Source organism: Rhododendron vialii, chromosome 1a, assembly GCF_030253575.1.
Source record: "Rhododendron vialii isolate Sample 1 chromosome 1a, ASM3025357v1".
In the NCBI taxonomy this organism is placed as follows: domain Eukaryota; kingdom Viridiplantae; phylum Streptophyta; class Magnoliopsida; order Ericales; family Ericaceae; genus Rhododendron; species Rhododendron vialii.
Genome location: NC_080557.1, coordinates 45066470 through 45181397, shown reverse-complemented (window position 1 = coordinate 45181397; position 114928 = coordinate 45066470). Strand labels below are relative to the sequence as shown.

Genomic DNA, 114928 nt, shown 5'->3' with positions numbered 1-114928 from the left:
AGAGAGTCGAGAGACACTAGATAGATAGAGCGGTGCTATTCACACAGACAAAGGGGGCATAGATCGTGCACAGATCTTGATGTGGGGTCCACTACGGGTCTCACACAAATGATCCGAGTCGTTCATTAAATTTGAAACATTTTTTCAAGAGTCCCCACAAAAAATCAGATCAATCCGATACTTATAAATACTTGATCTAATCATCTAACTTTTCATTCAACTTTGAACTGAATAAAAACTTATATGATTAGATCGAGTACTTATAGATATCGAATCAAAATGATTTTTCACGGGAGCCTTTGAAAAAATATTTTAAATCTAATGAACGGCTATGATTTTTTATGTGGGACCCGTAGTGGGCCTCACATTGAGATCTATGCACAATTTGTGCACGCTTTGTCTGTGTCAACAGACTTTCGCAGATAGATAATCAACTCCCATTCTATGGGCCACCCCTCGCTAGCAAGCTGGTGGCGATGGTGTTATCATTGGACTAAAAATTTCGGCTGTTTGAAAAAGTAATACTTTAATACGGCCGCAACATTCTGCATATAAAAAGTGTGTGGACTTTTTCATGTTCTTATATACTGATAATTTTGTCTGTGAATCTTAATAGTACTTCCGAAACTTTTAAATCTCTCCATGGGATTAGATTCCCACCCACGATAAGGAACATGAAGGCCATGGAAATTGGACAAAGAAGTCAAGAAATCCCCCGTGAATCTCGTAGAGGGGGAGGAGACGGAAAAATCGTTACACCGAAACGTTGTCTATGCAATCTCGACCGTTTAAAAACGATTTTAATGGTTCAGATATTTTATGAGATTAAGACCTTAAAGATTAGTATTTAGCAAATCTGAGCATTTGATTCTCGAATAAGAGTGCTCTTTCTGGAAGAATCGGTTGGGAATTCATTGATAATGGAATATGATGATTACATGTTATCGTGTTCGTCTAATCTAACTGTTACAAAGACCCATTCCACATTGGGAGACGGATAATTAAGAATTTGAGTCCAGCGACAAATTGATCAAACGGCCAGGTGTTAGAGCCACACATGTTACTTGTTGATGTTCAGCTGTCGCGGTAATTTTACAATTGACGATACTTTTCACAACGACCGATCGATGCCAATCTAATGCGCCGAATCAAAGAGTGATCGATGACAATCTAATGCGACCGAATCAGAGAGTGATTCATAGGGGGCAAATCCATCGAGAAATTAATACTCAAGAGTACCAATTACCAAGTCGTGGTCTTTCCTTTTGAAATTTGAATGCTTCGCTGCGACCTTTTCCCACACAGTTGAAGATTTTGACCTCTTAAAAAGTCAAACACCGGTGTGTTTCTCTTCCACAGAAGCAGACAAAACACACGTATTGACCAAGGGAGGACGAGGACAGTTCAGCCAGCTCAGCTGTGAAGCTTTCTTTTTGCCTTAAAACACTGTGACTTGGGCCGCCGTAACAGTTCGCTAGGTTACCGGCTGCGGCGGTCACTCGCTGATAAATCCCCCCATTTATTTGTGTGTTTACTGGTAGCTAGACAAATTCACAAGTTGTAGAGTTTGATGGTTTAAATAAAAAGTTGAGTTAAATTCTTTCCACCTTAGGAACTATGTGGGGTTTTCACCATCCATTGCAGACCCCATCGTATGATTTTTTTTCAGTAATCTGAACCGTTCATCTTGTAGGGCTCGCAGAGTAGTATATGGACTCGAAAAATCATGTTTATAAGATATCAATAGGTACATCAAAAATTAAAATTTACACTAGTTTATAAAATAGACGGTCATGGATTGTTTAACTTTAAACTTATCTACCGTTGATTTTGTAAACAAAAATTCAATTTTTTATATATCAATCCATGTCTGATAAAGCTGATTTTTTTTGCAAAAATATACTACTCTGTGAGCTCTACAAGATGAACGATTCGGATTATTGAAAAAAATACGCAGCGGGGCTCACAATTGATGGCGGTGTTTCCACCTAAGGTGGATAAAATTTATACTCTAAAAAGTTACAGGGAAACAATCTTGGAAAATTCATTGCAAATTTATTTAGATTTTGAAGGGCTTAAATTACAACAAAATTGTTATGAAATTCAAAAAGTACGTGAAAATGAGATTATCATGATTTGCTAAATGACTCAGAGCCCGTTCCAGAAACACAATAAGAACTTATTTTTTGTGTAATAAGAAGGCTTGTTCCGAAAAATAAGAAGGCTGGTACTTATTTTGGAAGAATTTATATAGATACCGACCGGCCGGGAGAGAAATCATACCGGTGGCCGCGCCGGACCGTCTCCGACCATCGGACGGCCGATCCGAGCTGTCCAAAAATTCTAAAAAAAAAAAACGAGGGGGCTTTCATGGAAATCAATGACATCCGATGTGTGTAGGGTACTTGATCTGAGCACCCCTTTTCCGTGTAGGGTGCTTGATCATATATACAAGGAAAAGGGGTGCTCGGATCGAGCACCCTACACATCTCAGATGCAGTTGATTCTCGCGTTGGCCTCCTCAGTTTTTTTTTTTAGAATTTTTTGATGGCTCGGATCCGCCGTTCAGTGGCCAGAGACGGCCCGACGCGACCGCCGGTACGATTTCCTTCTGCCGGCGCCCATTATCATAGCAACAGTCTTATTTTTTGTATAAGGCAACTTCAAGCTCAAAAATCATGTGTTTACGCAAATAATTTTCCTACCACTATGGATCTTATTTGATAGATCATCGAGATCTTTAATACGGTGCAAAAAAATTTGAATTTTTTTTTTCATTTACATTATTTTTTAGTTTGAAAATGTGAAAGAAACTTTTTATTTGGATTTTGTGGAATGACCCTTCTTATTTTTGAATGAGAAGTGGCAAAATAAGTACTTATTTTTTAAGAAGATTTCCGGAACGGAGCCTCAGTTGGTTAGGCGTATGACTAAATCTATTTATGACTCCTAATCACTAAGAGCATCCGTAGTAGACTAATAAAAATTGGATAATCAAAAGTTGTCACATTACATTGATTATTATCCATTTAAGGGGTTGCTAAGGTTAGCAACATAAAGGTCCATAATGGTATAATTAAAATTGGATAAACAAAATTTGCCACATTACTTTTTCAAACTAAGAAAAAACTAAAAACTATTAATATAGAAAACTTTTATTGTGGAGTAATAGTTTTCAAACTAATCAAATTTGTTTATTAGAAATACAAAGTAATTTTCCTAAAACAAATTTTCAAAAATTATTTTCTGAAGAAAAAAAGTTTTCAAAAAAAGAAAACAATTTTTGAAAAAAAAATATTTTTGAAAAAACAGTTTTGTGTAAATTTTTTTAAAATAATTTTTTGACAATATGGTTGAGAGAGGGGAGGAGGAGGAGGAGGAGAGATGAAGTTTTTGTGTGACGATGAGTTTACTTAATTGGAAAGATGTGGGGTTCACTAAATTTGATTATTGACAAAAAATTGCTAGTTTTGATTATCCAATGGTTGAAATTTGATTAGTTGTTAAGATTGGTTATTCCGATATGAGCATTTTTTTGAGCAAACATTACTAGCCTTGGCAACATTTTGATTTTGATTAGTCCACTGTGGATGCTCTAAACTCTTTCAGGTCCACTCGCTCGAATTTTCTTATGATCCGGATTTTCTCTTTTCCAATCGATTTGCGATGATCTGAGCCGCTCAATGTGTTCAGAATGTGACTTTAAGGGTACCCGCGAAAAATCAGCAAAAAAAATGATCGGGAAGGGCTTGATCCGAGCAGTTTTTACTGAACCGTTCAATAAAAAACTGTTCAGATCAAACCCTTCCCGATAATTTTTTTTGCTGATTTCTCAGAGGGTTTCCTTAAAATCATGTTCTGATCATTTTGAGCGGATCGGATCATCGAAATTCGATCGGGAAATGCGAGGTCCGGACAGTCCGGACCGTAAGGCGTCCGGACCTGAAAAGAACTATATATATATATTGATAATCAAAAGGGTGGGAAGGGGCGACAAGCGTAGTAACTCCCCATTAGGCGTGATCATGGGGGCTCTCTACCCGCCAATAGAATGTCCGGTTCGTCTTTAGCATACATGATTCTATGAACTTTTTTATCTTTCATGAAAATATATGATTTGATATTTGGGAGACCGTCCCCTTTTGTCTTGCCACTGTTAATGAGCTTATATTTTTCCATTTTCACTGCACAGTACAAGCAAACGACATTTTCCTTCTCAAATTAGTCAACAATTAAAAGTTTTTCCCCCCCTCAATTGAGCATATTTTTTCAATATTTATCATAAACCTAGAACCGAGAAGTTTTTTTTTTTTTTTTTTTTATGGGTTGATTGGGATAGTACAAAATGTTAGTATGAAAATTACTTCAGGCTAGATGGTCAACTATAAAAAAAACACAACAAAATAACTCTTAAACACAAACAATTATAACCATCATAGTATCAAACAATAACAATCACAGCATCAAACAATGATAACATCAACCCAATAGAAAAACTCTACAACGGGAAATCAAATACTGTCTTGATTAGCCTCTTGTAATCTCTTGCTTTGGAATTGAGCTATCCGAGTTGATAACATATTTGCTGATAAGATCGCCCGCTGTTTCTAATACAAATTGAGGAACAAATTAATCTCAACTAAACTTTAAAATCAATGTGAAAAGAAAAAGAAAAAAAGTGACATCCTTTCAACATCAATCACAATACCAACAAAAGCACATACGATCCAATAGAAACCACTCCTGATTGAACACAAACACAATAATAAAGCACTATAAAAAGGGAGATTAATGAATCAAATCTTGTCTTCATCGGCTTCCAGAATCTCCTGCTTAAGAACTGATCTAGCCGAGTTGATTACATTAATAGAGAAAAATGTCACTACATATTTTCATTACGAGATCATCCGTCTGTCTGTTGTCGAGGGCGTAGCTGCCTTGATACTAGTTAGGTCACTTTAGCCCACTTAGGCCCTGTTCGGCTAAAAAAGCCATTGGCTTTCCCTCCAAAAATAAGCCAAACAAACCCACATAAAAACAAAAATAAGCCAATAAGCCATTTTTTTCGTCTTTATTCAAAAAATATTGGATTTCGATCAAAATTTTATACTTTTTAGATTCCTCTTGTCATGAAGATGCAATAATCCCCAAAAAAATGAGGATAAGCCAAGTGATACGAAAAAAATTTGAATAAGGACAAAAAATAAGCCACTTTGGCTTATCTGTCTGAACACCCCCTACTTTGACTTCTCAATATGATGTATTAGATTTTGCACATTGTTTTGTAACTTTGACAGCCACAAATTGTTTTAAATTGCCTAAATTTTCTTTTAACATAATAAACGATGTAAATGCTCAAGCGTACATTTTCTTATCCTAGCAAATAAGTAATATTGCAAACGAGGCTATCGGTTATTTTTTTTATCAATCTACTAGGGTTTGTCCGTGCCTAAAGGCACGGCGCAACGTGAGATCTAATTAGTGATAATTGTATAATTAATATTATTTGAGAGAGAGAGGAAGAGCCGTAAGATTTATGGAGCAAATGAATAATTAGGATTTATAGATAGATAAAATTCAAAAACCCTCATCCCTTATTACGTAGATATATTAAAGTTGACGGGCGTCGATTCTAACGTAAAGTTACATTTACTAAACTATATCTACTTTTTCTTCCTCCTAATTTAATTATTTCTCCATTTAACAATAAAAGAAAATTTTCAATATAGTAGTACTATTTTTTGACTCCACTAGTCGAAAATCTTAGCCCTTGCCTACTGTACCCGACGAGATTCGACGGTGGAAATTAATGGTTTATTCGGAACTTGTGGGACAGAAGAGAAAGGAAGGGTACAATAGAAAATTTTCTCGCCAATAGTCCCATTGTTTGGTTTAGAGAGATAGACGAGAGAAAATATATAAAAAAATAAATTTATACTCCAGGAAAAGCGAGGCTCCGTTCCGTTTTCTTTCTAAACCTTCTTTTTTAAAAAGAAGGTAATTTCAAACTCAAATATAACGATAATAGAAAATAATTTTTGATTTTTTTTTGCAACTTTTAAAGATCTTAATGAGATCTATCAATCAAAATCTATATTGGCAGGAAAATTATTTGCGTAAACACATGATTTTTGAGCTTGAAATTACTTTCTTTTTCAAAGAAAATGGAACACTCGAAATATTTTGCTTAATTAGGAGCTGAGCCATCCGAATAGACTATTTTTTGAGGTTTCTATTTTTTTGAGGTTTCTATTTTTTTGTGGTTTCTATTTTTTGTGATGAGATCAGACGTCACTGCCTCTGATAAAGAATCGAATGTAAAAATATCATGAAAAAATTTCAAAACCAGTGTGAACAGAAAAAACGTGCGCCAACCTTTCTTCATCAACCCTTGCAATTTTATAGTAGTAGTATAGTATTGGAGGTGCCAACTGCCACTGATTTATTTTCCTTCTTATCTAAAGTAATCCTTGTGATGTAATGGAGAATCTAAAGATTCCAATTTTTACAACCCCACGAGATTACGTTTGACCGCCAAGATTTGAGATTTAGAGGTTTGTTCTTTCTTAGGATTTGAGGTTCGAAACCTAGCTCTCAGGTGTTATCCATTCTTTTAAGGCCAGTCACTACGGAGTTTTGCTCTGGTTTTAATTGGACTCCCTGAAAGTAGACAGTAGAATTAGACCCACAAAATTAGAGGAGGTGCATGAAGCTGTGGCTCAAACACCTGAATTGTAAAAAAAAGTTTCCGATATAGGAGACTTTCTCCATATTTAATTGGACTCTTTGAAAATGGATGGTAGGATTGGACCCGCAAAATTAGTCGAGGTGTGCGAAGCTCGCCCGGACACTTGAATTGTAAAAAAAAGTTTCCAATATAGGAGATGAATTTGCTCGAGATTTAACTGGGCTCCCTGAAGGTGGACGGTGGGATTGAACCAGCAAAATTATTCGAGGTGCGCGAAGCTGACCCGAACACCTGAATTGTAAAAAAAGTTTCCAATGTAGGAGTATACTATAAACCAAGTTGTATAAAGTAGCGTGTGAAAGCTAATTAAACTAATAGTTCAAGTCAGCGAGTGCATGGCATTAGGTTTATAAATAAATTCTGTCCAGAAGCCGGCTGTTGGAGATTATGGAGAATAATAAATCCACATAAATCTAATGTTTTTTTTGCACACAAGTGGCATATTTTGAGATATATGAATAAGGTGTTTGACTTAAATTCAGGCCTTTATTTTCCCATCTTCAAAATTTTGTTAGTTTATGTCAATTCGAATCAATCATTCGTCTTAACGAGAATAACGTAAAAAGGGAAAAATCATCAGAAAAAAACTAGTAAAAAAATAACGGAAAACAAAGATAATTCGATAATTTTCCACAAACGGTGATGATAAATCATAAGCTTTTGCTCTCTTGCCAAAGCTATGGAACATTTTACTCCCCGTCTATTTTCTTTTCATGTTAAAACGAGTATTTTTTTTTTCCAGCTTTGATCCATGTTTTTGTATCTTTTAAATTTATCACGGGTTGATAAATACTTAATTAGTCTTGTTTGGTTGTCGTTTAAAGTGTGATTTCATCACCCATTTCAAGAGACAAAAAATTAAAAGAACGAGTAACACGTGCATTGCCTAGACAATTTAATTTATTTTTAAGTGTGTTTAACTTAAATATTGAACTTACAAGCAGTTGAAAATTACTCTAGTTTTTTTTTTTACCCCCGCTTTTCAAGTTTATGGATTATTAATACTTTAATTTAAACTACTAAAAATATCTCAATGAACCATATTTTTTTTATCAAGTGGAAACCTATTATAGATCAAACTAATTAACCATTTTTGGGCTTTTATTATGATATATACTACTCCGTTCGTCTGAATTTAAGAGTTCATAGTTCAATTATAACTTGATAAAAAATAAGTTATATATTATTATATATCTAATATGAATTTTTTTATACATAAAGCATAATTGATTGAAAATTGTACGAATTCTAAAAAAAGACTATTTAACCTGGAGATTACTAACTTCTGTACATAGCTAAAGTCATTTGACATTTCAGACTTCACGGAGGAGAGGGAGTAGAAACTAGAGAGAGAGTAGAGGGAGAGGGAAGGGAAGTCAGGAGAAATGGTCAAAAAATTACCGGTGGCGTCGGTCAATGGTTGATAAACGCCTCTCTGTTGATCTCTCTCTCTCTCAATAGCTGTTCTGTTTCCTCCTTATTTATATCCTGTCGGTCGAAGGATTCAGCTGAGGGAGTTCTCAGCAATCATTGAATTGGGTTGCGAGCAAAGCTTGTTTTTCCTCTAAAGCCTTCTCCTCCTCCCTTCTGCTTCCATTTGACAAGACTGGTGGATAGACATGGCAGTAAGTTTATCTGCTGCGTTTTTACCTTTTGTGCTGTGCTGTGATTTGATTTTGTTTTGTTTGGTGCACTCTTTTCTTATGGGTTGTGTTAGTTTTGTATGAAAATATATGCTCTAGTTATTTGGTGCTATGGGTTTGGATTTGGATGCGCTGCTGACTGTTTAATCAGTCGGAGAGGTAAGATTTAAGATGAGATTTGGTGGTCTGGTAATTAATATCTTTTCATGTGCATAAGGGTTCAATTTGTTTGGAAAAAATAGGGTAATTATCAACAATCCGTAATTCCACCAATAGAAGGTTAGGCCTGTAACTAATTCACCAATATGATTTGTTTACTTTGTATTTGAATCAGACTGCAAACTGAGGAATTTGTGACTTTGTATGCCCTTTTTTGCAAAAAAAACTGTAGAAATATCTCTGGTTGTTGTTATTGGACCTGGAACTCGAGAGGATGGGGTGGTGGTGGGGGGGAGGGTGGGGGGTTGGCTCGGGGTTTCAGGTGGGACAGTTTATTTGTAAAATCAACTTTGAAAGCTGAAGGTTTCGTGTTGGAATTAGGTTTGATGCTTCATAGAAGAAATTAGAAATATGTGCTTGTGCTTGAAGACCTTTCTTCACTTGCTAAGGTAGCTTGAGCACTTTAATAAAGCCTTGAAGTCATATCTTATGCCTTAAGATTATGATTATGGACGGTACAAGAAATGTGGGTACGAAATACTGTGCGTGGCTGGTACTGTAAGGTTTGTGGAATATTTTGATTTCCTATTTCATCTAGATCCATCTTGTTTGACTTACACCGGCAAGTTCAGTGGTTGTTATTGTTTGTTCATAGTGGTTTTGGGCTTCGAATGTTAATTGGAAAATGCAGGTAAATGACTCTTCTCGAAGGCTACATTTTTGGAGTGGATGAAATGCAAGAAAATCAAGTAGTATCTGTTCGTAAAGGGGTAGGGGGATAAGACTTGAAAGCCAAACTTATGGCTTGGTAATGGGATGTCCTAACGTTGGACTATCCTTTGTCTTGAAGGCTTCATTTCGTGAAACTATAAGTTGATAATTTATCTTTAAACTCATCCACTCTCTATGTTTTTTTGATAAGCATCTTCCCTCTATGTTCATACGTATATAGGGCTTAACGGCTGTAATTACTTAATTGAAATAGATCTTCGGCAGAATTATGACTGATACCTAATGCAGCAACCATGTAAGATTCTCAAGAAGTTTTAAACTGATCCTTGGGCTGCATCCACTGTATTGTGCAAATGGCTCCACAATTTTTGTGTGATTTGTAATATTTCTTGTCTGGAAAAGTGAATATGTTTTGTGGATTATATTGTTAAACTTCTTAAGTTAGCAGTTGAAAGCTCTGTGAGCATATGGACGACATTGATATAAACGTGAGGCACTGTTGAGGACCCATTAATCATAACGGGTTCCAGAGCATGTAGTTTCTGCTCAATTCCCTTACACTATTGCATGTGATATGCATAGTTGCATGAGCTATGCAACGTATTCCTACGAGGATTGCCCGTACATTTGCTGTATGGCATCAAATTTGTTTGTTTGTTTGTTGGGTGTCTGAAAATGTTTTCGGAAAAAGGCTTCTGTGCTTGAGCTCTTGTACAGAATTCAATTATTGCCTACAGGAATACAATGAGTGTAGCCATGAAGCACTAGCCAACAGTAGAGGGTGTATATCTACATGCTAGCCAGCAATGCTGTTTTGTATGTGGTGCCTAATACATGCCATAGTATCCTTCAAAAGTCAACATCATGCTCCGACTTTTGACCTTAGAAACTTGTTACTTTTCCTAGATTCATGAACCCAGTTATGGCTTGTGTCTGAGTTTTCTAATAAGTGCGCAGTTGGTGAAGTATTGGCAATTATGTACACCCTCCCGTGCCTTGATCCTGTCAATTGCTGATCAAACACTGCCATTGTTCATGAAATACATGAGAAACCTTTTTGATGCTCTTGTTTACATATGCAGCACGGCTCACATGTACCAAAGTTTGGCAACTGGGAAGGTGCAGACAATGTTCCCTACACAGCCTACTTCGACAAAGCACGGAAAGGTAGAACTGGTGGGAAAATAATGAACCCAAACGACCCAGAAGAGAACCCAGATATGTTTCGCAACACCTCCCCTCCAGCTCAATCTCCTCCACCCAAAGCCAGAGCTGAACCAGAGGTACCAAAAGTCAGGGGAGCAATAAGGCCGGGGCATGAGCGGCGAGTAAGTAGGGAAGATGGTGACCTTAGGCAGTTCAATGGATCTCCAGCACATAACGACAATAACAGCAGGAGAAATTCAGGTGAGTCGGCACATCAACGTAATGCAGGACGGCAGGTAAGAAAAAGTGCTGGGTCTGAGCACAGCATTGAGAGATCACCACTGCATCCGCAATATCAAGCAAAGGTAGTGCAAAGTGCTGGGTCTGAGCACAGCGTTGAGAGATCGCCAATGCATCCACATTATCAAGCAAAGGTCGCGCGCAAAGGCAGTGCATCTCCTGGGTTGGAAGGGAAGAACTCATTTGATAGTAGCCATGGTACTCCTGGGAGGTCCAGAATGAAACCGGGTAATCGGGGCGATGAGACAGTAAGTTTTTGCTCTCTGATTTCTTATCATCCTTAATCCACAATTGGTATACACGTGAAACATTTCGTTACTTATCAAGCTACGCAGTAAATTTTTAAAGGCTCTTTTTAGGGACTTTGCTCGTAAATTGGTCCAGGTTTAATTTAGCTGCTTCATTAACGAACCAATCTCGCATGCTGATAAAAAAAAAAAACCAATCTCACTGGTTGTTGCTTAGTTTAGTGGTACAATATTAGTCATACCATGTGTTAGAGCATGAACCGAGTCTAACAAAAGCAAATCTTGTTAATGCATTGCCAGAGCCCAGAGGTGAGTTTGTCGTCAAATCCTCTGAGTACCCACTTTGGCGGGCCAAAGCTGAGGAGTGGCCTGTTCATTAAAAATCTGCTCTTGTTAATTAAGTTTGCGTTATTTAGTTTTTTTATGTAAACTTATCAAACCGTAGAAAAGCTAGTTCTACAAACACGAGGCAGTGGGTTTGAACCTGAGGACACCGCCATTAATGAGGACTAACTTTGGCGTACTTCAATTTAACAGATTGCTAGAGACGATAAAGGGGTAGGTATAAATAGGCGTAAGTTGCTTCTTTTGGTTAACATCCTTGCCACCGTTTGATTAGTTTATTTCCATAGGGACACCCCTCCTGCTTATATAGGATTCTGACAACGAGTCTTACTCATGTTTGCAGCCCGAGAGAGGCGCCGCTGTTCCAAAGTTCGGTGATTGGGATGAGAATAACCCACAATCTGCAGATGGGTATACCCATATCTTCAACAAAGTGCGAGAAGAAAAGCTCATGGAGGCCGGTAAGTCGCCGACTGTGGGTAGTGAGCGAGCTTACACTGCTGCACGGAAGCAAAAATCCGATGACGATATGAAGGTATGTTTATTGGTCTCGATACTATGAGTGTATTAGTGTGAAGACTTCATACTTGTTCTTGGACATAATTCCTGACTTCCCTTTGTTGTTTTCCTCTTCCCTTTCCGCCAGGGTTGCTGCTTTCCATGGTGTAGAAAATGAGGACTTTTGGATTGTATTTCTGGATTTGTTGTAAACTGTGCAAGACCTGTTTATAGCTCTGAGGGATTTCCCCTATGCGGAGTTACCTTCTGATGAAATATGCATTCTCTCTCTTTTTGTGCTATTGTGCTTCTAATATGTTTCTGAGAATTTGAGGTCTTTGTGGGCGAACATTTATTTTCCTTCTTTTCACTTGGCTTCCCAGTTTCCCGTCTTGGCTTAGAGTGTGTTTTCAGTCATTTGTTCAATTGAAGTTGGATAGTAGAAGACAACATACATATTCATTATTGGTTTCTTTTTAGCAAAGGCTGTCTTCCTGTCCTTTTTCGCATATCCGGCCCTGAGCCAAAGCTCGAGTTGCGGTCGCTTTATGCCCCAAAAAATGTACGAAGTTTACGTGTTCCTCCTATTTGGTACCGCTTATAATAGTCCAAAAGAAAAATGGGCTCTGCCTTTAATTTTTGCTTTAGACCCTCTAAAAATCAGGATCGGCCCTATTTTTTCGTAGAAAAGGTACTTCCAGTGCCATGTGGCCCATGTCTTGCGTGTAGGATCAAGAGTGACTAGGGAAGGAAACATACAAGGCGATTGAAATTGATGGGATTGAGCTCTCTTCACCAGTATTGGTGAAAAAAAACGAATGGTCGCCAATAATTTGGTTGGATAGGAGTAATGGTTTTCGTTTGATTTAAAATCACGCTTTTATTATATGTTTGAAAAAAATGGACTTCTAGAAGAAAAATAATTGGAAATTTAAAATAGAAAAAATATGAAGATTCGAATTTTTCTTTTGTAATTTATACTTTTTTCTGGTCACATCTATCAGCAAGAGTATCAACATCCTCTCTACAATAATTGAATTCAAGACCTCATTACACCTAAGTCCAGCTACGTACATAACTGTTGGGCCAACTGCTTTCGTTTAGAAATTTGAACTTGGAATGAGAAGATTTATCACTTCTGAAATGGAATGGGACTAGCTATCTAAAATCCAAACAAATGGGTCTTTGGTATATGAGTATCTCCAACCCTACTCTTTACTTTTACTTAGAGCAAGTTCTTTATAGTTATTTTGGCTTACAAAAAGGGGGAAAATACCCCTGCAACAGAGAAGGAAAACAAAGAGGTATTTTGCCTCCATCTACAGTTGTAAGCTAAAAATAGCTTACAACTGTTCATAAGCAATTCATTTTTTTATTTGTTCTCTCTCTCTCTCTCTCTCTCTCTCTCTCTCTCTCTCTCTCTCTCTCTCTCTCTCTTTCACTCTCTCTCTATTAATATTATTTTAATAAAAAATAGGTAAAATAGATTGTATTGGTGTAGTGTTAAAAAAAAAGTGTAGATAAAATGAAAAATATGCACTGTTCAAGAGCTTTTTTAGAAAATGACCGGTAAACTTGCTCTTAGTATGTAAAAAGTAGTAGAAAAGGAGTACATCTTTATTTTGCCTATTCACTTTTTCATCTATGTATTCCAACCCTACTCTGTATTTTTTTCATCTATATATATTCCAACCCTACTCTCTATCTTGACTATCTATTCAAACTAACCTTAACTAATTTGGGATCCTATAGAGTATAAATTTGATTACGAGAGTCTTGGAGCCCCCAAAAAATAATATGACCTTCTAGGATAAAAAAAAAGAGAAAGATCTCCGCACGGATTCAAACGGATTCAAATAGATTGAAAATTGAAGTACTTAATTTTTTAATAATATGAATGATTAAAAAATTAAGTGCTTCAATTTTTAATCCGTTTGAACTCTTGCGAAAATTTTATTTTTCTAATTATTTTATCCTAAAGGATCATAATTATTTTTTCACTTTAAAAATCTCATAATCAAATTTCTTCTCTACATGTTCCAAATAAAATCCATCAGGGGCCGTTGATTTACATATCTTCTTTTAATCTCGCCCCCGGCACATTCTAGTTTCTACCACCAAAGTTTCGCGGCTTTCAAAAAACTTTCAAAATTTCTAACGAAAAGTACTCGAATTTTCACACTCAAGTCCAGATCTCTCTCTCTCTCTCTCAAATCTGCAAATGCTGGACGCAGCACCGAGCCAAAGCAAAAGGTTACAAATCAGACTTCTCTTATAATCAACCAATTTCAGGTACTCCAAACCCTGACCCCAATCTTCAACTCTCTCTCTTGCTTCGCTGCAATGAACTTTAATTGACCGGAAAATTTATTGCGTAAGTAGGGTTTTTCTCGTTTTGCTTTTATCTAGCTCGATCGACTTACAATCTGAGAACTCAAACTACGATGAATCTTTCAGGTTCTCTTATGTATTGTTGTGTCTTCTCAAATTGTGTCTCTAAAGCGTAGTTTTCATAATGAATTATGAAAGAATCCATTATGAGAATGGAGCTCCCAAACGAAGATTGTGACAAAATGGATAATCACGATTCATAATCTACCTCCTAAACACACCCTAATCATCTTGTTCTCTTGCAAATTTTCATCCACGGGGAAAGTCCTATGTGCTGGCAGTGCTGCACAAGTAGTAAAAAAAACCCAAGAGAAATTGAACAAAAAATAATGTTGCAAAATTATGGTGTAATAATTACAGTATGTTTAAACTTTCTTTATTATGCATAATATTGTCAATGGAGCAATGACGGAACCACACCCGCTTACACGACTATTTACCTACCCACTATCAAGTGCTTGTCACATGTCCGTGTGTGTAGGGCTCCTGCATACTTGTGATTGTGGGTGTGTAAATGAATGCACAAATGAGAGTGGTTCTAGCATTTTTTTTGTCGATATCACAATAATTGGCTTGCACAAATACATGATTCGTGATTTTTTTTTTTGTAATTTATGTAACTGACTTAAGAAGTTTTTGTGTGCCTGAAAAGTGTATACAACAATCAAGCGCAATTTATTAAGTTGTTAATTTGGTCCCTTTAGTTGTCATTTTTAATATGTTGAACTTTGCAAGTTAATGTGTGTGAATGTAATTTTAAACCTTCTTACTTAATATTGAAACGAAAAAGCACGAGTTTGTCAATTGGAAACTAGAGGGATCAGAGTAGAACACTACTCATTAAATAAGACTGGTTTGATTTACCATCTTGCATTCGAATCATAAAATGTCTAACAGGCATTGTCGAATAGTGTTTAATATGGTTCTTTCAAACATTTTCGGTTCGGATTTGAACTTGGACTCCGCCTTTTGACTTGAGCTTACAAGGCAAAGAACCACCGTTAGTGGCTTACCAGCCGATGACGACGGGAGGTATCAATTTATGCCTAATTGCTCCACGCTTCTTCCCCTAGTAAACTCGGTAGCTCACTTTCACTTTGTTGCTCATCGCTTTTGTTCAGTTGCGTACCCCATTAAGGTATGGAGTTGTAATTTATATGGGACCAACCTCAAAGTCACCTTGTGCCGGGCACATGCACTAAATCGCTTGCGTGAAATCATTGATTACGTACTTTACCCCCGAGCGGTTATGCTAACGTGGCCAAATGGCTTCGCAATATACATGGATCCCATAACCGTAGTTTGGGTCGGTTTTCATCTAGCCCGATATGATTCAGTTCGGACCACACACTCAGATAGTTTGATAAGTGAGCGATTCGGTGGTCCGACCCAACACACTACGTTCGGCCCAAGTACTTAGCCCAATGAGAGTGCTAATCCGCCAGGCCCAACCCAAAAAGGGACCCTTTGATTCGTCACAGGCATCCAAAATTTAGCAAATTTTCGTTTGTAAAACAACAAAATGGAAGTATATTGGTTATGAATTATGTATAATGGCACAATGGTTACATTCTTGTAAACTTTTTGTTTTGTTTTGTGAGCCTTTTTTGAATTTTTGTCAGATTCACATTATATTTTTTGAATTAATTATTCATCTCGACTAGAGGAGTCTAAAAAGTACTCCTAGTAAAAAATTATGACCAAAAGAAAAAAGTTCACTAAAGACCAAATATATTAAATAATTTTCTTTTTTGTCTAAAGTGTTGTTTTATATGATTTTTTTTCAACATTGGTTCATGTTTATATATTTTTTCTAATTCCTCTCGTTGAGACGAATGATTAATTCAAAATATTAAGAACGAAAAGCTCAATAAGAGGTGTTCCAATTTGCATTCTTTTTTTAAAAGTTTTTTTTTTAAATTTTCAAACTCAAATATAATGAAAATGAAAATGAAAAATAATTTTTTATTTATTTTTACACCATGGAAAAAATCTCAATAAAATCTATTAAATAAAATTTATGTTGATAGAAAAATTATTTGTATAAATACATAATTTTTAAACTTAAAATTACATTCTTTTTAAAAAAATGGAGCGCTGTTTTTTGAGACCCTGAACTATTCCAATCAAAGTTCCCTCTCTTTCTTTCTCGTCAACAGAAATAGCGGGGTCCATTTCGAAAGCCCAAACACGTGCACGAGAGTGTTCGCGTAGAAGCGCGCTCACTGTATCAACATGAACCCTAGTACGTGTCCGTATTGAGCGCCGGTCGTGCCACGTGGCCGTTCTCCATAACGGGAAAAAAATCAGGAGCGGCCGTCACTCACCGACCCTTAACTGAACTATCATCTTCTCTCTCTCTCTCTCTGTAAAACCTTCCTCCAGCTCTAGAGAGAGACGGATCAAAAAAAAAAAAAAAAAAAAAGCTCTAGAGAGAGAAGCAAGCACAAAAATCGTTTCTACTCCCTCTCTCCCCCACTCTCAACTCTCCCATAAGGATTTCGATTCAAATTTGGTACGATCCTTGACCTCATTTAAACGTGTTATTTTGTTTTTCTCCCCTCGCCCTTTGATAGGCTAAGATTTTAATCTTATTGTTGGTTGAATCGACCTGGTGCTTGCTGCGTTGTTTTTGTTCCTTTGATTCGTGTGTTTTACACGGTTCTTGAATCAAATACGCACATAGGATACGGTTTCTGGTCTTTCAGTAACATTATCTAATTCGTTTTTGAAATTTCAAAACGTTCAGTGAAGGATTGAGTTTTGTTGTGATGATAACTCTTTGATTGTTTCAAATTTTGGTAATAGTTGGCGGATTCATGGCGATGGCACGCGTTCACGTGTCTCCGGTTGATGCTAAAAAACGTCATTTATCTTAAATTGGTGATTGGACATGTAAGTATTGTTTTAGGTTGGTATTAAATGCTTAAAAACCTTCAAATCTGAGTTAACAGCAAAGTTGGAAATTTTATATTCGAGATTAAAATCTAACCAACATTCTACGTCACGACGTTCTCAAGTAAGGTCAGGGTTTAGAAGTTTAAAATAATTTAGTGGAACTTGGTTTTCTTTGTAGCACCGGTTGTTTTAAATTGATTTTTATGGAATCAACCAGTTTAAATTATTTGGAGTATTATGAGTGGTAGGGACTCTAAAAGAAACAATTTTTTTTTTTGTGGTATGGACCTTCAGAAAGATTGATTTCCGTAACACTATGGTTTGGTCCTTAACGTCTTCATTCTCCCTCGTGGTTGGAGTTTGTTGTCATATCCTTCATTTCATAGTTGTCAATGCCTTCCTTTTGTTGTTCGTTAGGACATGCATTTCGTGTAGAATTGAATGCATAGCCATGTTGATTGGAATAGGCCAATGGCAATTGCAGCCTGTTTGGACCCCATACAGTACAGTCGTGATAATCTCTCCTGGTATCATTTGGTCCATAAAAAGCCACTGAAACCATCAAAGTAAACTAGGTGGGAGATATGGGTGCTGGTCTTTTAGTGTCCTTGAGGTGCATATTTATTTAGTTTTTCATTTTTTGACCATTAGTTTTCATGCATGACATTTCAGTGACTAATCGGACAACTCTGACCATCGTATTGGTAGAACCATAGAAAACCACCCTTTGAGATTGAAAGTAACTCTTCATACACACATTATACACATATATTCTTGGCTCGAACTAGATTATTGTTTAATTTTTTCCCTTTAACTTAAGCTTAGTGCTAAAAGCAGAAAGTTTTGTCTACACGTGCTCTGATTGGTAGAGGCTGATTCATTGTTTTGATGCTACAAGCCTACAATCATATTTGTTTTGTGTAGTTAGGGTTTGAAACGTTTGTTTAGGTGACAATGTGTGTAATGGGTTTACCTTCGGTTGGAAATTTGAACTGAAGTGAAAGTTAGATTTGGCATAGCTAAGAACGCAAATTTTATGTATAGCCAATGAGGAATCTTTTTGCATGATCAGGCTTGTTGAGTGTGTGACCCGAACTGGAAACACTGAACTGCATAATGGCTAGGGTTAATAGGGGACCTCCTCTAAAAGGGTATGTGAGTAACTCAAGGAGGAGGAAGACTGTACTAGAGGTAGACCTCAACGTGCCACCTAGTGAGAACCGGGATCAGGAAGGAACTTCAGCTCATGCCAACTTTCTAGTTGTGGAGCCATCTGCACCAATTGACGTCGAGGCTTTTGATGACGATGTTGTAATATCATCCCCCAGGGCTTTTGCACAAGTATGCTTCTTTTTTTATTATTGAGATTAAATTTTCAATGGTAATTATAATTGTAAGTCACCCCCCATATTTCTACTTACTCTATATTAGTTTCTTCTTCTCATTCTCATGTCAGGCTAAATACAATTCTAGAAGACGTCGTGGAAGAACTGTTGTAGTTGATGTAGATTCAGGTAGTGTCTCTCTTTGCATTTGTGTTGGTTGCTCTCTCTCTCTTGGTGGCATAATTAAATATACACGTGATTCTATGTTAGGCATATCCTTTATGATTCTGTTTCCAAATTATTCTTTGGTGCATGTAGTTTCTTTGGAGGATGTTTGGATAGTCTCTTTTGCAGGTTTGATGTATTGCTGATTTGGATCTTAAAAGATATCTGAAATTGGAAATATCACGTTGCTTGAACCTGGCTGCCTGGGTTTCTTGTTTCGTTGGTGAAGGAAAGCAGCACTTACTTGGTTAAATACTTCCAATAAGAAAGCAAATAAACAAAACGGACTTCCCATAAAGAGGGATTCCCAGTTTGGTAAACGATAAATGATTCATGAACTTTTTTCTTACCTTGCAACACGGCAGTGTACATCCTATAATTCTCCTCATTGTATGTCCTACCTGGATGAAACATCAAGTAATGGAGAGGCTGATGCCAGCTCTGACCGGTGACCACCTTGACGACAATTTAGTGTGAGAATCTTCTAGATTTTCTACATATTCTTATGATCTTGGTAAACTGTCTTTGTGTATTCCTATAAAATGTCCCCTTTCTGGCCTATTGCGCTTGCTGCCGGCTTGATCGGAGACTACCATGACCATATTGGTGTCTTGGAGAGGGAGGGGGTTCTTAATTACAGTTAACTGTGTCATATGGGTGTTAGGGTGGAAGCCTCTGTAGATTCGGACCCACATCATTGCGACTCAAGACGTGGGACAGTGTTCTAGTGCGCAAAAATCATCATAGAGCATTTTGGAAATCATACTCAACATGATGAACTGGGTAGGATCTTCAAGAAGATAAATAATAGTTGTAGAAATAGTAATAAATTATAATGATGATAATAACAACAATAGTGATGATGGTGGCGATGATGATGATGTTGATGAAAACAATAATTATAGCCTGTTCTAACTTTCTAATATAGGAAGGGAGAGCACTTCTTTGGCATCCACAATTTCTGAGGCTGTGTAGACTTTTCGTTTTCCAAAACTATCCTACAAGAAAAACCACGTGTCCCCATTGTGTTACATCTGTATGAAAATGCTGCCAGGGCAAAGTAGACAATTTTACGCCGTGTAACTGATTCACAACTTCCACGTTAAAAAACAACCCATTGCCAATCTCTACATCCCATTATATCTTCCAATTTCTTGGCAGTTTCCAAATTCTCTGGGAGTTCCACAATGCATACTTAAAGCTTCATTCTTGATTTCCAGTCACCAATTGCCCCCGTCACTGCTACAAGTGGAAATATTGGAATAGAAGAGGAAGCATGTGGACTCTTTGAAATGCATGAAGAACTGTGCTTCTTCATGCTTCTACTCATAGGTTCAACTACATCATCTATGTTTTCTTGCCCATACTTTTCTGAGGACAGATTTGTATTGTTAATCAATCAATCTTACTGTATTTTCACTATTTTGTTAATGCTCAGGCAGAATATTCAATCTAACGGGAGAGGTCAATGGAGTACTATCAATGTTCTAAAAGTCGCTAGGCGCTAGTCGGGCGGTTAGCCACCTTTGAGTGATTAATCGGATTAATCGGTGCATATTAATTAGTAATCGGCGATTAATCGTTAGTCGGACCTAATCGGGTAGGTTCCGCCAGCGATTAATCGCCGATTAATTCCTTGTTTTAAAACACTGAGTACTATGCACATGCATCGCGTATGCCCACACCTGCTATACCAATAAAATGTGCTAAGGGGGTTGTGAATCGCAAATATTGAAAAATCCTAATTGAATGGGGTTGGAAAATGAAAATAATTAAGAGAGAGTATTTGGGCTTTTTTGGAATTGTTGAAAAAGAAGGGACCATTTGTAAAAGTTACAAAGTAGGGACTCTAAAGCCTTGTGAGCATTGAGATTCTTCATTTGTCTTAAACCTAACTTAGTTTCCATGGCTTCGCCCCGCCGTCATTCATGTCCGATAACACCAGATGAGACCGGTAGGCAGAATGTGCTCTCTTCTTCTTTTTTCGTTTCTCCTTTGTCTTCTGAATGTAACAATATCAGAAACTTCTTTACATATGTTGCTCATTAATATTAATTTACAAGGTTTTTGTTGTTTCCTGATTGTGTGTTCAGTTCATTGGGTATTGCTCATTTTTCCAGTATCAGATTGATTGATTTTAATTAGCTTGACTCCATATCGTATCTTTGGAGTTATCGGCCGCCCTTGGCTTTTATTTTAATTACCACTTTTCTCGTTTTGTTACTGATTTCGGTAATGATTGCAGAAGAAAGAACCTCTGGGGTTGCTCCCAATGGTCGCAACAAACGGAGGAGAGTTCAATCAAATCTTATCAATAGTGATCTTTACGTTAACCTAGAGGTTGCTAGCGGTTCCATGGTAAAAATTGATTTTTTCATTAGATTTACGTGCTGTGCATTCTGCTTTATGTCCTAGGTTGGGCTATCAACTTTTTCAATAGTGATCTTTACGTTAACCTGGAGGTTGCTAGCGGTTCCATGGTAAAAATTGATTTTTTCATTAGATTTACGTGCTGTGCATTCTGCTTTATGTCCTAGGTTAGGCTATCAACTTTCCAACATGCATTATTTATCTTGTTTGCTTGTGGCAACTGGCTGAGTACCTTCTTTCTGCTGATGTTTATTATGTATGCAAACAATCACGATAATTTTATTGTATTGAGGAAGATTTTTGGACTCATCCATTTATCACACGAAACTGAAAAAATGAGTATTCAACAAAGTGATTGTTACCCAAATTATGCAACCTAGAGGGGGGGTGAATAGGATTGCTAGTAATAATTACCAATAAAAATTTATCTCTAACAATATATGCAAACAATAAGTATGCAATCAAAATAGAGAGATAGAGAGATAGAACCCGTTTATAGTGGTTCGGTCCGGATTTGTCCACGGTCCGGCCCTACTCCACTTCTCCTCAAGCAATTACTTGAAGGTTAGACTAATCTTTAAAAGATTACAACTTGTAAGTCTTGCGGGTGCTTACAAGAACCGAATGCCTCTAGCTTTCCCGAGGAGCTAGCACAACCGCAAGAATTTTCTCCGAAAACTTCTCAAAAACAATAACACCCAAATTCCAACCCGAATTTGGTCTTCTAAGCTTTCAAGTGTTTGACTCAAACACTCACTTAGGAAATACAAGTATGTGAAGAAGGTATGAAAATTATCGCTCACGACTTGTACAAATTTTCTCTCAAGAATAATATGAAAGTGGAAGAACAATGAGAATTTTTGGCTTTGATCTTTTGAGAATTTGCTCTTGCAATAATATGGAATGTTGTAGCTTGTGTATTTACTCATTAATGAGTTCTTGATGCCTTATATAGCCATCCATATGCTTCCTAGCCGTTGGAAACTAGCCGTTGGAACTAGCCGTTGGAAACTAGCCGTTTGAAACTAGCCGTTGGAAACTAGCCGTTGGAAACTAGCCGTTTGAAACTAGCCGTTGGAAACTAGCCGTTTGAAACTAGCCGTTGGAAACTAGCCGTTTGATAGAGTGGTCATCCGGGTGGTCGTCCGGTTGTCACAGCTTTCTGTTCAGACAGCCGGCTTGTCAGCCGGTTCGTCAACCTGTGGCTCACAATTTCATCTAAATAAACCGTTAAAGCATGTATTGAGCTCAATAAAGTCTTTGTAAATATAAATCATGAATCCAAGAGACTTTATGCTATATTTCAAGGTCACGAAAATATTTAATTCGGGAATCGACTTTTCGATAATTTTGTATTTGCCGAATAAAAATATCATTGAATTAATCATCAAAATAATTAATAGAGATGCATATAAATTTTCACAAATTATAATGCATACATTTTTCAACAATCTCCCCCTTTTTGATGATGACACAAAATGATAGTTTTTATTCAAGTAGGAGCTATGCCAATCTCCCCCTTAATACATGCACCAAAGCAGTTATCTATGATCAACGAGTAATAGCAATAATCATCAGATCATAGCAAGCAATTTTTTAAATTTGCCCAAAATGGCAAGATAGATCAATTAAAACTTGGCTTTTTCTCCCCCTGTGACATCATAAAAAAAAAAACTAAAAAGAGAAAAACAATAGGGCCATGGTTCCAGCACCATGCCGCTCTTGCCCTGTAGCACTCTATCTTCGTTCATTGAGAGCTTGGCGTCCTTGATTTTCGTATTCTCGAATAATGGCTGCTACAACGGCAGCTACAATGCCAATCCAATACCACAGAGTATCCACATTTACATTCCACCCGAACCATGGTGGTATTCTCATTGTAAGTAACGCACACAGCAGAATGAAGATAAAGAGTTGCATCCAAATGGTTTGGATAAACAACCTGAACTCTGCTCGTTCGGCATCTCTTTCGTAAAACTCAAACGGTAACCCTTGCGGTATGTTTGCCATTGCTTGATGAGAGATTTAGGCCGAGAGAGAAGGAAAGATAGATAGATGAAGAGATAGAGAGAGTGTTGTTGAATTTATAGAGTATGAGATTGCCGAATTGTTTGAAATGGTGCGCCGAATTGTTTGAAATGGTGCGCCGAATTGATTGAATTGCTGCGCCGAAAGAGAGATAATAGGGGATGCGGCACCGAATAGAGATAGGATAGGGGATGCGGCGCCGAATAGGACAAGAATAGGGGTGGCGCCGAAAAGAACAAGAATAGGGGAAGAAAATTGTGTTCGGGTGTTTATTGTTGTGTCCCCTTAATACATGCTCCCCCTAAAAGAGAGCTTTTTAAAGAATGCGAGGGGTATTACCGAGAATGATTATCCCTGCAAGCTTAGAGACAAGAAATTCATATCGGCGAAGTATATAAGAGACAATTTAAGCACTAAGCCATGAAGTTCATACAAACTAAGTGTAACAGACTTAATAAATCAGAGTTAGCAACGCAAAAGCTTGAATAAGTCTCAATCCTCACGGTTGTCCGCTTGGACATCCGCTTGGACATCCGACTGACTGTCACGACCCTGACCCGCCCCTTGAGGTCTTAATCATGACAAATGCCAGTGATTTCTAGCAGAGGGCTCCCAAAAGACAGATTTCCAAAACCCACGAAATTATCAGCATATAACAGATTTGTTCAAGACTCAAAATAAATGATCAAACTTGATTCTTGTACATCTAACCAACACTTAAACATGTAAAGAAGGTAGGAGATCCCTACCTCGAGGGTTAGAAGCAAGCCCGAACATGGAGGAAACCTCAAAGTGCTCCGATCATGATTCTTCTTCGATCAATAGGAAGATCTCGTCGCGTAGAACAACTTTAGTACTTGGGATTTTTCCGAAATCTCATTCTAAGGCGATGAAATCGAAGAGAGAAGTTTGGAGGAGAGGTGAGAAAGAGAGAGAGTCGGTCGAGGGAGTAGAGAGAGAGAAACGTGTGTGTGTCTGCCCGGAAAAGAAAAGAAATATATGTGGGGGAGAATTATCCCCTACACACACCTTCACTTATACACCCATGCATATTACACTTGCATCCCGAACTTCTAAATTCTAGCACATTCGACATCCGAACTCATTCTCCATTTTATATCACAACTCATGCCTTAATAAAACATAAAGAATTATGGAAATAAAATACGGGTCTCTACACTGACAAATGCAGGTTAAGTCCAGAAAACGTTTAAGAGGAGTAGCATTAAAGACCATAAAACTGTTTTTCTGCATACCAAACACAGGAAAATGAATCATATGATAAAATGTTTGGAGGGTGATTTCTTTATCAAGATCATTTGTACTCTCCATCAAGTATGATATTTACGAATTCAATCAACTCAACATTGAATCCAAAAAAAAACTTTTGACATCAAGAACACAACTTTTTCATAAATGATTAGACATGCCGAGTTCTCGTCGAATGAAACAAAATTGTTCTTCACCAAGGGGTTTTGTGAAAATGTCCGCCAATTGCTTGTCGGTACTAATAAAGTTAAGTTCAATATCCCCTTTTTGAACATGATCTCTTATAAAATGATGTCTAATCTCAATATGTTTTGTTCGAGAATGTTGAATTGGATTCTTGGTTAAGCTAATTGCACTAGTATTATCACATTTAATAGGAATATGATCATATTGCAAATTGAAATCCTCCATTTGTTGTTTGATCCACAATATTTGGGCACAACAACTTCCGGCCGCTACATATTCCGCCTCGGCGGTAGATAGAGCTACGGAATTTTGTTTCTTGCTATGCCAAGACACTAGAGAGTGCCCTAGAAATTGGCAAGTCCCACTTGTACTTTTACGATCAACTTTGAAACCTCCAAAATCCGCATCCGAATAACCAATTAAATCAAATGCAACTCCACGTGGATAAAACAATCCTAAGTCATGAGAACCGGCAACATATTTAAAAATACGTTTAATAGCTTTTAAATGCGATTCTTTAGGACATGATTGAAATCTAGCACACATGCAAACACTAAACATTATATCCGGTCTACTTGCAGTGAGATAAAGTAATGAGCCGATCATACCTCGATACATCTTTTCATTGACGGCCTTACCATTCTCATCTTTGTCTAGCTTAGTTGATGTGCTCATTGGTGTGCTCGTTGGCTTTGATCCTTCCATGCCAAACTTCTTAATAAGTTCTTTCGCATACTTGGCTTGGTTGATTAGGATCCCCTCATTAGTTTGCTTGATTTGAAGTCCGAGGAAGAAGTTAAGCTCCCCCATCATACTCATTTCAAATTCACCTTGCATACACTTAGCAAACTCTTTGCACATATTATCATTAGTGGCACCAAAGACAATATCATCAACATATATTTGAATAATGAGCATATCTTTACCTTTGGCTTTAATGAAAAGAGTAGTATCAATTTTTCCACGAGTAAAGCCATTGTCAAGCAAGAATGAACTAAGTCTATCATACCATGCACGTGGTGCTTGCTTCAAACCATATAAAGCTTTTGAGAGTTTAAAAACATGATCGGGGTATACATGATCTTCAAAGCCGGGAGGTTGTTTGACATAAACTTCTTCATTTATGAACCCATTCAAAAATGCACTTTTCACATCCATTTGATAAAGCTTGAAATTTTTGAAAGATGCAAAGGCAAGTAATATGCGAATAGCCTCTAATCTAGCTACCGGTGCAAAAGTTTCTTCAAAATCAATACCTTCTTCTTGATTATAACCTTGAGCAACAAGTCTAGCTTTATTCCTAACAATATTTCCGGATTCATCTAGCTTGTTACGAAAAACCCATTTAGTACCTATAATAGTGTGATCAAGAGGCTTAGGTACTAATGCCCAAACTTTATTCCTTTCAAATTGATTTAACTCATCTTGCATGGCCAAAATCCAATTTTCATCATCTTGAGCTTCCGGAAAGTTTTTAGGCTCAATTTGAGAAACAAAAGCTTGATTTTCACAAAAATTTCTATGAGACGAGCGAGTGGTTACCCCTTTCGAAACTTCTCCAAGAATCAAGTCCTTTGGATGGTTTTGCACGAATCTCCAATCCTTGGAAAGATCTTGGTTGTCTCCCATGGCATCTTGAGGTTGATTAATAACTTCATCTTCTTTGATTTGAGAGTTTTCTACTTGAGTATCACCATCAACTTTTTCTTGAATTGTCAAGTCATGAATCTCATGTGTAATTTCTAAGTCATCATTATTAACAACATCCTTAGTAGCACAAGGATTAGATTCATCAAAGGAAACGTGAATAGATTCTTCAACAAGATTAGTGCGCTTATTATAAATTCTATATGCTTTGCTAGTAAGAGAGTAACCAATAAAGATGCCTTCATCCGATTTTGAATCAAATTTACCCAAGTTATCTTTTCCATTGTTTAATACATAACATTTACAACCGAAGGCATGAAAGTAATTAATGTTGGGTATTCTACCATTCCAAAGCTCATAAGGAGTTTTCTTGAGGATAGGCCTAATTAAAACTCGATTCAAAATATAGCATGAGGTATTAACGGCTTCCGCCCAAAAATATTTTGGCAAAGAGTTTTCACAAAGCATAGTGCGGGCCATTTCTTCCAGAGTACGATTTTTTCTCTCTACTACTCCATTTTGTTGAGGAGTACGAGGTACGGAAAAGTTATGACCAATACCATGTTCATCACAAAACTTTTCATATAAAGAATTGTCAAGTTCTTTTCCATGATCCGTACGAATGTTAGAAATAACAAATCCTTTTTCATTTTGAACTCTTCTACAAAGTTTAGTGAAATTAGGATAAGCCTCATTCTTATGAGCTAGGAACATCACCCATGTATATCTAGAGAAATCATCAACAACAACAAGACAATAATAGTTTCCACAAAGACTTGGAGAGCGAGTTGGTCCAAACAAATCCATATGAAGTAATTGCAAAGGTCTAGTAGTTGAAACAACATTTTTGGACTTAAAAGAAACCTTGGTTTGTTTTCCTTGTTGGCAAGGACCACAAAGTCTATCTTTTTCAAATTTGATTTTAGGAAGACCTTTTACCAAATTTTTTCTAGAGAGTTTTGAAATAGCATCCATACTTGCATGTCCTAGGCGCCTATGCCAAAGCCAACTATTTTCACTCAAAGCGGAAAAACATTTTATATCACAATTACTTAAATCATTGAGATTAAAAACATATACATTTTCAAGTCTTTGTCCAACGAAGAGTGTCTTGTTGCTTTTGACATTTTCAATGATACATTTGGATTTTTCAAAGATAACACGATTTCCTCTATCACATAATTGACTTATGCTAAGAAGATTGTGTTTTAAACCACTAACAAGTAAAACATCTTCAATAATAGGAGAATTACCTATATCACCGATTCCTATGATTTTGCCTTTGTTGTTGTCTCCAAATGTGACATGTCCACCATCTTTAGACGAAAGAGAATTGAAAGCCCTCTTGTCACCGGTCATGTGTCTTGAACATCCACTATCAAGGTACCAACTTCCTTCCTTGAGAGAACTTTTGAAGCATACCTACAATAGCACATCAATTCTTGACTTTTGGTACCCAAATCATCTTGGGTCCTTGAAGGTTAGCATTGATACGGTTCTTAGGAACCCAAACCTTTTTTGCATTAGAAGATGAGTATCCTTTCATAGGACATGTAGGAGAAATATGACCAATTTTACCACAATAATGACATGTCAATTTAGAATGGCTAGAAGGAGGAACATCTTTTCCAAAAAGATTTTTGTGTTGAGTGGGATTATAACCAATTCCGGCCTTGTGAAAAGAAACCATTTGTTTTCCAAGAAGAATGTCTAAACTTTCTTTTCCATTAGTGAGTTTTGAAAGAGAATTAGTTAAATCATCAATTTGTTTTTCTAAAGATTCGTTTTTGGAAGTATCCTTCAAATACTCTTTTTCTTTTTCCAAAGAGGTTCTTAAACTTTCATTTTCTTCCTCCAAAATATCTTTCTCTTCAATTAAATCATCTATTTCTAGTGAAAGATCTTTAGCAACCTTTTTAAGAAATTTGTTTTTAGAAACAACCTTTTCAAATTCTACTTTCAACTCTTTATAGGCAATAAATAATTCATCAAAGGAATAGGATGAGTCGAGATCTACCTCGTTTTCTTCGATGGCCATGAAACACAAGTTAGCGACCTCTTGTTGCTCATCGTCCTCATCGGAGCTACTATCGTCACTATTGTCCCATGCGGCCATCATAGCTCTCTTTTTGTCCTTCTTTGAATATTTTTTTGCATATGGACATTCACTTTTGATGTGGCCGGGCTTCTTGCACTCGTAGCAAATGATTGGATCCTTTTTACTATTTTCTTCTTTGCCTCCATCTTTTCTTGAAAATCCTCTGCCTTTGTGAGATGCTCTATTTTTGAGGAGTTTCTTGAACGTTTTTGTGATGAGCGCCATTTCATCATCTTCACTTTCGTTGCTTGAATCCTCCTTGCTTTTTGATTTGCTTGTTGTACTTTTGAAGGCAAGATCCTTAACTTTCTTCTCTTTTTCACCCTTGAGGTTGTGATGCATTTCCTCCGTCATGAGAGATCCCATGAGCTTGTCCATCGTGTATGTTGAGAAATCTTTGGATTGTAGGATGATGGAGGTGGTAGTGTCCCAATTGGTTGGCATGGAACGGAGCACCTTCCTTGTCATTTCGGATTGACTGTAAATCTTTCCAAGAGCTTTTAAACCGTTAGTAATACTAGCAAATCTAGCAAACATTTGAGATATAGATTCATCCGGTTTCATTTTGAAGAGCTCATAGCTATGCACAAGAATATCAATTTTGGACTCCTTAACTTGACTATCTCCTTCATGTGACATTTCTAACTTATCCCATATTTCTTTAGCCGATTCACATGCGGAAACACAATCATATTCATTGGGAGTAATAGCACAAAAAAGAAGGTTCATAGCTCTATAGTTCTTTTCTATTGAAGCCTTTTCCAAATGACTCCACTCATAATCTGGTTTAGGCATAGTCTCTTCTCCAACTTTCTTAGTAGGAATAATGAGACCATTTTTGATAATTTTCCATAGATCATAATCCGTGGATTGAATAAAGATCATCATTCTATTTTTCCAATGAGAGTAATTTTCTCCGGTGAACAAGGGAGGTCTATTGGACGATTGACCTTCGATACAAGAAACATTACTAGTGGTTGCCATGGATCTTAACTCTTAGATGGTTAAATCTACAAACAAGAGCCGAGGCTCTGATACCAATTGTTACCCAAATTATGCAACCTAGAGGGGGGGTGAATAGGATTGCTAGTAATAATTACCAATAAAAATTTATCTCTAACAATATATGCAAACAATAAGTATGCAATCAAAATAGAGAGATAGAGAGATAGAACCCGTTTATAGTGGTTCGGTCCGGATTTGTCCACGGTCCGGCCCTACTCCACTTCTCCTCAAGCAATTACTTGAAGGTTAGACTAATCTTTAAAAGATTACAACTTGTAAGTCTTGCGGGTGCTTACAAGAACCGAATGCCTCTAGCTTTCCCGAGGAGCTAGCACAACCGCAAGAATTTTCTCCGAAAACTTCTCAAAAACAATAACACCCAAATTCCAACCCGAATTTGGTCTTCTAAGCTTTCAAGTGTTTGACTCAAACACTCACTTAGGAAATACAAGTATGTGAAGAAGGTATGAAAATTATCGCTCACGACTTGTACAAATTTTCTCTCAAGAATAATATGAAAGTGGAAGAACAATGAGAATTTTTGGCTTTGATCTTTTGAGAATTTGCTCTTGCAATAATATGGAATGTTGTAGCTTGTGTATTTACTCATTAATGAGTTCTTGATGCCTTATATAGCCATCCATATGCTTCCTAGCCGTTGGAAACTAGCCGTTGGAACTAGCCGTTGGAAACTAGCCGTTTGAAACTAGCCGTTGGAAACTAGCCGTTGGAAACTAGCCGTTTGAAACTAGCCGTTGGAAACTAGCCGTTTGAAACTAGCCGTTGGAAACTAGCCGTTTGATAGAGTGGTCATCCGGGTGGTCGTCCGGTTGTCACAGCTTTCTGTTCAGACAGCCGGCTTGTCAGCCGGTTCGTCAACCTGTGGCTCACAATTTCATCTAAATAAACCGTTAAAGCATGTATTGAGCTCAATAAAGTCTTTGTAAATATAAATCATGAATCCAAGAGACTTTATGCTATATTTCAAGGTCACGAAAATATTTAATTCGGGAATCGACTTTTCGATAATTTTGTATTTGCCGAATAAAAATATCATTGAATTAATCATCAAAATAATTAATAGAGATGCATATAAATTTTCACAAATTATAATGCATACATTTTTCAACAGTGATAACGAATCCAGAACATATAACTTAGGGAAAATACAAGTCATGCCACTTATGGCATATGGCATTTGAAGTGGTAGTTTCCATATAGCTTTGCATTTACTGATAACATATAGCTTTGCATTTACTGATATGGGGTATTTTTAGTGCATATGTGTCATAGGAGAGATGAAATGAGGGGGTGTAATGGGAGAAGAAGAAGAGGATGGCTGCATTCCATCTTTTGTCAGGAAGCAATTTTGCTAGAACATTTTCCTCACTTCTTTTCAAATTGTTCTCTAGCATGTAGATTTTCCTGTTTTGGATGTTGGTGTTCTTCTTGTCTTTGCATATTTTGAGAATCATTACAGGGTTAAAGCAATATTAAGCAAAGGTTTATTCCTAGGGCTAATAGGAGTCGTTCCCTCTTTGAAGTGCTGCACTTGATATTGAATCTTCATATAGAAACTTCATGCTTTATTATTATTATTATGATAAGAGGGTATTGAACTTGAAGGGTTGTGCATTCTTTGGATGAAACTTGAAAGCCTTTTAATCCGAGAAGCACGGATACTTCTAGAGAGGAGTCGTATCTGTGTTGGATAGCGATACTCCCAGATATGTATCCAACAATTATTGCACGTAGCTGTAATCACGTATGCAGACTTTGATGAAGTTGGGATTATGCAATCGTAGGAATAAGTACATGGATAGTTTTCCTATTCTGTACTTCTCAGAGAAGAAAAAATAATGAGATTAAAGTTGTATAATTCTATCTATAGTTTCTTAGATTAACCCTGTGAAGCGAAGTCCCACATCGCTTGGGTACCAAAGTAATATGAAGTACATAAGCGTGAGGACACCCTCACTTCAATAGCTAGCTTTTGGGGTTGAGTTCTACCCAAGACTGTGTAACGAACCCTTATTGTGTCAGGCATGTGGTCAACATTCTAAAAGTCGCTAGGAGCTAGTCGGGCGGAAAAGGGCCGCCTAACGACTAGGCGTTGGACCACTGCCTAGTGCCTAGGCGAGGAGTGGTCGGCCTTGGCAGCCGACTTTTAGAACACTGCAAATGAAACTTGATATTGAAATGAAACTTTTAGTCGGCCTTTTGAAAATTTATATATAGATAAGGCTCCTAAACTAACTAGTTCCTAAATATTGGAATTTGTGTTTAAAATTTACCACACCTTCTCACTGTTCTTCAACATTTCTATAACAATACTAAAAATACAAAATAATATGCTTCTATAAACGTATCCTTCCCGGGCCCATATCCTTCTTATCCCAAATTTTTCCATATCACCAACTCTATATCTTGTTGTCATAGATATATTCGTATCCATGCTTCATAGCTTCTAATAATTAATAAATAGAGAGAGGCTATTTTTTCTTTTGAAGAAAAGAAGAGCTTCTGCTGTTTCTGCGTTATGTATGCAAGCAGTTTGAGCACATATATGTACTGTTTAGAGGTCAAGAGGCTTGTAAGAATCCATGGTTGCCTCTTCTTGGTGAAGTATTACTTTTGTCCCTTTCTTCTCGTCTACATCCTAATATACGCTGCGACCATTCTGTCCCGCATTTGATATTGCTGCCTACTCACTTAAGTTCCGCCTTATTTCTTTTCCTCCTTTCATGAACCAGTCAAACCTTCGCCTTGATGCATTGCTCTTGCCTCTTGGGTTGAACTCCTATAACTTTCAGACCTATTAATTTAACGCTTGCCTGGCTTATGGTCTTTCTTCCCCACATTTCACTTTTTGGTTGTTACTGTGGAGACCGGAGAGTAGGATGTGAGGTGGCCGGAGTGGGGTCTATGGTGACAAGTATTCGCGATGGAGATGATGTGGCAGCTGGACATCCATCAACACTTGTGAAGGTTTTTGGAAGTTGAGTTGTGAGATTTTTACCACTTTGAGTTTGGCTTATGGCATCTCAAAAAAGTTTCAGATTGTTACCTTTGCTTGAATGCCTGAATGATTGCCGATTTTTTATCAGGTGATAAGATGTCTAATTATCTGCGATGGACCTCATTTTTCTCGTTCTTTGTTCTCATAGAAAAGATATAGTTATGTAGAAAAGCCTACATGGAATAAAAAAGCAAAGGGAAAAGGGAAGGGGCATAAGAGGGGAGACTGTGACTGAGTTTTGAAGTGTTAGATAGCTTGATATAATTTCCTAACAGCTTAAGCTTTTGGGACAATTGGTTACTTAATGTGGTATCAGAGCTAGGTTTTTGGAGGATTTTCCCCTTTGTTTGTGCCACGGTTGCACGTGCGGGGGAGTGTTTGAATTTTTCCCACATCGGTAAATTATCACCTCGAAAACTCGTATATGAGCCACTCATTGTCAATTGGTTTTGAGTTGGATGTTTTAACATGGTATCAAAGCTCAAGTTGCAAGAGGTCTTGAGTTCAAGTCTCTCTATTTGCATTTGTTCCCGGTTCGCATTTGGCTTCTCCCTTTCGTATTCTGTTTTGTTATATCTACGAAAATTTGCATTTCCCGTGGTTGCACGTGAGGGAGAGTGATAGATTGGTTTTTTTTTTTTGATCATTTTTTTTAAAGAAACACAAACTTATCATATATATCAAACTTATCATGAGTGTTAGATAGTTTGATATACATTGTTGAGTCCATTTCCTAATAGCTTAAGCTTTTGGGACAATTGGTTACTTAACATGAAGATGCAAGGACAAGAACTGTTTGACATCTAAATAAATAGCTGACATCTAATGCTGTTATTCAGCCAATAGTATGGGGTTTGATGATTATCAACCTGTCGAACAGGATTTCTTTCTATTGAGTCTACATACCCGGGTTATGGGGTTTAGACAATGCATTGTATGACTTAAAAATGTTGCACTACTTTGGACCTAAATCACTGCATGATGGTGTGCATAATGTTTTCTTTGACAATTGACATGGACAATATGAACTAAATGCCTAATATGCCTATGCGATCGGTGTACATGGACTATTTTTCTGACGTTCATTATGATTTTGTCTTTATATACGATTGGCAGAGAGAGAATGTGCAGAGCGTGAAACCAGTACCACCACCACCACCGCCGCCACCAAAGGAACCAATATTCAAATGTCCAATATGCATGGGCCCATTCGTTGAGGAGATGTCAACGAAGTGTGGTCATGTATTCTGTAAGGCATGCATTAAGGCTGCAATAGGTGCTCAGGGTAAATGCCCTACCTGTCGGAGAAAAGTCACAATCAAAGATACCATTAGGATCTATCTTCCTGCATCTGATTGAAAAAGGTGTGCATCCATCGTCATTATGGTTTCTTATGTTGCTCTTTGGTTTCCAATATATTGCTTTGATGTGACTAGAAGTTTTGTTTACAGCTATCAGTGTAGGACTTTCTTAAAGTTGATGGAGTTATCAAGTTGTTGGATATCAAAATAAAAAACTTAAGGCTCTGTTTGGAGAGACGGATTCCAGTTGGAGGGATATGAAATTATTATCCTGGATAGCTTGCATATTGATTTCAACATCAAGTTTGGGAGCATCATGATGGATTTGATATAACTATTGAATAGGAGTTACATGAAATATTTTCATGTTAAAGATAAAGATTGTACCTATGCAAGGAGACCAAAAAATACGTCTCTACTATATCTAATCCATCATTCTCTCTGATTTCACAAGCCATTAATGGCTAAACCTCTTGTACTTTTCTTGAAATTGAGCTTAAATTACTTCATGTCCACATCTATCCAAAACTGAGCCTAGGTTTTGTTGAAATATTTACTGGACAGTTACTTTTGGATTAAATTTGTGCATTTGAAAGTCAACATTGCTAGTGGGCATAGACTTTCAGAACTATAGTGCACAGCTCTTTATTTCTAATGCATTCATTGGACAAGTACACATGGGATGCGTTCTCAGTTGTGTAAATCTGTCCTAAATACAGTTATGTAGTTGGACTGTTGAAGTAGACACATTGCGTATGGTGCACATTTCTTAAGTGTAAGATTGTAGATGAGTTGGTGGTTCAAGTTTATCTAAGTTGACTTCAAGAATTTTACTTACAAGTTCCGTGTTTTTTTTCCATTCTACTTGATGTACTTTGGATGATGTCGATGTTTGATCCTGATCATGTTTCTCCACTAATGACAAACATGCACCGGAAAAGATGATGAACTTGACAATTATTGGTTGTTTAGAGAGTTTTTTGGCAGAGACTATCATGATTTCATTGCAAGATAGTTGTTTGTAATAGCAATGTGTTGTACTTTATGAGTGAAATCGCTTTAGGCAGGAAACATTGGCCGAACCTCGACCCATTTCTTTTGTTCACATTGTACTAGTCTCTTTGTGTTGTTTGGAAACTAGATTGTACGTGTTCTCAACTCTTTCACAAGCCTTTTTTTGCTTTAAGCATGTATTTATATTTTTTCATGTCCTTCGTGTACCACAAAAAATGGAAGTTGTGGCTTCTCATGCATATTCTGCTTTAAGTTTATTTTCGTTTTCCTTTCTTTTCTAACGGGCTCTTGGTGCTTTCTGGTGTCGAACAGGGAGGTGTATACAGACTGCTTTGCGGCATTGTGAGGGAATTGTAATAGTGGTTGGAGATTCATCGAACCCTCCGAGTATTTATCTTTTGTATTACAATTTGATACTTTAACCTGAATTCCTATTGCCATTGGGTTTTCATCCAAAACCCGAAGACTGTGACATTAGTTTTTTGAGATTGCTGTTGTTCCTGTTACCTATACAGCCAATGCAAGGCAGAGCTGTTTAGCTTAGTTAACTACAATGGTGGTGTTGCTTTCTCTCTCTCTCTCTCTCTCTCTCTCTCACACACACACACACGCACGCCTACATACGTACAGTAGTACTGGAAAAGCATTTGATGGGAGGGCAAGGGTCCTGTCAAGTGTTACTCCAACTAGTTCGGTCCAGTTTTGGACAACTTGTGGGCCCTTTCTGGACCCAAAACAACGATCAGAACTGTTCATTTTTTAGAGCTTGTTGAAAACAATGTGGTAGAGCTTGTTGAGAACAGTGACCACGCTAAAAATCACATTTATCGGATATCGTTTGGTATGATTTCTAAATGCATTAAGTTTGTTAAAAAAAAAAGTGCGCAACATTGGATTGCGACCCATTTGTCACATTTTTTTGAAGATAAATGCATTTAGAAATCATACCAAATGATCAACGTGATTTTTGGTGTGGTCACTGCACTCGACGAGCTCTAAAAAGTGAATGATTCCGATCATTGATGTGGGCCCGGGAAGGGCCCACAAAAGATCCAAAACTGGACTGAACTGGTTGGAGTAACACTTGACTGAACCCTTGCCCGATGGGAAGTACATGCTTGACCATATGCCACCTCAATGCCCTGCCCTGGCTCCTATTGATAGAGAATTACTCGGTTAGAAGATTTTTGCCGAAATCTAGAGGGCCTAACCCGCAGGAGATTTGAATTTTCTTTCGTCAATGTTCATTTGTACATTTGCTTGTTTCTCTTTCTGTTGTGAAATTCCTTTCTCTTGTCAAAATTTATGCACCTAGTCGGGGCTCTGGCGTTGTTCTTATAGACCAGTCTAACCGGACGATTGGGGAAGACCCATCTGGGATTTGTGATGAGTTTAATGGTCATTATGGAATTCACACAGAAGAACAACACCGAAATAATGGATTTCAGATTCAAGCAAGTGCAATATATGTAGGACAAAGTTAGATGTGCACCAACTATTGATTGTTTTTTGGGCAGCATCTTAGGAGGTGACGACTCCGCTAGGAAAACGAAAATGATTTTCTGTTATTTTCCTAAACCAGCAGGGGTATCGAATAATGTTATTTGGATATAAAAAAAACCACGAGCAACAGATGGAAAAACCCAAGCAACAAAAATCTAGTTCTGAAACCATAGACCCTCAAAACAGTGGTATAATAGGAAGAACACAGTGCATAGTCGACCTGCTAGGAACCAAACTAAACAAACCTTGTTAGGCCAATTCGTATTCGGACGAAAAGGAAGTTAAGGCATGACATTTGAACAATGGAGGCCAAACATTACAATCGGGACTTATCGGATATCAGTAACAAACATGACCCAAAAGCTCACAACCTATAAACAAATCATTCTCTCTAGTAATTCCTCGTTCAGCCAATTTGTTTCAGATGATAAGAATGTTATGGCATGTCATTTAACAATGGAGGCCAAACATTACAGTCAGGACCTTCAGATATCAGTAAAAAAAAAACTTGACCGAAAAGCTCACAACGCGTAATTTAAGGCAATACACCGTATTTGGAAGTCTAATTTAAAGGTTTTTATTTCAATACATATGCAGATACGAAAAGACTGAAGTCAATTATCTGGCTCCTATTTGGAGCAAATCACTTGGGAGGGGGGGAAGATACAAAAACAATGAAAATACTGCAGCATTATAACGAACAGAAAAGAAAGGAGAAATAAAGAAAGAAAACAGAAAATATAACACAACAGCAACAAGAAAAAGGCAGAAAACAGGAAAGGTGTGACAAGAAAGACGGAGTGAGATCAAACTGAATGATTAGCTTGTCTTGTTGGTTTCTTTCTCCACTCTGTATAGCATCTGCCGATTTCAAGCCCATCACCAGACAATGTCAACGAATGTAAGAACTGGCAGTAGTCTTCTTTGCCTTTTGCAGCCGTTCCGTCGTATGGTTCTGGACTCGTGTGAGAATCAACTTCATCATCTTCTTTGCATTCCTTTTTGTAATCTATAGTGATAGTTTCCAGTTCATGAGTGTCGATGATTTCTTGAGGCATGCTCTGTCGTGTATACAAAAAACGAAAAGTGTTACTCAAGGTCTACTAGATGCTAGATAAAATAAGTGAGCCTGCATGTCATTGAATATTCCAAAATTTGTTGTGAGAACCATCCGGTGAAAACCTATGTTACATGGACTTGTGCAGGTGTCAGCTGTGAGTTTGTCTACGGATTTCATCTAATTTCATTTTAAGGACTTCGGAACGCTAAAACAAATTCATCTCAAAACATGTTTCTTGTAGTTTCTGAGCCTCTGCGGTACATTATTTTTACAAATAAACCATTACACTTTTTCATGCATCAAGTGAGTCTGCAGGTAAACAAGAAAAAGCAAGGTGCCGTAGATCATTCCACACATGAAGTGAGTCAGCAGGTAAACATGAAAAAGCCAGACACATACTGGATATGCTCACCACAGTTCAAGTGTCTGACACGGGCAATTCTTATATTTTCAAGAGCTCCTGTAACTTAAATGGAAAAAAGATCTCAAAGCAATGCCGACAAAATAGGAATCCAGAAGAGCCAGCGTACAAGGCTCCTGCCACTGTCCGCAGACATTTGAACAGGTATGAAGGCAAGAACACGTGTGGCACCCATGTTGTAACTAAAAGTTGAGATGCGTATCTGAAAGGTTTTATTTAGGAGTTAGGACCAAAAGCCTGATAAAACCCTGTCGCGGACACTCATTTCTTCAAGTGCACGAAGATGTGCACTCCATGCCTGATATGGGAAGCATTTTGATGAAAGGGAAATAAATAAAGTCCTAATTGTGGTTTGTCTGTCATTTTCTGCGGTTTTCATCTAGTTCCACTGATGAAACATTTCCTTGCTGGGTATTCCAATGAGAAGTGACAAGACAACCGAAACATAAGAAACGCCTCACCCTTCAACCAAATATTCAGAAGACGACATATATTAACTACCTCACATTCAAAATAGTAGAGAAAAGGGAAGAGTCCACCAATCAGGGGCATGGTTCTTCATAATAAATAGGGCAAAGTCCACTTATACCCGCTGTGGTTTGAGCCATACGCCGATACACCCCCCTCAAGTTTAATTTTGTGCATTTGCACCCCCTGTGGTTTGTGAAAATATGCAGACGCACCCAATTCTGTCCATTTTAACAGAGTTGTATCTCACACGCCTCTTCAATCTAACCAAAAATCTAATCCGAGTTGTTCATAAGGTATAAATCGAAGAAAAGAGTATGTATCTCGGTAAAAAATCATGACAATCAACATCAACAAATTACTGATCTTATTTTGTTAAAATGAAACGTAAGTCTAAATTTGAAAATTTACTTCACAATAAACTCTGTTTGACCATGAGGTTTTTATTTTCCGATTGACTTGAATTTTGGTATGCATGTAGTACTCGTCAAACTCCACAATATTAACTATTCGGATCCGATTTTTTGTACATGGAATGGATTGATTAGATTCAAGGAAGAAGAAGAATCAAGGAAGAAGGAGAGGGCATATTGGACTTCTCATCGTTTCCATTGGTTGATTTTACATTTTTTGCATTAATTGGGTGCATCTGCATGTTTTGACAAACTACAGGGGGTGCGGATGCACAAAATTAAATATGAGGAATTGTATCCACACGTGGCCCAAACCACAGGGGGTATAAGTGGACTTCGCCCTAATAAATAACGAGGAAATTCAAGCCGGACAGCAGAGTCGGCTGATACAAACAGACCGAGCCTTGTGCTAAATCAGAAGCATCAAATTATGTCATTTCAGATTGGGATTTTCATGAAGATGAAAGAAGTTTACACAAAATATCCTCAATATGTTTCATTACCAAAAGTCTGCCCTAGGAAAACAAAGTTCAACTGTACCAACCTCCAAAACCCATCTGATATATGCAACATTGTTTACATGCTGGTTCATGTCCAGATCAGCAGCTCTTCTAGGCTGCAAATTCCAAAGAACGTGGGTAGGTGAGGAAGCACTAAGCCACAACCTAGAGAAATAGAATGATCTCACCACCAATCCTTGCCGAGAATACTGAGCGGCATCTTCCAGTTTTGCTATCTTCTTCAGACTGCCATTTTTCTCTTCCGGGAATGCTAACCTAGGTTCCATGACAAAAAGAGTACAAGAGATGCACCAATTAATGAGGACAAAACCACATTTTGCAAGTTGAAGACAGTTGAGGACCAAAAAATTGCTAAAAAAGAAATTTGAAAAGAAGGGTACAAACTCTAGATAGTCATTTATCAAAACTTGAGAGGACTATGCTTATAATTGAAAAACTAACTTCTTGCTGATAGCTACATTGGGGCATATGGTTTTACCCAATTGAGTGTGCCTGATTTTTCAGTATTTCGAATTGATACTTTGTACGTTAGGCTCTATATGTTTACTTTAGCTTTAAAAGAGAATCCTCGGTTTGACCGGCAGAATACATGGGTACATGAGACAGGAGCACCACTTGGATAAATCCTTCTTTCTCTGCTGTGGGTCAAGGGCTCGTCTGGCTGGAAAGCTCCTTCATTTCAGGCTGGTAGTAAGTGAGGGGTCGAACAGCAGCCTGACCTGTAACAGTCCTAAGGTAGAAAAATCCCCTGACGTTAAGTTTCAATATTGTCACCTGGTCCAATGGGGCAAAAGGTACTTATCACAGATCTCAACCTCAACAGAATGAAACGTACATTATTTTAAGCAAGAAAGATAAGTTACTTTGCAAGAAAATTCCACTGCAGAATTAAAAAGCAAGAAGCATAAATGCCTATTTTGTTTCATGATACTTTAAGTTGATAACATGTTCAATTTCATGCTTCATCAGTTCGTAACAGAAAAGGCTTGAAAGGTGAAAGAAAAATACGGCAGACGGGCAGAAGGAAACAGTAAAACCTTATAACGTTACAGAAATGAATCAAAACACAGGAAATTCTGCTTAAGCACCATAGTGCACCAATCAATAAGATATTACAAACATGCGATAGTAAGTCATCGGAACTTTTTGTACCTTGGTTCTCTTGGAGAGAAACCCAAATATTCCTTTTGGACATCGTCACTGACTTTTGCAAGTTTTCTAGTATCTTGGTTAATCATCACAAACTTGCTGCAGTTAAAATTACAAATTTTGTAATTCCGATATAAATAACATAAAACAAACAAAGGACATGATCAACATCCCAGGGTTTCCACAAGGGAAATCTTGAAATTTGTGACGGTTAAGTACCCAAGGTACAGTTTTTCAAATAGCCCAACCCTAAAAACATTTATTGTCACGAGAAGTATATGGTTGGAGGGTCCACTAGAGACATATTGAGAATCTAGGCAAAACATGTTTACATTGCATAAGAGGAAAGAAACACAACCATTACTCCATGGGCAAACAAAGAAACAGACGAGATCCTAGCATTCTATAGAGCCCTATATTCCAGTTCTGTAAGTTCCGAAAAAGAAAGAATTTTCATGAATACTAGTTCTCCAAAACTCGAACAATGCCTTGGGATGAAGGAAAATGTATAAATTGTAATGAAACTGCACATTGCACTTGCCAGTGCACAGAAAAAAGTAATTCAATTTAGTTGGCAACATGATAACCCAAGCACATAAGTTACGACGTCTATCGCGTCCAATGGACTAGCAGATCAGAAACATTTAGGGGATACATGCACTCAGCGAGATAACAATGCTTGATAATAGTCTGAATACATGAAAGGTGCGGTCCAATGCATCTAGTGGACCTCAATTGATTAGGGCACAAGACTTGTTTGGTAGCTGGTAGGGGAAGGGGTAAGTTTTGAGCTTCACAGTAGTAAGGATTAAGAAACAGAAATGCACCTCGTAGCCCTCCCAAGGACTTCATGAGTAGCATGGTCCTTGAGAATCCAATCACGTCTAATCCCAATCCCACCTTTGCTTTCGAACCAGGATTCAATTTCAACCACATCACTCCTGTCCCAAGTATTAAGGAAGTTAAATAAAAACTAAAATTACATTACCAAAATCCACAAATGAGAGAGCAAAAGTTTTCACCGAGCTGGGTATTTATAAATTTCAATGTGCATGCGAGTAGCCACCCATATGAGATGCAATTTTCTCATGGCAGTAGTCGTTCCAAATCCATCCGTTGAATATCCACAACTCTGAACGTGGTTGCATGTAACCTCCTACGTACATTACAGAATTGACAAGGCTGTTAAGAGTGTAATAATAAATTTCCTATTTCTTTCATTCCTAATTTGGTATCACTAATTCAGCCATTCCCACACTCTGAGCATGGCTACATCCAACTTCCTACATTAAACAAATTGATAAGAACGTCACAGAAAAAGAAATCCAAACAGACATAAAAATTCGTCACATGGCATTCCAATTTTGGTTCAATATGCATAGCCCGATTGCCATTTAGAATACACTATGCTATATGGAGAGATTATTAGTGCCCCTTGGGCACTGTCGTGTGGTGCCCAGGCCTCTCTCACATCGCACATTTATGTGAGACTCATGCACTTAGTCTTGGGCCTCACATAAATGTGCGGTAGGGGAGATGCCCGGCCCAGAGGCACTGAATAATTTTTCATGCAATATGACAGCATAAGTTGAGTTAGGGCATTGTTATCCAAACGGTCAAGAAAGATATTCAATACACAAATTGCTAAACATTTAGGCCTTGTTCGTTTAGTAACTTTAGGTATTTTAGTTTTGGTAATGGGTGAAGAGAGAAATAGAGTAATGATTGAAGAGAGATAAAGAGAAAAATGAAATTAATAATTGGAGAAATAAGATAATAATTGGAGGAAAATATAAGGTAATGATTGAAAAACAAAGTTAAAACAAAGTAAATATGTTAAACGAACAAGGCCAAGAGTGAGGCACATGAAGACAGAGTTGTGGGTCGTGACTCATGTGATAAAAGAAATTGGTGAGATTTGATGAGAAATGATTTTCCTTTTTTATCTTATCCTTTCTCACCATTTAAAGGGGCCGTAAATTTTTGGGTCAAAAGGCTCCATTTGGGTTTTGCCTTCTCCAATGCTATACCAAAAACTCCGTCGGGAGAAGAAAAACAGCAGAAGAAGTGCTCTCCCAAACCCTAGACCCCAATCCCCAAACCACCCATTCCAGTGCTACAAAACAACTACAAGAAGAATCGGCAACCCAATCACCTACAACTCGTAGTCGAGGTCCTTTTTTAATGTCACAATAACTAAGAATTGAATAACAGCCGCCTATCTCTCTCTCCCTCTCTCTCAACCCTAGCTACTACAATTCTTCTTCTCCCTTTCTCCCTTCCCCTCCCCCTCCCCCAGTGGATTTCATACCCGTATGCGGCTGCAAGAGAAGGAGGCCATGGTACTATCGACTCTATTTCTTTGTTTTTTTTTTCTTTTTTTTCTTTCGTCTCTTCAGATCAACGATTTATTAACCAATGACTTGTCGTTTGATCTATGAGAGTTTTGTCTCGTTATTAGTTTCGTCTTTAGACGAATTTTATATACAAATCGAGTTCTCTCAATTGAGATTGCTTCACAACGATATCTGCTGCTGTGCGTCAGCATTTTATTTTCAGCATATTAGTCTAAAGTCCAAATGAAACAATCTCATAGGAGCTTTAGTCCGGCCTAAATTTTTGTGATGTGTAGAGTCCATTAATAAAAATATTTTAGAGTCTAGAGTCCGTGAAAAGACAAAATTGCCTTTAATGAGACAAAAACTTTGTTTGGCTAACACAAAAAATATATTTTTTCATTTAAATTGTCTTAAATGAGACGAGGGCCTTGTTTGGTAACACAAAATATATATTTTTTCGTGTTTTTCGATCTTATTGCACTTTCATAGGGTACCCTAGGCTTTTAGGCACTTTCATAGGGTACCCTAAGGTTTTAAGCAATTTCATAAGATTTTAGGGTGCACTTTCTTATTATAGGATTTTAGCGGTTTAGGCACTTTCATAGGGTACCCTATGGTTTTAGGTACTTTCATATATAGAGTACCCTAAGGTTTTAAGCACTTTTATAGGATACCCTAGAATTTTAAGCACTTTCAACGCCGGTCAAATTTGGGAGGAGTTTTTTGTAAATTCTGGACAGAATGTTCTTTAGACTTTAGGGGAAAATATTTATGTCCTTATTATAGCAAAAACCCTTATAGTATGTCCTCTTACTCAATTTGCTCTATTATCTGTATACGATGTTTTTGGCGAGGCAACCCGTGGCGGCTTGACAGATCTGTAGTTCTTGATAGTTCATTGGTGCATTCATACTTGGGTGGAGTGTATCTGATCGTTTGGGTATTTGGTATTTTTTGTCCTTAACTTTGTATTTTTTCTCGTTTGAGACTCCTAATTAGATGTTAGGCAATTTAAAAGTGTCGTTGTTTTGCGTCAGGCCATGTCTGGATTAAGATGAAGACATTGATTGCCTTGTGATTTACTTATTTTGTATTTGTTAGACGATTAGTTTTGTTTTGTCCAAGTTTTTTTTGTAATGATTTTTGTTTTGTAAGTGCTGCTGGACGTTTATTAATACAATCTTCTCACTTTTTGACAAAAAAAAAAAACGTCACAATAAAAACTTCACGTTAAAAGTGGAGCGCTCGCGAAAATCAATTTCCAAAATATCCATTTTGCTTTTTTTATGAAACTATTCTGCACTTGGTATGGATATACTTTGCTCCTGTTTCGCCAAAATAGCAGCTTAATAATGGGAAGAGAGACTTATTTTCGGAGCGGCTGCAAACATCTTATTTATGGAGCCGTGCAATCTCAGCCGTTTGTTTCAGCAATCAATGGTCTGCATTTTAAAAAAACTATTCGCGCAAATAGTTTAACTATTCACGCGAATGCAAATAACTTTTTAAAAATCCGGGATGGCCAAGATTGAGCTCCGTAAATATTTGTTTACACCTGCTCTGTAAACAAGATTTTCTCTTAATGGAAACAATTAGGTTTGGAAATTATGAAAAGTGAAAGAAAGAAAAGAAACGAACATAGAAAGAAAAGAGTACTGCTATATACACCGACCATTTTGGACCGAAACCGTACCGACGGCCGCGCGCGGCCGTCTCCGGCCACCGGACGGCCGATCCGAGCCGTCCAAAAATTTTAAAAAAAAAAACCGAGGGGCCCAACGCGGGAATCAACGTCATCCGATGTGTGTAGGGTGCTTGATCTAAACACCCTATTTTTCGTGTATATATGTATACACGAAAAATAGGGTGTTTAGATCAAGCACCCTACACACATCGGATGACGTTGATTCCCGCGCTGGGCCCCTCGGTTTTTTTTTTTAAAATTTTTGGACGGCTCGGATCGGCCGTCCGGTGGCCGGAGACGGCCGCGCGCGGCCGTCGGTACGGTTTCGGTCCAAAAATGGTCGGTACACATAGGATTTTCCGAAAGAAAATGAGAGAACAATTGGAAGGAAAGGTCATTCACAAGACTAGAATTTTGTTTTTTCTTTTTTCCCCTTTCTCTCAAAATCAAACAATGGTGGAGGAATTTTTTCAACTTTCCATTCTTTTCATTTTTTCCCCACAAGTTCCAAACAATTAGGTAAGACCATCTTTACTTCTTACTCAATTTTAAACTCAGAAAGCTCTACTTCTCCCGCAAGCCTATGCCAAATTTAGTTTTTACTCAAAATTTTCACCAAATTAATTAGGTGAGAACCAAATCCTTGACCGAATTTCCAACGGCTACTTTGTGATGGTGTTCGTCGCCAGAAATAATTCCTTGTAGTCGTCAACTCAGAAGAGGATAGCAAAGATCAAGAGAGAAAACCTGACTTCTTGCAGCTTGTCGTCCTCAACCAATACCCAACTTTAAACCTGACTTGTTGCAGCTCCGCCGACGGTGAAAGGTGATTAGAGTTTGAAATTTGAGTTAAGAGTTGGAGATGCTTATACCAAACCAAGCTTCTACTCGGATTTTTTTACTCGAATATGAGTAGAAATTTGAATAAGGGCCGGAGATGTTCCAAGGAAAAGGTAAAACTTAAAATCGGTAGGAAAAAAAAAAGCCATTAAAGGTTTTTACTTAAATTTTAGAGAAAGAACGCACCCTTTTCACGAAGATATTTTCAAACTTAAATGAGTCAAAGGGAAATTTGAAGAACTCCAGTCAACTCCTAGCAAATCTACTTACCAAAAAAAAAAAAAAAACTCCTGGCAAATCCAATGGGCAATGGTGTAACATACACCAATTTGCTCATATATTGGACAAATGTTCAAACTTTAAGGCTACTGGACGTTTAAACGTCTGTTAATTTTAAAGTTTTGAATTAATCGAGATATGCGCAATTTGGCTCCGAAGTATAAAAAAACATACTCCAACTTTTTTCTGGAAGAGAGAGAGAGAGAGAGTCACCTGCAAGAGATTAGCAATGGAGTCAACAGTGGCAGTTTTGTTAATCCCAACCTCATAACACCTCACGATGAACTTCTCCTTATATGAAAGTCCGTCCTCCGTCAAGCTCCCAGGCCACAGCCGGTCAGCCACGCTCTTCTCGGAAGAACCTGAAGAATATTCAGCCGCCTCGCATGACACCGCGTCGTTTTGTCGGCCCGTTGAGATCGTGAGCCTCAAAGAAGAAGAAGAAGCAGCAGCACCGAATAATCGGCACTGTTTCTTTATTAGCGCTTTTGGATTACTGATGTCTGAACTCGCAGCAATATTGCATGACGACGATAAGGTTGTGGACGACCATGGCAGCTTCAACATCATCCTCTCTCTCTCTCTCTCTCTCTCTGTATGTAGGAGTATCTGTCTAGTGTCTATCTTCTTTCCTATGACATGAGAGACGTTGTACGTAGGAGTAACTGTCTAGTGCATGTCTATTTGTATGTGGGTGTATCTGTCTAGTATATGGAGTATATTCTTTCTTATGATGTGAGAGAGAGAGAGAGAGAGAGAGAGAGAGAGAGAGAGAGAGAGAGTTGACATTGTTGTCGATGGGAACAAGTTGCCACAGGCTTTCGACTGCGATGGCATTCTCGCCGAATTTCAGTTCGACTGCGATGGCAATTCTTGCCGAATTACAGAGGGAGGAGGCAATGCAGGCCCAACCCCAAGCCCCAACTTGGGCATCCCAAAAATCTCAAATTTTAGGAACACTTTAATATTTTCATTATTTAGATTTAAATAAGACTATTTTTAAGCTTAATAGAATGAAAAAAAATGTCCAATTAAAGATAATGAGTTAGTCCAATCCACCAACCCACAAGCCGAAGTCATGTCCAACCCGCCATCTCATAATTCAGCCAAAGTGCCCAACCCACTAAATTCCCAAAATCATTTCTCCCAAACTATTGAATAATACAACCCTAAATTGACTATACCGGTTAGTGTTGCCACGGGAGAAAAAAGATTTTCAAAGTTGAAATTGATCGATTCGATCAACCATGTCACAAGAAAGACTAAATGAATTATCTGTGTTATCAATTGAAAATAACTTGGTGAAAGAGGTGGATTATACAAATTGAATTGAAGAGAGAGAGAGAGTTGACATTGTTATCAAAGTGATTAGAGAGAGAGAGATAACAATGTGAGAGATAACAATGTGATTAGAGAGAGAGAGAGAGAGAGAGTTGACATTGTTATCAAAGTGATTTAATACAGGCAGTTATGTATTTAAACCGAAGACAGTTATGTGAAAGTTAGTACAAGCTGTCTACGCTAAAAAATAAATGTGTTTAGGTTCGAAATTGCTAGTATTAACTTCTTCTGGTTCATAGTTTTGATTTTAATTGGGCTCTTCGCATGTAGGCAGTGGGGTTGAGCTCCAGAATTAATTGAGGGGCACGTAAGCTGATTCGGACATCGGAGTTATAAATAATAATAAAAAAACAAATCAAAGAAGGTGTCTTTGTTGGAAAATGTTTAAATTCACTTTTTGTAATGAAACCATAAATGTAATAAAATTAGAACCAAAACACTGGAAGTGGATGAAAATAAAATGATGATCAAGATGAGTGTAGCACTTTGTACTTAAGACAGATTTCGACCTCACTATGGTGCTCATGATTTGCATTGAACGCCTATTTTTTAGTATTACGTGATTGGAATCCCTCAAAGCAGCCCTATGATTGAAGGGTCTGTCGAATCATGTTATGCTTGTACTCTCTCATATGAATAGACATGAATGCAACGAAAATCAAAGAAAACTTCGATAGGAAAACTCAATCTCCATATGAAAGGGGGACAAGAGATATGTATGTGTAGAGGAACCGGAGACTGTCTAGAAAGGACGCGTCCGTCAATTGCGAACAATCATGAAAGAAGCGATACAATTGTTATGCCAACTCAAAAGACCCACCTCGAAATTAATGATAATTAATCAAAAACTAATAAAAGCACCCAATATAATTACCATTCTTCAACCAATTCCATGTATCGTTCTTGCATGAATTGTAAACCGAATTGTGAGCTGCAAGGATATCCAAACATCAAGTAATTTCTGTTGACTTTTGAGGCCATGTTTTGGCTCCATCCTGTACAAATGCAGACTTGCATTTACTCAGAAGATTTGGCGTGGGTTGCATTGAATGCAATTCATTCTCCCATGTGGGTGATTGGCAGCCTTTGAAGACTTCACAAGCCATGCCCAAATCTGGAAAAATCCCAGGCGTGGATTTGGAAGTAAATGAGCTATGAGCATGGCACTTAAACAGTGCCTTGGGTTTTTGTCTATAAATTGATCCCCAGCCATAGCATTTGTATCTGTGTGGGAACTCAGAAACGTATCTGAGTTTGTATTCTGTTTGTATCAGTTTGTGAGAGTGTGAGTAGAGTGATTTATAATCATCCTCCTCCTAAACATAATCTGGCTGTCCCCCGTGGACATACCTAATTCATAGGAAACCAAGTAAATCTTTGTCTCTGTGTTTGTGTTCTGGTTCAATCGTTTGTTTCCGCAACAATTTCTAATTGATCAGCCAATCTGGAATTGGAATTCAAAAGAAAAGAAAGCAAAAGCGAGGCATGACATTTAAACTAGGGCAAATTTTCGTAGTCGTCCCTCTAGTTTTATGATTGTCTTAATTTCGTCCCTCTAGTTTCAATTGTCTTAATTTCGTCCCTGTAGTTTGTTTTACATTTAAAATTGGTAAAATCGTTAACACCGTTAATGAAACTAACAGAAAAAATATGATTAAAAAATTAAGTGCTTCAATTTTCAATCCGGTTGAACCGGTGCGAATATCTTATTTTTCTGATCATTTTATCTTAAATGGTCATAATGGATTTTTGGCTCTAAGGCTTTTCAATGAGCACCCTAAGAGAGTCCTGAAACTAAATAACGAGTCTTCGGGTGCTCATTAAAAGGCTTTAGAGGCAAAAATTCATTACGACCATCTAGGATAAAATGATCAAAAAAATAAGATCTTTGCACTAGTTCAACTGGATTGAAAATTGGAGCACTTAATTTTTTAATCATATTTTTTCCGTTAGTTTCATTAATGGTGTTAACGATTTTACCAATTTAGAACGTAAAACAAACTACAAGGATTGAAATTAGAGGGACAAAATTGAGACAACTGTAAAACTAGAGGGACGACTACAAAAATTTGCCCTTTAAACTACGGAGGCCAAACATTACAATCAGGACTCTCAAATATCAGTAAAAACCAAGAACCAAAAGCTCACAAAATAAAATTTTAGACATACGCAGTATCCAGAAGCATAATTTCAACCAATCTTTGATTTCAAGGTGTTTATAAGTCTACATGCCAGCACGAAAAGACTCAAATAATTATCTGCTCTCTATCTGGAGCAAATGGGAGATAACACACACCAAATGAGGGGTAAAAGAACCCAAAAGAAAAGAGGACACAACAGGAATAAAGAACTAGGAGTAAAACATGAAGGCGTGAGAAGAAAGCAAGAGTAAGATCAAACTGAATGATTAGCATCTCTTGTTGGTTTCTTTCTCCACTCTGTACGGCCTCTGTTTATTTCAAGCCCATCACCGGACAATCTCAACAAATGTAAGAACTGGCAGTAGTCTTCTTTGCCTTCTGCAGCTGCTGCAGCCGTTCCGTTGCTTCCATTAAGCTCTGAAACTTTTGTATCCTCAACTGGTTCTGGACTCGTGTGAGAATCAATGACGTCATGTTGTTGGCATTCCCGTTTGTAATCTAGAGTTATAGTTTCTAGTTCATGATTGTCGATGATTTCTTGAGGCATACTCTGTCATGTATACAAAAAATGCCAAAGTGTTGCTGTTATTCAACTAGATGCCAAATAAAGAAAGTGAGCTGCATGTCATGGAATGTTCCAAAATTTGTTCTGAGAGCCATTTGGTGAAACCTATGTTACATAGTACTTATTGTGCAGGTGTCAACTGCGAGTTCTTGTCATTGGATTTCCTCTAATTTTCAGTTCAAGTACTTTGGGACACTAAAAAAATTACTATATCTTAACATGTTTCTTGTTGTTTCTAAGCCTCTGAGGTACATTGTTTTTACAAGCTGTCAGTAAATAATTTCAGGCATAAAGTGAGTCTGCAGGTAAACAAGAAAAATCAAGGTGCCGTACATCATTCCATGCATAAAGTGAGTCTGCAGGTATACATGAAAAGCCCAGACACATACTGGTCACCCTTACCACAGTTCAAGCGTCGGACATGGGTAATTCTTACATTCTCAAGAGCTTCTGTAACTTAGGCGGAAACGAGATCTCAAAGCAATGCCGACGAAATAGGAATCCAGAAGGGCCAGCGCACAAGGCTACCGCCACTGTCAGCGGACATTAGAACATGCATGGAGGCAAGAACACATGGGAACAGGCATGAAGGCGCCCATGTGTTCGATGAGTATCTGATAGGTTTTATTCAGGACCAAAAGCCTGATAAAACCTCATGGCGGACTCTCATTTCTTCAAAAGACATGCACTTCATGCCTAGTATGGGAAGCATTCTGATGAAAGAAAGAAAGTCTTAATCGTGGTTTGTCTGTCATTTTCTCTGGTTTTCTTTTAGTTTCACTGACTATAACAGTTCTTTGCTGGGTATTCCAATGAGAAATGACAAGACAACCAAAACATAAGAAACTCCTCACCCTTCACCCAAATATTCTTCTAAAGACATATACTCACAACCTCACTTTCAAAGTAGAAGAGAAAAGGGAAAGGTCCACCAATCAGGGGCATGGTTCTTCATACTAAATAACGAGGAAATTCAAGCCAGACAGCAGAGTCGGCTGATTCAAATAGACCGTGCCTTTTGCTAAATCTTAGTATGAAAATACAAAGAAGTTCAACTTTACCAACCTCCAAAAACCATCCGATATAGGCAACATTGTTTACATGCTGGTTCATGTCCAGATCAGCTCTTCTAGGCTGCAAATTCCAAAGCATGTGGGTAGGTGAGGAAGCAGTAGGCCACAACCTAGAGAAATAGAATGATCTTACCACCAATCCTTGCCGAGAATACTGAGCGGCATCTTCCAGTTTTGCTATCTTCTTCAGACTGCCATTTTTCTCTTCTGGGAATGCTAACCTAAGTTCCATAACAAAAAGAATGTGCACCAATAAGGACAAACCATCTTATGCATGTTGAAGACATTGGAGGACAAAAGCATTGATTAAAAATAATTTCTCTAGATTGCCATATATCAAGACTTGAGAGGATTATGCTAATAATTGAAAAACAAACCTTATAGCTGACAACAATATTTGGTATATGGATTCACCCGATTTAGTGTGCTTGATTTTTAGGAATTTAATTGATACTTCGTACATTAGGCTTTATTTGTTTACTTTAGATTTAAAAGAGAATCCTCGGTTTTGACCAACAAAATACTTGGGAATATGAGACAGAATACTTGGATATATCCTTCTCTCTCTGCTGTGGGTCAAGGCTTCTCCGCGGGAAAAGCTCCTTCCATTTAAGGCTGGTAGCAAGTGGTGGGTCGAACAGTGGTCTGACCTGTACCATTCCTAAGGTAGAAAAATCCCGTTGGTAAGTTTTGACATTAATTGTCACCCGGTCCAATAATGGGGCAAAAGGTACTTATCTCAGATGTCAACCTCCATTGGATGAAACGTAACATTTGTCAAGCAAGCAAGAAAATTTAATGGGCACGAAAATTCCACCGCAGAATTAAAAGGAGCAAACTCACTTGGCAAGCAAGAAGAGCATAAATGCCTATTTTGTTTCATGATACTCTAAGTTGCTAACACATTCAATTTCATGCCTCATCAGTTGATAACAGAAAAGGCTTGAAAGGTGTAAGAAAAATATGGCAGAGGGGCCGAAGGAAGCAGTAAAACCTGGTCTGGTTCCAGAATGAATCTAAACATAGGAAATTCTGCTTAAGCTAGCAAACATATGGTAGTGGAGTAAGTCATATCATAGTTTGAAAACTTTTTGTACCTTGGTTTTCTTGGACAGAAACCCAAATATTCCTTTCGGACATCATCACTGACTTTTTCAAGTCGTCTAGTATGTTGGTTCATCATCACAAACTTGCTGCAGTTAAAGTTAGACATTGTTGAATTCCAAATTAAATAACATAAAAATGTGTAGGAAATTTGAACTGCTATATAAACGAAGGAAGCAAATCTATGATCAACATCCCATGGAGGGAAATCTTGAAATTTGTGATCTTTAAGTACCTAAGGTACAGTTTCTCGAACAGCCCAACCCTAATTACATTTATGGTCACGAGAAGTATAAGGTTGGCTATTTAAACCGATCTTCATTTGATGGTAATGAGGAAAGCTATTGTTGTCTTGTTGAGGTAAGGAGTTTCAAGATACTGGATGAGAATCTAGGCAAAACACATTTACAGAGCCCTACATTGCAGTTCTATAAGTTTCCACAAAAGAAAGAATTTTCATGAATACTACTACTCCAAAACTCGGACAATGCATTGGGTCGAAGGTAAATGTCTAAATGGTAATGAAACTGCACATCGCACTTGTGAGTGCACAACTAGGTGATAACATCATATGGCAGCAAAAAAGTTATTCGCTTTAGTTGGCAACATGATGACCCAAGCACATAAGTTATGAGGTCTATAGCATCCAATGGATTAAAGGATCGGAAACATTCAGTGGATATATGCACTCAACAATGCTTGATGATAGCCTCAATGCATCTAGCGGACCTCAATTGATTGGGGCACAACTTCACGAGATTTGTTTGGTAGCTGGTAGGGGAAGGGATAAGTTTCGAGCTTCATAGTAGTAAGGATTAAGAAACTGAAATGCACCTCGTAGCCCTCCCAAGGACTTCTTGAGTAGCATAGTCCTTGAGAATCCAATCACGTCTAATCCCAATCTCACCTTTGCTTTCGAACCAGGATTCAACTTCAACCACATCACTCCTGTCCCAAGTATTAAGGAAGTTAAATAAAAACTAAAATTACATGACCAAAATCCACGAATGAGGGAGCAAAAGTTCTCACCAAGCTGGGTATTTATAAATTTCAATGTGCATGCGAGCAGTCGCCCATATGAGATGCAATTTTCTCATGGTAGTAGTCGTTCCAAATCCATCCGTTGAAAATCCCAAACTCTGAGGGTGGTTACATGCAACCTCCTGCATTACAGAATTAACAAGGCTACAGACTTGCAGCAAATTAATGAAATACAAAAAAGAGTCATACTAAGTTTTTTCCCCTATTTCTTTCATTCCTAATTTGGAATCACTAATTCAGCCATGCCCACACTCTGAGCGTGGCTACATCCAACCTCCTAGATTAAACAAATTGACAAGAACGTAACAGAAAAAGTAATCCGGACAAATATAGGAATTCGTCATAAGTCATTCCTATATTGGTTCACTAGCCCGACAGTTGTTTAAAGTACGCAATGCAATATGGGGAGATTATTCCTTGCCCCTGGGCACCACTTGGGCACCGAGCGTCTCCTACCGCACATCCATGTGGAACCTACATAGGCCTCACATAAATGTGTGGCAAGGGGCACCATCACTGTGCCCCACTGAATAATTTTTCATGCAATATGACAGTACAAATTCAGTTAGGTGTTGTATCCAAACAGCCAAGAAAGAGATTCAACCCATGAATTGCTAAAAAAAAATGCTAGAAATTTAGAGTGACTTGCATAAAAAAATTTTGGGAAAAAAATTGTAATAGTCCTTGTAGTTAAGTGTTCGTGTCAATTTGGTCTCTGTAGTTATAATTGGCTCGATTTACACTCTGTACTTTCCATTTTGTTTCAATTCGATCCAATTACTAACTTTCATTAGTCCGCCGTTAGTCCTTTAAATTGCAAAATCATATGGCCCCATTTTTTGGGGTTAAAACAGATCCGTTCGGCTAAATAAGCCAACTTCCTTATTTTTTTTTCCTTATTCAAATTTTTTTTTCGTATTTTTTAGTTTTTCGTCAATTTTTTTGGAGGTTATTGCATTGTCATGACGAGAAGAATTTAAAAAGTAAAAAATTATTATTGAAATTCAATTTTTTTTAATAAAGACAAAAAAATTGGCTTAGGTTTATTTTTCAACATTCCTAGTCAGGAATCAGTGCATGGGCCAAGTATAGGAAAATGAATGGAATGACAGGGCACTATTTTTTATAACCACTTGGGCTATTAAGTTAAGTTTATTGTAACCTAGTTGAGTGGTTTGTTATGTCTATCTATTAGGTTATGACATGGTAAATTTGGAACTGTGTTTATATAATATTTTGACTTTTGGACATGGTTATTTATCATGTTGTGACTTTTGGACATGGTTCTATGTGCATTTTCAGTACTATGCAGAAAAATAAGGTATCTTAGTATTTGTCCACAAGTTGAACATGTAGACAATATCAGTGGTTATGATGCCTCATGACTGATCATGAAAATGCTGAATTCGATGGCAACTTTTTGTAGAAAATTATAACCAAATTTCTTCCCAAGTGCCTCCTTATCAATGGAGAATGGAAGAATGAGTTGTGTTTTGGTTCAAAGGTATATTAGGGCAAGAGGAAAATGAGTAACCCTATTCAGCTAAATAAGCCGACTGGCTTATTTTTTTGTCCTTATTCAATTTTTTTTCGTATTTGTTAGTTTTTCGTCATTTTTTTAGAAATTATTGCATTGTCATAACGAGAGAAATCTAAAAAGTAAAAAATTATGATCGAAACCTAATTTTTTTGAATAAAGACAAAAATAAGTCAATAAGCCAATTTTTTGGTCTTTATTCAAAAAAAATTGGATTTCGATCATAATTTTTTACTTTTTAGATTTATCTTGTCATAACGATGCAATAACTCCAAAAAAATTGACGAAAAACTAACAAATACGATTTTTTTTAATAAGGATAAAAAAATAAGCCAGTTGGCTTATTTAGCCGAACGAGTCTATTTTAACCTCAAAAAAGGGGGCCATATAATTTTGTTGTTTAAAGGACTAACGACGGACTAACAGAAGTTAATAATTGGACCAAATTGAAACAAAATGAAAAGTACAGAGTGTAAATCAAACCAATTACAACTACAGGGACCAAATTGACACAAATACTTAACTATAGGGACTATTTCAATTTTTTTCCCAAAATTTTTTTATGGAAAGGAAAAAAATGGTTTGCCTAACTCGGTCCTGCTAACAAGCAGCCTGAGGCATAAGTTTAGAGTATTAGTTTAGTAACCATAAATGATGTGCTTATCCTTAATATGCTTTGTATTGATTGTCTTCTCATGAGTAATGCTAATCAATCTTGTATCTACTACACTCGACATTAATGGTTTAATCAACAACAATATTAGTTTGGGCTAATAAACAACCTTAAATGCATGTGATTGAAATTCTGAGGAGTAGTTTCTAGTAGTACCCCTATACTCAAATATAATTTGTTCCGTTCTAGTTTTTTTACAGGAAGATAAACTAAAAAAAAAAATGGAGAAAAACAAAAACAAGCAATCTATAATCAGAGAATAGGATATTTTCAGGAAGAGAGAGAGAGAGAGAGAGAGGAGGAGGAGGAGGGATGAGCGCTACCCCTTGTCATCCTCCTCATCCTCAACCTTACAAAATGGATTTTTTTTTTGTTTTTATTCAATTTTTTTTGGCATTTTTTAGTTTTTCTTTAATTTTTTGTAGATTATTATGTCGTCATGACGAGAGAAATCTAAAAATTTTTAAATTACTATCGAAACTCTTTTTTTTTAATAAAAACAAAATAAGCCAATGAGTAGCTTGTTTTCGTCTTTATTTTTTTAAAAAAAGAGATCGGGTTTTGATGTTAATTTTTTACTTTATAGATTACTCTCATCATAACAAAGTAATAATTCACAAAAAATTAATGCAAAACTAATAACTGCGGAAAAAAATTGAACAAGGATAAAAAAAGTAATCCATTTGGATCATTTGGCCAAAATAGGCCAAACGAGTAAGGAGCTCAATAAAAAAAAACTCATTAAAAAACAAATTGTTACAAGCAATTGCCCACCAATACTATCCCGTTCTTATTTATCCAAGAAAATTTCAGTCATTTATTATGTGGATATGTGAATATATAGCAACCAATACTATTCCGTTCTTATTTATCCAAGAAAATTTCAGTCATTTATTATGTGGATATGTGAATATATAGCAAACATAAACCTTGAGTTTAATTTTTGAAACAAAAAACGGGGGTAGATTTGTCACTATCACCGGTTGATACAACTATATTTAATACAAGTAGTTGGAGAACTCCTCATTTACCAGTGCAATTAAGTATCTTTACAAGTTAAAATGGTGTTTACCAACATTTTAGCTCATTTAACATGTTTTTTCTTGTGCCCCAGGGGCAACCGTTCGCATTTGCCTAACTAATAATCCAACTAAGTTTTCCCCCCCTCTGTGGTGGGAACTAAGGCAAAATGTGTGGATCTCACCACAATGTGCGGTGGAGAATGAGGGCTTGGAGCATCAATAATTAATCACAAACCTAACAGAGTTAAATGGGGGAGTTAAATAACAATCATTCTTTCACCACATCCATTTACACACCCAATCACACACCCACACTCACAACAAGGGTGGAGCCCGCACACACTACACACCCAGTGTGTGTGGGCCCCACCCTTATTGTGAGTGTGAGTGTGTGAATGGGTGTGGTGTTAGAATTTTTCGTTAAATAAGGGCCAAGTTGCAGCTTAGAGCAAGTTTATCAATAATTAGGTAAAAAAAACTTGTGAATAATGCACATTTTTTATTTTACCTACTCACATTTCTTTCAACACTATACCAATACTACCTATTTAACATATCCTCTATTAAAACATATTTTCTTTCTTTCTCCAACAGTGCACCAAAGTGCAATTTTTTTTTAAAAAAAGAAGAAAGAGGAAGAGAGAGAGGGATGGAGAGAGGAGAGAGAAAATAATATTATAAATTACATACCTGATGAATAATAGATAGGTAAAAGTGCCGAAACACTGTTCATAAATACATTTTACCTCTATGTTTATCTACTTTGTTGTAGAAATATTTTTCTTCTTTTGGTGAGATAAAATAGCTATAAAGCTAGTTTACCTGCGCCAGTGAACTTACTCTTAGTAGCTATGGCCTATGGGACAAAGGTGATTGAACCGATGGATTTCAACAAGTCAAAGGGAAATTGGAAGAATTCTAATCAACTACTCCACTAGCAAATCCAATTGTGAACGTCCACGATTTGCTCATGAAAGCCAAATTTTCATATTTTGGGGTGTAGGAAGTTTGATCTGTCGTTAATTTAGGATGTATCAATTGAGGTGTACGCAAGTTAGTTCAGACCCGGATGATGATTAGAAACAAAACATACACGAATTTGCTCATCTAAACTTTATGAAGTTATGTACGAATAATTTGGATTTTGGATATATGATATGCTCTTCTAGCGGATCAAAAAATAAAATAAAAAATGTTCTTCTAAATGAATTGGTGAAACTACATAAATTAAAATCTAATTTCCCTCATATCGAACTAATCGAAGTGTATAAAGAATTTCGATAGATTTCAATAAAGGAAAATGCTCAAGTTAATCCAATGGGTTATTATTAAGGTTTAAAATGTGTTTTGAATATGTGAAAAAGTGTATAAAATTGTGTGAAAAGTGTATTGAAATGTGTTAAAAATACATCCGAGTATGTTTTTTCCCCTTTGTTCATAAGGAGAGAGAGAGAGAGAGAGAGAGAGAGAGAGAGAGAGAGAGAGCTCTACCTGCAAGAGATTAGCGATGGTTTCAACAGTGGCAGTTTTGTTAGTCCCAACCTCATAACACCGCACTATGAACTTCTCCTTATAAGAAAGTCCGTCCTCCGTCAAACTCCCCTGCCGAAGCCGGTAAGCCGCGCTCTTCCCTACGCCGCCGCCGGCGTCCTTCTCCTTCGTCTCGGCTACAATCGGAGCCGTCCACGAAGAAGCAGAAGAAGAATCAGCCGCCTCGCATGAAACCGCGTCGTTTTGTCGGCGTATCGAGATCGTGAGCCTCGAAGCGCCGAATAATCGGCACTCCTTCCTTATTAACGCAGCATTGCATGATGACGACGAGGACGATAAGGACGTCGACGAAGGTGCCAGCAACATCATCTTTTCTCTTTAAAACCACGTCGCTCCCTCTCTCTCTCTCTCTCTCTCTCTCTCTCTGTGGTTGTACGTAGTATCTGTCTATCTGTCTATCTTCTTTCTTAGATGAGAGAAGAGACATCGTTGTCGATGAGCCAGTGGTTTTGGACTTCTGATGACATTCTTGCCGAACTTCCGAGACACGTGTCGTGTTCAGCCAACTCCCTGGTTGGAGAAATTTTTCTTTGCCGGTATCACAAGTGGTACCCGTTTGGCACATTCAGGCCGTCCAATACACTTTCAGACAGTTCAGATGGAAATCCTCTCTCTCCTCTCATCCTCACACTTTCTCTCTCCAAATCCGAGCTGTCCAAAAATGCAATGGACGGCTCGGATTCGCTAAACGGGCACCACGTGGTACCCACTCGGATCCGCCCTACCCCACCCAGAACCTGCCTTGCCCCGTTCGGTTCAGAGCGGGTTTTCCACCACCTTCTCCGGCATCGGGTCGGGGTAAAAATACTGAAATCCGGCCGGGTTCGGGGTGATAGTATCCCGCCTCGAAATATATTTATTTATAAAATTATACTTTTATCCTAATCTAATTATCAATAATACTTCAAATTTTAAATTTTTACCCTAATCGTATTATTATTATACTAAAAAGCCTTTATATTCTTACCTTCATACTAAGCTAACACTTTATTTATACTTATTTTCTTTTACTCGTAATTTGCTTTTAGATTAGAATTTTTTAAATTTTTTATGGAGCTGAACGGGGCGGGTAAACCCTTTCCCTGATCAGGACGGGAACGGGGTACCCAAAAAATACCGAGCCGGGATCGGGTAATAATTTTCGAGTCAAGTCGGGATACGCAAAAAACCGTCTCGTTGCCATTCTTAGAGTCTCCTGCATTAAGTGGGCTTTTTTTGTCTGCTCTATTATTATTCTTTGGAGTCGAAGGCTCTTTTTGGAACTCAGGGAAAAGAAAGAAAAATTAAAAAAAATTTCCCTTTTGTTGTTTGATTGGAAGAAGAAGAAAGAAGAAAATAAAAATTTCAAGTTTAGTGAATAGCTCTTATTTTTCTTCTTTTTTCTTTTTCTTTCCATAGGTTCCAAACGGATCCGAAATTGTTCCCAAATACAAGATTGTTTTTCTACTTTATTATTGATCTTTGGATCCATTTCAGTCTTTTATGTTCAATTTGATAATATATGGTTCCCAACTTAGTTTTTTGTGTTTCGATTCCCTTCTAGATGTGTTTGATTTGATGAAATGGGTATCAATAGCTCCAAAGAAAATACGAAATTAATCGGTGATAGTGGACCAGTGGTGTCGCAATTTTTGCGAAGAGTTGGTTGCCAGTGGTCCTCCTCCTCCTCCTCCTCCTCTCTCTCTCTCTCTCTCTCTCTCTCTCCATCCTACTGTGAAGGGATTATTCAAAATGGAGGGTATATTTGACATGTTTTTCATGTTTCCTCTTACCCCATCCAAATGTTTCACGGAAATTACGAGTGAGGGGGTTAAGTGATACCGTAACATAAACGAGGGGGTGTAAGTGATGAGTTTAATAGATAAAAAGGTGTATGTGAGTGATAAAGAGTGATAGATGAGGGGGTGTTTCTGATTTTTATCCTGGTCGTTTTCTTGTGAATCCTTAAAGAGATCTCATCCTTAAATACTGTGAATCAAATCGAATCGTGATATATGATAATTTTTTTTTATAAGACACCATTATGTGAAGTGAAGTCCCACTACCAAAGTAATAAGAAGAAAATATAAGCGTGAGAGCACCCTTACTTCAATAGCTAACTTTTGGAGTTGAGTTCTATCCAAAATCGTGTAACACGTTCCACTACAACTTTCAGAACTTTTTTTTTTCCTTTTCGTTTTTGTCCTTTTTTTTACTTCTTTTTTTGTTTTTGCTAAAAAGGGGTTACTTATTTCTCAAAATATTTGGGTTAAAGTAAAAAAGTTTCATTTTTCCGATTCGTCTCAAAAAAAAGGTTTGGCGCAAAACTAACAAACGCAAAAAAAAAATTAATAAGAACAAAAAGTGCTAAAAGAAAAAGTGCTCAGCCAAACAGGTTATAAGTATATATAAACCGAAGATAGTTGTTTACGCAATATAAACTCTTTTGCGCTCTTTTGGCTTTAATCGAGCTTCCCAATATTGATGGCGGGATTGAGCCCAGAATTAATTGAGGTATGTGTAAACTGACCCAAACAAAAAAAAAAACCAAGAAACAAGGAAGGTGATTTGGGGGCATGGTTCTGCTCTTGCCGAATTTCAGTTCGACTGCGATGGCAATTCTTGCCGAATTACAGAGGGAGGAGGAGTCATGTTTTCCCAACTCCCTGGTTGGTAAGGTTGTCAAATGGAACTCAAGTGGCCATTCTTGAATCAAAGTGATTTTTAATACAGACAGTTATGTACTACTTAATAAACCAAAGACAGTTATGTGTACGTTAGTAAAAGCTGTCTAGGCTAAAAAATAAATGTGTTCAGGTTCGAAATTGCTACTATTAACTTCTTCGGAGCCGGTTCATAGTTTCGATTTTAATTGGGCTCTTCGCATGTAGGCAGTGGGGTTTGAACTTCAGAATTGATCGAGGGGTACGTAAGCTGATCTGGACACCTGAGTTATAAATAATAATTAAAAAAACAAATCAAAGAAGGAGTCTTTGTTGGAAAATGTTTTGACGAGTGTAGCACTTTGTACTTAAGATAGATTTTGACCTCGCTATGGTGTTCACGGTTTGCATTGAACGCCTATTTTTCTAGCATTACGTGATTGGAATCCCTCAAAGCAGCACTATGATTGGAGGGTCTGTCGAACCATGTTATGTTTGTACTCTCTCATACGAATGGACATGAATGCAACAAAAATCAAAGAAAACTTCGATAGGAAAATTCAATCTCCATATGAAAGGGGGACAAGAGATATGCACGTGTAGAGGAACTGGAGACTGTTCAAAAAGAACGCGTCCGTCAATTGCGAACAAGCATGAAAGGAAGGGATACAACTGTTAATTCTGAACAGGTGCCGACTCAAAAGACCCACCTCAAAATCAATGATAATTAATCAAAAAATAATAAAAGCACCCAATGTAATTACCATTCTTCAACCAATTCCATGTATCGTTCTTGCATGATATGTAAACCGAATCGTGAGCTGCAAGGATATCCGTGGGGGCTGAAACATCCTTGAACCCTCTTGAACCTTTCTCTTCCTGTTGTTGAACCGTAGAAGGATGAAGCGGTGGCGGGGTGTACCTGCAAACCGGAGGAGATGTTCCTCTGGAAAGAAGCTCCGACGAACAAGTTAGTAAGTAGAGGAGGAAGAAGATAGAGAGAAGTATAGTCAGAAAGTATGGTGAGAGAGAGGAGCGTAATAGTGATTTTTCAGACCCTTGCAGTTAAAGGGGTGGTTTCATAATTATAGGCAAGGCTTGGAGTGTTGCCCAAATCGGCAGTGTCTCCCACGCGTGTAGTGACGCTCGGATGGCGTCACATGTCAGAGTCATTAAATGAATGAACGCCGCCTGCCCATGCTTGCAGACTGTACACATCAATGTCAGAGTGGTGACCTCGCCTATCAACGGAAGCTTCCAAAATGTTTCACAACAACCACGGTCGAGTACCGTCTCCGAGAAGATACGTCCCCGATCGGTAACCGACTAACCGAACGACAACCAACCTCTCCAAACGAAGCAAGGTCGCGCCGAACGATTATACTTCATCGAGCGCTGTCACATTTCCCGAATGACAGACAGGCTTACTGAGTGACATGCATGTGAAACAGAGGAAACGTTCGGCAGGGTAGCTGAGGTTTGGCTAACGTTCGACAAACTAGCGGAGGGTCTTCCTGAGGCATGCCTTGACTTCCAGACGAACTGAGACAACTGGACAGTGGGTTCCAGCTTGTGCCCTTTTGAGCTCTCCGAACCTTTGGTTATTTCGGCCCACTATAATATGCAACCATCAAGTAATTTCTAATTCAGCCAATCTGGAATTGGAATTCAGAAGAAAAGAGAGCAAAAGCGAGGCATGACATTTAAACTATGGAGGCCAAACATTACAATCAGGACTCTCAAATATCAGTAAAAACCAAGAACCAAAAGCTCACAAAATAAAATTTTAGACATACGCAGTATCCAGAAGCATAATTTCAACCAATCTTTGATTTCAAGGTGTTTATAAGTCTACATGCCAGCACGAAAAGACTCAAATAATTATCTGCTTTCTATCTGGAGCAAATGGGAGATAACAAACCCCAAATGAGGGGTAAAAGAACCCAAAAGAAAAGAGGACACAACAGGAATAAAGAACTAGGAGTAAAACATGAAGGCGTGAGAAGAAAGCAAGAGTAAGATCAAACTGAATGATTAGCATGTCTTGTTGGTTTCTTTCTCCACTCTGTACGGCCTCTGTTTATTTCAAGCCCATCACCGGACAATCTCAACAAATGTAAGAACTGGCAGTAGTCTTCTTTGCCTTCTGCAGCTGCTGCAGCCGTTCCATTGCTTTCATTAAGCTCTGAAACTTTTGTATCCTCAACTGGTTCTGGACTCGTGTGAGAATCAACGACGTCATGTTGTTGGCATTCCCGTCTGTAATCTAGAGTTATAGTTTCTAGTTCATGATTGTCGATGATTTCTTGAGGCATACTCTGTCATGTATACAAAAAATGCCAAAGTGTTGCTGTTATTCAACTAGATGCTAAATAAAGAAAGTGAGCTGCATGTCATTGAATGTTCCAAAATTTGTTCTGAGAGCCATTTGGTGAAACCTATGTTACATAGTCTTGTGCAGGTGTCAACTGCAAGTTCTTGTCATTGGATTTCCACTAATTTTCAGTTCAAGTACTTTGGGACACTAAAAAACTATATCTTAACATGTTTCTTGTTGTTTCTAAGCCTCTGAGGTACATTGTTTTTACACGCTGTCGGTAAATAATTTCAGGCATAAAGCGAGTCTGCAGGTAAACAAGAAAAATCAAGGTGCCGTACATCATTCCATGCATAAAGTGAGTCTGCAGGTAAGCATGAAAAGCCCAGACACATACTGGTCACCCTTGCCACAGTTCAGGCGTCGGACATGGGTAATTCTTACATTCTCAAGAGCTTCTGTAACTTAGGCGGAAACGAGATCTTAAGCAATGCCGACGAAATAGGAATCCAGAAGGGCCAGCGCACAAGGCTACCGCCACTGTCAGCAGACATTAGAACATGCATGGAGGTAAGAACACATGGGAACAGGCATGAAGGCACCCATGTGTTCGATGAGTATCTGATAGGTTTTATACAGGATCAAAAGCCTGATAAAACCTCATGGCGGACTCTCATTTCTTTAAAAGACATGGACTCCATGCCTAGTATTGGAAGCATTCTGATGAAAGAAAGAAAGTCTTAATCGTGGTTTGTCTGTCATTTTCTCTGGTTTTCTTTTAGTTTCACTGACGATAACAGTTCTTTGCTGGGTATTCCAATGAGAAATGACAAGACAACCAAAACATAAGAAACTCCTCACCCTTCACCCATATATTCTTCTGAAGACATATACTCACAACCTCACTTTCAAACTAAAAGAGAAAAGGGAAAGGTCCACCAATCAGGGGCATGGTTCTTCATACTAAATAGAGGAAATTCAAGCTGGACAGCAGAGTCGGCTGATAAAAATAGACCGTGCCTTTTGCTAAATCTTAGTATGAAAATAAAGAAGTTCAACTTTACCAACCTCCAAAAACCATCCGATATAGGCAACATTGTTTACATGCTGGTTCATGTCCAGATCAGCTCTTCTAGGCTGCAAATTCCAAAGCATGTGGGTAGGTGAGGAAGCAGTAGGCCACAACCTAGAGAAATAGAATGATCTTACCACCAATCCTTGCCTAGAATACTGAGCGGCATCTTCCAGTTTTGCTATCTTCTTCAGACTGCCATTTTTCTCTTCTGGGAATGCTAACCTAAGTTCCATAACAAAAAGAATGTGCACCAATAAGGACAAACCATCTTATGGATGTTGAAGACATTGGAGGACAAAAGCATTGATTAAAAATAATTTCTCTATATTGCCATAGATCAAGACTTGAGAGGACTATGCTAATAATTGAAAAACAAACCTTATAGCTGACAACAATATTTGGTATATGGATTCACCCGATTTAGTGTGCTTGATTTTAAGGAATTTAATTGATACTTCGTACGTTAGGCTTTATTTGTTTACTTTAGATTTAAAAGAGAATCCTCGGTTTTGACCAACAAAATACTTGGGAATATGAGACAGAATACTTGGATATATCCAACCTTCTCTCTCTGCTGTGGGTCAAGGGCTTCTCCGCGGGAAAAGCTCCTTCCATTTAAGGCTGGTAGCAAGTGGTGGGTCGGACAGCGGTCTGACCTGTACTATTCCTAAGGTAGAAAAATCCCCTGGCGGTAAGTTTTGACATTAATTGTCACCCGGTCCAATAATGGGGCAAAAGGTACTTATCTCAGATGTCAACCTCCATTGGATGAAACATAACATTTGTCAAGCAAGCAAGAAAATTTACTAGGCATGAAAATATCACCGCAGAAAAGGAGCAAACTCACTTGGCAACCAAGAACTGCATAAACGCCTATTTTGTTTCATGATACTCTAAGTTGCTAACACATTCAATTTCATGCTTCATCAGTTGATAACAGAAAGGGCTTGAAAGGTGGAAGAAAAATATGGCAGAGAGGCTGAAGGAAGCAGTAAAACCTGGTCTGGTTGCAGAATGAATCTAAACATAGGAATTCTGCTTAAGCTAGCAAACATATGGTAGTGGAGTAAGTCATATCATAGTTTGAAAACTTTTTGTACCTTGGTTCTCTTGGACAGAAACCCAAGTATTCCTTTCGGACATCATCACTGACTTTTTCAAGTCGTCTAGTATGTTGGTTCATCATCACAAACTTGCTGCGTAAAAATTAGATATTGTTGAATTTCAAATTAAATAACATAAAAATGTGTAGGAAATTTGGACTGCTATATAAATGAAGGAAGCAAATCTATGATCAACATCCTGTGGAGGGAAATCTTGAAATTTGAGATCTTTAAGTACCTACGGTACAGTTTCTCGAACAGCCCAACCATAATTACATTTATGGTCACGAGAATTATAAGGTTGGCTATTTAAACCGATCTTCATTTGATGGTAATGAGGAAAGCTATTGTTGTCTTGTTGAGGTAAGGAGTTTCAAGATACTGGATGAGAATCTAGGCAAAACACATTTACAGAGCCCTACATTGCAGTTCTATAAGTTTCCACAAAAGAAAGAATTTTCATGAATACTACTTCTCCAAAACTTGGACAATGCATTGGGTTGAAGGTAAATGTCTAAATGGTAATGAAACTGCACATCGCACTTGCAAGTGCGCAACTAGGTGATATCATCATATGACAGCAAAAAGTTGTTCACTTTAATTGGCAACATGATGACCGAAACACATAAGTAACGAGGTCTATAGCGTCCAATGGATTAAAGGATCAGAAACATTCAGTGGATACGTGCACTCAACAATGTTTGATAATAGCCTCAATGCATCTAGTGGGCCTCAATTGATTGGGGCACAACTGCACAAGGCTTGTTTGGTAGCTGGTAGGGGAAGGGATAAGTTTCGAGCTTCATAGTAAGGATTAAGAAACTGAAAATGCACCTCGTAGCTCTACCAATGACTTCACGTGTGGCATGGTCCTTGAGAATCCAATCACGTCTAGTCCAAATCGGACCTTCGCTTTCGTACCAGGTTTCTACTTCAACCACATCACTCCTGTCCCAAGTATTACGGAGGTTAAATGAAACTATCATTACGTGACCAAAACTCACAAATGAGGGAGCAAAAGTTCTCACCAAGCTGGGTATTTATAAATTTCGATGTGCATGCGAGCAGTCGCCCATATGAGATGCAATTTTCTCATGGTAGTAGTTGTTCCGAATCCATCCGTTGAAAATCCCAAACTCTGAACGTGGTTACATGCAACCTCCTACATTACAGAATTGGCAAGGATAGACTTACAATAAAAATGAAATACAAAAAAGAGTGTAATAATTTTTTACGCTATTTCTTTCATTCCTAATTTGGAATCACTAATTCAGCCATGTCCACACTCTGAGCATGGCTACATCCAACCTCCTACATTAAACAAAATTGACGAGAACGCCACAGAAGAAGAAATCCGAACAAATATAGGAATTCGTCACAAGTCATTCCTATATTGGTTCACTAGCCCGATAGCCGTTTAGAGCACGCTATGCAATATGGAGAGATTATTCCTTGTCCTTGGGCACCGTGTGTCTCCTACCGCACATCTATGTGAAACCTACATACTTGTAGCCTTGGGCCTCACATAAATGTATGGCAATGGAGATGCATGTCTTGGGCACTGTCACAGTTCTCCACCGAATAATTTTTCATGCAATATGACAGTAGTACAAATTCAGTTAGGGTGTTGTATCCAAACAGATATTCAATCCACGAATTGCCAAAAAAAAAAATGCTACTGTAGTTGAAATTTAAAGCACCAATAATTACTCACAAACCTAACAGAGTTAGCTATGACCTATGGGACAAAGGCGATTGGACCAATGGATTGCCACAAGTCAAAGGGAAATTGGAAGAATTCTAATCAACTACTCCACTAGCAAACGGGTACGGTACACCATCTGTTCAGTTGCGATATTCATAACTATCTAGAGAGAGAGAGAGAGACCTGCAAGAGATTAGCAATGGTTTCAACAGTGGCAGTCTTGTTAACCCCAACCTCATAACACCTCACTATGAACTTCTCCTTGTAAGAAAGTCCGTCCTCCGTCAAACTCCCCTGCCGAAGCCGATCAGCCGCACTCTTCCCTACGCGGCCGCCAGCGTCCTTCTCCTTCGTCTCGGCTACGAGCGGAGCCGACGAAGAAGCAGAAGAATCAGCCGCCTCGCACGAAACGGCCTCGTTCCGTCGGCGTATCGAGACCTTAAGCCTCGAAGAAGAATCAGAAGAAGCGCCGAATGATCGGCACTGCTTCCTTATTAACGCAGCATTGCATGATGATGTCGACGACGACGACGATAAGGACATCGACGAAGATGGCAGCTTCAACATCTTCTCTCTCTAAAACCACGTCTCTCTCTCTCTCTTTGGTTGTACTTGTACGTAGTATCTGTCTATTGTCTAGCTACTATCTTCTTTCTTAGATGAGAGAGAGAGAGAGAGAGAGACGGAGACGACATTGTTGTCGATGGGAACAAGGTGCATGCCGCTGGCCCATCATTTTGGACTGCCATAACATTCTTGCCGAACTTCAGAGACACGTGTCGTGTTCTCCCAGCTCCCTGGTTGGCTCAAATCGTCAAATCGACCGAGAATCGAATTGAATTGGCCGTTTTTCTGAACCGTCTCGAATCATGATTTTGGATTCCACTAAGGAAAAAAAATATTTATTTTTAAGTATTTATTTTTTAAATTAAAAGTAATGTATTGTAAACTTGTAAAACAAAAAATAAGTACTTAAAAAATATTTTTTAAAAATATATATTTTTTAAAAATAGGACCTTAATCAATCGACTGAAGATAGTTATGTCTACTTTAGAAGTTTATGCACTATCAACTCTTTTGCTTTCGGGTCATAGTTCAGGTTTTAATTGGAACTTCTCGCATGTTGGCGGTGGAATTAAGTTTCAAAATTTACCGAAGTATGTGTAAATTGGATTGGGAAATCTTGTAATGTAAGGTCCTGCAAGGCACCCCGTAGGGCGCACACGGGCCATCGATCTTGATAATGAATGGTTGAGATATGATTTTTAATTATGACCGATTTACCGGTCATAATTGATTTTTGATCTGAACCGTTGATTGATAAGATTGACGGCTGTGTGCCGCCCTATACATGTACTACACAGGGGGTACTATAGCACCCCCGAATCCGTGTAAATTGACCCAGACATGTGACTTAAAAAAAAAAAAAAAAAAAACCCAAGAAACAAAGGTGTTGTTTTACGACAGTAGTAGACGGTTATTATCACAAGTAGCCAGTAGGGCTCCAAATTCTGAGCCACGTTGTCTTATAGTACGATCGAACATAACGTAATTGATTTTGCAATGATTTACTAATTAGAGGAAATAATGATTCAGAACAGAGAATTACAAAGACGGGAGAAAGTTATTTACGGCTCCGCGCGATCTCGACCGTCTGTTTTGGCTTCGAACAGTTCAGATTTAAATGATACAGTCCATGTAGTGCGACACACGGACTGTCGATCTCATCAATCAACTGTTGCGATGTGTTTTTTTAACTTTTACCGGTAATAAATATCATGCACAAGAATAGGGTCAAGCCTCACTAACCATACCGAACAACAAGCATTTCTTGCCTTTCCCATAAAAAAAAAAACACACTAGAACAACACAGTGCCCAGTCAGCCTGTAAGAAACCAAATTAAACAGCTCATTCTCTCAAGTAAATTCTAATTCAGAAAATCTGGAATTCACAAGAAAAGAAAGGAAAATCAGAGGCATGGCATTTAAACAATGGAGGCCAAACATTACAATCAGGACTTTCAAATATCAGTAAAAAAAACAATGACCCAAAAGCTCACAAAATAAAGTTTCAGACGTGCGCGTACTTACGAGGTATCCGGAAGCATAATTTCAACCAATCTTTGATTTCAAGTTGTTTATTAGTCTACACGCAAGCACAAAAAGACTCAAATAATTATCTGGTTTCTTTCTGGAGCAAGTCGCTTGGAAGATAAAACACCCCAAATGAGGGGTAAAAGATACAAAAAATGAAAATACAACAACATTTAAAGGAAAAGAAAGGAAAGCAGAAAGAAACCAAAAAATAGAACACAACAGAAAAAAAGAACTAGGAATATATGGAAGAAAGACGGAGTAAGATCAAACTGAATGATTAGCATATCTTGTTTGTTTCTTTCTCCACTCTGTTCGGCCTCTGTTTATTTCAAGCCCATCACCAGACAATCTCAACAAATGCAAGAACTGGCAGTAGTCTTCATTGCCTTTTGCGGCTGCTGCAGCCAATCCGTTGCTTCCATTAAGCTCTGACACTTTTGTATCCTCAAATGGTTCTGGACTCGTGAGAGAGTCAACAACATCATCATGTTGGCATTCCCGTCTATAATCTAAGGTGATAGTTTCTAGTTCATGAGTGTGGATGATTTCTTGAGGCACACTCTGTCAGAGTAAACAAAAGATAATGCAAAAGTGTTTGTGTTAGTCAACTGGATAATTTCCGAAGTGCCAAAAAAAAGAGTTAGTCAACTAGATGCTGAATAAATTGAGTGAGCTGCATGTCATTCAATGTCCCAAAATTTGTTGTGAGAACCATCCGGTGACAACCTATGTTATGTGGACTTGTGCTGGTGTCAGCTGTGTCTTTGGATTTCATCTTCATGTCAAGGACTTAGGGCCATAAAAATATTCATATCTCTTAACACGTTTCTTGCATTTTCGGAGGTAAATTACTATTACAAGATGCCATAGATCATGTCATGCAGAAAGTCAGTCGGCTGGCAAACATGAAGTGTCTGAAATGGGCAATTCTTACATTTCAAGAGTCCATGTAACTTAGTTGGAAACAATATTTCAAAGCAATGGTGACGGAATAGGAATCCATAGTCAAAAGTGCCAGTGCACAAGGCTCCCGACACTGTCTGCAGAACCGGCATGAAGGCAAGAACACAAGGGTGGCATCTACGGTCTAAGTAAGTAAAAGTTCAGATGAGTATCTGAAAGGTTCTATTTATCACCAACAGCCAACCATACCTCGTGGCAGACATTTATTTAAGTGCACTGAGCACACACTCCATCCCTGGTGTATGAGAAGCATTCTGAAGGAAGGGAAAGAAAAAAGTCTTATCACGGTTTTCTGTCATTTTCTGGTGTTCTTTTAGTCTGGTGTTCTTTTAGTTCCACTGATGAAACGTTTCTTTGCTGAAATGGCAATATACCCAAAACATGAGCAAGTCCTCCTCTTCAACCAAATAGAAAGAAGACAATAACTCACAAACTCAGTTTCAATGTAGTAGAGAAAGGGGAAAAGTCCACCAATCAGGGGCATGGTTCAAGCTGGACAGCAGAGTTGGCTGCCATCAACGAACCAGTGCCTTTTTGCTAATTCAGGAGCACCAAATTATCTGAAGGATTTAATTTTAGAGTTGTGATTTTCATGAAGATAAAAGTTCGTACAAAAGAATAAAAGATCCTTTATATGTTTCATTACACAAAGTCTGCACTGATCGTCGTTTCTCTTTGAGCTAGGGAGTATTAGGGAAAAACGACTTATTGATGACAAAGAAGTTCAACTTTACCAACCTCCAAAACCCAACCAATATAGGCAACATTGTTTACATGCTGGTTCATGTCCAGATCAGCTCTTCTAGGCTACAAATTCCAAAACATGTGGGTAGGTGAGTAAGCACTAAGCCACAAACTAGAGATGTAGAATGATATTATTCTTACCACCAATCCTTGCCGAGAATACTGAGCGGGATCTTCCAATTTGGCTATCTTCTTCAGACTGCCATTTTTCTCTTCTGGAAATGCTAACCTAGGTTCCACAACAAAAATAATAACAAGAGATGCATCAACAAGGATAAAACAATCTTATGCAAGTTGATGACATTGGAGGAAAAAAGAATTGATAAACAAAATTTCTCTAGATAGCCATGGATCAAAACTAGAGAGGACTTTGCTAATAATTGAAAAACAATCCTTATAGCTGACAGCAGTATTGGGGCATATGGATTTACCCAATTGGGTGTGCCTGATTTTTGGGTATATTCAACATTTTCCTACGTTAGGCTCTATATGTTTAGCTTTAAAAGAGAATCGTCGGTTTGACCAACCGAATACAAGAGAATATAATATAGGCAAGCCACTTGGATAAATCTCTCTCTCTCAGCTGTGGGTCAAGGGCTCCTCCACAGGGAAAGCTTGGGCCAGTTGTGTGCGAGGGGTCAAACAGCAGCCTTCCTGTAACAGTGCTAAGGTAGAAAATTCCGTGTCCGGTAAGTTCCGACATTTTCACCCGGTCCAATAATGGGGCGAAAGGTACTTATCTCATATGTCAAACTCACTCCAATGAAACGTAACATTTGTAATGATCAGCTTTAAGGATCCCTATTGCTCGGTCAGATAAAAAAATCGCACCGCAAAATTAAAAGGAGCAAACTCATGGGCAACCAAGAAGCACAAATGCATATTTTGTTTCATGACACTTTAAGTTGCTAATACACACAATTACGTGCTTCATCAGTTTGTAACAGAAGAGGTTTGCAAAGTGAAAGAAAAATATGACAGAGAGGGCAAAGGAAGCAGTACAATATTATCATGTTCCAGAATCAATCATAACACGGGAGATTCTGCTTATGCACAATACTGCAACAATCAATAAGATATGACAAACATATGATGTCATTATTGAGAAAGTCATATCCTAAAGAGAAACATTGTTTACCTTGGTTCTCTTGGACAGAAAACCAAATATTCCTCTCGGACATCATCACTGACTTTTTCAAGTCGTCTAGTATCTTGGTTCATCATTACCCACTTGCTGCAGTAAAAAATAGAAACTGTTGAATTCCAAATTAAAAAACATAGTCAAACGTAGTATGGAGTTTGGACAGCGATATCAACTAAGGGAGCAAATAAACATTCAGTGCTGTCTGCAAGGGGAATCTTGAAATCATGATGGCTAACTACCTAAAGCTACAGTTTCTCGAAGAGCCCAAGTGCCCAACCATAAAACATTCATATTCAGGAGAATTATCAGGTTGGAGGGTCTAATAGACACATTGGCTATCGTGAGTCCTTGACCGATCTTCATTTGATTATAATCAGAAAATCAAATGAAACGCGTCTACACGCATAAGAGGAAAGAAACACCACCATTATTTGACGATGAGGAAAAATAAACAGAATAAAACCCAACAATCTACAGATCCCTACATTGCAGTTCTATAAATTCCCGCGCAAGAAGCATTTGCATGAATACTGCTACTCCAAAACTAGTACAATGCATTGGGTTGAAGGTAACTCTGATTGGTAGTGAAACTGGCCAAAACACTTGCAAGTATATATTGTAGAAATAATTCGTACATGTTAGAGGGTAACATAATGGCCCCAAGCATATAAGTTACAAGGTGTATACCGTCCAATGGGTTAACTTCTACAATGGCAATCTAAAGGATTGGAAGCATTTAGTGGATACATGCACTCAACAAATAACAGTGTGTGATAGTACCCTCACTACACAAAGACTAATATGGCACAAGAGGTGGGATCCAGTGCAAGTAGCAGACCTCAATTGATCAGGGCACAAGCTTGGCTTGGTAGTTGGTAGGGAGGGGTTGATCATCAATTGTAATAGTAAGGATTAAGGAACTGAAAAAGAGAGTATGCACCTCGTAGCCCTCCCAATGACTTCTTGAGTAGCATAGTCCTTGAGAATCCAATCACGTCTAGTCCCAATCCGACCTTCACTTTGGCACCAGGTTTCTATTTCAACCACGTCACTCCTGTCCCAAATATTACTGAAGATAAACAAAAGTATCGTTGCAGTTCCAATATCCACAAATAAGGGAGCAAAAAGTTTTCACCAAGCAGGGTATTTATAAATTTCGATGTGCATGCGAGCAGTCACCCATATGAGATGCAATTTTCTCATGGTAGTAGTCGTTGCAAATCCATCCGTTGAAAATCCCACACTCTGAGCGTGGTTACATCCAACCTCCTACATTACAGAATTGACAAGAACGTTACAGTATGCGCAGGGCTGGCCTGGACATTTTGCAGGCCCAAGACAAATTTAAGAAAATGAGGCCCTTTATGCATTACAAGCAAAATGATAAAAAGACAAGCCAACTTCAAAAAAGCAAAATTATTACAGAGTAGTATTCAATGCGATAAAATTTCAAAATTACACATCTCATTACAAAGACTTAACACAATCACTTAAATATCCCTCTTTTTACATTTATAGCGGCAAAAGTGCTAATTATGCTCGTACAATCAATTTTTACTTATTGACATGCTCATGTTGAATGCATACAATTTTATAAACCAATATTTACTAAATACTATTCAACTTTTTTGGGGGCCCTCAATTTAGCAAACTTTTGGAGTCCCATGGAAGACGCCTTGCTTGCCTTTGCTGTGGCCCTGCTATTGAGTAAACGAAATACTGTTTCTTTCATTCCTAATTTGGTATTACTAATGCAGCCATTCCCACACTCAAGGGCATGGTTACACGTCCAACCTCCTACATAAACAAAATTGACAAGAACTTTGCAGGAAAACTAATACTGAAAAATGTGGGGATGTTGATTGTTGGAAACTTGGAATTGTCTCACATTGGTTAATTTACGAGCCTGGGCGGCCTCTCCACTCATAACCAATTGGTTATGAGTTGGATGCTTTAACATTGATATTAGTAATTTAGTCATATTCCTGTATTGATTCAATACATAACCGAGTAGACAGCAATACGCAATATGACAGTAAAAGAAAGCAGACGAAGATTATCAAAATCAAGCAGGGTATCGTTATCCAAACAACCTAAAAAGCAATACAATCCACAAATTGCTAAATTTGAGAGAGAGAGAGAGAGAGAGAGAGAGAGAGAGAGAGAGACGCTCAAAGTTCACAATTCCTAATTATGTTCAAGAGCAGTTTCCACAGATCCAAATCAAGCACATGCAAAGATATTTCAAATTCCAAACAAGTCAAAGGGAAATTGGAAGAATTCTAGTCAATTACTATCAAATCCAACCCTAAAGTAAATGAATTTGCACATCTAGAGGGAGAAAGAGGGAGGGAGGGAGCGCATTACCTGCAAGAGATTAGCAATGGTTTCAACAGTGGCAGTTTTGTTAATCCCAACCTCATAACACCTGACTATGAACTTCTCCTTATAAGAAAGCCCGTCCTCCGTCAAGCTCCCCTGCCGAAGCCGGTCAGCCACGCTCTTCTCGAAGCCGCCGCCGGCGGCAGCGTCCTTCCCCTGCGGCTCCACTACAATTGGAGCCGACGAAGAAGCAGAAGAATAAGCCTCGCATGAAACGGCGGCGTTCCGTCTGCAAATTGAGATCTTGAGCCTCGAAGAAGAAGCGCCGAGGAATCGGCGGTGGTTCTCGATTAGGGCTTTTGGGTTACTGATGTCTGCGCCTGTAGCATTGCTTGACGATGGCAGCTTCAACATCTTCTCTCTCTCTCTCTCTGGATGTATATGGGTCTATCTATCTTCTTTCTTCTGATGATGGAGTATGAGAGAGAGAGAGAGAGTCTTGGGTTGCCGATGGAAACAAGAGGTGTGGTTTGGTTGGATCCGAAGATGGCACTGGTTGTGGACTGAATTGACAATTGTTGACCGATTTCCAGAGACAAGTGTCACTTTTTCTATATACAATAACAGCTCGTTTGATACGCGAGAGTTCGCAAGAAAAGAAAAGTAAAGGCACGGAGAGAGAGCTCAATCTCTCCCTCGTTTGGAAGGGGGAAGAAGGCGAGAGGAGGTGAGAGACGGAGGGAGACCAGAACCTCTTCCAAGCCCAGTTCCGTTTCTCGCCAAAAGTGGCGAGATTTCGTGAAAAAGGGGAGCGTGTGGTCCACCCCTTGTCGAATCGTCGTTGGACAAGTGGTTGTGCGTCGCCGGAGAAGAGAGAGAGTACCAGGTTTGCGGGAGAGAATTTCAACTCGTCCGAGAGTCGGTGGAACTCTACCAGTCGTCCGTGAGAATTTGATTTCTCACCGCTATTTAAATGGGAGGGTGAAAAATCACGCCCCCTTTTTTTTTTTCTTTTCTTGCTAATAAGGGAGAACACATCTCTTTCTTTTCTTTTCTCACTCCTCTGTCCAAAGGGTCTATAACTGCTAAATACTCTATTGCAATTTCACATATAGATGTGTTATGTTGCCGAGCACCTCCACCGCTCGGCATCCGGTCATTTATATCGATATAGACAGCTCAGATCGAATCTAAGCAGTTGATTCGCTCGACACCGTGCTAAAGATCCCCGCTTGACAGCATCTCTGTCCGTGTTTATGACCCATTTAATGCGTGTAGGTTGCACATATGTGGTATTGGGTACACGTGTGTTGAACCATTATGAATGCATATATTTTGGAATCTGCATTCAAATACTTGTGTCTTGTAGCATTTATTCATCACTAATAGTTCACTAAAAACTAAGAATAACTTTTTCTATACTTTCTGAAAAAATAAGTTGGTTTGCCGAACTATTTAATGTGTTATAAATTTTTAAGAAAATAGATATGATATAATTTATTGCTTTTTGGGAAGGTATGTTTTCCTCATTCTTTTTTCCAATAATTGCTCCCATAAATTTTACCCCGATTCCATTGAACTCATTTGTTTAATCGAGTATGAAAATTAGATTGGACCTAATTAGCAGTATTTAGATAAATATTTTTTACCACAAACAAAACACATTTTGAGTATATAATCACGTAAAAATAAGATATAAAATAGCATAATAGAAAAAGGAGGTGTGCATGGTGGGGATTTTTATTTATTTTTAAACATCAGCTGTGGTGAGAAATAGTATATACAAATTTTTGGGTGCCGAGCGGTCATCACGTGGTGCCTAGCAGTGCATCCGGGTCGTCCATTTCGATTTTGGAGGACTCGGATTTAGAGAGAGAAAGAGGAAAGAGAGTGATGGGGTGAGAGGAGATAGAGAGTTTTAATCTAGGCCGTCCAAAATACTTTTGGAAAGCCTGGATGGGCTGCTCAGGTACCAGGTGATAGTGATACCCACCTGGCACAAAAAAAAAAACTCAATTTTATTTCACTGAATTAGGATTTGTATAACTAATAGGCATCGCCAACGGCCAACTAACGAAAACCTTCGGAACTGAGAAATCTGTACACTGTAACCGTCAACGATGTATACTGCCAGTTCAAATAAAGAAGCTCCCTCCCTCCCCTCTCTCTCTCCCTCCCCCCCTCTCTCTCTCTCCTCAACCAAGAAAGAATCAAGAAAGCCATGTCTGAAAGCAGAGAACTTGATGCAGGCCCAATTGACGGGGGAGGGAAGGCGACAATGGATTCAGGGGGCAAGGAAAAAGAAGAAGAGGAAGCGAAACCAAAGGAGAATGTTACCCAAGGACAAAACCCTTCTTCTTCCGAAGACCCACAATCACAAGATGAAGGGCGGCCTTCTGGTTCTGGAGAATTCGAAGAAAACCCATCAAAGAGACAGAAACAGACGGGCGACTCGTCTGAAGGCCACGATCAAACCCAGATCCCCACGAGCAATGTCATTCCAGAAGCAGAGTTGGGGTACTTGATTACTCTGCTCTTCGCCAACAAAACCCATTTGTTTGGGGAATATATATCTTGATTCTTCCTATTTGTCATTCATCAGTCAATCCCATATTTACATTCCAATAAAATGCAGAGTTTTTTGGGTTGTAATGGAAAACAGGAAAATATTGCTTAAAGAAGAAGAAGCTACTGCGCAATTATGTCAAGAAATTCATGAATCTTATATATGTTAATCTGTTCATATATGACTTTTTTTTATTTTCTTGATAACCAAACACAGCTCTGTATCAGTTTCGGAAAAGATGTGTTTTTTTTAACCTTAACATGTGTTCATGGATAGCGCCGTACTTAGATTTTGGGGAGAGAGAAGTTGTATTTACTAGTACATTACTTGCTTTCAATATATCACAATGAAGGCCTCTTCACAGAGGGAAATTCATTACTTACAAAAAAAAAACAATTCAATTAATGTGCATCTGATGCAAATCTTTTGAAGGTGTTTCTTTATGTCTTGTCTGAGTATCTCTTACAAATTTAATCCACAATGTGACGGCCTGAGATCCTTTGTAACGAAAAATGGTGTGCCCTTTGCTGAGTGCACGCGACACAGGGGGCATACTATCTTTCAGCACATAGGATCATGGGCGCAATGTGATAGTATGTTTGATTAGTCACCTATGAAACAGTACCCATAAAAATACTACTACAAAAAAAATCAGATTTTGTTTCCCTCATTTTCATCTAAAGCGTAAGCTCTTTCTACTTTCTGTTTCAATTGCCTTATGCTACCACATTGACTGATGGGTACTAGTACTTGTGCTTCCTTCCAAATTTCAGAGACTCATCTCAGGGGGCCAACCAGGAGGAACAACCCAGAGCTGCTGAAGAAGGCAGAGAATACCCACATGCCGACCCTGATTCAGACGAGGACGAAAACGACGTTTTCCTCTTCGAAATGGAGGTCCCTGTCGACAACATTCTGACCATTCCTGCTGGAATAGCAAGAGAATACTTCCCCACTCTATCTTGCGATACAGCAGGGGAACAGAACCTACAAATCGACGATTTCAGGGGCCAGCTATGGGACGTGCCGTTCACATACAACCGAGAAATAGACGGTTTTACCAACACAAATCAGTGGCAACAGATTTCCAGCCTCTACATGCTGAGCTATTTCCTTCCGTGTTTGATCCTATTTTATAGACCCGGCTTTCGTATTCACGCAGCCCATTACATGATTGAATTCGAGAGGAGAACGGAGTGCCAGAATATCGCTCCCAAATTCAGGGCCGAAGATCTCCTTTTCGAGCTAGAGTTGGGCGAGAGCGACATTTGGATGGCGAGGCTTTTCCTTCCCTTAGAACGCGTGCATGAGCATTTCCCTGCGATCCGTATCCCCAAGAGAAGCCAGAAGAAGGTGGTGGTGAAGTTTACCGATGCTCAAGGAAAGAATTGGTACATGGAAATCGTACGGTATACTGCCGAGAAGTATATGATCATAAAGTGGTGGGATGAGTTCGTGAAAAACCACAGGTTGGAAGCCATGGATGTGATCAGGTTTTACAAACCTGAGAACCCTTCTCACAGTAAGCATTTTTTCATCGAGATTGTGAAGAAGAAAGACGGTGGGGCTAGCTTGAATCAGCCAAGTGGGGGCGGGGATCGTGGAGGGCCGGGTACTAGTAGTGGTAGCCGCAAGGGGAAGGAAATCGTTGACGGATAGACACCGGAAAGTGGTGGCCCGTGGTGATTGAATCAGTGCTTATGGGGGGAAAGTAATCAAGTGATAGTCTCTCAAAAAAAGTTGTAGCGCTAGAATTTTCAACTTAGTAAAGCAAGCATTTTCCCTTTTGCTGCAAGGATCACTATGAGGTGGTAGTTCATAGTGAGGTTAGGGTTCAAGAAGATGATGCAGGGTTCATAACTCAGTATGCTCTGTCCATAGATGCATGCATTTTTATTTGTTTTTGATCAACACATTTACATGCATGGCTTGTCGGCTAATGATTAGCATCTAAAGTCACAGGTCATATATATGGCTTGGGACGTGAGTGCGAGCGTGTAAGCGTCTTTGAAACACATTTCAAGCTTCTGAAACCCGCAAGAGCGATGATTGAAAACGCAAGCGAGGTGCAAGGATTGAGATCTATAGGAGCAACCGTGCAAGACACATATACGTGCATTTTGAGATTTAGATTTCCCCTGTCCAATAGTCATCAGTAGACATTGCCAAAGAGATTGCAGATAGCAAAGCAAGCATTTTTTTTTTCTTGTCAGCAAGAATCAGTATGAGATAGTTGAGAGATTAGGGTATGGCTCATAATTCAGAGAGATTATCTCCTTGTAGGCTTGTAGCTATCAAGGAATATCAATTATGCTCTAATCTTCAATTAAATTCTTCACATGATTAGTAAAGGATATTCAGTTTTGAAGTTGCATGTTTAATTCAAGAGTCATTTTGGTGTCGCGTGATCGAGAAAATTAGAATAGAGACTTCGAGTTTTATTGAGGTATAATATCGAATTTTGCATCGAACCGGTAATTAGGTAGCTCATCGTCTAGCTAAGAAGGCTTGTTTAATTTGTTTCTAATTTTGATGTACAGATGGGGAGGAAGCTATTGTACACAGGGTATACCGTATGCCTAAATTATGACAATTTGTGATTTTCATTATGCCGATTTTTGATTTTTTAATACATATTTATGATTCTAGTTACGACTTGTACATTAAAATTTACCTGTTGAACAGGTCATTAGCAGGTTACCCATAATTAAAAAATATTGTTATTATGTAACCATAATTATTCGTACCGAAATCCATAATACTTGTACCCTAACCAAATATATGCGTACAATATCAAAAATTAAATAATGTTACCCACAAATGTTATAACAACACCATAAATTGACATCATCTTACCACAATGAATCGTACTAAATTTTTTTAGACTTGTATGATATTTCGTAACAAAATCAAAATATGTTGTACCAGAATCAACAATTGTTATACTTAAGCCAAAAATATTTGTAAAATGCCATAAATTTTATAAAATAACCACAATTATTATGACAACACCTAAAATTGTTATTTTCTTAACACGATGTGTCGTATCAAAAGAAAACATATTTAAATACCACAAATTATATAACAAACCATAATTATTATGACAATACCATAAATTAACGTTTTCTTACCACAATGTATCGTACCAAAGGAAATTAATTAAAATATTTCGTAATAACACATGTCTAAAATACCACAAATTCAGTAATATAACCAAATTTGTTATGATAACACCATAAATTGACGTTTTCATACCCACAACGTATCGTATAAAAAAATTCAATCAGAATGTTCAATTAACGATAGTTATAATCAACAAAATATCATACCACAAATTCAGTAATATAACTAAATTTGTTATGACAATACCATAAATTGGTGTTTTCATACCCACAGCGTGTTGTATAAAAAAATTCAATCAGAATGTTCAATTAACGATAGTTATAATCAACAAAATATCATACCACAAATTCAGTAATATAACTAAATTTGTTATGACAATACCATAAATTGGTGTTTTCATACCCACAACGTGTCGTATAAAAAAAAATCAATTGTAATGCTCAGTTAACGATAGTTATTATTAGCAAAATACCATACCGCAAATTCAATAATATAACTAAATTTATTATGACAACACCATAAATTGACGTTTTCATACCCACAACGTGTTGTATAAAAAAAATTCAATCGGAATGTTCAGTAAACGATAGTTATAATTGGCAAAATACAATACCACTAATTATTTTCAATTCCCGCCACATTATTTTTTTAAATTTAAAATTTCCACCATATTATCTTAATTTTCGATTCCCTCCATACTATTTTTTCAAATTCTTATTTGTCCCTACACAATACCTCAATAATTTAAACTAAAAATGAAGTTCTCGCACAAAATTTTCATTCAAGAAATTCACCAAAAAGTAAGTACTATACCCAAATTTTTGAATACAACTACAATTTCCTCTCAAAATATTGTCTAAATCAAATTCTTTCTCTACAAAATTTAATTCAAAAAATCAAAATTCCTTCGTGGAAAAATGAGAGGTCACTAAAAAAATAATTATCCTACTGTCTCAAATGCATACACTTTCGACACTAAAATGGAGTACAAAAAAATAAGTGTAAATATCAAAAAATAGAGTGTGAAAATTACTCCCCTTGTTGTAATTGGTGAAATTAATTATATTAATACCCAATCTTATTAATATTCAGGGCGGTGCACTTAACAATTGTCACTATATATTTGACACATAGATCGGTGTCAAACCTTCACCCTATGCATACCAATCAAAATTTAATGATGGTCCTTGGAACTAGGTCGTGAAAGTAAAATCTAAATAATTTTGTAAATTTATTGTCATTGTACTTTCTTTAAAAAAAATTATTATAGTCGACATATTGATTTACACCAATAACATAGGCTATAATATGATCTACAAGTATAAGCCCAACACTAGGACGGAGGCATTTGAGGTCTTTATCTTCTCAAATTTTTAACTTGAAAATAAAGCTCCTACATACAAGAAAATATTATATACTAATTAATAGCCTTTAGAATTACAAATTCTCAATTGTGTACCATTGTGATAAAGTGTTAGAGTTTGAATATTTATCTAAAAAATATGGGGTTCAAGTCTTACACCCTTCGTTCCTATTTTTTTTAAAAGAATTTGTTATTTTTTAGGATAAATTACATAGTTAGTTCTTAAAGTTTCATACTTCAACAAATCTCGTTGTTCAATTTCAATACAACATTAAAATATAATAATGCACCATCTGAGCCTCACGTAAGGTGTTTATTTTATTTTATTTTTTATTTTATCAAAATCGTCTATCTTTTACATAATATTAATTAGGTCTTTCATACCAAGAATGAAGTTGATGACTTATAGCTAGACACTATTGGATGAAAAATATCATTCTATTATTCATTTGCGTGCCGATGATGGAGCTTTCTAAACTTGATTGAGACAAAAATTTATGTAGGTGACTTAATCACCTAACATAAAAAATTCAACGGATTTGATCGTCATTATTGTGTCACATTCGCATGGCTACATTACATTCAACTACAACAGAGGACAAGGTTTCATACCAAATACTATAAATTGACTGTACAATCTAAATGTCGTTAGTGAGTGTATTTTTAAAATGATCGATCAGGACTATTAGAATGTTAAGTTATACAATATTTAATTTGTGATATTTTAGATATGTATCTTGCTTGGGTATAATAATTATTGATTGTGCTATGATATATTTTGGTCTTGTATCTAGTATCTTTTGATCGATTTCTTTTGGTACGATACATTGTGGTAAGAAAGTGTCAATTTTTTGTGTTGTCATCACAATTTTGGTTATGTTATATAATTTGTTGTATTTTACACATGAGGGAAAGGGAGAGAAAGTCAAGGAGGAGAGAACAACCTGTTATCTGCTAAGCCTTTTTTTATTTTATAAATTGATTTAATAAATGGGTGGTCCGGATTATTTACTTTGAAATCCAAGGGTTTAAAATCATGATGCGTACAGTACACCCCCTAATAAGGGGTGTGTACCATAGGACTACCCTACGGATGGACATGGCTCTCCATATATTGTTTCTAGTTGGGTATGGTTCATATATAAGCCAGAGACTAGCTCCATCTAGCTATAAAAAAAAAAAAAACGATTCCATGTTGTTCCATGGTCAATAGTGGAAGCAGTGCCAATCTCAATTTGCGAATCTTATATCGTTTGGAGCCCTAATCTTCAATTAAATTTTTTTTCACATAATTACTAAAAGATTTTCAATTTAGAAGTTGTTTCAATGGTGAAAATGGATTTTTTTTTTCTCTTTTTCTGAAAAGGGTGTTTGGGATATTTTTTGGGTATATTGAGGTAATACCCAATGGTTCAAAAAGAAAAAAAGAAAATAATTTTCATACTCCTCTTTTTTCCTCATGCATTATTTATTTTTTTTTTTGTTCATGAGAGGCAATTTGATAATTTCACATGGATAAAGACATAAAAAAATGTACAAATATATAAGAAAGAAAGTGTGGAAATTATTTTTTTTTAAAGTAACTCGACAAAAAAAAAAGATGCAAAAAATATACAAGGAGAGTGTGAAAATCATTTAAAAAAAAGTAACTCGCAAAATTGTATAAATTGGAATGCACAATGACCATCTAAATGGCGAAATTATGACGCCCCAAACCTTCTTAATTCTGATCAATTGTTTGTTTCGTTGAGGAGATAAGATGAGCTCCCATAGGTTTTCTTGTAATTTCAGCAACTCATTCAAAAAAGTCAGTTAAGTCTCTTGCCGCCAACAATCTCTCTCTCTCTCTCTCTCCACATTCAAGAAACCATCAAGAAAAAATGTCAGAAAGCGGAGACACCGGTGAAGGTCCAGATGACAGAGAAGCGAAAAGGAGGAAATTATCAGACCCAAAACAACAAGAAGAGGAAGAGAAATCAATCCCCCCTAAAGGAAACGAATCTTCTTCGACAGCTAACCCATCCGGAAAAGAAAACACAGGAATCGAACAAAAACCAGAAGAGGCAAAAACAGAGGGTTCCAGCGGTGCACAGGGGTCGTCTGAGTTTGAACGAAGGATTGAACAGAGGATTGAGCAGATTTTCGGAAGGGAAAACATTCCTCGGCCAGTTTTGCCATTGAAGAAGCGAGAACTCTCTCGAACCCCACGAGGGTATGATCCAAATCTCGTCTTCTCGCTATCGGAATCGGGGTAACTACTTGCTCCTTCCTCTTCTTTGTCAAGAAACCCTTGATCAGTTTTAGGGTTTTATGTTTTCTGTGATGAGAACTTCTTGAATCCCTTACGGAAACGCTATTTGTGAGTAAAGCATGATTACACCTGTCTATCCACAACGTGTGATATGGGTTTCAATTCAAATTATTACCATTTTCTCGACAACCAAACAGAAAATCCTTGTGGGGTTTATCCTTTTGATATTTGTTTTACCATCTGTCGCAACCACTGGGATGATAAATGAGATCTTTTGATTAAATTCCTTGAATAATCATGACCATCTTTTATTTTTGAGATATTTGTTTTACCCTATAATTCTCTTTAAATTCTGTGATGAGAACTTCTTGATATTTGTGAGTAAAGCTGTAAAGCATGATTATACCTATTTATGCACAACGTGTGATATGGGTTTTCCGTTCAAATTCTTCCATTTTCTCGACAACCAAACAGAAAATCATAGAGGGGTTTATCCTTTTAATCTCCTATACTGATCAGTTTGCTTTCTTGATTCCCTAGAAGAATCATGACCGTGTAGGTTTTCATTCCAGTTTTCTCCCATTTTCTCGAAAACCAAACAGGAATTCCTTTTTACCAATGGAACTACAAGGATTATGCAACGATTGTTTTGGTCAGGTTCTTGAATGAAAGCGAACATACTACTCGTCCCGAAAAGATTGTCTAGTCCGAGGAATAAAGCAACAATTTTCTTTTTTCAGATGAACTTAAGTAACCTTTTCTCCCCTTCTCCTTTTCAGGGATTCCTCTGAAGATTCCGGCCCACCTGATGATTCCGAGCCGGTTGGAATTTTGCTCTTTGAAATCCAGTTGAAACCCAGCAACCGGCTAGTCCTTCCTGAAGCAAAAACATCAGACTATTTCCCTACTCCATCAACATTTAGCTCCGGCAATATGGTTAAACTCCGAATCACTGACCGCCACAACAAGGAATGGGAAATGTCAATCGTATACTATACCGATGAGAAAGCATACATGTTTTTAAGAGGGTGGACAGAATTCGCTAATTGGCACAGATGGGATTCCGCGGATGTCATCGGCTTCTATAGGCCTCTCCCGCGTTTTTCCGTCAATCATTTCCTGGTAAAGTTCGAGAGGACCGTGGAGAGTTTACCCGAAATTCCAGACTTCAGGAGGGAGAATTTCCTGTTCCAGATCGAGCTGAACACCGGTGATCTTGGATACAGTAGGCTTTTCATGCCCAGTACAGAGGTGGAAACTCATTTCCCTGCGATAATGCACGTTCCGGGTGCGAACCGGAGGAAGGAGATAGTGAGGTTTACGGATGCTAAAGCCAAGGATTGGTACATGGATGTTATATACTACAATGCGAATTCGTACATGATCATAAAGGAGTGGGATGAGTTTGTGAAAGAGAATAGCTTGGAAGCTGGGGATGTGATCAAGTTTTACAAACCGGTTGAGCCCTTGCACTTGAGGCACTTCCTCATTGAGATTGTGAGAAAAGATGCCGGGACGAATCCGATCCGACCGGGGGGTGAAGGGCCGAGTGGGAGTGGTAGCTACAAGGGGAAAGAGAAAATAGCTGCTGGATAGACAGACAAGTTGTGCAAAGTGACAGTCCAGCAAATGAGTCAATAGCTCTCTTGTAGATTCATCAATTTAGACAGAAAAGGAATTTAAGATCAACTGTACACACATACATATTCAGATTCAGGTTTTTGTTGTTTGTGTCCTTCTGAACAAAACTGTTTCAAGTGAGTAATCCGTATGAGCAATTTCTCCATTGTTAGTGAAACTTGCAGCAGTTTATCGTCGGAAGTCAGTAGAATAATTAGATTAGCGCCTTGGAAGAGTACTACAGCGTATATTGTCTGAACTTTTGGAAAATATCTGCATCCAATGGATGTGGGATATTTTAGTTTCTTTCTTGTTGGTTTTCCCTTATATTACCAATTTCAACATTTTTCCTTGTTTATTTGTTGTGGTTATGCTTAGTCAGTAGAATAATTAGATTGCTTTTCCAAATTGTTTGGAATGGACTACTCAGAGCCCACGTGAGGCCTGTGATACCCAAGCCTTTCTTACTGTCTCTTATTTTGGGGTAAACATTTAATAAAGGCTGCTTTTTAATGTTCAGGTTAGCTTGAGTGAGCCTCAACTAATTCTAGAGTCTAGAAATTAACGACGCGAGAACTCTCTAGTGGACAAGGTTGCTTGTCCCCAAGTCAAGTGAAGATCTCAAAACTCATTCCATCAGTTGGACCCCAAAACAAAAGGCTTTCCAGTAGTAACATATGTAAGATACCAGACTACATGCTTCCACTGCCATAATTCTGCTTCTGAAGCCTCTTCAAAGCAATTTCATGAGTTTCACCAGACTCATGTAACCACAAGAAGGCTCTACACAGTGCCAATGCCGACATGTTTTGGTATCCGACACGTGACAGACAAGGACACCACTACCCATTAACTGGCCAAAGGATGTCGATTGAGACGATATCAAATGGCAACTAAGTTTCCGCCGGATTTGCTGGGAATGCAAGCATGAAAATCTACTAAAATATGGTGGATAGTAATGTCAAAAGTGGACGTATAGTTTCAGTTAGGGGTGACAAACGGGCGGGTTTGAGTCAAATTGGGTAAGTTGTTAGTGGGTTGGGTCTTTAATGGGTCAATGACCCATTAAAGACCCATTAACTATGAGTCTAATTACCCATACCCAACCCGACCCATTTATTTTAAAGCAAACCCGACCCGCCCATTAACCCAATTACATATATACTAAAAATTATGATCGAAAAATTAGAAAAGTAAAAAAAAGTTATGATCAAAACTCATAAATTTTTTCAAAAAGATGAGAATAAGTAATTTTTTTTGTCTTATTGATTTTTTTGTCTTTATTCAAAAAATTATAAGTTTCGACAAAATTTTTTTATTTTTTCGATTCCTCTCATCAAAACAAATTAATAAGCACAAAAATATGACACAAAACAAAAAAAAATGCAAAAAAAAATTGAATAAGGACAAAAAAATTAGTCAATTTTTTAATCCAAACCCTTTGCGGGACTACCATGAGAAAAATTTATTCACGGTGGAGCACAATTTCACGGGTCCATTCGCGCAATTAATAGATGAGATGTGTTTTCAATTTTGACTGGTCAAAATAATTGTTACCGGTCACAATTGATTTTTAATTCGAACCATTCAAAATATTTTTAGACGCGTGTGATTTAGCACAAAACAATTGAATAAAAGAGAGAGAAGGCCATGCTCCTGGGGGGCGGAGGGAGAGAGAGAGAGAGAGAGAGAGAGAGAGAGAAGGCCATGCTCCTGGGGGGCGGGGGGAGAGAGAGAGAGAGAGGGGGCGTACTCCTCCACTTTTCAATTGCAAAAGAGACCAATTAAGAGATGGAATTTGATGGGTTACTTTCATTACCCATTGAGTCATTTAAGTTGATCCAATTGATGCCCAATTATGACCCAACTAATAATGGGTTAGCTGGGTTTGAACCCATTCTTACCCAACTAATAAATGAGTTGAATTGGATTTATTTTCTAGTTGATGGGTCTAAATTTGTTAATAAGTCTGGGTTCAATTTGCCACCCCTAGTTTCAGTACATGCAGCTTTCCATCAAATAGTCCCCACATGCCTCTTAAAGAAAGTTTCTGTTCTGTCATTGACTCATTCATGAAAGCATGTGCTCTCTCAACTTTCTCAGTTCCTCGTCTAAAGTGCTACTCAGAGGTTAGTTAACACCAATTGAGCTTGGAAAATTATCAGGCCAAATGGGAGGTTGTGTATTGCATAGACTCGGGTACTAACATCGGGTGCATGTACATGTCCAAGTATCGGATTGAGGTAATCTTCATTTCGAGGATACGGGAACACACCAGAAGATGTACAAATATTTTGATTAGACAATATGTTTGCTAAATTTATTGTTCAACTAGACATGTCCGACACATATCTCATATCCTTATCCTTGTCTCCAGTATCCGACACGAATACTTTATACATTTTGCGTGATTCATGCAACATAGGTCATATTCCCATCTTGACAAACCAAGCCAAAAATCAACAAAAATCACTAGAAAAGAAAAGGTCATAAGCCAATGCACAAATCTCCTGGATATGGGAGATAAAAACCAACAACAAAGAGGATATATACTTATAATTTCTTAGAACAACTACACATGCATAGCTATGCAACTTACATAACACAAAGCTACTACTTAATATCTATCTGTATCTCACTTGTGACCCTTTTTCCCAGGCCTGCTGCTGACATGGTGCAACCATCCAAACCCTTTGATAGCCTTGGAAATCTTCACAAGATTAGGCTTCCCCATTCCCAAATTAACCTTACCTGCTGAAAACTTCAGAGCCTGTAAACAACATAATCTCCCATCTATGCCCTCTTCCTCCTCCCCCTCCTCCTCATCGTCATCGTAACGATCTCCAGACTTTCCTTTCTTCTTGTTCTTGTTCTTGTTCTTGTTCTTCTTCGTGTTGCTTTTCGCCTTGGCCTTGTTACTCGAATCCCTGTCATACGTCTCCCAGAGCGAATCCATCCCTTCTTCGCCGCCATCCACATTGTTCCGCTCCTCGAAAAGCTTGCACGCCAACGTCTTCTTCCACTCCACCTCCCTCCTCATCGATCCATAGTTCCCGAGATTTGATTTCAGCGCTCTCGAACGTGGGCTTCCCAAGAACATTGAAGTGTACTCTCCTCCATTATCAGTTCTATCGACATTTCTTTCGGACTTCCCACGAGCTTTTGAAGTATGCTCTCCGCCATTATCGGCACGAGCTGTAACAGTACCGATATCCCTACTTGTTTTATCACCTATTTCCTCGGATCCTCTTCCCACCAATTCCACTCCTTTTTTCACTTCAACTTTATTGGAATTCATGTCCGGTGCATCTACTTTCTTCTGTTCCACATTGTAAACAAAGTCTTCAAACTCATCCAATTCCTTGAAAAACCCTTCTAGCGTCTTGGCTTCCTTAGTTGGCTGAGCGATTTCTTCCCAATCAATTTCCACAGTTTTCTCTTCCAAATCAAAGAAACAGAGTTCCTCTGTTTTCTCAACTGAATTTTCGACTGCGTGGAAATCGTTTGACGGGTTGAACACCATTTTGAAGGCTTCAAGCTCCTCAAAATGATCAAGCTCTTCGCCGCCTTCGTCTGTTTTTGACGGCCTTAATCTCCGTATAATTGAATGGTACGTCGAGAGGAAGAATCCCAGTTTGGGCTCGGGTAGTTCGAGAGCAGAGTTCTTCTTATGGAGGAAGACGGGAGAGAGAGTGAGGAAACCGAGGAGGAGGAGGAGAGAGGTGGTGATGAAGAGAGGAGAGAGAAAGGAGAGGAGCTTGAGAAGGTATGGTGAGAAGAAGAAGACGAAGTAAGAGAAGTAGACAGGGTGAGAGAGAATGAAAGAGAATATCAGATGCAGGGCAGAGATAAGAAGAGTGGAGAAATGGGTGGTAGTCTTGGGGTCAGACATTTTCTTTCTCAGGTGGAGAGAGAGAGAGAGAGAGAGAGGGTGGAATTGTGAAGTGGAAGAATGGTGGTGGGATGAGGAAGAAGAGAAGTGAGTTATATGATGATATGGTATCTGGTCTTTGTTTTGTTGTGACAACAAATGGGAAAGGTATGGGTGATTTTGACTGTGATTGTGAAAGCGAAAAAGGCGTGATTAAAGGGAATGGAGAGAGAGAGAGGGAGAGGGAGAGGGAGAGGGAGCAGGGGAGAGGTCTAACTAACAAGGACAATAAAGATTAAAGGGAGGGAGGGAGAGAGTCTAACTAACATGGGCAATAAATGGATAGTCCGATTGATTAGAAAGTTTATTTCTCATACAATTGATTAGGATTTAATTTTTTGGATTAGATCTTAAATAAATAATTTCTTGTGAACCCGCTAGTTTGAGTCTGAATGGGCCTACCTTTGACCAGACCTGAAAGAAATTAGTTGAGATATGCGTAAGCGATAAGCTAGTTCAAACATCCCTAACAGTAAAAAAGAAAAAGAAAAAAGAGTAGGACTATTGTCCTTTATAACCTTTTTGTTATCCTTTTAGTTAGTAAATTGATTTTGGAACTTCAATTTTAGTCGCACTCCACTTTGTGTCTTGATTATAGAAAATTGCAAAACAGAAAGTAAAGTGTCACATGCTAAAAATGGAGTGCCAAAATCACGTGTTTAATTAACACCGCATAACAAACTGCTACAGGGCTATTATGGATACATGCCACGCTATAGCCAGTTTAGAAATTTTGCTAATCTCATCCAGCTGCTATAAATGGGCAAGGAGTACAACACAAGGCTTTCACATTATAACCTGTTAATACTGATGTGTATATCCTGTCCAGAAAAACTTGCAAAAAACAGAAGGCTTTTAGTTTACACATAACCAAATTTTCTTCAAATTCACCTAATAACCCACTCAGATCCAAGAAAACAACAATTAATATTGACGGATCAATATTTTCTCCCCAAACGGATCAGCTATGACTAAGTCTGGTCATTCTAGGTCGGGTGGGTACCATGGAAGGAAGCGACCCAGGGGAGGTGTTGTGCGGCATTGTGCTGTGCACATCCGGACCATCCGTTCGACAATTTAACGGTCCATATTTCATCTCAATAGTGAATATAGCTCGGATGCTCGGATGATGAATATGAAATAAAACCGTTGAATTGCCGTACAGACGGTCCGGATATTCACCGTACCATATACCATCTCCCGGTTCGGAAGGTAGATGGGATTTCATATGCACATGGAAGGCACTCATGCCACCACTCAATTGCTTGCCATGCATGAACCTCTGGGCTCTCAACTTTTCAACACAAGAGGACCCTTAAGTCTTTATCCTTTGGTAGTTAAGTCTAAAGTCTTTATCCTTTTTTTTTCTTTTTCGGTTCGCCGGTCAGAAGTGTTCGAGATAGTTTACGCTTGTCTCAGCTAATTCTCTTTCTAGTCGGGTTAAAGGCCAAGATTAGGGAATACACAAAAAAAAAAAAAACTTTATTACGACCTAACTCCAAAAGTCGAACCGTTGTCAATTATATAGAGAGAAAAATAAACCTATCAACCAACCGCGATCCGCGATAGGGGCCAACACAACTAGTGCAGATCTTTTGTTTTCTAGCTCTTTCCTCCAATGAATACCAGCTAGTTTCCAGTAACGTGGCTTCCGATGAGCTACAATGACAACTACTATTGTGTACTGTCGAAACCAAATAGGCTCAAAAAGATGCCCCCTTGTCTTGTCTTCAAGCTTCCGATATTACCCAACAGGCAATAAGTCAATAACCAAGAAAACTAGACCATAGCTCAGATTCAGCTTGTCGAGATTCTTCGACAATAACAAATCCGTTCAAAAATTTTAGATGACTTTATCCACCGGCCTAGGGCTATAAAAGAATGGAGCATCTCGCGAGCTTGGAGCAGCTCGCCTCGTTAAGACTCAGTTCGGCTCGGTTCGTTTAGTAAACGAGTTGAATTCGAACTCAAGTTTGCGGCTCGTTGAGTAAACGAGCTAGCTCGGTTCGTTTGACAAAAACTTGGCTCGTTAAGGGTGACTCGGCTCAATTAAAAAATCTCGTTTAATAAAAGACTCAGCTCGGCTCGTTTATAGGATTCTCATTGTTCTTGTGTTACAATAATACTACGTATACAAAGATTTATCACAACAAGCCACAACTACTGCTAACTCAGCACACTTGAAAGCCATGTGAGTCGACTTACCACGTAGTTGTGGCTTATTGTGTCATTTAACCACTGTCAAAGTGGGCAAACGAATTTTCACCATGTCTCACCTGGCTTTGTTTTTCACTGAGTTGATTTCACCGAACCATGTAGAGACTAATGTAAGAATCCAGCACTACTGAAATCTAATAAATGAAGAAAATATGATTCATGGGGCACAAAGTTGTTGGCTATTTCCATCTTCCTTTTTCTTCTTTTTTGATTCAGTCGTGAGGGATGTCTGAGTCAATTTACGTGCACCTCGATTCGATTAAAATTAGGTCATCCTCTCCTTGGGACCAAGGGATTCAAACGAAATTACTTTATTGGGGCCTAATCCCAAGAATCGAATCTTAGTCAATTGTACGAGGAGCAAACCTACCAACCAGCCAAACTAACCCTTCGGGCTATATCCATCTTCCTCTGCTCTTTTCTCCTAGAGAAAGGATCTCTTTGCTGGTCAACACCCTACAATCATGTGTTTCCTCCTCCGAGCACCGTACAATCTCATAGAGTCGAATTCGGTGTTAAAGAAAGCAAAAGTGAAATAATTAGAGACTAGATAAAATGACAAGTGAATCCTTCAATAGAAAACTCATCTAGAACCCATCCTTGGTACGATCCACCCGAGGATATTTATGCAACAGCAAAATTCTCAATTTTTCATAAACCCAAAAAGCAACAGAGTATGCGTAGCTGAAAAAAAATTCATATTACCAGAGAGAACAAACAAAGAAGAGAAAAGACGAGATGAAAACCACGTTGGAGCCGGTAAATTTACATGCAATTCCAAAGAAGGCCGCTATCGCAAGCCCCAGGCTTCCAAACATGAAAGGATAAAAGCATCGTGCATTCAGAAGAACTGCCCATAACATCTAGTATCTCTCAACAGCACATTCGAAGGAATATCTTACAGAACCCCAAGTACAAGTCTCATCGGTAACCAAACACACTTCATATAGTAGTTCATTATAATCCTCTAAAAGATTCCTATCTGATGCCAAAGCTCAATCAAGGTCATCACTCGTTCATAACAGGCTTGTTTTCACTAGCTTTTGGCTTCTGTTCCCTCGGTTTCTGCTCCTCAGTTTTCCTAGATTTGCCAACAAGTTAAAAACCCAGAGTTAAAACCACATCACCATAAAACGAGATGAATTTGTACTACTTGTGCCTTTATAAAGCTGTCCAAAGAGTTGATTATCCAGCTGTGGTTACCAGATGCGGGGCATTGAACTGAAACTGTATGTAGAGTTGTGAGTACAATCCTCTAGCAGCAGACTGATGGACTGCAGGGTTGTAAGTACAAACAAATAAACGACAGAAATAAGTGCACTATGCCTTGGGTCATTGGAGTACTTGCCTATTTTCCAACCTTGTCATCAAAATGATTGAACATATTAAAGATGACGTTCCATCATGCATGCTATTTGCACGTGATGTTATCATGTGTAGCATGGACACAAATACGAACACGCCGAGAACACGGGAAAAAAAAAAAAAACATAAAAATATGTCATAAAAGTATGCAGTAACATTTTGTATACAGACATATACCACTTTTTTGTGTAAGATATATACATTGTTCTGTACTGCTATTATACTGTTACATACACACATTTATATATGCAAGATAAACACTCATAGACATAGCGACATAGATACAACGAATATGTACCGGCACATACAGACATATATGTAAATGTACACATATAGGATTATTAAAAGGTTTGATTACACTAAAACCCAAATATTTGATAAATAACATGTTTACCCCTGTAAAAATTAAAAAACACTACACTTCTACCCCCGCAATGTCCCTGAACGTGTCCCAGGTTCCCCACAAGTCCATGCCATGTCCCCCTCTTTATTTGAAGGGACACCCCGCATCCAATACGCGGAAATGGCGACCTCTAGGAATGTCAGTGCTTCATAGATGTTATCATTGTAGATGAACTAGAAGAGGAATTAACAATCAATAGTAATATTAGAGAAGCATTGTAGTCGCAAGATCTAAAATAAGTAGGCAAAATTCAAAATAGTATCCAATATAAGGACGTATCTTGAGCAACAATGGAAGTAGATCTAGTAGAAAAGTGAATATCGAAGACCAACTGATACCAAAGACTTTAAATTGTGACAGCTAGGTTCGATCAACACTAAAGATTGAGACATTGGAGATGATATGCCCCTTAGAACCAAATTTTGTTGTCTCAAGTGGAGGGGTGCATCTGGCATATGATCCCATTGGCAGTCTATTGATTTCCTTTTCCTCCAAAAAAATGTACTCCCTCCGTACCATTTTGATAGTCCCATACGAAAAGATGTGCAATTTTTGGATCAAAAAATAAAGTACCATCATTTTACGAGTTTCTTCGCACCAAATTAAATATTTCAATTAGTTCTTTAATTTTTTAATTTGGTGAGAAGAAAATCAAAAAATTATGAATGGAAGTACAATTATTTTTTTATCTGAAAAGTGCAAGTCTTTTCGTAGGAGACTATCAACATGGGACGGAGGGAGTACAAAATCAATCAATGACAAGGTTTTGTTGATTGTGGCATAATTTTCACGGCATTGTAAGTTGAAAAAGGATCCAACTTCAATAAATTTCAGTGAACATATGGCCCTCGACAAAGCAGAATGACGAGAAAAGATTAATGTAGCCGATCTCAATTGATTAGGAGGCTTATCTTGGCTTGGTTAGACATAAGCCTGACTATCACAAAAAAAAAAAAAAAAAAACTAACTTGTTTAGACATAATACCAATGACACTTGTGGATTAAACCACTGAGCAACTAGGAAACAACTCATCACTAGCAAACCCGACAAAAAACTACGTTAAGCAAATAAGTGTACTTGAGATAAGGATGCTTTGATAGATGTTTAGTAAGATCAGAAATGTAGTTATTGCACATAACAGAATGCATTCCGCTCACACCACTCCACATAGGATATGGTAAATTTACAAACACGTGCATGCGCTCTAGCCTAGGCAGTTAACAAAACTTTTTAGCTCGATTGAAAACATAGTTTGCAGGTAGTGGAGGTTAATATACTTTTATCCTGTTTCCATCTACCGGGTATAAAGGTTGTTTGCTGTTAACTCTAACAAGATGAGACATCTTCTTTTTTCTGGTGAGACATCCTGTATTCTGGCGCCCATGGTTTCAACCAATGGCAATAAGCCCACTGGGATCGAACATATCCATATTCGTATTTGATGCATAGAGCTATAGATGGTTAGACATTTCACATCACAGCCCCGTCAATGGAAATTCCAACATTTGAAGTTTTCCTCAAATAGGGAGAGTGGAGACAAAATGATGAACAAATTGGAAGACGGGCATACACTTTCACACTACAAACGTGCAGTTCCCGTTTTTTTTTTTCAATCCAAAACTCATCAAAAATTGCAGATTCCGAAAAGTAGACCCAATCCCTATACCATATCGATAAGGTAAGACAAAAACACGTGAATTTCTACATTCTAAACGAGTGTGGACTTGACCCAGTACAAAGAGGCAGCCAAAACATCAATACTATATCAGTGATAACCCAATTCAACAGGACGCAGAAAACTCCGAAACAAAGGATATATTCATCACGTTTACACAAAAGAATCATATATATTCATATACGTACATACATAGAGAGAGAGAGAGAGAGAGAGAGAGAGAGAGAGAGAGAGAGAGAGTAGAATTACCTCTTGTCAGAGGAACCACCCTTCTGGCTAAGGAAGGACCTGAAGAGAGGTGAATTGACGTCGTAGATCATTGTCGCTTTTCTTCTTCAGATTCCCAGATGGAGTAATCACCAAAGCTATTCCCACAAATTCGTACTAAAACCCTAATTCCCTCTGCTTCTTCTCGCTGTTTCGTCAACCGTCACGTGCTGATTTTGTTCACGTTCTAGCGGACCGGGTCGATCAAGGCCCACCACCTCCCGAGTATCAGGTTTAGAACTTGGGCCATCAGCCCAATTTCAAAATTTCAGCTGTGAGTCTGCGACCACTGACTGATCACCGACGCCTCTTTCGTTGTCCAAATCCAAATGCTAACGTAAATAAGTACTTATTTTTTAAATAAATATTTTTTTTTAAAATTGAAAGTGAAATATTATGAAAGATTGACATATCTCATAAAGTAAAAATATATATTTAAAAATTAATAACCTTAGTAGAACAAGACCTGAGTAAAAAGAACAAGAGGATGAATTCTTAACGGCTCACCAATTTTTGCAAATCATGCACCTTCTTGATCAGATTGTTTTTGGGATGCCGCTGTGTTTGGTTTGGTTTTTGAAAAATAGTAAGGGTAATAATTGGAGAGAGATAGAGAGAGAAATGTTAAAAGTAGGCGGAATTTTTTGAAAAATTCTTTTTGAAACTAAAGAGAACACAACATTAAATTTCATATTTTTAAAAGAAAATTATCTTTGGCAAATCTTGTTAAGCTTTTTGTCAAACAATTTTCGTTTTTCGATTTGTCTCTACTAAAGCAACAAATAAAAAAAATCATCAAAAGATTCAAACTTAATAAAATTTCATCACAATTATTCAAAAAAATTAAGAAAAATTTGGTTCTTTAGGAAGGAAAATATTTTTAATAAGAAATTAAATTCTTTCCACAGTAGAAATAAAATTCCTAATTTCCAACACCCATTGTGAGTCCCACCTTGCATTCTTCCTAATAATCTAAATCATGGTAGAATATTCATGAAAAAAAAAAAATCAAGACCTTATTCAGCCTTTTGTTTTTTTTTTTTGTTAAAACATAGACCTTTTGCTTTGGAGGAGAGAGAGAGGGGGGTTGAATAAAGTCAGCCAAACGAAGCCTAGCATTCGCCCTTCTATTCAACCAACCACCACCCCCTTCTCTTCTTTCTCTGTCTACGCCATTACCACCACCACCAGCTTCCCATCCAAACGGGAAAAAAGGTGGTAGATCTCCCTCCCTCCCCCTCTCTCTCCCTCCACACACTCTCTCTCCTCCTCCTCATACACCACCGCTCCCCCTTTCCAACCCACCCACTACCTCCCAGATTTCAAAACCCCACTTGATTTTCCTCGGGTTCCACGTTTCTCCAACCACCTTACCTTCTCTGCCTTTCAGGTATGAACACAAGACTCCTTTTCTCTTCCTAGTTAGCTCAATCTCGTACAAGGGTGCTTTACGACTTGGTCTTGGTACTTACTTTCTTGTTTCTGGCATTGGCTTTGGTGGGTCTGAAGGCTTACAACTGTTTATCTCATATTGGCTACATCGGTTTCTCTCGATTTGTTGGGTTTTTCTTTCTGAAGTGTGTTTTGAAGCCTTTGTTCTTGTTGGTCCGTAAATTTCCCTGTACCCATCGGTAAAAAGGTGGTAGGTTGGTGGGGTTGACTAATCCCACCAAATTCGGAATTGCTGGTTTGGGTGTTTGATTTGAAGTCTTGGAGTTCTAAATCCGGCTTATTGACTGTTTTGGGGTTTCTTTTTCCTCAATTTTGACCGCTCACCAAGTTATCACCTTTTCTAATGTTCTTGTCTTAAAACTTGGAATGAAAATTTACAAAGTGTGAGCAACTGAGAACAATTGAATGTGTTTTAGTTATTGTGTTCCCTACTTACACCCCTCCCCCCTCTTTCCCCATATTTCTGTTTCTATGCTCCTTTGTGCCAAATTGCTTTATGTACGATATAAGCTGCATATGCTATATATGGTTAACGTTTTACTCTGTAGCTTAAATGGGGAATTACATGGTTAATTTAGTCGTAAGGACGGGCTAACTTTTTCTACTTTGGATTTCTTTCCATTTCTCTGTTTATCTTAAGATCGTAGTTGTTTTTTGGTCCAGGAAAGGGGACCTTTGGAGTTGCCTAGCAATTGTTTCTACTAGTTAATCCTAATCTTGTAGTTGCCTTGGCATGTATTCTATTGCTAAATTAACAACTTTTTATAAAAACTTGAGGGCTTCAGCTGAATCGCTGGGCAGCTGTTTGGAACATCGGCATTGACATGGTAAGCATACGAAGGCGCAGACTCTTGGGACTTTGCTCTGGTATGCCCACTCGAACTTGTTGTCATTAGAAATGAAATGCCTTATATAACTAGCATAACAAAGATTGCTCATCAAGTCGAGAGAAATCTTGAATTGTCATAAAATTTAAGATTGATGATGTGCAATTGGCCCCTTTGTAGGGCGAAGTTCTTTCTTGTATCCACTTCTTAGGTTTTGCGAGAATGGAAATGCTTCTGGACATCCTATCCCGAGCACAAAAAATGTCAGTGTTCATCCTATGCCTTCAGTGGATGCTGAGAAGCCAAAGGAGGTGCATAAATTTGTTGTATTTGTGTTCATAGTGCACTTTATATTTTAGTGTCTGGTGAAATGCAGTTTTTGTCTTTACTGTTCTTTACTTTGGTTCTTTTTTATTTTGAACAGCCTTACTTTTGTACTTGATATCGTGGTGGTATGTTTCGTCTCCTTGCATCACCAGTAAATATGCTCGCATTTCTCATCTAACCCCACTTACTGATGCCATGTATGGGTTATAATATTGGGTTTTGAATTCAACATTTTGGGGATTTAACTGCTGGCAGTTCAATAGACATTTTTGTCTCTAGCCATGCATTGAAGTATGGAACTAAAGATCAGTTTCTTGTTTAGTTAGGGAGATAAAGATCAGCTTGAATGAAAGTCAACAATACAATGTGGTCCAATATTTTAGTTACACTACACCAGAAACACAATAGTTGGTGCTGTAAAAGCGTTAAAAATCTGGTGATCCCAAAAAATAATCCGTAGGACTAGGATTTCTCTTCCTCTTTGGCAAGTCAAACATCAAAAGGCCAATGCAAAATGACTAACGAATTGCAGATAATAATTCATATATATTGGGCTTGTTAGGGACTACTTTTGCATTATACAGATACTGTACTGTGTCTTCTAAGTTCTATCTAAGCAACTCCTCATGCCATTATTGGGAACCATCAATGTTGCATGCAATACTACTAAAAATGGCCTCGTTTGATATTTCACTATGCATGAAATAATTTTGTTGCGATTTACAAGCGTTCAAGTTTGTCTCTATTTGATGTGCGCTCGTCTTATCTCCGCATGAATAATCTTATATATCGACATTTGATAGATAAATGTAGAAAATTTATGATTAGTTTGATGTTTTGTTGATTGTGTCACCATTTTGAGGGAAATTTATTTCGATAGGAGGATGATCTGTTATTTACTGTGGATAAACATCAGTTTTGCTTAATAATAGCATGGGCTTCGTATAAGTATGTAATCATTTCATTTATTTGAGGTTGTAATGGAGTTTTAAAGGTGTCAAATTGGATCACCATGTCATATTATTCTTTTGCACTCTTCGCACTTCCAGTCTCTCACCACAATTTAGTAAAGACTGACGGCTTTTCCTTTTCACTTCTTTGTTGATAGAGCTTGGAAAAATAGACACAGATTTTCTTTCCTTTCATGAAGTTCAGTCCAGTATTTTATGTTTAGAATCCTGGCATGCCACCAAGATATCTAGCAGGGAGGACATTATTTAGTATTTTATGATCTACAAAATACCTAATGAATTTTTGCAGCTTTCGTGTATTTCAAGCTTATATTAGCATTGCATATGTTGCTTCCCAGAAAACCATTCCAAAAGCAAGTCCTGGGTCGTCAAATTTATCTGGTTCTAGTACCTCAAAAGATCAGCATACACACCAATATCCAGGTATGTCTTTTTGTGTACACCTTTTACGAATCTCAGAGTTATTTATTTCCAGTTCAAAAATTGGCACTCTCTCTGTGTGGAGATGGTGTTTTAATGCTTGTGTATTCCTCTCATCATTGCCTTTGTCTTACACATTTTATTTAGTGCCGGAAGTCAAACGCAGAAAGCGTCACAGGAGAAAGCATTTTGAAAACCAAGAACCATGTGTCATGAGAGGTGTCTACTTAAAGAATATGAAATGGCAAGCTGCAATTAAAGTTGACAAGAAACAAATTCATTTGGGGACTGTGGGCTCTCAAGAAGAAGCTGCTCGCTTGTATGACAGGTATCAACGCCGATTTTTGCCTTCCTTTCGGCAGCCACTGCTAGAAAACGTCTATGGGCTTAAATTGAAACTGTACCTTGAGTTCTCCAACCTTTTGGGCCTATGGCCCAGTCTCATTAGTGTGGCAGGTGAGATCTCAGGTGGTCATGGGACAGTTACAGTGACAGCTTCAAAGCTGCGTGGCTCGTCCCGTTGATACAACATTTTAGATGTTTCTCAACTTTCTGCTTTCACTGATCCTCCAATAACTCTTGCATTTTCCTGAATTTCAAGGACAGTTTACAGTAATTTCGAAATTGGAACTCGCCTCCTGTGTTTCTTAACACATACTCCATTCACTTTTCCTTCAAGTGCTAATCTTTGGGGTACAACTACAAAGTTACACTTGTGATTTCTGTACCATATAAGTAATTTCGGCTCTGAATTACTGTTGCCTAAGACACTAGGTAGATGTGAACTACTATGCTTGAAGAACCCATTACTACATTTTATTTGCAGGGCTGCTTTTATGTGTGGGAGGGAACCCAATTTCGAACTCTCGGAGGAAGAGAAGCAAGAACTTCGGAAGTTCAAGTGGGATGAATTCTTAGCAATGACTCGTTCTTCCATTACCAATAAAAGTAAGCTTACCTCCCGCTCTTGTGATGCACTTGTATTTTTATCTTCTGGGTTTACATAGTTTCCATTCGAAACAATTTCAGAACTCCGAAGAAGAAGAAGCGGGGCAGGCCCACCAAGAAAGTCGGAGCCTCCAATGCAGGATAGTGACTGGGAAGGTGAGGAAGGAGTCAATGGCTTCTCTGCTTCCGAAGATATAGAACCGGGCGCTTCAGTTTCTTGAGATTTTCAATCCATGAACAAGGTTGAAAACCAAAATGATTGTAATTCGGCCTATAGACTTTCTCGTTCTAGTATTTTTTTTCAAAATAAGATTAATTGTATAAAAGGTCCATATTAGGGCAGCTTATGAAGTACGTACCACGTCAGATTTATGTCTTTGATTCAATGAGAGCTCAAATTGCAGTTCTTGTCATCAAAAACATCTTCACTTTCTCTGTATTACTAGGAACGATTTCTCAAACTAGTCACAGCTGTCGATTATTTTTTCGGCTTATCGTTCCCATTCACTTCACTTTCTCTGCAGATTTCTGTCTTTGCAGCTTCGGCTTATTGTTTCTGTTTTGGACTTCCTGGGAAGTTTGAGCTTGCAAGTTGCAATTGCCTGAGAGATGGGGCTTTACACTTTCTTCACAGAGTTACATTTTTTGGTTGTGTTGTGACATTGTTTGCTTCTCTTCATTTTACTTCTCACAAGTCACAGACTGATGAATGAATGGAAATGGAGAATTGTTTTTATCTGGAAAAGTGTAAACAGTAATCAGCTACGAAAATGAGGCCATATTTAGTTGGAATTTGAACTAGTTTAGGGAAAAGAAAAAGATAAACAAATCCTCTCAGATGCTATCAACTTTTTTAGGGGCTAGTTCATATGGAGCATTTGCTCCGGCTTCCAGTAGGTCTCACTAGGGGGTTCTTCCAAGCCGGTCCTATTTTGTCACTGCCAACTTGTCTAAACCCACCTTATGTCAAGCTCATCCCACATAAGCGCCGTTTTAAGTAAATTGCCAAAAATATCCCCGTCTCATCTGCATATTTGGTGTGAATTTTTGGAGATGTTAATTCTTCAAAGGGGTATACTAGGGCCAAATTTATAACCTCCCAGAATTCACACTCTAAGAGTTCAAACCCCCAGAAATTCTGCAAAAGGGTAAAATAGTAAAAGTATCTCAAGAAAATGGGTTGCAAGGGATAGCGCGATAATAGAGGGTCCGCGCGGAACCCTAAGTAAAAAATTGGACAAAGCAGGAATTTCCCTTAAAAATAAAGAAAAACAAAAACAAAATGAAAGTGAAATGAGAAAACAAGTGTTTATTGCTTTTCCTTTTAATGGGCCAAGACTCATAGTTATGGGCCTTTTCTCCGTCGTAGACCTCCCGGTGAAGGGGCGCTTAATTGGGCTGTAAAGCCCAATCAGTAGCTAATGTCAACCAGTTTCATGGCTTCTCACTGCAGTGAGCAGAGAGAGAGAGAGAGAGAGAACTAAAAATGGCTACTGATGACAAAACCCTAGAAGTGACTTCTTCATCATCCTCTTCATCGGACGGTTGGAAGGAGCGAATTCTCATCCCCACCCTCCTCGCAGGTCTCTCTCTCTCTAGAACCATAATTCATTCCCTTTCTTTTTAGCTTGGCTCCGTGTTTGGCTGCTCGAGGAAAACAAACCCTACTGCCGCTGGAATACGGAATTAGTCTGATTTCATTACCTCCTCCTCGGAAAAATTTGAATTCTAAACAAAGTGTTCGAATTTCTGATTTTCTTCTTGTTAATAGGAATTGCTGGCGGGGGATACGGATTGCTCTCGAAACATAGCAAAGTTCACGGTCTCGCCAACATTTCTGCGACTTACGCCGCTAATTTCGCCATCGTCACTGGTTGCTATTGCGGTAAATCCCTCTCGTAGACCTTATTCGACCTCTGTTCATGATTCAATGTGTTCTGATCATACTCTTGAATCCTTGTGTGTATTATCTCTTCTGAAGAACATTTCGGCGAAAACTGATTTTAAAACTGAACCAAACAAGATCAGATGCTCCTCTTTTGCTATGAAGTCAGGCTTAGATAATTGAGTCTTGCTTTGCATGCAGTACGCACCATGTCTAGTGTTCTTCATCTGGCTGCATTGCATCAATATGGATCAAATAATCCATTGGGTGTCCATCGTCAATGCTTCCATTTGGATTTTTTATGCTCCTAATGTTTTGGGGCATCCCGACAATTATATACCTGCTAATCCGATGTCCATGAATGATGAACCCATTCATATGTGTGCCGCACTCGCAACTATGCACTTCTGCTATCAGCTGGTTCGCTTCCTTTGCATCAACACATCATAGATGAGTCTCTTCTCTCTTCTTGTGAGGACTGCCATTTATCTTCTTCATGTACTTGTAGCTCTAGTTGGAGGTTTGCTTCCCCTATTTACGGTCATAAGAACCAGTGCAGCGAAGTCCCCACCTCATATTGTGCCGGAATGGTATTTCGTGCCAATCTATGCCATTCTTCGTAGTATACCAGACAAAGCGGGAGGTGTAGCAGCAATAGCACTAGTTTTCATATGTCTCTTGGCTGTTCCTTTTTTTAAAAGTATGTATGTACGTAGTTCAAGTTTTCGCCTGATTTACGAAGGAATTTTTTGGTTGCTTTTGGAGGATTGCTTAGTACTAGCTTGGACCGTCTGTCGCGGGAACTGGAAGAACGGAAATTTACTTTTATGTTGAAGTCTTTCCCATTGGAATGCCGGGCAAGACCTCCCAACCACCCATTAGCTTAGGGTCTCATAATGTATTTTGATGATTCAAGCATTTTGTAGGTCCCGACATGGCGACATGTATTTCATTCAGGTTGATCAAATTAGGATAAGTGTCTAAATTCAAATCAATTTATGAGCAGTGAATTAACGGTCGATTTTTGTCCATGTTTGACCAATCTTTTTTTGTTGAAGAGGTATGTTTTTAGAGGTGTGTAAGTAGAATCATCCTATATTTTTCTGCCTTAAGATGCTTCGTGGAATACAACGGAGTGTTTCCGTGACTCTCGTGTTTATTCAGATTTCCTACCTTGTGCGGATGAGGTTTTCAGTGAATAATGACCTACGTGTCTATTTGTATTTAGGCTTTCCATTAAGTTTCTAATTCTTTACTTTCAAGAAGGAATTATGTGAAGTGTCGTGATTCCTTATGGAATCTCGTTTTCTTTTAGTACTCTAGTTTTGATTTTCACAACACGCATATCAACATTAGATCAATTTGCAACGAAACACTCTTTGATTTAGCAGAAAGTAATCTGTGTAATTGATTTTGATCCTTCAAACACCAGAGGATTATAGAAGTTTTTTTAAGAGAGTAATTTGAAGGCAACTGAAAAGGGTTTTGCTTTTTATTTTTTTTATTAGTAGTGAAGTTTGAGATTTACTTTGGTTGAAGGGCCAGCATGGTTGTTGGGTTGTATGATTGTGTCCTTATTCTTTTATTTGTTTCAGGTGCACGCGAGTTTGTGAGAGCGAGCAGAAAGGCTGAACCTGATGATTTACTGAACTCAGCAATTGCAGGTTTTGGAAGTGGTGCAATTCTTGGTCGCCTACAAGGTTAAATTTCAGGAAACGAGTTTCACTCCCCATCTCTCTCTAATACTCAGAAACACTTAGGCATGAATGCGCTTGCAGAATAATACTACTATACTAGTACTCCCTCTCAGTTCTGTTGTCCCTTCTTTAGCTAGGTATCATTAAATCTCAGCTCTTACCAAGAAAAAAATAATTTCTCCTAAGTGAGCTTAGATTGGATTTCTGTGAAGCTGATGCATTTGGGATGATCCGACTGATTGGTAACTGCTTATCACGTTCTCTGTTTAATTATGTTATGATCATGCAAAGGATTGATGGTAACTAATCTGCTCTGTTTGAGCTGCATATCACTATCTGGTGTTTGTGTGGTTTTGAAGTGGATGGTTGTTAAGGTTCTTTGTTTTCGCCTTTTCGTTGATTTCCCACGAGTTTACCTTTCTTTCAATGACTTTTTTCAGGTGGTCAGGCAGGTGCTATACGTTACTCAATCATCTTCGCAGTTGTAGGAACGACAGTTGATTTTGCTACTCTTAAACTCAAACCTGCTCTGAAGAGCTTCCGTGAATCTATGACAGGGAACAATGACGGTTCACAGAAACAAAATGGTGGGTTGAAGTTGCCTGAATGGTCACCCATCCAAATACTGGATGAGGAAGCTCTTGCCGCAAAGAAAGCTCGAGAACAGCTCTATGCTCAAAGAAACGTCCATAATCTTACCAAAGAAGAATCTTGAGTACTTGTTACTTCTCCATGTATCAAGTTTTGATTTGTTTCCATTTCTATCTGGCATTGGCTAATAGATGTATTCCCTGGGTGTTGTTTTTGTAAAATGCGAATACAAAATCCTGTTTTGTAACTTTCGTGGAATAAATTGGATGAGAAAGCTGCATGATTTCACTCTCAATCTTCAGCCTTTCCCTTCTTTGTTTAAACCATACTGTGCCTCTATTTAGACTTTTCTTACAAGTTGGATAGCGAAGGTTTAGAGAATCAGAGACTCCCTTTAATCAGATAAGAGCTTCTCCGATAGCGTGATTTTCGGGTTGCTATTGCTATAGTTAAAAAGAGGTTCAAAATTTAGTGCTCCAATGGCATGCTATTTGAGCTGTTACATTTAGCCACAATTAAACTTGATGCTCCGTTTAATTATGTTGGAAGTAGTGAAAGCTTTTTAGGTAGGCAGACTGTTATTGCTGCTCATAATATTGCGAGAGCAGCTTTATTAACTGTAGAATATTGTTATTAATATATATGGGTTGATATTACTAGTCAAAAAAAAAAAAAAAAATTCAGCTTTTTTTTTTCTTCTGACTTCTGCAGCCAATTCTGAGCACTTGGTCAACAAACTAGCTTCACTATGGATACTAGTACTTGGTTATCCATAGGGTGAAAACCAGTTTAAAAAGACAAGGGCAGACTGGGCATCATAGGAAAACTTTAACTCTGAAATTGAACACTCATGAATCAAGATTCATATGGAAAAACACGAGCAATCAAGAAACTAATACCAACAGTTTGGGGTTCAGGGCCAATCTATCCGGAAAAAAAATTAATTTGACAGAGACTCAATTGAAAGGATTCTGATTTTCATCTTCATTCACGGCTAAACAATTTCTAGTGCTCACCTTCATCTTCCATTAAATAGAGAACGGTTCCTCGCTATTCAGGTTGGAGTTTCTCTCTTCTTCTTTTTTGTCAAAAAGGCTTTTAGGCTGAGTTTTCCTTAAAAAATGAAATTTCTTTCGTCTTTATTCAAAAAAAATTTGCATTTGTTAGTTTGCGTCAATTTTTTGTAACTATTAATTCGTCTTGATGAGATGAGTCGGAAAAGTGGAAAATTATGATCCAAACTCAAGCTCAATTTGGAACCCACGAAAAGGAAAATTAAAAAGGAAAATGGGAGGGGAAATTTACTACAGTATTCACTACACTTGAAATTCTTATTTTCTTCACTCTTTCTCTTCCAATCAAACAATGAAAGAGAAATTTTGTTTTTTTTCTTTTTCTTTTCTTTTCCTTTTCATGGGCTCCGAACAGAGCCTTAATTTAAAAGGCCAATAAAACAAGGCCAAAATTTTTATTAAAAGAAATTGGACTTTTTCTTGGCTTTTTTGAATAATATTTAATTTTGGGTCATAATTTTTCAGTTTTTTGATTTCTCTCGTCGAAACGAACCAAAAATTCATAAAAAAAAAAAAAAAAAAATTGACGCAATTAACTAACGCGAAAGAAAACTGAAATTAGACAAAATAAAATTTAGAGAAACATTAATCTTGCAAATTATCCCCAAAAGAGAGCCAAAAAAATGTTTTGGGCCGACTGGAAGATTTTTAAAAGTTTTTTGGGAAAATGACAGTCAATGACGTGTTTTGATAATTAATACCCACCAATGACATTTTCAGTATTAACAAATGTTCTTAGCATGTCCTTGACGGGTATTAATTATCAAAATATGTCCTGGGCCGTTATTTTCCCAAGTTTTTTTGATCTATTTCAATGGGGTTCGGCTTAAAAATAGAGGTGGGCCAACTGGTGAAGCTCATTTCAATCCAATAAGCCCAAGAGGCCCGCTTCAAAACCCAATTTCTCACTGTAAGCCACGATGGCGGGTATATTACTCACGCTTTCAAAAATTTGTGGCCATGAGTAATTTTACGCGGCTATAAGCAATTTTAAGCGGCCAATAGTAGTTTCTTGCGGTTAAGAATAAGCGAGCACAGAACTCGTGTTCCGTAACCACGCCTATTCTCTAATTCTCTAAAATGTTTCTCTCTCTGTGTGACACCTCTCTGTGACACACACAGACATTCTTGCTTCTCTAATAAAACTCAGAAAAGCTAGAGTGTTGAATTTGTTCAAATCTCCTTCGTCGTTGTCTTATCACTTCTGCATTTGGGCTGGTTGGTAGACTTTGTTCCTTGTTCTCTTTCATTTCAAATTTGAACACTTACTTTCCAGGTGGTTATTGACAATTTGGAAACTTGATGTTGAGGAGAAGTTGAACTGCATGTAGGTCTCTCTCTTTTTTTTCTTTCAATTTCGTTCATCGTGGTAAGCAAAGATAGTGTTGAAATTCTATTTCTCTTCTAAAATGTTCTGATTAGTTTTCGTCGATTCTTGCAAATTGCTGCCTCGAAAGATTTGGGGGGTAAAAATACCAACTAACAATAGGAAATAAGAAGACTTGATGGAGGTATAATGCATTTAGATGTGTTTGTAGTGTCTTGATTCCGAATCTTTGCAGTGGATGGCGGTGGTGTTAGAGCTAAAAGATGCGGACGATTGGATTTATAGAGGGGAATGAGCTGTCAATCTTGTTCTTGCTTACTCCGGATCCTCTTCTACGTTTGTGTGTTCATTTGTGCTTCATCACTCTTACGATGATTTCGTTGTGTCTCTTCATGTCATTTTTCATTGTAGAATAATTTTAACTGAGCATTTTTTCAAACTCCAAAAGTAAAGCAAACAAGTTTTTCCTTCTGAGAATTGAGATTTTTCTTTTGAAGAATTGTTTGGATTTGCAAAAGCATCTTTGTACTCGGTAAATGAACTTGAATTTTAGAATGAGAGTGTTCCTTCAATGATTTTAAAATGGAGAGAAAACGGGTTAGATAAAGTGGGTCATAGGCGAGGCCATAGTAAAATGCTTCATTACAAAGACGTTGCAATATACCTACATTTGTTACTTACGACATTTGCTTTGATTTTGAGTAGGTTGGAAAGGTACTACGCATACAAAAGGCTCCTAGGATTGAATCTCCCAGAAATGGATATGATAGCGAGGATAGTCATTCAGCTCTGACAAATAATGTGTGCCTTCTGCGGAGAGAAACTGAAGACCTTGTATCAGCACCAACAAGGGAAATAGCAGAGCAACTGTACATACAGCATGTTATCAGTCCACTGTTAGGTTATGAACATGTTGATGCTGGGGTATGTTGCTGCACCAATGCTTTGTGGAATACAACAGAGTGTTTCTGTGACTCTCGTGTTTTTTCGGATTTCCTACCTTGTGTGGCTGAGGTTTTCAGTGAAGAATGGCCTACGCGTGTATTTGTATTTAGGGTTTCCATTAAGTTTCTCATTCTTTAATGTCAAGATCAAGAAGGAATTATGTGAAGTGTGTTGATTCCTTATGGAATCTCTTTTTCTTTTAGCACTCTAGTTTTGATTCTCACAACACGCTTATCACCGTTAGATCAATTTGCAACGAAACACTGTTTGATTTTGCAGAAAGTAATCTTTGTAGTTGATTTTGATCCTTTAGACACTAGTGCATAATAGAAGTTAATTTAAGAGAGGAATTTGAAGGCAACTGAAAAGGGTTTCACTTCTTCTTCTTTTTTTTGGTTTGTAGCAAATGTTGAGATTTACTTAGGTTGAAGGGCCAGCATGGTCCTTGGGTTGTATGATTGTGTCCTTTATTTGTTTCAGGTGCACGCGAGTTTGTGAGAGCTAGCAGAAAGGCCGAACCTAATGATTTACTGAACTCAGCAATTGCAGGTTTTGGGAGTGGTGCAATTCTTGGTCACCTACAAGGTTAAATTCCACGAAACGAGTTGCATTCCCTGTCTCTCTCTAATACTCAGAAACACTTGGGCATGAATGCATGCATGCTAGTAGCAATTGATCTTGCCCTCTCGGTTCTGTTTTCCCTTCTTTAGCTAGGTAACATAAAATCCCAGCTCTAACCAAGAAAAAAATAATTTCTCCTAAACGGGAGCTTTGATTGGACTTCTGTGAAGCTGATGCATTTGGGATGATCAGACTGATTGGTCACTGCATTATCACGTTCTCTGTTTTTAATTATGTTGTGATCATGCAAAGAATTGATGGTCACTAATCTGGTCTGTTTGAGCTGCATGTAACTTTCTGGTGTTTGTGTGGTTTTGAAGTGGATGGTTGTTAAGGTTCTTTGTTTTCGACTTCTTGTTGATTTCCCACGAGTTTACCTTTCTTTCAATGAGCTTTTCAGGTGGTCAGGTTTGTGCTACATGTTACTCAATCATCTTCGCAGTTGTAGGAACAACGGTTGATTTTGCTACTCTTAAACTCAAACCTGCACTGAAGAGCTTCCGCGAATCTATGGCAGGGAACAATGATGGTTCACAGAAACAAAATGGTGGGTTGAAGTTGCCTGAATGATCACCCATCCAAATACTGCATGAGGAAGCTCTTGCCGCAAAGAAAGCTCGAGAACAGCTCTATGCCCAAAGAAATGTCCATAATCTTACCAAAGAAGAATCTTGAGTACTTATTGCTTCTCCATATATCCAAGTTTTGATTTGCTTCCAATTCTATCTGGCATTGGCTAATAGATGTACTCCCTCTCTGGGTGTTGTTTTTGTAAACAGCGAATACAAAATCCTGATTTGTAATTTTCGTGGAATAAATTAGATGAGAAAGCTGCATGATTTCACTCTCAATCTTCAGCCTGTTCCTTCCTTGTTTAAACAATACTCTGGCTTTGTTTAGACTTTTCTTACAAGTTGGATAGTAGGGTGAGAGGAGGATCAGAGATGCTGTTTAATCAGATAAGAGCTCCTCCGATAGCGTGATTTTTGGGGGGTTGCTATTGCTATTGGTATAGTAAGGTAAGCCATATACGAACTCCACCACTGGGGATGTTCGATGTCTAAGAAAACGGGTAGAAAAGAGAAAATTGAATATAGGAGGAATAGACAAGGATCATATAGGCAATATAGAACAAAATTCTCTGTAACAAAAACCTAAAAGGACTGGCTTTAATCCTCCTGAACAACGCAACTGTTACAGAAACACCAAAGAATACAACTACCAAGGTATTGCATACCAGGGGCACGCACAATGTAAAAATTTCTGGAGCCAAATGGTAACAGCTTCATGAATCATGTCCAGGTCGATCGTTATTTACGTTCATTGGAGCAGCGCAACAGGTGGACCAATTCCACAACAATTTGTGCAATGCTTGAGCACATAGGCTGTCGTTTTTGTGATGAATCCCATGTTATGTGCCGGTGAGGTTCCGAGATCTCATGGAAGCAGCGAGACAAGACAGACAAACTCATGTGTCACTCGGCCCTTGGTCCTTGTATTGATGACAAAATGTTCAGGGTATTTCCTAAACAGCATAAGCAGTCCATACCATGGTTTTCTGTTTGATTGAGGACCAGGATAGTCCTCGGATGTGAGATATCTCCTTACACGGCTGTGATGCCAAACTTTGCTGCAATGGTCGGTCTACCAGCTGCACCTCCAAGAATCATGCAGGTCACTATAAGCTTCGTCTCTTAGTACAAAAATAAGAACGACGTTAAGGAGAGAAATTAAAGTACAGGCGATATCGAGTACCAATGATCACAATTGTAGGTACCTCAATCACATCCGGTTGCCTCAATCACACCATACTCACCAAGAACTTCTTATGTGCCTCAATCACACCCGGTTGCCTCAATCGAGTACCAAGAACTTATGTGGCTCGATCACACCCGGTTGTCATCCAGCTCAACACTATTACTCACCAATCCTGTTAGATTTTTTGGCACTTTCCGGGGTTGTCCAAAACCTCAATTAGTGTCTTTTGTTATATCGACTCCACTTGATTGTAATGGGTAGGATAATTAGGGGTAGTGTCTCGCTCGATGCTCCTCCCATTATCTGCGCCAAGTTGACCGCTACGAAATCGAGCCAATTGCGTGAAAGGTAAAAACTTTACACAGCACATCATGCATATCATTTTCAAGATTAGAAATTTTATTTCTACACATTTGTCTTTCCTATAAATCTCTCCAAATACTCGTTTCCATATATATGTCATTTACTCTTCGGAAAATATGTTATCAAAAGGAAAGATTGTCTACGTTTTAGGTAAGCCAAGGATTTTATTTTTGCATATATATATATATGTATTGACCCATTGGGTTAATAAAAAAAAAAAGAGAGTGCACAAAAGATAAAATTGACCGAGAGGCGTGAGAGATTTTTTTTTTCTGATATGTGAAAGAAAGAAAGGAGGGCGGTACTGTTTTTTTTTTGTTTTCTTCGGTGTGGGCGAGAGTTTTTTGGTTGCGCTGACTTCTTTCTCTGGAAACGGAGATTAATTGGTTGCAGCCCACGTTCCGTCTCTTTGCTCTAGCTCGACTGTTTTGTTTTCGGCAGAGGCAAAAGTTTTGTTTTAAAAAGAAAGAAAGGGGTGCACGGTCTTGAGGGATTTTTGGTGTGGCAGTCCCGCATTCCGATTTTTGTTTGTTCTTGCCTCTTGCATCTTCGAACGCGGTTTGAGTTGTTTAGATCACGCTTTGCATCATATCATTCATTCATTCACTGTTCGTGATTTTTGGTGCCTTTTGCTGCTGTGGCCGAATCTTTTGGAGATTGATTCGGAGCCGGTTGAATCCGGAGATCGGGCGTGAAGTCCGTGGTGCATCTATTAGATCTTGAAGAAGCTCGGAGAGCATCGGAGATTGGCGAGAATAGGTAAAGACTTGGGTAAGGATTTACTATTTCGCAATCTGTACTTCTTTTTGATTAATACAATAAATCAGTAGTGTTAGGCCGTGGTTTTGGCTTAGGGTTATTTAGGACCCTAAGTTTTTCCACGTAAATCGTGCGTCTCTTGTTACAATTTTTATTCTACTGCAGTATTTTTTTTTTAATTTATTTTTGATTAATCGAGATAATCAACCCGTTTATCTTTATTAATTTTTAAATCTAAAAATTGGTATATTTTTATTAAAACTCCTATTCACCCCCCCTCTAGGAGTAGATTGAACGCTTCCGCATAATTTCAATTGGTATCAGAGCGGGTTGCTCTGTTTAGGTTTAACCACCTGAGTTTAATTCTGGTTATATTATAATGGACATGAACGCACCACGAGAGGGAGCCTCAAACTCGAGGCCGCCTTTTTTTGACGGTAATGATTATCCATACTGGAAAGCCCGTATGACCACGCATTTGAGTTCCCTAGGTGTTAGGGTTTGGAGATCTGTTAGGTACGGCTATGAGGCCCCTACCATAGAAGACACTACGACTAAACAAATGAGGGCTAAGGAGGACACTGAGTGGAATTCTGCTGACAATGAAAGTTTTGAGGCAAACTCTAAAGCTTTAGGAGCCATCTATGGAGCTTTGAGTAAAACTGAATTTAGTCGTATTTCCGCGTGCACTACTGCAAAAGAGGCTTGGGATATTCTCCGAGTCACCCACGAGGGTACTAAGACTGTTAAAACTTCAAAACTCCAAATGCTTACAACACGTTTCGAAGATTTAAGAATGCAGGAAGATGAGACATTTGATAGTTTTGTCACTAAGTTGAGTGACATCGTTAATTCCTTCCACGCATTAGGAGAACCAATCCCTAATCTTAAAGTTTGTCGAAAAGTGCTTAGGTCACTTCCTGAGAGGTTTAGGGCTAAAGTAGTTGCGATCGAAGAAAGTGATAAAGTTGATGACATTCTTTTTGAGGAACTTGTAGGTAAACTTCAAACGTTTGAATTGAATCATCTCTCAAAGAAACCTACATTAAAGCCTAATAAAAGCATTGCTTTTAAATCTTCTAAAGAAGAATCTTTTGTGACACATGAGAGTGATGATGACCTTGACGAAGAAGAACTTGCTTTCTTTGCTAAAAAATTCAGAAAATTTGTCAAATTCCGTAAAAATAATAATTCTGGAAATTTTTCTTCTTCGACTAATGGGGGCAAGAATTTTAATTCTGGGGATAATGAAAAGAAATCTTCTATTGATAAATCCAAGAAACCCCAAGGTATACAATGTCACGAGTGTCATGGTTTTGGGCATGTTCAAGCAGAGTGTGCAAACACTCTTAAAAAGAAAGTGGCCAAGGGTTATAAGGCTACGTGGGATGACGATAGTGATGACAGTAGTGATGGGGGTTCTGAAGCTCCTAGATATTCTGTGCTTGTTGCCAACATTAAGTCCCCCACGTCCCCCAAATCGGTTGAACTTTCTACAACTCTTAGCGATGATAGTAAGTATGTCTCGACTGACGAAGACTGTGAGAATAGTGATGATGATATAGATTCTATTCATGAGGCCTATAATCAATTGTTTAAAGAGGGTGTAAAATTGAAAAAGAAAAAGAAGGAACTCATGAGTGTTATCGAGAAAATTAGTGGTGAGAGGAACAAACTTAGTGATGACATTGAATCTAAGAACATCGAGCTTAAAGAATTAAAAACCTATACCGCTAATTTGAAAGACAAGTTTGCCAAAATTGAGAGAGAGCATGTGAATGCCTTGAAGGCTCTCGAAGGTTCTAAGGATAGGATTTTTGAATTGGAGCGTGACCTTAGGGAGGCCACTGAGGCCATAAAGCGTAATGAGTGTGGCGCAACTCGTATTGCCGAAATGACACGTACGTTTAGAAATAGAAGCGGCTTAGGGTTTATTGATCCACCTTCATTGACACCTATGGCTAACAAGGTCATAAAGAATGAAATCAAGTTTGTGAAATCTGATATTGCAAAGAATGAGGTAGTGAGCGATAAACCTGAATCTTCTATTAAATCTCCCACCATCATTAAGAATGCTTACAACAGTAATCATCTTCCTGAAAAGAAAAATCTGTTTATTTGTCACTACTGTGGTGGTCAAGGTCACATTCGACCTTTTTGTTATACACTTAGAAGGGACAACCAGAGAACAAAGGGGAAACTGTTTGTAGCCCCAATTAATAAAAGTGTTTGGTATGGTCAACCCAATGTGGGAAGACCTCAAGTTGTGCGTCAGTCTCCCACAAACATTAAGAATGAGAATTTTCAAAAGACATTGAGTCAGTTGGCGAATCAAACTTCTCACCTCGTTGAGGAAATCAAAAAGTTGTCAAATTTGGCTAATAACAATGGAGAGACTAATAGGATTGTTGAAAGACGTATCACACACGGTCACACATCGCATGTGAACACCAAACCAAAGCAAACATGGAAGAGAGTCGATGTCGTTTGTCATGTAGCACACACTGCTTTTCAGGCACATGATGCTTGCGCTTGGTACTTAGACAGTGGATGTTCTAGACACATGACCGGAAATAAATCTTTCTTTGCTAAGCTAGAGAAGTATAATGGTGGTTTTGTCACATTCGGCGATGGTAATACGGGTAAAATTGTAGGACAAGGCACCGTAAACGCACCCGGAATCCCTCTGATAGATAATGTGTTATATGTTGAGGGTTTAAAAGCTAACCTGTTAAGCATAGGGCAATTTTGTGATAATATGCATGAAGTAAATTTCTCTAAAGACAATTGCTCTATTATAGATGCTAAGGGTATGTGTGTGGTTAAAGGTATTCGATCTTCGGATAATTGTTATTGTGTTGAAACTGCAAGGTCTAATGTGTGTCATCGAGTCTTGCTTGATGATGTAGAAATTTGGCACCAACGTTTAGGACACGTAAATTTTCCAGAATTGCATCGAATAACCAAGAACGAGATTGTGAGGGGAGTGCCCAAACTTGCCAATGGGCAAGGGCTTGTGTGTGGTGGTTGCATGAAGGGCAAACAAATAAAAAGCCCTCATAAAAAGACAAATTTAGTTGCAACCACAAAATGTTTAGAGTTACTTCACATGGACTTGATGGGACCCTCACGTACTGAAAGTTTAGGGGGCAAGCGATATATTTTGGTTATAGTTGACGATTTTTCTCGCTTCTCATGGATTGGTTTTCTTAGAGAAAAATCTGATGCTTATGCTTGTTTCAAAACTATTTGTCAACGTATTCAAAATGAGAAAGGGTACCCTATCACACGAGTCCGCAGTGATCATGGTCGTGAGTTTGAGAACTCCGACATTGAAAAATATTGCAATAAAAAGGGAATAAAGCACGAGTTCTCCGCACCTCGCACACCCCAACAAAATGGGGTTGTTGAAAGAAAGAATAGAACTCTTCAAGAGATGGCAAGAGTTATGCTTCATGCAAAGCGTGTCCCTAGAAACCTTTGGGCTGAAGCTATTAATACTGCGTGCTATACTATAAATAGAGTGTATGTTAGACCAGGGACTACTCTCACACCCTATGAAATTTGGAATGGTAAGCGGCCTTCAGTGAAGTATTTTAGGGTGTTCGGTAGTAAATGTCATATTTTGCGAGATAGTGAGTCCTTAGGCAAATTTGACTCAAAGAGTGACGATGGTATCTTTTTAGGGTATTCCAACACGAGCAGAGCTTTTAGAGTATATAATCTACGCACCTCTACCCTAGTTGAGTCGGCCAATGTAGTTGTTGATGATACCACTCTTGATCAGTCAGTCCCTCAGGTTAATGATGATGATGAAGGGAGTTGGGAAATTTTTGAGGGGGAGTTTCAATCCAATGGTTTAGATGTGGGAGTTTCTTCTAAAGGGGTTCTTGACATTCCTACGGGTGTGGATGAGAGAGTTGAAAAAGATAGTGAGGTTGAGGTAGATGAGCCTTTAGAAGATGAGGAGTTAGGTCAACACAACTTAGTTCCTTTCTCTGCCAAAGAACCCTCGGCTCGAGTAAAGCTTAACCATCCCATTAGCCAAGTCATAGGAGAACCCAATGATGAGATGAAAACTAGGAGGCAAATTAGGAATGAGATCAATTATGTGTGTTTCACGTCCACATTAGAGCCAAAAAGGGTAGAAGAGGCCTTAGGAGATGACTATTGGATAGGAGCCATGCAAGAAGAACTACAACAATTTGTGAGGAATGATGTCTGGTACTTAGTACAGAGACCCTCTCACACTAACGTCATAGGCACTAAGTGGATATTTAAAAATAAAAAGGATGTAGATGGCATAGTTGTGCGTAATAAGGCTAGGTTAGTTGCCCAGGGGTACACCCAAATTGAGGGAATTGATTTCGATGATACCTTTGCCCCCGTAGCAAGAATGGAGTCAATAAGGTTACTTTTTGGCATTGCATCTCATTTTAATTTTAAATTATTTCAAATGGATGTTAAAAGTGCCTTTTTGAATGGTGACCTTAAGGAGGAGGTGTATGTGGAACAACCTAAAGGGTTTATTGATCCTTCATTTCCTGATCATGTGTACCGCCTTCGTAAGGCCCTTTATGGCCTTAAACAAGCCCCTCGAGCTTGGTATGAACGTTTAACCGATCATCTTTTAAATACCGGCTTTGTGAAAGGGGGAGTAGACCGAACCTTATTTCTGAAGAAAATTGAAAGCGACCTTTTAATTGCTCAAATATATGTTGATGATATTGTGTTCGGTTCCACAAATGAG

The 114928-nt window shown here is 38.1% G+C and overlaps 10 protein-coding genes across 18 annotated transcripts; 4 read left to right on the top strand and 6 right to left on the bottom strand.

The window, feature by feature from the left end:
* Positions 1-8039: 8039 nt before the first annotated feature.
* On the top strand, positions 8040-12121 carry LOC131320138 (RPM1-interacting protein 4). Its single transcript, XM_058350739.1, has 4 exons — positions 8040-8373; positions 10365-10976; positions 11665-11856; positions 11968-12121. Exons 1-4 carry the CDS (start codon positions 8368-8370, stop codon positions 11995-11997), a joined length of 840 nt encoding a protein of 279 aa, XP_058206722.1. The 5' UTR covers positions 8040-8367; the 3' UTR covers positions 11998-12121.
* A 4426-nt stretch (positions 12122-16547) lies between these two features.
* LOC131320130 (uncharacterized) lies at positions 16548-35149 on the top strand. Its single transcript, XM_058350730.1, has 7 exons — positions 16548-16608; positions 16650-16725; positions 18181-18449; positions 18565-18622; positions 20904-21016; positions 33397-33644; positions 34908-35149. Exons 3-6 carry the CDS (start codon positions 18225-18227, stop codon positions 33637-33639), a joined length of 639 nt encoding a protein of 212 aa, XP_058206713.1. The 5' UTR covers positions 16548-16608; positions 16650-16725; positions 18181-18224; the 3' UTR covers positions 33640-33644; positions 34908-35149.
* A 1502-nt stretch (positions 35150-36651) lies between these two features.
* LOC131320123 (oleoyl-acyl carrier protein thioesterase 1, chloroplastic-like) lies at positions 36652-45865 on the bottom strand. The gene is made up of 7 exons (XM_058350718.1): positions 45486-45865; positions 41153-41286; positions 40958-41071; positions 40134-40229; positions 39149-39236; positions 39005-39076; positions 36652-37159 (listed from the first exon to the last, which is right to left on the bottom strand). Exons 1-7 carry the CDS (start codon positions 45840-45842, stop codon positions 36905-36907), a joined length of 1116 nt encoding a protein of 371 aa, XP_058206701.1. The 5' UTR covers positions 45843-45865; the 3' UTR covers positions 36652-36904.
* A 2921-nt stretch (positions 45866-48786) lies between these two features.
* Positions 48787-57726, bottom strand: LOC131320106 (oleoyl-acyl carrier protein thioesterase, chloroplastic-like). Of its 3 annotated transcripts, none has more exons than XM_058350704.1 (7): positions 57261-57726; positions 52526-52659; positions 52331-52444; positions 51490-51585; positions 50526-50613; positions 50385-50453; positions 48787-49304 (listed from the first exon to the last, which is right to left on the bottom strand). In XM_058350704.1, exons 1-7 carry the CDS (start codon positions 57627-57629, stop codon positions 49008-49010), a joined length of 1167 nt encoding a protein of 388 aa, XP_058206687.1. In that variant the 5' UTR covers positions 57630-57726; the 3' UTR covers positions 48787-49007. The 3 variants fall into 3 exon arrangements, with proteins under 3 accessions (XP_058206687.1, XP_058206678.1, XP_058206689.1); XM_058350695.1 differs by having other exon boundaries at positions 51490-51589; positions 52332-52444; XM_058350706.1 differs by lacking the exon at positions 51490-51585.
* A 3941-nt stretch (positions 57727-61667) lies between these two features.
* LOC131320076 (oleoyl-acyl carrier protein thioesterase, chloroplastic-like) lies at positions 61668-66851 on the bottom strand. Of its 4 annotated transcripts, XM_058350657.1 has the most exons (8): positions 66346-66850; positions 65486-65619; positions 65292-65405; positions 64455-64550; positions 63489-63576; positions 63348-63416; positions 62160-62280; positions 61670-62111 (listed from the first exon to the last, which is right to left on the bottom strand). In XM_058350657.1, exons 1-8 carry the CDS (start codon positions 66727-66729, stop codon positions 61984-61986), a joined length of 1134 nt encoding a protein of 377 aa, XP_058206640.1. In that variant the 5' UTR covers positions 66730-66850; the 3' UTR covers positions 61670-61983. The 4 variants fall into 4 exon arrangements, with proteins under 4 accessions (XP_058206656.1, XP_058206640.1, XP_058206631.1 ...); XM_058350648.1 differs by having other exon boundaries at positions 61670-62280; XM_058350666.1 differs by lacking the exon at positions 64455-64550 and having other exon boundaries at positions 61670-62280; positions 66346-66849.
* A 1412-nt stretch (positions 66852-68263) lies between these two features.
* LOC131320097 (oleoyl-acyl carrier protein thioesterase, chloroplastic-like) lies at positions 68264-74205 on the bottom strand. The gene is made up of 7 exons (XM_058350685.1): positions 73478-74205; positions 72246-72379; positions 72051-72164; positions 71105-71200; positions 70108-70195; positions 69961-70029; positions 68264-68820 (listed from the first exon to the last, which is right to left on the bottom strand). Exons 1-7 carry the CDS (start codon positions 73844-73846, stop codon positions 68524-68526), a joined length of 1167 nt encoding a protein of 388 aa, XP_058206668.1. The 5' UTR covers positions 73847-74205; the 3' UTR covers positions 68264-68523.
* Positions 74206-86872: 12667 nt separating this feature from the next.
* On the bottom strand, positions 86873-88544 carry LOC131320069 (uncharacterized). Its single transcript, XM_058350635.1, has one exon. It carries the CDS (start codon positions 88245-88247, stop codon positions 86991-86993), a length of 1257 nt encoding a protein of 418 aa, XP_058206618.1. The 5' UTR covers positions 88248-88544; the 3' UTR covers positions 86873-86990.
* A 2695-nt stretch (positions 88545-91239) lies between these two features.
* Positions 91240-94523, bottom strand: LOC131320062 (wound-induced basic protein-like). The gene is made up of 2 exons (XM_058350621.1): positions 94197-94523; positions 91240-91584 (listed from the first exon to the last, which is right to left on the bottom strand). The coding sequence occupies exons 1-2, from the start codon at positions 94265-94267 to the stop codon at positions 91512-91514; spliced, it is 144 nt and encodes a 47-aa protein (XP_058206604.1). The 5' UTR covers positions 94268-94523; the 3' UTR covers positions 91240-91511.
* Positions 94524-95263: 740 nt separating this feature from the next.
* Positions 95264-99666, top strand: LOC131320047 (ethylene-responsive transcription factor-like protein At4g13040). Of its 3 annotated transcripts, none has more exons than XM_058350608.1 (7): positions 95264-95604; positions 96452-96533; positions 96674-96804; positions 98130-98214; positions 98359-98667; positions 99038-99159; positions 99241-99381. In XM_058350608.1, exons 2-6 carry the CDS (start codon positions 96491-96493, stop codon positions 99127-99129), a joined length of 660 nt encoding a protein of 219 aa, XP_058206591.1. In that variant the 5' UTR covers positions 95264-95604; positions 96452-96490; the 3' UTR covers positions 99130-99159; positions 99241-99381. The 3 variants fall into 3 exon arrangements, with proteins under 3 accessions (XP_058206591.1, XP_058206575.1, XP_058206582.1); XM_058350592.1 differs by having other exon boundaries at positions 95266-95604; positions 98359-98539; positions 99241-99666; XM_058350599.1 differs by having other exon boundaries at positions 95266-95604; positions 96444-96533; positions 98359-98539; positions 99241-99666.
* Positions 99667-100575: 909 nt separating this feature from the next.
* LOC131320032 (uncharacterized) lies at positions 100576-103627 on the top strand. Of its 2 annotated transcripts, none has more exons than XM_058350581.1 (4): positions 100576-100742; positions 100931-101044; positions 102640-102744; positions 103299-103627. In XM_058350581.1, the coding sequence occupies exons 1-4, from the start codon at positions 100646-100648 to the stop codon at positions 103454-103456; spliced, it is 474 nt and encodes a 157-aa protein (XP_058206564.1). In that variant the 5' UTR covers positions 100576-100645; the 3' UTR covers positions 103457-103627. The 2 variants fall into 2 exon arrangements, with proteins under 2 accessions (XP_058206564.1, XP_058206557.1); XM_058350574.1 differs by having other exon boundaries at positions 103182-103627.
* The last annotated feature ends 11301 nt before the right edge of the window (positions 103628-114928 follow it).

Bases quoted from the DNA above. Each gene is read 5' to 3' on its own strand.
- LOC131320138 (XM_058350739.1), top strand. The intron at 10,977-11,664 runs GTAAGTTTTTGC...TCATGTTTGCAG, and splicing joins GTAATCGGGGCGATGAGACA to CCCGAGAGAGGCGCCGCTGT. The intron at 11,857-11,967 runs GTATGTTTATTG...CCTTTCCGCCAG, and splicing joins AATCCGATGACGATATGAAG to GGTTGCTGCTTTCCATGGTG.
- LOC131320130 (XM_058350730.1), top strand. From the start codon at position 18,225: ATGGCTAGGGTTAATAGGGGACCTCCTCTAAAAGGGTATGTGAGTAAC. The intron at 18,623-20,903 runs GTAGTGTCTCTC...TAATGATTGCAG, and splicing joins TGTAGTTGATGTAGATTCAG to AAGAAAGAACCTCTGGGGTT. The intron at 21,017-33,396 runs GTAAAAATTGAT...TACGATTGGCAG, and splicing joins AGGTTGCTAGCGGTTCCATG to AGAGAGAATGTGCAGAGCGT.
- LOC131320123 (XM_058350718.1), bottom strand. From the start codon at position 45,842: ATGATGTTGAAGCTGCCATGGTCGTCCACAACCTTATCGTCGTCATGC. The intron at 41,287-45,485 runs GTGACTCTCTCT...TAATGTACGTAG, and splicing joins CCATTGCTAATCTCTTGCAG to GAGGTTACATGCAACCACGT. The intron at 41,072-41,152 runs GTGAAAACTTTT...TACTTGGGACAG, and splicing joins ATTTATAAATACCCAGCTCG to GAGTGATGTGGTTGAAATTG.
- LOC131320106 (XM_058350695.1), bottom strand. From the start codon at position 57,629: ATGATGTTGCTGGCACCTTCGTCGACGTCCTTATCGTCCTCGTCGTCA. The intron at 52,660-57,260 runs GTAGAGCTCTCT...TCTGTAATGCAG, and splicing joins CCATCGCTAATCTCTTGCAG to GAGGTTGCATGTAACCACCC. The intron at 50,454-50,525 runs GTAAGATCATTC...TGGAATTTGCAG, and splicing joins ATTCTCGGCAAGGATTGGTG to CCTAGAAGAGCTGATCTGGA.
- LOC131320076 (XM_058350648.1), bottom strand. From the start codon at position 66,729: ATGTTGAAGCTGCCATCTTCGTCGATGTCCTTATCGTCGTCGTCGTCG. The intron at 63,577-64,454 runs GTACAAAAAGTT...TATGGAACTTAG, and splicing joins TTCTGTCCAAGAGAACCAAG to GTTAGCATTCCCAGAAGAGA. The intron at 62,281-63,347 runs GTTGGTAAAGTT...TATACATGACAG, and splicing joins ATATCGGATGGTTTTTGGAG to AGTATGCCTCAAGAAATCAT.
- LOC131320097 (XM_058350685.1), bottom strand. From the start codon at position 73,846: ATGTTGAAGCTGCCATCGTCAAGCAATGCTACAGGCGCAGACATCAGT. The intron at 72,380-73,477 runs GTAATGCGCTCC...TCTGTAATGTAG, and splicing joins CCATTGCTAATCTCTTGCAG to GAGGTTGGATGTAACCACGC. The intron at 68,821-69,960 runs GTTGGTAAAGTT...TTACTCTGACAG, and splicing joins ATATTGGTTGGGTTTTGGAG to AGTGTGCCTCAAGAAATCAT.
- LOC131320069 (XM_058350635.1), bottom strand. From the start codon at position 88,247: ATGTCTGACCCCAAGACTACCACCCATTTCTCCACTCTTCTTATCTCT.
- LOC131320062 (XM_058350621.1), bottom strand. From the start codon at position 94,267: ATGATCTACGACGTCAATTCACCTCTCTTCAGGTCCTTCCTTAGCCAG. The intron at 91,585-94,196 runs GTAATTCTACTC...TGGCAAATCTAG, and splicing joins GGTGGTTCCTCTGACAAGAG to GAAAACTGAGGAGCAGAAAC.
- LOC131320047 (XM_058350592.1), top strand. From the start codon at position 96,491: ATGGTAAGCATACGAAGGCGCAGACTCTTGGGACTTTGCTCTG. The intron at 96,805-98,129 runs GTGCATAAATTT...GTTGCTTCCCAG, and splicing joins ATGCTGAGAAGCCAAAGGAG to AAAACCATTCCAAAAGCAAG. The intron at 98,540-99,037 runs GTATCAACGCCG...TTTTATTTGCAG, and splicing joins GCTGCTCGCTTGTATGACAG to GGCTGCTTTTATGTGTGGGA.
- LOC131320032 (XM_058350574.1), top strand. From the start codon at position 100,646: ATGGCTACTGATGACAAAACCCTAGAAGTGACTTCTTCATCATCCTCT. The intron at 100,743-100,930 runs GTCTCTCTCTCT...TCTTGTTAATAG, and splicing joins CATCCCCACCCTCCTCGCAG to GAATTGCTGGCGGGGGATAC. The intron at 102,745-103,181 runs GTTAAATTTCAG...GACTTTTTTCAG, and splicing joins AATTCTTGGTCGCCTACAAG to GTGGTCAGGCAGGTGCTATA.